Source organism: Ranitomeya imitator, chromosome 1, assembly GCF_032444005.1.
Source record: "Ranitomeya imitator isolate aRanImi1 chromosome 1, aRanImi1.pri, whole genome shotgun sequence".
Lineage (NCBI taxonomy): Eukaryota > Metazoa > Chordata > Amphibia > Anura > Dendrobatidae > Ranitomeya > Ranitomeya imitator.
Window position 1 is genome coordinate 828,468,238 of NC_091282.1, and position 144,179 is coordinate 828,612,416.

General features: G+C 44.4%; 1 protein-coding gene across 1 annotated transcript; it reads right to left on the bottom strand.

Moving 5' to 3' along the window:
* Nucleotides 1–33,046: 33,046 nt before the first annotated feature.
* On the bottom strand, nucleotides 33,047–85,870 carry LOC138649899 (kelch-like ECH-associated protein 1A). Its single transcript, XM_069740598.1, has 7 exons — nucleotides 85,785–85,870; nucleotides 85,217–85,405; nucleotides 49,212–50,034; nucleotides 45,813–46,489; nucleotides 44,820–45,025; nucleotides 43,611–43,787; nucleotides 33,047–38,137 (listed from the first exon to the last, which is right to left on the bottom strand). Exons 3-7 carry the CDS (start codon nucleotides 49,773–49,775, stop codon nucleotides 37,971–37,973), a joined length of 1,791 nt encoding a protein of 596 aa, XP_069596699.1. The 5' UTR covers nucleotides 49,776–50,034; nucleotides 85,217–85,405; nucleotides 85,785–85,870; the 3' UTR covers nucleotides 33,047–37,970.
* Nucleotides 85,871–144,179: the final 58,309 nt, after the last annotated feature.

The following is a 144,179-nucleotide window of genomic DNA, read 5'->3' on the forward strand; positions in this document are numbered from 1 at the left end:
ATCTTCCGGCTCTCGTTTAGTAGTTGTTGGAAACTACACTGCATTAGGCCTACAAATTGGGTATGGGGTGTAGAGAGATGGTGAGTTCCACTCCAAGGTGTTCTCCAGGTTGCCTTTCCTGAGCTTCGATCTTCCGGCTCTTGTTTAGTAGTTCTTGGAAACTACACTGCATTAGGCCTACAAATTGGGTATGGGGTGTAGAGAGATGGTGTGTTCCACTCCAAGGTGTTCTCCAGGTTGCCTTTCCTGAACTTCTATCTTCAGGCTCTCGTTTAGTAGTTGTTGGAAACTACACTGCATTAGGCCTACAAATTGGGTATGGGGTGTAGAGAGATGGTGTGTTCCACTCCAAGGTGTTCTCCAGGTTGCCTTTCCTGAGCTTCGATCTTCCGGCTCTCGTTTAGTAGTTCTTGGAAACTACACTGCATTAGGCCTACAAATTGGGTATGGGGTGTAGAGAGATGGTGTGTTCCACTCCAAGGTGTTCTCCAGGTTGCCTTTCCTGAACTTCTATCTTCAGGCTCTCATTAAATTGTGGTTAAACGGAACAACTGCATTTGGCGTACTAGTTGGTTTGGGGCCTACTATCAGTGTCTGCCACTCCTTGCTGTTCTCCTGGTTTCCTGTCCTGAAATTCCGTTTTCAGGCGCTCGTTAAGTAGTTGTTAATGTTAGACTGCATTTGGCCTACTAGTTGGGTTGGGGGCTACTATCGGTGTCTGCCACTCCTTGCTGTTCTCCTCCACTGAACAAAGCTGTGCCGCCTGTTTACTACGGTTGCCAATTTTGAACTGCATTTCGACTACTTACTGATTTGGGCCTACTCTCTGTGTCAGCCTCTCATTCCAGTTGTCCTCCACTGCAATGCCCCCTGGTTATTCCTGTGTTACCAATTTTGAACTGCATTTAGCCAACTTTATTCTTTGGGCCTATATCTGTGTTTCCTCCTCATCCTGCCCATTGCCCAGCCAGTGATAGATGAGTCTGCTGGTACATTGACCCATAACGCAACATTCCCCGTGCACGCTACACAACAACATTGTGACCCTGCTGAAAGTCAGGTTGCTCTTCCCGCATACCATACCACCTTACACGGGGACAAAGAGGAAGGTGCAGATGAAAGTGCAGGTTCCTTCTACAGGTGGGGGGAGGAATACTAGTTGGCGACGTCACTGGCACAGGGCCTCTCATAGTACGCAAAAGTGTTGCTGCCGGTGGGAGGCGCCCCCGCCGTGCAAACACACCGCTGTACTTTGAGGAGCCCTGTGCCAGTGCCAATGCCAACGAGTGGGCCCCCCCTGCTTGCTCAGGTTCACAGCACTTGCAAAGTTGAAATACTTACCTCTCCCTGCTCCACTGCCGTGACGTGGTCCAGATTTCCTGGGCCCACTAATTACTTGAACCAGCCCTACCCACCACAACTTTAGCCAAATGACCCCCAATTTCAAATGCCTTCCAATTATTATAAGGTAAATTACGCTTGACAAGCTTCATTAAGAAGAATGGATGGTTTTGACATTAAAATGGGCACTCTAGGTGTTTTCCTGGCCCCCACTCACTGCCGACTATGCTGCCCCATTGACTTGCATTGGGTTTCGTGTTTCGGTCGATCCCGACTTTACGTCATAATCGGCCGATTTCACTCGACCCGACTTTTGAGATAGTCGGGTTTCGCGAAACCCGGCTCGACTCAAAAAAGGTCAAGGTCGCTCAACTCTACTGATAGGCAGTTACGTTTCGTGACCAACTTTAATTCCCAAGCTTCCAGAATCCGTTAGGCCTTATTAAAATCTTGGCCCATCCTTAAGGTAGATAAAACCATCTCTAAAATACTACCTGACCGTCCCCTTATTTCTTTCAGACGTGCGAGAAACCTCAAAGACCATGTTACGAGGAGTCACCAGGGGCTGACTGGCAAATTTTAGCCTGGGGGGCAAGTACACAGCAGTGGCCCATGAGTAGCGGCCCATCCTTAAAGGGGTTGTCGGATCTTAAAGGGAACCTGTCACCCCGAAAATCGCGGGTGAGGTAAGCCCACCGGCATCAGGGGCTTATCTACAGCATTCTGTAATGCTGTAGATAAGCCCCCGATGTTACCTGAAAAAGGAGAAAAAGACGTTATATTATACTCACCCAGGGGCGGTCCCGCTGCTGGTCAGGTCGGATGGGCGTCTCCGGTCCGCTGCGGCGCCTCCCATCTTCTTTCCATGACGTCCTCTTCTGATCTTCAGCCACGGCTCCGGCGCAGGCGTACTTTGCTCTGCCCTGTTGAGGGCAGACAAAGTACTGCAGTGCGCAGGCGCCGGGCCTCTGACCTTTCCGGCGCCTGTGCACTGCAGTACTTTGTCTGCCCTCAACAGGGCAGAGCAAAGTACGCCTGCGCCGGAGCCGTGGCTGAAGATCAGAAGAGGACGTCTTGGAAAGAAGATAGGAGGTGCCGCAGCGGACCGGAGACGCCCATCCGACCTGACCAGCAGCGGGACCGCCCCTGGGTGAGTATAATCTAACGTCTTTTTCTCCTTTTTCAGGTAACATCGGGGGCTTATCTACAGCATTATAGAATGCTGTAGATAAGCCCCTGATGCCGGTGGGCTTACCTCACCCGCGAATTTCGGGGTGACAGGTTCCCTTTAAGCTACATGTCTACAGTCACTATGTGTGAATCCTCATATCGTGCGCACTATGCTCTGTGAGGATTCTCCGGTGCCTGCGCCGGGAACAGGTTGTCCTGTGACGGCAAACATGCGAGATATATATATATATATATATATAAAACACACACGCACAGTCCCAATGTATAATTGACACACGCACAGCCCCACTGTATATATAGTGCACACACGCACAATCCCACTGTATAATCACACACACACACACACACGGCTGGACAGGGACAAAAAAGCAGCCCTGCCACAAAAAACCCCACCAGTCCACATACTCAAACACTCCCCACCCCCGAAAAGTGAATTTTGCTATACTTTGTCCTGCCCTTCAACACTCCTCTTAAAGGCGTTATTTGAAGAGCTACATGTGAATGGCGCCGAAGTGCGCATGATCGACCACAGGTCCATTTACATGGTGCTCTTTAGCCACGTAGCATATTGCCCAGCCACGTAGTTTACGTAGTATATTGCCCAGCTACGCACAGAGCCACGTAGTATACAGCACAGAGCCACGTAGTATACAGCACAGAGCCACGTAGTATACAGCACAGAGCCACGTTGTATACAGCACAGAGCCACGTAGTATACTGCCCAGCCACGTAACTGGGCAGTATACTACGTGGCTGGGCAATATACTACGTGACTGGCCAATATACTACGTGGCTCTGTGCTGTATACTACGTGAATGGGCAATATACTACATGGCTGGGCAATATACTACGTGGCTGGGCAGTATGCCCAGTTACGTAGTATACAGCACAATCACGTAGTATATTGACCAGTCACGTAGTATACAGCACAATCACGTAGTATATTGGCCAGTCACGTAGTATGCACCATATCCCTGTTAAAAAAAAAAAGAATTAAAATAAAAAATAGTTACATACTCACCTCCTGGAGCCTCCGGATCGAAGCGTCCGTTCCCCGATGCTTGGCGTGCAGTCCGGTCTGAAGATTGCATTGCGGTCTCGCGAGAACGTACGTCATCATCTCGCGAGACCGCAATGCATGCAGCGGTCACCGGGACGTCGCGCGGAGCGGAAAAGGCCGGTTCCTGATCCGGGGGGGCCACCGGAGGGTGAGTATGTAACTATTTTTTATTTTTTTATTATTTTTAACATTAGATATTTTTACTATTCATGCTGCATAGGCAGCATGAATAGTAAAAATGTGGTCACACAGGGTTAATAGCGGCGGTAACCGAGTGCGTTACACCGCAGTCAATGCTGCCATTAACCCTGTGTGAGCGCTGACCGGAGGGGAGTATGCGGACGCCAAGCACTGACTGCGGGGAGTAAGGAGCGGCCATTTTCTTCCGGACTGTGGCCGTCGCTGATTGGTCGCGGCAGCTATGACAGGCAGCTGGCGAGACCAATCAGCGAATGAATAACCGTGACAGAAAGAAAGAAGGACAGACGGAAGTGACCCTTAGACAATTATATACTGTATATATATATATATAATATATATATATATATATATATATATACATATTTAAGACAGCATTATACTATATTATGATGCATACATCACATAAGAGACACCGCGACTGCTGAATATATATCACATTGAAACTACTGTATATACAATATATAGTTGATACTGCGACTGATGTGTATAGTTGTAGTATCACCTATATATTGTATGTGATACTGTGACTGCTGTACATACATACATTATATAGGTGAAACTGATTATATATATATATATATATATGTTTCACCTATATAATGTATGTACAGCAGTCACATTATCACATACAATATATAGGTGATACTACAACTATACACATCAGTAGCAGTATTGCCTATATATAGACTGCTGTATATACATTATATAGGTGATATTGCGATTATATACAGCAGTAGCAGCCAGTATCACCTATATAATGTATATATAGCAATCTGTATCTTATATATGTGGGCAATACTGCTACTGATGTGTATATACGTTATATAGGTGATACTGCTGTGTATACAGTGGTGTGATATATACACACACCCCACAGTGTCACCTATATAAGGTATATACGCATCAGTAGCAGTGTCACCTATATAACATATAGACTGCTATACGTACATTACATAGGTGGTATAGCGATTATATACAGCAGTATCACCTATATAATGTATATATAGCAGTCTATACACATTATATAGGTGCAACTGCTGTTTATAATCACTATACCACCTATATAATTTACGTATAGCAGTCTATATGTTATATAGGCAATACTGCTACTGATGTATATATGTTATATAGATGATACTGCTGTTGTGTATACATGTACATATATATATACATAAACACACCCCACAGTGTCACCTATATAAGGTATATATATGCATCAGTAGCTGTCACCTATATAAGATATAGATTGCTATACATACATTATATAGGTAGTATAGTGATTATACACAGCAGTATCACCTATATAATGCATATATAGCAGTCTATACACATTATATAGGTGCAACTGCTGTATATACATAAAAAAAATTCATCTTAGGAGTTGGGACGACTAACCCAGGTCCCTGGTGAGGTCGGGAGGATGAAGGGCTGAGGTGGGACGGGTCCTGGCCAGCGTCGACGATGAAGAGAATCCCAGGCAGACAGGCAGTGGTGAGCAGCCAGTTTTCTCTGACGCTGGTGCAGGCCGGCCAGCGTCAGACGCACACACAGTCAGGTGGAGCCTGGAGGCGCCCTATGCGCGCGCGCGGGACATTTCAAATCTTTCGTGGTCTGATCTCCTGGCTGTGTGCCTGCGCTCAGCTGGCACAGGCAGCAGACGAGCGCGCGCAGGACCTAGGAACGCGGCCGTGCTCGTGCACTAGCACGGCCGCCGCGGCGCTTCTCAGCCGCCGGCAATGCGCGCGCGCACACACAGGACCTCCGACCTGCCTTTACAAGATTTAAAGGGCCGGCTGGCGGAAATCGCTGCCGGTCCTCCAGCGGCCCTGTCCAGCTGCTCAGGCACCGGCCCGGGGGGCATATGCATTCCTGCCACCCGGCCCAGTCCGCCCCTGGGAGTCACTATGAGGGGGTACCTAGAGCGACCTTCCTTGATAGTGCTCCTCCTCGTTTCGGCTCTTCTCCTTGCGGCCATTGTGTGGCGTGCTCCAATATGGAGCGGACCAATGTATTCTCTGATTCTAGTGGAGAAAAAACATTCAATATCAGAAGTAGGATTGACTGCACAACACGTTACATCATCTATTACGCCACGTGCCCATGTGGCTTAATATACGTGGGGCTTACATCTCGCCAATTTAAGATTCGCATTCGCGAACACGTAAGTGGTATTGAGGCAGCGGCTATCCATACTTCTGATGTTGCTGAATTGAAAACACTCCCTAGACATTTCAGGGAACATCATGGCTGCAATGGTAGATTGATTAAATTTAGGGGTATTGACAGTCTGGATGTTGGCATTAGAGGCGGCAAGCTTACTAATAGGCTTGCTCGCCTTGAGGCCAAATGGATTTGGACCTTGCGGACAATTCATCCCCTTGGTCTCAACGAAAATTTAAGCTTTGTCCCATTTTTGTGATCGTCAGACTGTTGAGCACTCTCTTTGATAATGGATGTTTGTTCAATTTGTTTTTAATTCTTTTATCTTTCTTTAAGTTTTAGTTGTGATACTTTATTCTATGGCCGTTTTCGGATGATATTTGTTCTTACCTGTGCCGTATATCCTTGAATGTGGCGCTAGAAGAGGATAACAAAGAGAGAAGAAATAGAGAGAAAAAGAAGCAAAAGATGAATAAAGGAAACTGTTACCATACTGCCATCTGGTGGATATTTTCATCTCTTGCGTTGTATATATATATACGATTTATATGGAAATGAAGTCTGCTGCTAGCTATGATTTGAATTCTTGTAGTTTATGGACATTAGTACATTCATTGCCGTTACTGCTTATTTATTTATTTTCTGACATGTGACGATTTTGTAACCATATGTGACGCGATGTTTATATATTAAGCACGATCGGTTTACGTACTGCTAATTAGTCCAAAAGCTGCCTTTTTGTATAGTATGTCTTTATATTTTCCATATGCAGTTAAAATATATATTTCATATATGATTATGTACGCTATAACTACTCTTTCAGATCGGTACGATCTATTTCCCATCTTTGCCCATATCCTCTATGGAGTCCATTCCCCGAGTACGCCATTGCGCATGCACCCGCCTGGTAGATTTTCTAAGGTGAACGGCGCTCCGGTGCTTTGTGTACGCTGGTCTCGTGGGGCCCCACATGTACCAGTGCGCATGGCCTGGATGACGCTGCTTCCCTTCGTTGTGCCGGCGGTTGCTAGGAGATGCGCCTTTACATCCGGGTTACGCCACAGGTTCACTTCTGGTTGTCGGCCTTTTTATACCGCACATTTTTCTCAGCTCTCTATGCGCCCCCTGACGAAGGTGTTCCGAAACGCGCGTTGGGGTGGACACTGAGGCGCTGCGCTTACCTAGGATTGGTCTCTCTTTGGGGTGATGTATCCATGTTTATTATCGCTTTGTATAGCTTCTAATTAGTGTCAACGCTGTGTGTTGTGCTTAATACTGCACTGTCATGTCTAATATATTGCGACTTTTCAGCACTTTAGTCCACTATGACTTAATTCTTGCCCCATATTGACCTTACAACCTTAATTTGTTGCACTAATGTGGTGCATTAATCTGTTACTATGGATTGGTAGGCAGCTGTCTCAGTGTCCCACATGCACTGTTTGTTTTTAAGTACTGTTGGAAGACTCTGTTGTCATCACTGTCCCCTTGCCTTGCACTTTATAATAAAGCAATTTTATTTAAGACATAAAGTTATCTTCCTGGATTTATTTCCTCCCCCCCCCCCTTTTTGCAGTATATGGTTCTGATAACTGTCTTGATCCGTTACTAGGGCAGAATTAGTTCTACTGGGAATATTCTTATTACATATATATATTTTTTGTACTATATTTCTGTTACAATTTTCCCAGATGCAAGGTTGTAGATACTTTCTGTCCTTGGTTACCCCTATTCTTTTTCAAGGTTTCTACAGACTTGTTCACTGTGCAAGTAGCTCATGTGTTTTTTGGTTCCATGGACCGTAAAGAGCCTAGAGGGGCGCGACTAAGCGATCACCTGACTGTTCACTAGAACCTCTGATGGTGAGGTTAGACTTGGCTCTCGATGAACGCCAGGTGTCATTCCAGGACAGATCAACCATCGAGCAGCAGCTGGACCCAGAAGACAGACTGGATGGAGCAGCAGGTAGAGCTTGCACCAGAGTGAGTGCAGCAGTTTGTGTCAGAGTGCAACAGACAGGATTCGAGTCAGAGCGCAGGAGACAGGATCTGCATCAGAGCGCAGCAAATGGGATTTGCACTTAGAGCGCAGCAGGCCGGAATTGCACTAGACTGCAGCAGGCAGGATTTGCATCCGAGTGCAGCAGGCAGGATTTGCATCCGAGTGCAGCAGGCAGGATTTGCATCCGAGAGCAGCAGGCAGGATTTGCATCCGAGTGCAGCAGGCAGGATTTGCATCCGAGAGCAGCAGGCAGGATTTGCATCAGAGTGCAGCAGGCAGGATTTGCATCCGAGAGCAGCAGGCAGGATTTGCATCCGAGAGCAGCAGGCAGGATTTGCATCCGAGAGCAGCAGGCAGGATTTGCATCCGAGAGCAGCAGGCAGGATTTGCATCCGAGAGCAGCAGGCAGGATTTGCATCCGAGTGCAGGAGGCAGGATTTGCATCCGAGTGCATCAGACAGGACTTACATCCGAGTGCAGCAGACAGGATTTGCATCCGAGTGCAGCAGGCAGGATTTCCATCCGAGTGGAGCAGGCAGGATTTGCATCCGAGTGCAGCAGGCAGGATTTGCACTGGTATGTGACCTTGAACAACATAGACAGGAAGATTGCTCAGGTACCTCCCAAGTGGGGAGGAAGCAATATATACACAATGTCACACAGCCATTGGCTAGGGAGGAAATAGCGAGTGCACATGCTGGCCCTTTAAGAGGGTTGGTGTGCCTGCGCACGTGCCCTAAGGACATGGCTAGAGGGCCATCTGGAAGCATGCAGAGCATGGGGAAGGGAAGAACTGTCTGCAGCATGGGTAAGTGAAGTCAGAGATTTGGCGTGGTGCTAACAATATTAAGTTTTAGAGATCTAGCGGAGAAGTAGGATGAAATAGCGGACAGACAATGTGGGATTCAGGTTAGTAGGAAGGTGATATCTGGTCCAGAGAGGTAGATCTATATGTCATCAGCATACAGGTGACACTGAAAGCCATGAGCTGTCCCAGGCCGAAGGTGTAAATGGAGAATAGCAGCGGCACGAGATTGAACTTTGTGGGACTCCGACAGATAGGGGGCGAGGTGAGGAAGTGGGGTGCAAGTGGAAGATGCTTATTGCCCAGTCTGTTAGGCATGACAAGATCATAGATAGGGCCAAGTCTGTGATGCCAAAAGATGAGAGGGTCTGTAGTAAAAGGGAATGGTCCAACATGTAAAAGGAAGAGGACAGGTCCAGGAGGAGGAGAACAGAGTGGTGTTGCTTGGCTTTGTCGGTAAGTAGGCCATTGGTGACTTTAGTTAGGACAGTTTCAGTGGAGTGATGCGGTCCGTAGCCAGATTGTAAGTGGTCAAAGAGCGAGCAGGAAGAGAGGTGGGAGGACAGTTCAAAATGAACGTGTTGTTCCAGTAGTTTTGAGGCTTAGGGGAGAAGTGATATAGGGCGATAGCTAGATACAGAGGATGGGTCAAGAGATGGCTTTTTAAGGATGGGTGTGATTGAGGTATGTTTGCATGAGGGGAAACACCAATTGTTAGTGATAGGTTGAAGAGATGGGTTAGAGTTGGGATGAAGACTGTGGTGAGGTTTGAGATTAAGTGGGATGGGATTTGGTCAAGTGCACAGGTGGTGAGATGTGATCTTCAGAGTAGAATGGAAAGTTGATCTACTATAATGGGGAGAATTTGGTTTTGGAGGAGGGCTGAGTAGTTAGGAGGAGGGACTCTGGGTGTTGTGGGCCAAAGCTTTCTCTGGTGTTATCACCAGAAGAATGAGGCAAACTCTTCAGCTCAGATGATTGGATCTTGAGGAGGTGCAGTGGGATGCAGGAGAGAATTGAAAGTGTTGAATAACTGCTTAGGATTGTGAGACAGCGAGGATATGAGAGATGAGAAGTAGGTTTGTTTTGCTGCAGCGAGTTTGACCTTGAAAGTAGCAAGAGACTTTGAATGCAATGAAGTGCTCATTGGAGTGGGATCTTTTCCTTCTCCGCTCAACAACCCTAGAAGCCCGCCTCAGGTCTTTGGTCAGGCTGGTGTGCCGGGTTATCTGTTGGTTTTGAAAGCTTTGGTATGAGTGAGGGCTTACCGATTCCAGAGCTACAGCTATTGTGGTGTTATATAATGTGGCAGCAGCATCCACATTGTGGAAGGAACTTATGTCTGTAAGGGGGATTCAGAGAGTGAGTGCAGATTTCTGCAAGGGTGTGCAAGTTTGTGGAGTTGGAATTGTGGACAAGGAGAGGAGTGGGAAGAGAATGTAAGTAGGTTGTGGTCAGAAAGAGGGGGCGGCAAGTTAGGTTAGATGGGGAGCAGAGGTGGGTGAAGATGAGGTCCAATGTGTGGCAATCTTTGTAAGTCGCTGCAGAAGACCATTGAGCGAAGCTGAATGGAGGAAGTGAGCGATAGAGGTTTAGTGACAGCTGAGAGGGAAGTGTCAATGGGGATGTTGAAGTCGCCCATGATGATAGTGGGGATGTCAACGAAGAGGAAAGGAAGTTACAAGGTAGTGAAATGGTCGAAGAAAGTGATGGCTGGCCCTGGGGGATGGTAAATGACAGCCAGTTGGAGGTTGGCGGGGTAGTAGATGCACACACAGTGCAGCTCAAAGGAAGGGAGCGTAACGGGGTGGTAGTAAGATTTGGATGAAGGCACAGTTATCTGACAGGAGAAAACTCTTCCACAATGCCTGCTACTAGGACGGGGAGTGTGGGAATGGTGGAATTCACCATACAAAAGTGCAGAAAGAGAGGCTGTGTCAGAGGGGGTGGAAGAAAAGTTTGTTAGTAATAATTACATTATTACTATATAATTATATAATTATAGCAGGATATTATCGTCTCATATAAATGTAGGCTATCAGCCCAAGAGAGGAGTCTCAAATAGGATAGGTCCCAGCAATGAGAAACACCTTATCACGGTTTTCTGGTCCACATGAAATGGCCAATTTATTTGCTAAGTATTCTCAATTTTTCACATTTTCTAGACCAGTAATGCAATTCAAATATCATATATTTCAGGTTTGCATGCTATAGTGTTTCAGAGTGCTACTTTTTTCTTAAATTTGTTTATTAATTTCAGAATAAACCATACAATACACACATTTGCATTCGTTATTATCAGGTACAGCATAAAGTACAGATAATTATATTGCATTATTGAATATGCAGAAAGGTGCATACTTTATTCTTAACGAAAAATATTGTACCTATTATTGAAAAGGTATTGCAAGGACAGCAAACTGTGTATGTCAAATCACTGATATCCTATAAATCACCTATTATATAACATCAACTACAATAACTACTAGTGCGCCGCTTAAAAGAAAACTCTGCATTATTTGTCTTTCATGCGATGCCCCCTAAACCATAAACCCAGCTTCCTCTACTAATATCTAATTAGTATGGATCTATAGAGTATGGTAAGAGGAGTTCCATCTACCCCAGATCTTCTCAAATTTGCCTGGACATCCTCTATTTTGATACAAAGTACGTTCATAAGGGATAACTGAATTCACCAATTCAACCCAAGCTCTAAGAGATGGGCAAGAACCACCCATCCACCATAGCGCCAATACCTTCCGTGCCATAAAGAGTGTCTCTCGTAAAAAAAAATCCCAGTATAGTGGTCCGAGGTCTCTGCATCCCACACCCCGAATAAGCAGGTCAGTGGCTCAAGAAGGACAGGGATTGACAACAGAGATGTTAATAATGTCACCTCTTTCCACTAATGAAGAATAATAGGGCAATTCCATATCATATGGATAAAATCTGCATCTAATGAGTGACATTGCAAACATTCTGGCGAGTGGAGACGACCCGTTTTAAAAAGTCGCGTCGGTGTCAAATAGGATTGATATATTATATACAAATGGGTAATCCTATTGTTGACTGATGGGGAGACCTTAGTTAGAGATTCCAGGATATCTTCCCATTCTTCTCCTAGTACATCAGGAAGAAGTCCCTCCCAATTCCCCTTAATAGATTGTACAGTCATGGACAAAAATTTTGAGAATGAGACCAATATTAATTTTTCCAAAGTCTACTGCTTCATTTTTTCTAATGGCAATTTGCATATACTCCTGAATGTCAGAGTGATCAGCTTAACAGCAATTACTGTACTTGCAAAGTCAATATTTGCCCAGAAAATGAACTTTAACCCCCAAAACACATTTCAACATTATTATTATTATTATTATTATTATTATTTATTGTTATAGCGCCATTTATTCCATGGCGCTTTACATGTGAGGAGGGGTATACATAATAAAAACAAGTACAATAATCTTAATCAATACAAGTCATAACTGGTACAGGAGGAATGAGGACCCTGCCCGCGAAGGCTCACAATCTACAAGGGATGGGTGAGAATACAGTAGGTGAGGGTAGAGCTGGTCATGCAGCGGTTTGGTCGATCGGTGGTTACTGCAGGTTGTAGGCTTGTCTGAAGAGGTGGGTCTTCAGGTTCTTTTTGAAGGTTTCAATTGTTGGCGAGAGTCTGATGTGTTGTGGTAGAGGGTTCCAGAGTAGAGGTGATACGCGAGAGAAATCTTGTATACGATTGTGAGAGGAGGAGATAAGAGGGGAGTAGAGATGGAGATCTTGTGAGGATCGGAGGTTACGGGTAGGTAAGTACCGGGAGACGAGGTCACAGATGTATGGAGGACACAGGTTGTGGATGGCTTTGTACGTCATGGTAAGGGTTTTGTTGTGGAGTCTCTGGGCAATGGGGAGCCAGTGAAGGGATTGACAGAGGGGAGAGGCCGGGGAATAGCGGGGGGATAGGTGGATTAGTCGGGCAGCAGAGTTTAGAATAGATTGGAGGGGTGCGAGAGTGTTAGAGGGGAGACTGCAATATCATTGCAGTCCTGCCTTAAAAGGAGCAGCTAACATCGTTTTAGTGATTGATCCATTAACACAGGTGTGGGTGTTGATGAGGACAGGGCTTGCGATCAATCATTCATGATTAAGTAAGAATGACATCACTGGACACTTTAAAAGGAGGCTGGTGCTTGGTATCATTGTTTCTCTTCAGTTAACCATGGTTATCTCTAAAGAAACACGTGCAGCCATCATTGCACTGCACAAAAATGGCCTAACAGGGAAGAGTATCGCATCTACAAAGATTGCACCTCAGTCAACAATCTATCGCATCATCAAGAACTTCAAGGAGAGAGCTTCCATTGTTGTCAAAAAGGCTCATGGGCGCCCAAGAAAGACCAGCAAGCGCCAGGACCGTATCTTAAAACTGTTTCAGCTGTGGGATCGGACTACCAGCAGTGCCGAGCTTGCTCAGGAATGGCAGCAGGCTGGTGTGAGTGCTTCTGCACGCACTGTGAGGTGGAGACTCTTTGAGCAAGGCCTGGTTTCAAGGAGGGCAGCAAAGAAGCCACTTCTCTCCAGAAAAAAACATCAGGGACCGACTGATATTCTGCAAAAGGTACAGGGAGTGGACTGCTGAGGACTGGGGAGAAGTCATTTTCTCTGATGAATCCCCTTTTCGATTGTTTGGGACATCTGGAAAACAGCTTATTCGGAGAAGAAGAGGTGAGCGATACCACCAGTCTTGTCTTATCAACTGTAAAGCATCCTGAAACCATTCATGTGTGGGGTTGCTTCTCAGCCAAGGGAATCGGCTCACTCACAGTCTTGCCTAAAAACACAGCCATGAATAAAGAATGGTACCAGAATGTCCTCCAAGAGCAACTTCTCCCAACCGTCCAAGAGCAGTTTGGCGCCCAACAATGCCTTTTCCTGCATGATGGAGCACCTTGCCATAAAGCAAAGGTGATAACTAAATGGCTCATGGAACAAAATATAGAGATTTTGGGTCCATGGCCTGGAAACTCTCCAGATCTTAATCCCATTGAGAATTGAGGCCAGCACTATGTGTAGACCATATGTGTTATGTGTTTTTGGACATTGCTTGCAAAGAGGTAGAGTAATAGTGAAATAGGGAAGGAGCTTCAGCTAACTTTTGACACATGTTGCATAAAAGAAGCACACATGAAGTCAAAAATTGTGTAAAATACCTTTGTATGCTTTATCATTAATACTATATTTTGCTGGAAACAAGACTTCCAGTTGAAACTATAAAACATTCCCTTATACTGTTCTTCTTCCGCTACAAATTTAACAGTAGGCACTACGCCAAAGAAGATATTTCCACTGCTCCAGATTTGCCATGCTTTTCAAAACTTCAGGTATTGCCTGATATTACTCATGATGATCGAAAGTCCTGCTGCTCTTCTATGCAAATTTTCACACTAGCAAATGTGTAATCCTATTATTTCCAGTAGTCCTCATACTCACTTGCGCGAGACTCTGATGAGTCTTGCACGGCAACACCCGGCGCTGCTGCCGACAATCAGATCGGCGCGTGCGGCCGCATAGAAATACATGCAGCCGCACGCTCCTCTGTGCCAGGTGCAGTGCCGGGTATTGCCGTGCGAGACTCATCCGAGTCTCGCACAAGTGAGCATGAGCCCGTATGCCAGTTTCCAGGTATAAAATAACTGTAAGAATATGGCATGGGCTTGTTTTTCTAAAAAGTAAGCAGAACCTAGCTGAAGCAGTGGGGCCACATGCAGTCTTGACATATTTAGAAAGTAGAACAAATTATAGTGAAAATTTACACCAAACATAGATTTAATATTCTGACCTTAACACAGCAAGAGATGCACTTAATTTACTTACAGTAAGTCTAACTCTTGATAATTTTGCTGGCATTTTATTAACCCCTTTCTGCCAATGGACGTACTATTCCGTCCATGTGGGGTGGGCCCTACTTCCCAAGGACGGAATAGTACGTCCAGCGCGATCGGCCGCTCACGGGGGAGTGCGGCCGAGTGTCAGCTGCCTATCGCAGCTGACATCCGGCTCTATGTGCCAGGAGCGGTCACAGACCGCCCCTGGCACATTAACCCCCGGCACACCACGATCAAACATGATGTGATCGCGTTGCTGCGAGGGTCTCTTCACCTCCCTCCCTGCTCCAGGCCCGGATCCAAGATGGCCGCGGCATCCGGGTCCTGCAGGGAGGGAGGTGGCTTCACAGAGCCTGCTTAGAGCAGGCACTGTGAAGCCTGCAGTGCTGCAAGTCAGATCGGTGATCTGACAGAGTGCTGTGCAAACTGTCAGATTGCCGATCTGTGATGTCCCCCCCGGGACAAAGTAAAAAAAAAATTAAAAAAATAATTACTAAATAATGAAAAAAAAAAAATTATTATTCCCATAAATTCATTTCTTTACCTAAATAAAAACAAACAAACAATAAATGTACACATATTTAGTATCGCCGCGTCCGTAACGACCCCACCTATAAAACTATATCACTAGTTAACCCCTTCAGTAAAGACCGTAAGAAAAAAAAAAACGAGGCAAAAAACGCTTTGTTATCATACCGCCGAACAAAAAGTGGAATAACACGCGATCAAAAAGACAGATATAAATAACCATGGTACCGCTGAAAGCGTCATCTTGTCCCGCAAAAAACGAGCTGCCATACCGCATCATCAGCAAAAAAATAAAAAAATTATAGTCCTCAGAATAAAGCGATGCAAAAATAATTATTTTTTCTATAAAATAGTTTTTATCGTATAAAAGCGCCAAAACAAAAAAATGATGTAGATGAGGTATCGCTGTAATCGTACTGACCCGAAGAATAAAACTCTTTTATCAATTTTAACAAACGCGGAACGGTATAAACACCTCCCCCAAAAGAAATTCACGAATAGCTGGTTTTTGGTCATTCTGCCTCACAAAAATCGGAATTAAAAGCGATCAAAAAATGTCACATGCCCAAAAATGTTACCAATAAAAACGTCAACTCATCCCGCAAAAAACAAGACCTTACATGACTCTGTGGACCAAAATATGGAAAAATTATAGCTCTCAAAATGTGGTAATCCAAAAAATATTTTTTGCAATAAAAAGCGTCTTTCAGTGTGTGACGGCTGCCAATCATAAAAATGCGCTAAATAACCCACTATAAAAGTAAATCAAACCCCCCTTCATCACCCCCTTAGTTAGGGAAAAAAATTTAAAAAATTTATTTATTTCCATTCTCCCATTAGGGTTAGGGTTAGGGCTTGGGTAAAGGCTACAGTTAGGGTTGGGGCAAAAGTTAGGGTTAGGGTTTGGATTACATTTACAGTTGGGAATAGGGTTGGGATTAGGGTTAGGGGTGTGTCTGGGTTAGAGGTGTGGTTAGGGTTAACGTTGGGATTAGGGTTAGGGGTGTGTTTGGATTAGGCTTTCAGTTATAATTGGCGGGTTTCCACTGTTTAGGCACATCAGGGGCTCTCCAAATGCGACATGGCGTCCGATCGCAATTCCAGCCAATTTTGCGTTGAAAAAGTAAAACAGTGCTCCTTCCTTTCCGAGCTCTCCCGTGTGCCCAAACAGGGGTTTACCCCAACATATCCTGTTACCCTTGGGAAAATACAAAACTGGGGGCTAAAAAATATTTTTTGTGGGAAAAAAATGTTTTTTTTATTATCACGGCTCTGCGTTATAAACTGTAGTGAAACACTTGAAAAGTCAAACGGCGCTCCTTCCCTTCCGAGCTCTCCCATGCGCCCAAACAGTGGTTTACTCCCACATATGGAGTATCAGCGTACTCAGGACAAATTGTACAACAACTTTTGGGGTCCAATTTCTTCTTACCCATGGGAAAATAAAAAATTGGGGGCGAAAAGATAATTTTGGTGAAAAAAAAGATTTTTTATTTTTACGGTTCTGCATTATAAACTTCTGTGAAGCACTTGGTGGGTCAGAGTGCTCACCACACCTCTAGATAAGTTCCTTGGGGGGTCTACTTTCCAAAATGGTGTCACTTGTGGGGGGTTTCAATGTTTAGGCACATCAGTGGCTCTCCAAACACAACATGGCGTCCCATCTCAATTCCAGTCAATTTTGCATTGAAAAGTCAAATGGCGCTCCTTCGCTTCCGAGCTCTGTCATGCGCCCAAACAGTGGTTTACCCCCACATGTGGGGTATCTGCGTACTCAGGACAAATTGTACAACAACGTTTGGGGGTCCATTTTCTCCTGTTTTCCTTGGTAAAATAAAACAAATTGGAGCTGAAGTAAATTTTGTGTGAAAAAAAGTTAAATGTTCATTTTTATTTAAACATTCCAAAAATTCCTGTGAAACACCTGAAGGGTTAATAAACTTATTGAATGTGGTTTTGAGCACCTTGAGGGGTGCAGTTTTTAGAATGGTGTCACACTTGTGTATTTTCTATCATATAGAACCCTCAAAATGACTTCAAATGAGATGTGGTCCCTAAAAAAAATGGTGTTGTAAAAATGAGAAATTGCTGGTCAACTTTTAACCCCTATAACTCCCTAACAAAAAAAAAAATTTGGTTCCAAAATTGTGCTGATATAAAGTAGACATGTGGGAAATGTTACGTATTAAGTATTTTGTGTGACATAATTTCTGTGATTTAATTGCATAAAAATTCAAAGTTGGGAAATTGCGAAATTTTCAAAATTTTTGCCAAATTTCCATTTTTTTCAGAAATAAACGCAGGTAATATCAAAGAAATTTTACCACTATCATGAAGTACAATATGTCTCGAGAAAACAGTGTCAGAATCACCAGGATCTGTTGAAACGTTTCAGAGTTATAACCTCATAAAGGGACAGTGGTCAGAATTGTAAAAATTGGCCCGGTCCATAACATGCAAACCACCCTTGGGGGTAAAGGGGTTAAAATTGTCACAATATCCTGACTTAATAAAATCCACTCAATGAGCAGTGTTATTCACACTTGTATTAATGTTTTTTTATGGAGATTACATGATTGGGTGGTCCTAAACTAACACTGACTTAATCCTAAATGTCTATCTATGTAATGTAATAACCTAATTGTTTTTCTAATATACATGGATTAAAAATTCCCTCTCTATCTGATTTTTCTTTTTGTTGTTTCACCTACTTCAGTTTGATGACATTTTGTTCTAGAATCTCCAGTGCATGATGGTGTACCACATCGAGCTGTCATCAGAAGGCAGAGGCTGCTGTCATCAGAAGGCAGAGACTGCTGTCATCAGAAGGCAGAGGTTGTGGTCACTGCCGCAACCTCTGCCTCCACCCTGAAACAAAGCATCATGAGTGATATCTGTTTCAGGGGCTGGGCTATTCCCTGCTCCAGTGAACATGAGTCGGTTATCAATTCCTACTCATGCTCAGTAGGATCTTGTCACTCCGCAATATTGTTTTTAATGCACAGTGCCAGTGCCCTCCCTCGTTGGCTCTGATGAGAAGTGTCAAGCAGGCAAGAGAGCACACTGTTAGTGTGCATGTAAGGACTCGATGAGAATTAAATGTGGAGACCAGCTCTGCCCCAGAAAGTAATGTTGATTTTGGGAGCTGGTTTCTGTTCTCGTTGCTTTCAGGGTTGTCCCCTTACAGTGCGCGCTGACACTTGCCGACTCGTATTTTAACTTGAATAGTTATTCCTTCGCTCGCTGTGAAACATTCTCTAATAAAGTTGAAAAAGTGAGACAGGGCAGCATCTGTATGGCAAAATAGCTAAGTAGAAGCTATTATTCCACTCTTTTAACACAGAAATATCATTGGGATGACCAGTAGGTGACAGTGTTAATTGTGGTATTACCCCTAGTCACAAATCAAGTTGTTAAGGAATGAGGAGACTACAGGAATCTTTGATGAGCTGCTCCATGTCACTAGTCACCAGTAACGTTATAGGCTTATATATCCATTCTTTGTCATCCGGCTGTCAACATTAACCATATCATCTTACTTCATTGCTTGTTACACCGGTGCTTGAAACACTGCAAATACTGTATAGATGATTGTCATTAATTACCACCAAGTGTAAAAATAATGTATATGTTTGAAGAAATGATTGCATTTGTGAATGATGTTTTTTAATGCCCATTTCTGCATATAGACCCTAAATAACCTCACTTTGTGGTGAGTTGCTGAGTCACTGTGAGTAAGAAGGAGCCTGCACTTCCTTCTAAGCTGTCACGCCAGCAGATTGTAAATGAATGGAAAAAACAACATTATCTTTCTCTTCGGATTAATGCCCTTTGGAACCTTTTCTTTTACACAGAGTAAACGGTTCACAAAAGTTAAACCCAATAACTAAAATATATTTTCAGCTGCATGTAACATAATGGCACAATTTAATGGTTTTACAAACAAATTCTGCCTTTTATTTCAAATGGATTACTCCATTACCAAATACTCTATTGCTCGGTTATATTAAAATATGTAGAAAACAAAATATGCACAGTCTGACTCACGGATCAAAGACTTCTGTCCAAGCAAGTGCCCCATTGTAAGGCCCATGCCCATCTATCTCTATTAAATATGCCATAATTGTAAAGTTCTGCAGAATTTGTTGCCGCTATTTAAATAGTAATATTTATTTTAAATTATTATATAACCCAAAATCTGGACTGTCTTAAGGGTGTGGTCACATGAAAACTATATGCCCCATATTCATATTATATAGTGGGGAGGGTAAGCTTTCTAAGCTGAATACAGCCAACCTGTAGAGTGAGAGCTGCTGAATCGGGATGGCTGGTTACAGCTTTTGTTTAAAAAGGTGCAAGCCCTCCCACGCTTCTTTCCCTTATAGATTATCGGACTCTTCCTTTCCTTTTTTCCCCATTTCCTTTTTTCCCTAAACCGGTGTATGTGTATGTATTGCAGTGGATGTGTTAATATACTCACCTATTGCTGTTTTCTCTGGTATTCTGTGCCTTTTGAGTGACATCTCCAGACTCTCTGGGTCACTCCATGCTATATGTGAGAGCCAGGAGTTTTTTATAATGTAATTTTTTGAGCTTTGTTTAAAACCTCCATAGGCTTAGAGCACAGGGAGCAGTGTGACACAGAGTCTGAAGTGCAGTGACATTACTAAAAGAGGACCAGAATGTCGATGGATACTGGAGAAGGTGGCGGTAGGCGAGTATATTCATTCAATGACACTACAGTGCATACACATGCAATGGGTGAAATAATATTGAACATGTCATCAATTTTCTAAGTAAACATATTTCTACAGTTGCTAATGACAAGATGCCGGTAACAACCCATCCAATGCACACAGGCAAAGAAATCACTCCATATGTGTCCATAAATTGAGTTATGTGTAATAATGGGAAATGACACAGAGACAAAGTATTTAACACATGAAGTAAGAGGTGCATGTGTGGATTGGATGGATGGCATCTGGTGATAATTTCAGATCAATAGCACCTTTAAAAATATATTTATTAAGAAAATTGGTGACATGTTCAATACTTACTTCACACTCTGTATACAGTTGTGCTGAAAAGTTTACATATCCTAGCAGAATTTTTGCTTTCTTGGCCCTTTTTAGAGACTATGAATGATAACACCAAAACTTTTTCTCCACTCATCGTTAGTGGTTGAGTGAGGCCATTTTTTGTCAAACTACTATGTTTATGTTTTCTCTTTTTAAGTCATAATGACAACCCAAACCATCCAAATGACCCTGATCAAAAGTACACATACCCCATTTCTTAATACGGAGTATTGTTCCTCTAACATCAATGACAGCTTGAAGTCTTTTGTTGTAGTTGTGGATGAGGTTCTTTATTTTCTCAGATGGTAAAGCTGCCCACTCTTCTTGGCAAACATCCTCCAGTTCCTGTAAATTCCTGGGCTGCCTAGCATGAACTGCGAACTTGAAATTTCCCCAGAATGGCTCAATGATATTGAGGTCAGGAGACTTAGATGGCCACTCCAGAACATTCTCTTTGTTCTGCTGTAGCCAATGACAGGTTGACTTTGCCTTGTGTTTTAGATCGTTGTCATGTTGGAACTTTCAAGTACGTCCCATGCTCAACTTCTGGGCTGATGAGTACAAATTTGTCTCCTGTATTTGCTGATAATGTACTGCATTCATCTTTCCTTCAGCTTTGACCAAGTTTCCTGTGCCTTTGTAGCTCACACATCCTCAAAACATCAGCGATCCACATCCGTGCTTTACAGAAATGGTGTTCCTTTTATCAAAGGCCTTATTGACCTCTCTCCAAATGTAACATTTATGATTGTGGCCAAAAAGTTCAATTTTGGTCTCATCACTCCAAATTACCTTGCTCCAGAAGTTTTGAGGCTTGTCTTTGTGCTGCTTTGCATATTGTAGGTGAGATACTTTATGGCATTTGCGCAGTAATGGCTTTCTTCTGGTGACTTGACCATGCAGCCCATTTTTCTTCAAGTGCCTCCTTATTGTGCATCTTGAAACAACCACACCGCTAGTTTTCAGAGAATCCTGTATTTCAGCTGATGTTGTTTGCGGGTATTTCTTTGCATCCCGAACAATTTTTCTGGCAGTTGTAGATGAGATTTTGTTGATCTACCTGACCGTGGATTTGTTTTTACAGAGCCCCTGATTTTCCAAGTCTTAATCTCAGTTTGAACGCTGCTGACTGGCATTATCAATTACTTGAATATCTTTTTGTATTCCTTTCCTGTTTTATACAGTTCAACTACCTTTTCCCATAGATCCATTGACAATTCTTTTGCTTTCCCCATGACTCCTCTGCTGAGTAGCAGACAGTGGTAGTTGGCGCAAAGTATTAACTAGTCTAAATGGAGGCCAGGGCCCTTGTATATTTTTACTATCATTTCAACAAATTTGTATTGGCAGTGCAATTGATGGACTTAACTACACAGTGGTGGAGCAGGGAGAGGTAAGTTTTGCAAGTGGTAGATCACTGTTCGAGCTGGGGGGGAACACTCTCTCGTGGGCGGCGGTACTTGCACAGGGCCCCTCATATTACGACGGTGTGTCTGACGTTGGTTGTGCACCACCACCATCAGACACACTTCATTGTACTATGAAGGACCCTGTGCCGTCGCCCAAGAGTGGGCACACCCACCTGTCCAGGCAAACGGCACTCGCATGGGTGCTTGCGCCAAGTGGTGACCACGGCCCTGTGGGGGGAGTCAGCCCATTTAAGGAGGTATAAAAATGGCCTATGGTGGACATTCAGCAGCTGCAAATGGAGGAATTGGAGTAGTCAGTAAGAGGAGGCCGAAAGCAAGACATTTTTCTAGCAAGCTACTTGTCAGCAGGGGAAGGTGGGGCAAAATAATTTGAAATTCATGATTGGTTCATTTTAATGAAGGTTAGAGCATCAACATTTCTGGTAGCCAGATGTGTCCTTTTTTCGGTCAGTATTGAACCAGCAGCACTGAACACTCTTTCTGATAGCACACTAGCAGCTGTCTGCCATCCAACTGCCTGCCCGTGTATGTGTATCCTGTTGTGAATTCCGTTCTTGGGCTCCCTCCTGGAGTCCTTGAGCCGGTTGGCATTCTTAGGGAAGGGGTGATTCTGTCTGCCATCTCCCCTGATTTGCGGCGGGCGCTTCAGGCTGATAAACCTGACCGCTGTCCTGTGGGGAAGTTGCTTGTTCCCGATAGATGGACAAGTAAGGTAATTTCTGAGGTCCATTGTTCTGTGTTGGCCGGTCATCCTGGGATTTTTGGTACCAGAGATTTGGTTGCTAGGTCCTTTTGGTGGCCTTCCTTGTCGCGGGATGTACGTTCTTTTGTGCAGTCCTGTGGGACTTGTGCCCGGGCTAAACCTTGCTGTTCCCGCACTAGTGGGTTGCTTTTGCCTTTGCCCATCCCGGAGAGGCCTTGGACGCATATTTCCATGGATTTTATTTCGGAGCTTCCTGTGTCCCAGAGGATGTCTGTTATCTGGGTGGTTTGTGACCTGTTCTCTAAAATGGTCCATTTGGTACCTTTGCCTAAATTGTCTTCCTCCTCTGATTTGGTTCCATTGTTTTTTCAACATGTGGTTCGTTTGCATGGCATTCCGGAGAATATTGTGTCTGACAGAGGTTCCCAGTTTGTTTCCAGGTTTTGGCGGGCCTTTTGTGCTAGGATGGGTATTGATTTGTCTTTTTCTTCGGCGTTCCATCCTCAGACAAATGGTCAAACTGAGCGAACTAATCAAACCTTGGAGACCTATTTGAGATGCTTTGTGTCTGCTGATCAGGATGATTGGGTGACCTTTTTGCAGTTGGCCGAGTTTGCCCTTAATAATCGGGCCAGTTCAACTACTTTGGTTTCACCTTTCTTTTGTAATTTTGGTTTCCATCCTCGTTTTTCTTCAGGGCAGGTTGAGCCTTCTGATTGTCCTGGTGTAGTTTCTGTGATGGACAGGTTGCAGCAGATTTGGACTCATGTGGTGGACAATTTGACGTTGTCCCAGGAAAAGGCTCAGCGTTTTGCTAACCGCCGTCGGTGTGTTGGTCCTCGGCTTCGTGTGGGGGATTTGGTCTGGTTGTCCTCTCGTCATGTTCCTATGACGGTTTCTTCCCCTAAGTTCAAGCCTCAATTTATTGGTCCTTATAAGATTTCTGAGATTATCAATCCTGTGTCTTTTCGTTTGGCCCTTCCAGCCTCTTTTGCCATCCACAATGTTTTCCATAGATCTTTGTTGCGGAGATATGTGGTGCCCGTTGTTCCATCTGTTGATCCTCCTGCCCCGGTGTTGGTTGAGGGGGAGTTGGAATATGTGGTTGAGAAAATTTTGGATTCTCGTTTTTCGAGGCGGAAGCTTCAGTATCTTGTCAAGTGGAAGGGTTATGGCCAGGAAGATAATTCTTGGGTTGTTGCCTCCGATGTTCATGCCGCCGATTTGGTTCGTGCTTTTCATTTGGCTCGTCCTGATCGGCCTGGGGGCTCTGGTGAGGGTTCGGTGACCCCTCCTCAAGGGGGGGTACTGTTGTGAATTCCGTTCTTGGGCTCCCTCCTGTGGTTTTGAGTGGTATGGCTGCTTCTTGGATTTAGCTTCAGCAGCTGTTTTCACTGATCGTCTTTCTGGCTCGGCTATATTAGTCTGGCCTTTTCCCTCATTCAATGCCAGTTGTCATTGTTCCTGCCTGGAGTCTTTGCTCTTAGGATTTTCCTGACACTCTGACCAATTCAGCAAAAGCTAAGTCCTTGCTTGTTATTTTGCAGTTCTCTTGTTTTTGTCTTGTGGTTCTCCACTTTCTATGTTTTGTTCATTTGTCCAGCTTATCAGTATGGATCTATTCAGCTAGGCTGGAAGCTCTGGGCAGCAGAGTTTGCCCTCCACACCTTTAGTCAGGTGTGGAGATTTTTGCATTTCTCTGCGGTGGACTTTTTCTAGCTTTTATTACTGACGGCACAGCTCTCTGTCCTGTACTTTTTCCTATCTAGCTAGAAGTGGCCTCCTGTGCTAAATCTTGTTTCATACTACGTATGTCATTTCCTTCTCCTCTCACAGTCATTATTTGTGGGGGGCTAATCTATCCTTTGGGAATTTTCTCTGAGGCAAGATAGGTTTCCTGCTTCTATCTTTAGGATTAGTTAGTTCTCCGGCTGTGACGAGATGCATAGGCAGTGTTAGGAGCATTCCACGGCTGCTTCTAGTGTTGTGTTGAGCTTAGGGACTGCGGTCAGTATAGTTGCCACCTGCTCAGAGCTAGACGCTTGTCACTCCTTAATCACCAGACTATAACAGTATCCTCCCACAAATAAATGACAACACGGCTCTGTTCGCACAGCCTCTGAAGCATGTGCAGTGTGGAGTTCCACCTTGCTGCAACATCAATTATTATTCGGTGCTCGGGAAGATTCAGTGATCGCTGATGGTTCAGCATACGGCTGGAGTGTACGGGCGACCGGTGGATGTGCGAGCAAAGTCTTCGCACCTTCAGGAGCAGGGCTGATAACTCTGAATAATTTTTCAGGAAGCACTGCACCACCAGGTTCAAGGTGTGAGCCAGGCAAGGTTTGTGTTTCAGTTCTGAAAGGGCTATGGCAGCCATAAAATTCCTTCCGTTATCACTGACTACCTTGCCTGCCTCAAGATGTACACTGCCATGACTGCGTTTCTTACAAAACCTATGAATTTATACTTCCAAATATATTCAAACTCCCAAAAACATCAATCGATGTATACACATTTTACATATCACCACACAGTCCTAGATTTGCCGCAACATAATAATGTTGCTTAGTGCATCCCGGACTATATAGATTGAAAAAGGAGGCCAAATAATGGTCTATACATATATAACAAAATATAGTAAATTTTATTATATGTATCAAAATAATGCATAAAAATCACATGGACAAGTCAAATACTGTGAGCAAGTACAAAGAGGGCAATCCAAGACAAAACAACAATATCCACCATAGTGAGACTAGCTGGGGGTGCCATTAAGTCAATGATACTAGAGATGGAACATATGAAAAGACCTCAATAAGAGGGAACATAAATATACCTATGGTAAAGTATATAGATTGCTGAGACCGTGGATATCAAATTATATCTACACAAGTGGAGAAACTGTACCAATGTAACATCATTAATATAGCATAAGTCCCTTTCATAATGCACAGATAGTGGAGCTTGTATGAGCCTATACCTATGTACAGTCACCAACTTGTGAGAAAAATCACAACTGGTCATAGCATCAACAAATATTCATGTAGTACCTGTGGCCATAGCTAAAGCTGTTATATCTCCTCTGCTGTCATGCTGGTGAACTCCTCGACGTGCGTTTCACCACTAAGGCTTCATCAGGAGGCGTGGCTAACATGAGGGAAGTGAGTTCCCTATATAGTGCTGTCTATTAGAGTGTATATGGAGCTGGTGTGTAATTAGGGCGTTAGTATGGCTATTGGCTACAGGATCAGCATATTCAAGGAGAGCTTCATATGGTGGAACTAGCGGAGGTGGTGGTAGACATGGCAGATTGAGAGAGGGTTGGTGATGGTATTCTTGATGTTGGCCTACATACAGTGTTTCCTGCCAAGAACCTTGTGATTCCCTGACTGCTTTGGCCTTGCGACGATACCTCCACATTTGCTGCTGGTGGTGTCCTAACCGGTGGGCTTACAGTGAGGGAAGCAATGTAGCGTTGCTGACTACCTTCATTCTGAGCATGTGCACCAACGGTAAGGGACGTTGGTAGTTAGTCCAGGCTTACAAGTGCATGCTGGTTAAATGTCTAAGCATGCACGTTGTATTTAAATTTTGGAGATTCTTCCCTCTGCTAAAGGTCTTTGAGCATTTCTTACAGATAACTTTGCACTGATCATTCGGATCTTGGTTAATAAATTACCACACTGCACTCTTCCTACTATGGAATACCTTTTCAGGCATTGCACGCTGTGCTACTTTCACTGGATGGCCACGCTGTCCTAAAACTGTTTTTGGTTTTGACAAACGTTTCTGGCCAGATACGGGTCTGCCAGATGAAAGCTGTTGCGATGTAGATGGCTGCTGCGGATCATCCTCCTCTGCTTCTGAGCTACTGGCAATGGCACCCTCTTCCCCCAGTGGCTGCCAATCTGCTTCAACAACTGGGTCATCTATCACCTCCTCTTCAATGTCATGTGCACCTTCCTTTGTGTCACCGTGCAAGGTGCTATAGCGTTCGGGACGGGGCACCATAGTCTCATCAGGGTCAGATTCTGGCTCAGTACACTGCGAGGGCAATGTAGTGATCTGAGTCAATGGAACAGCATAACAATCTAGCTGTGGCTGTGCATCTGTGCACTCCATGTCCGATTCATCTTGTAATGGGCTGTTAACAATTTCCCTCTCTAACCCAGGCACGGTATGTGTAAAGAGCTCCATGGAGTAAACTGTAGTGTCACCTGCCGCATCCTTCACTTTTGGTTTGGGTGAAGGACACAAGGAAGTGACTTGTTCCTGACCTGGAGCATCCAATGATGACTCGCTGCTTTTATATTTGGAACTTTCTGAAGAGGAGGCGAAAGAGCTAGAGGCTGAGTCAGCAAGGAAAGCCAAAGCATTTTCCTGCTGCTCCGGCTTTAAAAGCTGTTTTCCTACTCCCAGATAAGGGAGCCTTCGAGGCCTTGTGTAGCCAGATGATGACGCTCGCTCAACACTTCGAGCCTTTGGTGCTATTTTGCTTTTCCAACTACCACCAGATGCTCCACCACCACCATCATTACCAGCAGGCAATGACCGCCCACAGCCTCTTCCACCAGACTTCCTCATTTTTGGAAAAATCTAACCAAAATAACAACCGTTATATGGTACTGTAAAACAAGGTAGAAGGTGTATATAAACTTGTTGAGAATTTAAATCTTCCTTTTTTTGGTAGGAGACTGCACCAAAACTCAGGCCCAGTGTATTACACTACACAATGTAAGTGGCAGAACGTGGCTGGAAGACATACGACAAACTAACAGAACTGACGTAGATCCACTTAGTGCCAATTTAAATCTCCCTTTTTTGGGGGGAGACTGCACCAAAACTCAGGCCCAGTGTATTACACTACACAATGTAAGTGGCAGAATGTGGCTGGAAGATATATATAAAAATACAAGGGCTGTAGTACAATTTCAATCTCCCTACAATGATTTTAGGACAAGTATGGCAGCAATATAAAGGACTGCTGCACACAAAAGTGTGGACAAATAAACAAGATAACTGTGCAGAAAGGAGCAACATGATTTTTGGTTTTAAAAAAGCAGTTGGTTTGCACAGCGGCGTACAAACAGCAATGCAGCTATCAGGGAGCCTTATAAGGCAGCCTAATAAGCTACAGAGCTGATACGCAAAAATATAAACTCCACTGTCCCTGCAAAAAAAGGTGCTGCTGGACAGTGGAAATCGCTACAGCACAAGCAGTTTCGGGGCTTAATCTTCCCTCCCTAACTATATCCCTTCTTCTGATGCAGCTGCAGCAACCTCTCCCTATGCTACGATTGGCAGAAGTAAGATGGCGGTCGGCGTGCACGCCCCTTTATAGCCCCTGTGACGCCACAGAAAGCAAGCCAATCACTGTCATGCCCTTCTCTAAGATGGTGGGGACTGAGACCTATGTCATCATGCTGCCCACACTCTGCGTCCTCCTTCATTGGCTGAAAAATGGCACTGAAAACGTCATACCAAACAAGACTTTGGCGGGCTGATCACCGACCTCATGGCCGATCCCACACTAGGATCGGGTCTGGTTTCACGAAACCCGACTTTGCCGAAAGTCGGCGATTTTTTAATTTGTCCAATCCGTTTCGCTCAACCCTAGTAGTCAGCGATAACAGAAAGAATTTTATGGCTGCCATAACCCTATCAGAACTTAAACACATACCTTGCCTGGCTCACACTTTGAACCTGGTGGTGCTGTGCTTCCAGAAAAATTATCCGGAGTTACCAGCCCTGCTCCTGAAGCTGCAAAGACTTTGCTCACACATCCGCCGGTCGCCCGTACACTCCAGCCGTATGCTGAACCATCAGCGATCGCTGAATCTTCCCCAGCACCGCCAAATAATCAACATTGCAACAAGGTGGAACTCCACACTGCACATGGTTCAGAGGCTGTGTGAACAGAGGCGTGCTGTAATTAATTTGTGGGAGGATACACATACACGGGCAGGCAGTTGGATGGCAGACATGGAGTTGTCTGGTGTGCAGTGGTCGAAGCTCCAAGACCTCTGTCAAGTCCTTCAGTGTTTTGAGGAATGCACACGGCTGGTAAGTGCAGACGACGCCATCATAAGCATGAGCATCCCACTAATGCGTCTGCTGATGCAAAGTTTGATGCACATTAAGGAGCTGGCGTCTGCAGCTGAGGAGGGAAGCCTTGATGACAGTCAGCCATTGTCGGCTCAGGGAACTCTCCTGGATGAGGTGGCTGACGAAGAGGAGGAGGATGATGGGGATGAATATTTATGGGAGGAAGATGCTTCACAGGGGGCAATAGAAACTGGTGGCGTTGCAAGGTCAGGTACAGGGTTTTTGCGGGACACAAGTGATGTTGATTTGCAAGAAAGTGCTCCTCAACCCAGCACAAGCAGTGAATTGACACCTGGAACATTGGCCCACATGGCTGAGTATGCCTTGCGTATCCTAAAAAGGGACCCCCGCATTATCAAAATGATGACCGATGACGATTACTGGTTGGCCTGCCTCCTGGATCCACGATATAAAGGAAAATGACAAAATATCATGCCACTTGAGAACCTTGAGCAAATATTGGCTACCAAACAAGCAACTCTTGTAGACCTTTTGGTTCAGGCATTCCCAGCACACAGCGGCGGTGATGGTTCTCACACGAGCCGTAGGGGGCAACATGGCAGAGGTGTTAGAGGTGCACAAATCCAAAGTGGCGTTGGACAGAGGGGTTTTATGACCAGGTTGTGGAGTGATTTCGCAATGATCGCTGACACGACAGATAGTGCTGCATCGATTCAAAGTGACAGGAGACAGCATTTGTCCAGTATGGTGATGAACTACGTTTCCTCCCTTATCGATGTTCTCCCTCACAGGTCATTCGCCTTTGATTACTGGGCATCTAAAAAAGACACCTGGCCTGAATTGGCAGAATATGCATTACAGGAGCTCGCTTGCCCTGCTTCTAGTGTGCTATCAGAAAGATTCTTCAGTGCTGCTGGTTCAATACGGCTTGAAAAAAGGACACGTCTGGCTACTCAGAATGTTGATGATCTAACCTTCATTAAAATGAACCAATCATGGATTTCCAATTATTTTGCCCCACCTTCTCCTGCTGACACGTATCTTGCCTGAAAAATGTCTTGCTTTTGGCCTCCTCTTACTGACTTCTTCAATTCCGCCATTTGCAGCTGCTGAATGTCCACCATAGGCCATTTTTATACCTCCCGAAATGGGCTGACTTCCCACACAGGGCTGTGGTCACCACCTGGCGCAAGCACCCGTGTGAGTGCCGTTTGCCTGGACAAGTGAATACGCCCACTCTTGGGCGACGGCAGTGGCACAGGGTCCCTCATAGTACAATGAAGTGTCTCTGATGGTGGTGGTGCACAACCAACGTCAGACACACCGTCGTAATATGAGGGGCCCTGTGCCAGTACCGCTGCCCACGAGAGAGTGTTCCCCCCAGCTCGAACAGTGCTCTACCACTTGCAATACTTACCTCTCCCTGCTCCACCACTGTGTTGTCTGTGCTGTTAAATCCTTCAATGGCACTGCCAATACAAATTTGTTGAAATGATAGATGATAGTAAAAATATACAGGGGCCTGGCCTCCATTTAGTCCAGTTAATACTTTCGCCAACTACCACTGTCTGCTACTCAGCAGAGGAGCCCACCCCCGTACTTAGCTATTCCGTCTGTTTAGTCCTGTTACCAATTTTGAACTGCTTTTAGCCTACGTTTGTATTTGGGCCTACTAACCGTGTCTGCGCCACTCATTACAGTTGTCCTCCACTGAACAAAGCAATGCCGCCTGTTTAGTCCTGTTACCAATTTTGAACTGCATTTAGCCTACTTTTTTATTTTGGGCCTACTAACTGTGTCTGCGCCACTCATTACAGTTGTCCTTCACTGAACAAAGCTATGCCACCTGTTTAGTCATGTTACCAATTTTGAACTGCATTTAGCCTACTTTTTTTAGTTGGGCCTACTAACTGTGTCTGCACCACTCATTACAGTTGTCCTCCACTGAACAAAGCTAAGCCGCATGTTTAGTCCTGTTACCAATTTTGAACTGCATTTAGCCTACGTTTGTATTTGGGCCTACTAACTGTGCCTGTGCCACTCATTACAGTTGTCCTCCACTGACCAAAGCTAGGCCGCCTGTTTAGTCCTGTTACCAATTTTGAACTGCAATTAGCCTACTTTTTTATTTTGGGCCTAATAACTGTGTCTGCGCCACTCATTACAGTTGTCCTCCACTGAACAAAGCTAGGCCGCCTGTTTAGTCCTGTTTCCAATTTTGAACTGCATTTAGCCTACTTTATTATTTGGGCCTTTATCTGTGTTTCCTCCTCATCCTGCCCATTGCCCAGGGCCCCTCATAGTACGCAAAAGTGTCTCTGCCAGTGGGAGGCGCCACCCGCCATCAAAGACACCACCGTGCTATGAGGTGCCCTGTGCCAGTGCCAACGAGTGCCCCCCCCTGCTTGCTCAGGATCACAGCACTTGCAAAGTTGAAATACTTACCTCTCCCTGCTCCACCGCCATGACGTATTTCGCGTTTCCTGGGCCCACGAAAATCTTGAGCCATCTCTACCCCCCACAACTTCAGCCAAATGACCCATTTTCAATGCCTAACTATTATTGTAAAGTAAATTAAGATTGACAAGCTTAAGAAATAAGAATTGATGTTTTTGGCATTAAAATGGACACTGTAGGTGTTTTCCTGTCCTCCACTCACTGCTGACTTTGATTCCCCATTGACTTGCATTGAGCTTCGTGTTTCGGTCGGCCCACCGACTTTTCACAATAATCGTCCGATTTCACCCGATCCGACTTTTGACAAAGTCGGGTTTCGCGAAACCGACTCGATCCTAAAAAAGTAAAAGTCGCTCAACTCTACTTCCATGTACTTTTTGATGAATGAAAGTGTATATACAGTATATACAACATTAAATGTATATATAATGATGGAAAGACATGGGACAGAGCTGCTTTAAGCCTTGTAAATGTCAGGCAGGGGTATAACTACTGCAGTCACAGAAGTCGCCACCACGACTAGGCCAATGGCAGCAATTATTTTTTTCTATACATTAAAGAACAGCAAAACGGGTGACTTATACCAAGGTGGGGGATATATATACCAGGATGGGGCCCAGGATAAGGGACATACACCATGATGTGGAATATAAATATATATTAGGATGGGTGCCATGATAGGGATATATACTGTATATCGGGATGAGGCCAAGGATAAAGGGACATATATACCAGGATGAGGGATATATATATATACCAGGCTGGGGCCATGATGAGGGACATATATACCAGGATGGGGCTGACGATAAGGGACATATACCAGGATGGGGGATATATAAATCAGGATGGGGCCCAGGATAAGGGACATATATACCAAGATGGGGGATATATATACACCAGTATGGGGCCCAGGATAAGGGATATAAATAGCAGGATGGGAATATATATTTCAGGATGGAGCCCAGGATAAAAGGACATACTGTATTTACCAGGATGGGATGGGGGTTTATGTATACCAGGATGGGGTCCAGGATAAGGAACATATACACAAGGATGGGGTATATATATATATATATATATATTTGGAATACTGAACAGCCACTACACTTTATACAAACTCTGAATAAATCTGTTGTACAAGCAAATATAAAAAAACTGTATTATATCTGTATGTCAAGTACATGCAACATAGAGTATAAAAACCTATGTATTATTGTACATGTGTATATTATATCAAATAAGTGCAACACAGTATAAAAACTTTGAATTGTATCGAAATATCATATAAAGTATGTGCAACATAGATGTCTGAATGAAGCCTAAAGCCTTGTTCAAATGTCTGTGCATGCTTGTCTTATCCATTTGCTTCATGATACAACACATATCCATTATAATCTATGGTGCTATGCACGTGTCCATTTTTTTGGAAGCACAAATGAAAAGGTCCAATACAAGTATGTGGGTCAGTGAAAAACACACACCTCACACAGAAACACTGTAACCACAGAGATGCTAACATTGCAAAGTATAGGAGAAGATTTGTAATTTCTTTCTTTATCATCTAGAAAAACACTGGTGACACACTGATGGTAAAAACAGACACACAGACGACACTGGTGACACACTGATGGTAAAAACGGACACACAGACCACACTGGTGACACACTGATGGTAAAAACGGACACAGACCACACTGGTGACACACTGATTGCAAAAACGGACACAGACCACAATGGTGACACACTGTTGTCGGATCTTTTTTGTCTTGTGTCCTTCACTGTTAAAAAAAAAAAATTGTCCATATACCGGTAATCTTTTTAAATACTGTGTATATGGTATTTTGTATTAGTAATTAATAAAATATTTGCTATAGTTTATATGGGTGGTTTGTACTCCTTCTGGGTTTTTTTTGTATATAGGTTCATTAATGGAGCCTGAATGTAATAAGCGAATACTAGATGGAATTAGGGTGTTGTCTCAGGTATTTATTCTAATCACCATATTTGAAGTCGAGAACATAGAGTACCGATGTGTCAGCAGACCAGAAAACATATATGTCGGCAATTCAAGGGTATGTGAGCATTTCTGTGTTTTTTTTGGAATGCATAAGCAAGTAGAATAAGATATATAACAAAAGTTTGGATGTAAGACATGTATTAAGAACACAACATTTATTACATATTTATAAATATAACTGGTTGTACATTAATTACATTTTTACAAATATATTTACATTTAGTATTGTTTCTTCTTTTTGGCACAAGAAAAATAACTTTTTTTTTTTCAAAATTGAATTACAGCAGCTTTACAATTTGCTAAATATATGCTACTGACAATGTATTACACAATATTATCTAAGATGGCAATATGAACCTATGCACACAGACACAGGCCATAGCAGAGGTAGGCTGTCCAACAATTTTACATATGCAAAAGTGAACTCTATTTTTGCAGTAACAACTATGCAAATAACATTCTGATCAGGATTAAAGGGGTTATTCGACAGCATAAAATGTTATATGGATGTTGTTCACATGTAAATTAATGAAACTTGCTAATGTACTTTAATTTTGAATACTGCACTCTTGCCCTAAGTTCAAATCCCATATTGTGGTCCTGGAGGCTCCACGTTAACTGAATTTCTGACACATGCAGAGAGCTTCCTCCTCCCTCCCTTTGCTGGCACACAATGAAGGGGGCTGGCTAAGGCTACTTTCACACTAGCGTTTTTTGCAATACGTCGTTTATGGGAAAAAACGCATCCTGCAAAGTTGTTTGCAGGATGCGTTTTTGCCCCATAGATTAACATTAGCGACGCATTGCGATGCATTGACAAACGTCGCAACCGTCGTGCGACGGTTGTGCCGTGTTGTGGAGAACCGCCAGGAGCAAAAAACGTTACATGTAACGTTTTTTGCTGCCGACGGACCGCTTTTTCCGAACGCGCATGCGCGGCCGGAACTCCGCCCCACCTTCCCCGCACCTTACAATGGGGCAGCGGATGCTAAGGGAAAATGCATCCGCTGCCTCTGTTGTGCGGCACATTCACTGCTAGCGTCGGAACCTCGGCCCGATGCACTGCGACGGGCCGAGTCCGACGCTAGTGTGAAAGTAGCCAAAGTTATTTAGATAAACCGGCTCCTTTCTGTGTCTGCATGGGTCAGATAAGCATCATTAGAGGAGTGCAGTGTTTTTAATTAAAGTTAACAACTTTTCTTATCACTAGACAACCACGTGTGATATATGTGAATCATGTGATATCCAAATTGCTTTATGTCAATCTTCTCCACCCTGCTGGTAACAAAGAATACTTATGACTTTAATGCAGTGTGCACAAAGTCAACATTTATGTACTAGACATACAAGCAATATTATTTTTTACTAACGTGTACACATTTTAAATTGGCAAATATTTTGACTAAAGTAAAACAAAAAATCACCATTGCTGGAAAATATCTAGTAAATTGTTGAGGCATGTGTTTATAATTATGAATACAATTCTATCATAATCGAAAATGTTCATTACTTAGAAGAAATACCGTAAGTAACATCTACTTGCCTCAGGCCCATCTCACTGTACACTATTTATGATTATCAAAATGGCATAGACAAGAGAGGCTGTAGGCAAGGGAGTGCACAACTCGGGAAAGGGCCTCCTTCCTTCATTTGAAACTGAGGATTGGCAAGACGTGCTCAAATATCCCTGGATAGCAGACACTCCACTCACAAGCACAGCAAAAATATTGTTTTTGTTTTCATTTCTGTTGCACTAAATATGTGTTCCTAACAAATACTAAAGTGATATGTACCTAAAAAAAAAAACGGACTATGGAAATCTGTTTATAAAGGGAACCTGTCATCAGCTGCTTATACCGCTAATTAATGGCATTTGTGTAAAGATCTTTTAATGCTGATTAAATTCTTACCTTGGTTCTAGCATTTTGTTGGCCATTTTGTCACTTTTCCAGGGATTAAATTATATGATGATGAGCTGCAAGGGCAGAGGTGTGGGACAATGCACTTACAGCTCTCCCGACTCCCTCCCTATTATGGTACCTACCCACCATCTGCCTACAGTCTTTGATTGACAGGTCCCTCTTGTTTCAGTAGCCTGCCTCACCTGCCCAAGGTTTTACACATGCATCTCATTGGCTGGGCCAGTGCACCGGTAATAAGTTCACAATTACATTGCAAGAGCAAGACAATTGATGTGAGCATGCACTTTCCCCTGTGAGAAGATTCCAGGTGCTGATGGGAGTGGCACGAAATCAGGGGCAGGAAGAAGGATCATAAAAACAAGAGTGACCTGTCAAAGACTGGAGTCCAGCTGGGAATAGCTCACTGTGAAATGATAGAGGTGTTACGAGCTCGGATTATGCAAGTGTCTACTGGATTTCAAAGATGTCAACAATGAGGTCACCTGGCTGTAGCAGTCAATTAAAAGGAAAATATGGTTTTTTTTTTCAAATTAATATTTGGTTACTGGCCAGTACACCGTACCACACAGGTGACTCAGGGTAATGGTTTTCCACTCACAGAGTGTTTACTTTACAACTATAACAAGACCACCACACATATTTAAGCTACAAACTTCATGGTAATGATCACATTCATTTCAGCAGGAGCCTGGGATTACCATATTAAGCAATTTTCTGATGTCAGGTTCCCTTTAAACCACACTTCTGAGTACCAATCTAGAACCACCCATGTGTGCTGCGCAACCTTGCTCTCCTGAACTTTTTCCTAGTAGGGCCAATTCACAAATGAAGTTTTTGATCACTTCAAGACATGAATTAAAATAAAAACAGTGTATATTCACCTCCTACAGCTTGTTGCAAGCAGTGACGTGACATTGTTGTGTCAAGTGTTGGGGCAGCCACAGCTCATCAATATTCTGTCAGGGCAGACATTTGCTCTGACTGCAGCCAGGGAGCTGCTCACACTTGTGTCCACCCAGTCTTTCCGAACTAATACTGGAGATGCCAGTGGTGATGAGGTAAGAAAAGGCAGCTCACACTGCTGTCCATTCTGTCTCTCTGATCTAACACTGAAAATAACAGGAGTGTTGGTGTTGAGGTAAAAAGAATCTGCTCACACTGCTGTCCACCATGTCTATCTGATATAGTACTGGAGATACTAGGAGTGCTAGAGTAATAAGAGGCTACTCACACCTCTTTCCACCATGTATTTCTAATCTAATACTGGGGGGACCGGCACTGCTGAGGAAACAAGAGGCACACTGCTGTCCACCGTGTCTTTCTGTCCTAATACTGGGGTACAAGGACTGCTCAGGTAAGAAGAGGCTGCTTCCACCTCTGGCCACCAATTCTATCTGAACTAGTACTGGAGATACAAGGAGTTCTAGAGTAATAAGAGGCTGGTCACACCTCTCTTTCTGATCTAAAACTGTGGATACCAAGAGTGCTGAGGTAATAAGAGGCTGCTCCCACCTCTGTCCACCATGTCTTTCTGATATAATACTGGGGATTCCAGGACTGCTGAGGTAAGAAGAGGCTGCTCCCACCTCAGTCCACCATATCTATCCTTACTAGTACTGGAGATACTCAGACTTCTAGAGTAATAAGACTGGTTACAAAGCTGTCCACCATGTCTTTCTGATCTAATACTGGGATACAAGGACTGCTGAGGTAAGAAGAGGCTGCTGTCCTTATCAGTCTTTCTGAATACTGAGCAGAAGCTTTAGAGTATATGATATATATTATCACCAAGCCACAGCAGCAGAGCTTCTTATTACACTAGGTGACAAGGCACCTGATCTAGTAACACTATTGGACTGTTTTCTGTTAGTATAATAAAGCATTGTCCATTGGTACCTTAGTTATTACATCCCTAGGCTAAACTATGGTATATGTGAGTTGAAATTAGTTGATATTTAGGAATTTATTCAAAATTATTTTCTCTATTGATTTTTTTATATTCTCATATAGAGCCTCTTTAAAGCCTCTTCAAGGACCAATGCAATGTGGGAGTTCAAAGGACAGCTAAACTGTTAAGGGTATGTGCACACGTTGTGGATTTTGCTGCGGATCCGCAGCAGATTGGCCGTTGCGGATTCGCAGCAGTTTTCCATGAGTTTACAGTACAATGTAAACCTATGGAAAACAAAATCCGCAGTGCACATGCTGCGGAAAAAAACGCGCGGAAACATAGCGTTGTTTATTCTGCAACATGTCAATTTTTTGGTTTACAACTGCTCCATAATAGGATTCCGCAGGTGTAAAACCGCAGGTGGAATCTGCACAAAATCTGCAAAAAAATCTCGGGAAATCTGCAGTGTGGTTTACCTGCGGATTTACCAAAATCAGACCTGAAAAATCTGCAGAGTAATCTGCAGCATGTGCACATACCCTAAAAGGTACGTAACATTTTAATGTAGTGCTGGGTGCTAACTAGAGATGGGCGAATTTGTTTGGGTCCCTGCTTACTTGCCAAGCTATAGCATTTACCGAATAATCTGCAGAGGGAACCCCGCTTCCTGGATAGCCTCGGCCGATCAGCTGTTCAGCTCTGCAGCTGCATGTGTCATCATGACTGTGTGACAGTCACAACACATAAAAGGAGAGCCCAACAAACAGGCTGTCCATGCATGTGTTGTAACTGTCACACGGCCACGACACATGCAGCTGCGGAGCCCGACACCTGATTATCGGAACGCACCAGGTATCCAGGTTCCCTCTGCAGCTTATCCGATAAATGCTATAGCTTGGCAAGTAAGCAGGGACCCGAGCAAATTCGCTCAACTCTAGTGCTAACATCTCTGCTGTTTGCTAAAACGAAGAGGCAGAAGCTCTCGGGTAAGAGATGTGTCCTCTGCTTCTCTCTTCTCAGAGAGTGGAGCAAGTGGAACAAGAGCATAGAAAATCTATTAACAGAGATGTCAGAGGTTTTCTAGGTGCATAGCTAAGTCATATGTGACAAAGTAAAACAAAGTATTGGCCTGCTACCAGCAGCAAGCAGTGGCATTATTAAAGCAGCAATGAATCAGAACGGAAAAAGATAATAACTTCAATTAATTACATTCTAAACTTTCAAGATGTTTTTCATGAATTTTCTTCAAGGTCTTTGACAATATTTGGACAGGTTTCCATGGTTACTGCTACACCCATACCGCTGCACCCAACGAGCATTTCGGCCACTTCTGTCCATGTGTTGCTTTTTGGGCAAAAACATTCTACTGAAGAAAGAAAACCGTCTGCATTAAAACCACCTGTAAAAAGAAGCATATACATATATTACAATCTAGCACTTTTAATTAACCCTTCAGGTTACAGCAAGTAGTATAAGTAGAATAAAAATAATATTAAAACTAGATTGTGGCCCGATTCTAACGCATCAGGTATTCTAGAATATGCATGTCCCCGTAGTATATGGACAATGATGATTCCATAATTCACGGCAGACTGTGCCCGTCGCTGATTGGTCGAGGCAACCTTTATGACATCATCGTCGCCATGGCAACCATTATGACATTATCGTCGCTGTGCACGTCGCTGATTGGTCGAGGCCGCCAGGCCTCGACCAATCAGAGGCGCGGGATTTCTACGTCGATGCTGTGCCCGTTGCTGATTGGTCGAGGCCGCCAGGCCTCGACCAATCAGAGACGCGGGATTTCCAGGACAGACAGACAGACAGACGGAAAAACCCTTAGACAATTTTATATATATATATAGATAATAATAGAACAGCAAAGATTATTATAAAAACAGTTGTCTTGTGTTTTTATAGTATAGATTGTGTGACTATTACATTGAGTATAGTATAGCCTGAATGCCTTTCATGAATAATATAATATTACAGGTTACGGGCACTGGATTCTGTGATGGGACGTTGATCCAGGGAACTAGTCTGATTGCCCTATTTGGGGGCAGAAAGAAGTTTTTCTCCAACATGGAGCAATTAATGGCTGTCCCATGAGGTTTTTGCCTTCCTCTGGATCGACATGAAGTTGAATTCAATGGACTTAATTCTACCTTCAACCTATGAAGCTATAAATTGTGCTAATTAATCTAATAATCTTTTGGAATAGCAACTTGCACTCCATAGAAGAGCCATAGATAAGAAGCTTCAAAAGAGGTTTAGGCTATGGTTGCATAATGTTGGCCCTCCCCCGTACATAATAAAGACATTATAGGGGGGGTCTCATGGCCTCACAGGCCCTGAAGGGGCCATTTACATATGTTTTACTGTGTACGGTGTGGTGATTTTGGTGAACAAGTTAGCTGTGGTATTAATGCCATGAGCAGCTGGAACCGGTTTTATCCAGTCCTTTGGCGCCCAAAATAACGGCCGTCCATTGGCTGGTTTTGTTGTTGGCGGGCTTTTATTGGTTATAAAAAGCCTTGTTAGTGCCTAGTTACCTCACTCAACAGTTTTTCTGAAGAAACCAAAGGTCCCGCCATCCCTCCCTTATTTATGTATTCTTCCCTGTCGTGATCATTTGTTTTGTGGGAAAATTGCCCGGGTGGATTGGTTCTATGGTGGCTAAACTGGTGGTTATTTTAGAGTTAATCTAAAGAAGTTGGTGTTTGTTGAAATTCAAGTAACTCAAAAATAAATTCATTCATTCCAAACATTGTCTGAGCTTCTGTTTATTTGTATGAATGGGCCTCGTTAGGCCATGACTTTGGCAAGAGCACACACTGCACAGCCAAAGATCGCACTTTGATGATTCTACATTGCATCATGCGGTAAATAAGTGTGGTCACATAGCGATAAACTACATATACAGTATACCAACAGGACTAGATTTATTCAGATTTGATTTATTGATGTTGGTGCAATTACCATCTGTATAGTAGTCCAATCTTTAGACATCAATACTGAAACAGTACTCCGACAAGACTTAAGACAATACTGCAGATATTTTATCTCAATAAATATAATCTGAAATGTTATTACTTTTGATTGCTGGGTGGGTGAATGTAAAATATGCTGAACAATTCGTGCAACAAGATCAAGTAAGAATTATTAAATACCATCTATACCCAAGCCAGGTGATATCATATTACATAACATAAAAGTATAGGAACGATACCCATGCTTGAGCAATGATCTAAAATATGCAAAGTCTATAGAAGGTCAAACTGTATCTATGGATGGGCATACCAGCATAATGTGATCTTGTTCTTTATCTTGTGAATGGGAATATCTGTGGATCGCCTCTATAGTACACTGTGAGCATAATTATTAGACAAGAGAGTATTTTGATCATATCATCATTTTTATGCAGCATTTTCAACTCCAAGCTGTATAAGCCTGAATGCTTATGGGATGAAGCAGATCAGGTGAAGTGTATTTGAGTAATGAGGGAGGGTGAGGCCTAAGGATACAACCCCTTTTATCAAGGTGTGCAGAACTATAATTCAGCTTATTTTCCTCCGGCAAAGTAGGCCAAAAAGATAGGTTTATGTGACTCTGAAAAGTCAAAAATTATTAAAAGTTTTACAGTAGAAAGCAACACTCTCTACATTGCTAAAACATTGGGAAATGATCACAGAACCATCAAAAGTTTCTTTGCAAATACTCAACAGGATCTCAAAAAAAGTGTTGAGAAAAAAAGACGCATATTAACTGTCAAAGATTTGAGAAGAATCAAACATGAAGTGACCAGGAACCCTTTATCCTCTAGTGCTGTCATATTCCAGAAATGTAACCTACCGGGAGTGCTCAGAATTACAAGGTGTTCAGTGCTCAGAGACATGGCCGAGGTGAGGAAGGCTGAAACATGATTGACTACCACTTAACAGGACACAGAAGGTGAAACGTCAAGACTGGGCCAAGAAGTATCTGAATACAGATTGTTAAAAGGTTTTATGGACTGATAAGAAAAGAGTGACTTTTGACATACCCGTGGATGGATAAGGAACTGGCACAGACCTCCACTTCAACTCAGATGCCAGCAAGGTGGAGATTGGGTACTGCTATGGGCTGGTATTATTATTGCTGATCTAGTTGGACCTTTTGGAGTTGAAAATGGACCCAAAATCAACTTCCAAACCTACTGTCAGTTTTAAAATTTTCATCAGGCAGTGGTACAGGAAAAACTCTGTGTCTTTCAAGAAAACCATAATTTTTATGCAGGACAGAGCTTCATCATATGCATCACAGCAATTCACTGCTTGGCTAGCAAGTAAAGTCCTTAACCCCTTCAAGACCTTGCGGGTTTTTATTTTTTTATTTTTTCCAAGAAAACATTTTTTTGCTTGTGTCGTCGTTTTCTGAGACCCATTTTCATTTGTGGCTCTGTGATGTCTTTTTTCTGCACCCTGAGCAGTTGTTTTTACTGATTTCATTTTGGGGTAGAAAAGATGTTTTGATTGCCACTTATTGTATTTTATTGCAATGTTGCGGTGGCCCAAAAAACATAATTCTGGTGTTTTGATTCTTTTTCTCGCTATGCTGTTTACCGATTATTACCAAAAATTAATTTATTTTATATTATGATAGATCGGACTTTTGGGAATACAGGAAAACCAAATACTGTATGTGTTTTCTATTGTTTTATATTTTAGGGGCCAAAAGGGAAGTGACTTGAACTTTTCTGTTGTTTTTTTTCATATTTATAAAAAAAATGTCTTACTTTTTACAGGATTTGTTAGTTCCCTTAGGGGAATTGCAGCTGCAATCTTCCAAAAGATTGTGCTATACATAGCAGTGCATCAGCAAAATCACGGTCTCCTAAGAACAGCCGCCAAGGACTGGCTTTCATAGAAGGATCGTAATGATAGGCATGGGGGTTATCAACAGACCTCCAGCTGTCATGGCAACCCATCAGTGCCCCGCGATCGAGTCACGGGCGTGCCGATGGGAGCATGGAATGACATGCCCCACCTGACAGCGAGTATCAAATGCCACTGTCAAAGATTGACAGCGGGATTTAACAGGTTACCAGCCATAGACTGAGCTTCACTCCATCCGCAGCTGTTAAAGACACATGATTGTTAATTGAATAATGACATTTGACATATAAGTACGTCAAAAGTCGTGAAAAGGTTAAAAATTAAAGAAAACTGACATGGTTTCTCACTTTACCTAAACTCTATTGCGAACACATGGGCTTTCCTTAAACAAGAGATTTATGGAGAAGAACAGTACACCTCTCTGATCTCTCTCTGAATGTCTTGGAGGCTGTGGTTTCTGCTTCCCAAAAAATGTATCATCATCAGATTAAGAAACTGGCATGGGTAGAAGGCTGATGACGGTTGTTGAAAAGTAGGGAGGCTTAATTAGACACAGATTTTTTATGAAATGTCAGAAATGTATTTGTGTACCTTTAGAGCTGTTTAGTTATCACTTTAACAGGTAAAAATAAACAATTGAGATGGGAATATGTAAGTTTTTCAACTAGTTACATAATTTTGTAGACTGATAGTTGCCCAATAATTCTGCACACAGATATTTTTTTCTAAGGCCGAGGTCACACTACAGTAGAATATGGGCAAGTGCTATGCGAGAAAACATCGCATAGCACTCTGGCCAGTGTTAGTCTATGGGGCAGCTCACATCACCGTAGTTTCTCTCAGGCGTATCTGACGTGCCTGTAATATCGCAGCATGCTGCGATTGTACGCGTATATCGTCCAAGACTCGCCAATGCAAGCCTATACGTGCGAGAAAAACTCTGACTCAACATGGACAGTTCGTCTAGCATGCGACAAATACGCACACATTTCAGCCCATTGAGCCATTAAATTCAATAGTGAAAATCAGTTAGAAATGTAAAGCCATACACATGTCATACGGATGCATAGGTGCGAAAAATTTGCATCATCGCATTACAAACGCTTATAAGTCTATGGGTGCGAGTGGCACAACTCCGAGTGTGGTGTGATTTACGCCAACACCGGCAGTGGAGGAGGTGGAAAAATTAGTTTCTCCACCTCCTCCGCAGCTGTACTCTGATTCTCTCCGAGAGGCTCAGAGCACAGTAGCATGACACCCGACTCCAGCTCGCAGCACAGCAGGAGCCAAGGGTCATTAGCATCTCGCATCGGATGCCATATGCTAGTGTGATTCCGGCCGAAGAAAGACATAATCTCGCTCTCACTTTTCTAAATATTCAGGTTTCAGGTTTGTTAACCTTTTGGATTGACCGACAGCACATGATAACATTAATCAACAAAGATACAAATTACCTAATAATTCTGTCCACAGTGCATATGGACAATAATGTACTGGTAACAATATCAAATATGTCATATTCTTTATCCTCTTTGTAGTAAATGGTAAGATGCTTACTAAGTCATGCCCACTGTACCTTATTTTTAGTCATTTAGTTTACAGTTATGAATTAACGAGCTATGGCTATATACAGTATTTCAGTATTCTTCTGGGTATGGATCGCATTCTGCATTGCATGTGATTTCCTTATATTTTTCATTGTTTATTATGGAATTTTTTAATAACTTGGAAAACAGTTTGAATTTTAAATGAAACAAAATATATAGTTTCTATTCCATTTATTCAAACATTTCTTTTCTTGCAGGAATGCAGAATTCTATTGCATTTAAAGATTAAATTACGGTACATGAGAAGTCACCCCGAGATGCAGCAAAGTATGCAAATATGGAAAAAAATATATAAAATACCGGTAATTGTTAAAGAGCTTTTCTAAAAAGATTACCATTTTCTATGAGATGATTCTAACTGCCAGTGATTTTAGTCATACAATGAAAAACTTACCAAGAGCATAAATTTTTCCTTGGTGTACAGCCAGACCATGTGCACTCCTTTTGTGTTTCATTGGTGCCACAGATTCCCAGTAATCATAGTCTATGTTGTACCGTTCTACAGTGTTTAGCTGAATATTGCCATCATATCCTCCAATAGTATATAAATAATTGTCCAGACACACAACTCCTGTCAGAGGAAATCATTTTAATATTTTAGGTATGGGTCAGCATAAAAATATATATAGCTGCTACAACTCTTAACTAGAGATGAGCGAACCTGAACTTAAAAGTTCAGGGTTAATAACAGACACTTAGTGTTTGGTGCTAAACACTAAAGATGGACTGCTACCGGATGTCTGTTGCAAAGTTCTGGGGGAAGAGAGAGGGATCCATTGCAATGTTCGGAGTTTCGGGGGAAGAGAGAGAGATCTGTTGCAATGTTCGGAGTTCCGGGGGAAGAGAGAGTTTTCCATCTGAAAAGTTCGGTTCCCTATTCTGTTCAATGGGGTTTGGGTTCTGGTTCAAGTTCGGGCAAAGTTCTGGTACCGAACTTTAGAATAAAGCTTCATTTATATATATATATATATATATATATATATATATATATATATATATATATATATATAGCAAATGTGTTGGCCTTATTTATTGGGTAAATATTACAGGGTCATCTCTTGCAGTGCAACCCTTCTTTCAGGCTGTACAGCTCTCCTGTTCATACAATGGCTGTAGATAGAGGAAAATGTGACCGTATTTTGAAGGTCCATCAGCCTCCTCCAACAGAAAGATACCTCTATTTGGCGGCTGATGGACAGGTCTGCTCACATTCTTCCTCATCAACTAATATGTTGAGAAAAGGAGCACTGTGCAGTCTATGAGGAAGGCTGTACTGACAAGTGCCGGAGGAGAACCTGTAATACTTATATACTATTCATTGCAACCTAATGTTGTCGCCCAACACATTTATAGAAAAAAATATAGAAAAAGCGTTCAACTGCTTTCCATTATATCTGATAAAATCACTTGAACAACTTATGTGTATAGTGATTTTAACAATCATTAAATAGTCAATTGTTTATGTGCCCAAGTAAAAAATGAGCACATATGAACACAGATCAAGCCATAAATGCACATCTGAATCCATAGTTCATGTTATTAACACAAATTGTACTGTGCACTAGATTGTGTATTTGACTACAATGCACTGAGATATACTAACCTGCGCCACTTCGAATAGTTTTCATTGGTGTGACAAAATGCCATCTATCATTTTCTGGGTGATAACATTCTACAGTGTTCAGTCGGTTTTCTCCATCAAACCCACCAACTGCATACAAAAGTCCACGACATGAGGTTATTCCAGCTCCAATTCGTGCAACATGCATGGAATTTACAAATGTCCACTGGTTCATTTCCGGATCGTACCTAAAAAATTAAGAAGTGAGGATCACAAATAGGCCGTGGTAAGAATAAAACCATAATCAGTATACATAAACAGTAGTGATGAGTGAATATACTCGTTACTCGAGATTTAACGAGCACGCTTGGGTGACCTCCGAGTAGTTTTTAGTGCTCAGAGATTTCATTTAATTGCCGCAGCTGAATGATTTACATCTGTTAGCCAGCATAAGTACATGTGGGGGTTGCCTGGTTGCTAGGGAATCCCCACATGTAATCAAGCTGGCTAAGAGATAAAATCATTCAGCTGAGGTGAGGAAAACTAAATCTCCAAGCGTGCTCGGGAAATCTCGAGTAACGAGTATATTCGCTCATCACTAATAAACAGGGATATGCGTATAAAATATCTCTGCGTTCGAGTGATTTTAGGCTTTAGGTTTTCCATATACTTTGCTAACAACTTTTAATTTATTCAAAGCTGAAAACATGGGGCAGACCCTGGAATTAAAGGATGATTGTCCCTTAAGGACTTTGGTGAACTCATATGAGTTATATTAGACATACCGGTATATACTGTAATAATTTGGCAGCAAAGTGCAAAATTTCTTCTATAGACAGTTCTCTATTGAACGGTTGCCATAATTCTTTTCTGATACAATACCAAGCATGTTTGAAACCTTTCAGCAATTTTCACAAAATCTATATACTATGATGTGGTACATCTATCTTCTGACATATCCTTTTTAAAGACTTTCACAGTTTTGCAAAGATAAAATACTAGCTTACATGTAGCACAACCTATCAAGCCATTTACCTTTCAACACTTCTGTGATGATCAGATCCAGATGATCCTCCTACCGCATAAATGGCACCATCAATTTCGGCAACTCCAACTCGGTTTCTGGGAACATTCATTGAAGTTTTTAATGTCCATTGATTGTTTAATGGATTGAAGCAAGCTAAAGAATTTGAGTCTGTATTGTCTGTTGAAGAATGATTCCTCCCACCCACAGTATAGAACAAACCACTGACGATACAAGCTCCAAGACCACTCCTTGGTTCTAGCATGTTAGCCAACTTAATCCACTCTCCAGTCTGTGGATTAAAGGCATCCATTGAACTCAGTGAGTTATGAAGGTAGCCACCAGCAACGTAGATTAGTTGGTTGCCACGTACCTTTGCTGGTGGGAGAGGCTTGTGTAAGGACATTTCTTGGAAAATCTTAGATAGATACATCCTGCATGAATTCTCCTTGTTCAGAATTGGACATTGCTTTAGCTGAACAGCCAGGAACTTTGGCGGTAGAGCATAAATATGAACGGCATTTAGCAGGACATTAAAGTACTGGGCTCTGTTGCTCAAATCCCACTGCATCCATCTTACACAGGCATTGTACACTTCTGTCTCACAGAGGACATTCAGACTTTCTTGACTGACCAAGTCCAATAGTTCACAATGAGAAAGATTTAAAAACTCTTCCTCCTTTATAACCTGAAATGAAATATAAAATGTATTGTGATCATACATGCAGTAAGCCAACATATTTTAAAATCGTCTCATCGCGCAATGCTTCCTGGGAAAAGACTGCAGTTTTTTAATAGTACTAGCTGAAGAGCCCGACGTTGCGTGGGCATAGTAACTAACTGTGGTTAGTTCTAACAAATTACAATGATTATATTGCACATAAAAACATTTCACATCATATATTCAATACTACAGATTTGCAACACAAATTAACTAAAAGATTACCTAAATATGGATAGTATTTTATTTTCAAATCATTCAAGAGCCTTTTGATAAACAACATTTTTGGTTTTTCCTTCCGGTGCAAAGATGAACAGGCCCATGAGTTGACCATGAGAAAAGCATGGGGATTGCAAATTGATCCCTACTACTTTCAAGGACTGTGCTCTGGCCTCATCATGATCATTCTGGGCTTAAATGACAGGCCACAGAACCTTCAGTGATGTGCTTCCTACTTTAAATACTGCACCTGTGCACTTAATATTGTGGCCTTCAAAAACAAAAAATATTGCTTCAACAAAATGATGCTGGCCCATGGCAATAGCATCTATCTGCAAGCAATGCTCTCAATCTGCGCAGCCCTCTGTGTTCCGAGGACCAGGGTGGGAACGTGCACAAGAAAAAGAAATTATGATGCCAGAAAGAAGAAAAGCACTACTGTAAGGCAAACACACTACACCAAAATAATAAAATATAATAATTTTATTGACCCACAATTAAAAAAACATAAAACATCTATCTATATTTTTAGAGTACTAGAAGGAGGCCCGATGCTATCGCATCGGGAGATTGGTGATGTCCCGATGGGGGCAGGCGGGGGAGTCCGAGCAGCGAGGGGTCCGGCGATGACCCGCTGGTCGTACTGCGCAAGGGCATGTTACCACCAGCGGGTGCCATTTTGGAATACCCATCACATGGTTTTTCCAATATGGCAGTCGGCGTACTTCCAGTGCGGCGCGGTGGATTGTGGGATTCAAGGACATCCAGACGGAAGTGGATGACAGACAATTTAAGGTAATTATATTATAGAATATATATATATATATATATATATATATATATTGCCTCAGGGTTGTAAGAATGAATTGCACTTATTGTACCTGTTTATTGCAGTGGGTTTGAGTGGTTGTTCTCACATGTACATGTACAAATCCCCTCTATAATTTGTAAAGCGCTGCAGAATATGTTGGCGCTATATAAATAAAATTATTATTATTACATGTTTTTACTTGTGTTGTGTTTTATGTTTTTGTAATTGTGGGTCAATAAAATTATTATATTTTATTATTTTGGTGTAGTGCGCCTGCCTTACAGTAGTGCTTTTCTTCTTTTTGGCATCATTATTTGTTTTTACTACTGGCTTTTGCACCTCCCTTGATCATCTTTGCATAATAGTGCGCCTGGTTCCATTATTATTGCAAGAAAAATAAATTGTTGCTGTTGAACATAGCAACGCTCCTGCACTGGTACACGGAACACAACCGATGCCACTTTGTATGAAGCAAAAGGTTTTTTTTTTTAACATGATATTAACCCCTTAATGACTGCCTATATAACTTATAACGGCAGCAGTTAAGGGGCCTTATTCCTCCTGCACCTCACACTCCTCCTTTATACACAGCATTGTTTTGCAGCACAGCTATTCTCCTTTATAATTGCCTCCTCTGGCAGCACCTCACACTCCTCTTCCATATACAATTGGAAACACTTGATCCTGAGAGAAATTGCAATAAGTGCAATAAAGCGTATCGTATACACAGCCTACTTCTTCTGCAGCGCCACACTTTTCTCCTTTAGACCTCGTTCACACATTATTTGGTCAGTATTCTTACCGCACTATTTGTAAGCTAAAACTTGGAATAAAACAATCAGAGGAAAAGTATATTAGAAACAAGTCACCACTTCTGTATTTTTCTCCCACTCATTGTTTTGGCTTATAAATATTGAGGTAAAATACTGACCAAATGGTGAACGTGTGAATGTGGCCTTATACACAGCCTCCACCTGCAGCGCCTCACTCTTCTCTATACACAGCCTCATACTGCAGGGCTATGTGGAGTGGGCATTGCTTGATACATACATACATACACACATACATAAACTCAGCTTTATACATATATAGAGATTTCATGCAGCTTTTTAAGCGAAAGCCAGAAATGAATTTTAAAGGTAGGGCTTGCATGTTCTGCTGGGCCCACTTTTCTTTTACTCAAAATTCTTCATTTTGAAACCACCATGATATTGTTTTAAATACTGTAATTACCCATTTAACATAACATTGTAATCTGTTTATGTCCACTGGGTTCCACAGCAACAGATGAACTTGAACATCTGAAAGGTTCAATAGAAGTAAAATGTTGAGCAAGCGTTTTAATACTTGGTAAAAGAAGCAGAATTCTTTAAAGAGTTTATCTGTAGACTAAAAGTTTTAAAGAATTTTTAAGAATTGGTTAAATAAAAATCAAATCATCAATACCCAACAAATCTCCACTGCTCCCATTCTGTAGCTGCTCATTTCCGTACCGGTCTTCCTAATATATTACAGAATCATGTAATTATGCATTATACCAATGAATTACTGTGAAACTATAAGGAGAATTGCACATTAATTGTACCCTTGAGTTTAAAGAGATATCTTACTTTCACTTATTTGCCATATCAAATTTTTCTACAGAAACAGTTACCGTACCTCACTAAAGTGATTATTGATATATTCTCTTCCTTTTTTATGCAATTCTGTACATCCTATTTGCTCAGCAAAGTTGGAGATTCCAATGACATTGCAGGGCTCAAGATGTTTCATTAGAAAGTCACTGCAAGCCTTTGCCACATCCTCCATTTGGTATCTCATTGCAGCTAAGAGCACATGTAACACACACTTTTCCCCAACCGTTATCCTTGATGTATAGGCAAATTCTATCAGCCTCTGCATTACTATGGGGCATATGTCCTTGATGGTGACTTCCTTGGCATAGCACTCACGAAAGTTGTTGGTAAACATAGCTCTAAAAAACGAGCTGCAAGATGCTAGGACAATCTTATGCACAGGGAAGTGTTCTTCTTGCCCATTATAAATTACTTTTAAAAGGACATCACACAGTTGATTGTTTTTTCGAAGTTCATCCATTTTTTCAAAAGCTTTAGAAGAATGGTTTTCAATGGTGTAATCAAGGTAGCCATGACCTTTCATAGATGGGACTGCTATTGTTGTAGAGTGCTTAAGACTGGCTTTCTTTTTTCTTGAACATAACATCCTCAGGCTTGAAATTCAGCTTGAAAACATCTAAAATATGACATTATGTTTCATGCTGATTGCTTCACTTAGAAAAATGTAAACCCACATATTAGTCCATTCACTTTCCGTAAAAAAAAAAAAGAGTATATTAAACTTCCTGACACTTTGAATGTGTGTGGCCAGAAACTGCTCTGATCAAATCGTGGCATCTAATAACTGATGTGTCAAGCCACCTTCCATAAGCCGATAAGTCCAAGTACAGGATACATTAAAAGTGCTAAAAAAAAGGAAAAAAAGAAAGAAAATTAATCAATGCTCCAGAAAAGAAAAAACATTTAAAAAAAAATACAAGGTGGTTCTTCAGCAGATATGTAAAGTATCATACATCCAGTACTATATTTTATTTGGTATTAGGCTAAGGCTACATGGCAACTTTAGTGGTGAGAGATAAAATTATAATGTTGTGCTACTACTTTGCAACTTCTTATAGTGAATGTAGTTGCATTGTAACCCATAACTTTTCATGATGACCACCCAACAATTGACAGAAATCCAATACAGCTTATTTTTTGCATGACTGCATTCCCTTTATATTCAATCTCAATGTCCTACAGGAACAAGTCACAATATAGCCCTTGCCTGTTGGAAATATATCCTTTAGTGAATTAGGTCACTTACTGGCAGACACAGACAGAAAAAGGGCCCCTGTGCAAGGACAATATATGCACTGGCGGACGCAGACAGAAAAGTGCTAAAGCATATGGGCCCTTTGCAGCCCAAAATGCAAAATTGCACCAGTCTTGTAAATAGAAATGGGCCCCCCTACTTCTTGGGCCCCTGTGCGACTGCACAGGTTGCACCAATGATATGTCCGCCCCTGAATATATGGGCCCTTTGCATGCCAAAAGCTCCTAAAAATGCAAAATTGCACTTGCTTTTGGAGGCAGAAATGGGTTCCTTTACCTCTTGGGCCCCTGTGTCGCACAGGTTACACCAATGATATGTCAGCACCTGAGGTCACTGTATTAACAACAGGTAATGGCTGGGAAGTGAAAAATTACAAGACAATCTTTGTACAGACACATGTCCCTCTCATTTATAAACACTATGACCCCAGATTCACGCAACATAACTCAATTGTGAAAATACTTACTATTGCAGGATGGTTAATCTCAAAAGTAAAAAAAGAAAATGAAAAATTATATATTTAATATTCACCCAGCTGACATACTCACATTCACAGACTCTCAGACTCACTCCTACCCCTGTCCTCCATATCTTCACTCCACGACACGGACAGCTCCACCGCTTTCTATAACTCCACCCTCACATCAGCCATAGACTCAGTCGCCCCTCTCATGCATGGCACAGTGCGACGAACCAATAGGCAACCTTGGCATAACAATCTCACAAATAAACTTCGACAAGCATCCAGGGTTGCGGAGCGGCGTTGGAAGAAAACACGCCTGCCAGACGACTTCACTGCTTTCAAACAAGCTACATTTGACTTCAAATTAGCCCTCACCTCCGCTAAACAGACCTATTTCACTAACCTTGTATCTTCACTATCCTACAACCCAAAACAACTATTCAGCACTTTTACCTCCCTCCTCCGCCCACCACTGCCACCTCCAATTCCCCTCATCTCCTCCGAGGACTGCCACCTACTTCAAAAACAAGATCGACCAAACAAGGCAAACCTTTACTGTTCCATCACCCCAACCACTCCATATACCAGACCACTGCCCTTCCCTAATAACCTCCCTCTCCAACATCACTGAAGGAGAGCTTACTCGCCTCTTTTCCTAATCGCACCTCACCACCTGTGCACTTGACCCCATCCCCTCCCACCTGCTCCCCAACCTCACTAACATGCTCATTCCAGCCCTAACCCATCTCTTCAACCTATCGCTATCTTCTGGTACCTTCCCTTCGGCCTTCAAACATGCCACCATCACACCCATCCTCAAAAAAATGGTAGTTACACACCGATAACAGTGTTTCTCTGAGCCCATGACGCCACCACGGAAAGAGGGGATCCGCCCACCAAGGACAGGAAACCTACAGATAAAAAGGCGGTACCTCTCTCCCGCATCAGTTGTTTACAGAGCATGAAGGGAATATCAGGTTAATAGTTTCAACATTACTAAGCCTTAATAGAGATACCGCGTGCTTATTGCTAAATATTTAACTACGCATTCATAATAGTGTGCACACCCACATGTGAAGGGAGGGAATGTACGGGTGCCGTCATGGGCTCAGAGAAACACCGTTATCGGTGACTAACTACCATTTTCTGTCCCCCATGACGGCACCACGGAGAGAATTGCAGAGACTGTACATTAGGGAGGCACTACCGCTTCCAGAACCCTTTTACTAAACGTAAGGTCCGAAGAAGAAGTTAAGTCCAACCGATAGTGCTTAAAGAAAGTTGACGGTGAAGACCAACTAGCTGCTCTACATACAGTTAGGTCCATATATATTTGGACAGAGACAACATTTTTCTAATTTTGGTATAGACATTACCACAATTAATTTTAAACAAAACAATTCAGATGCAGCTGAAGTTCAGACTTTCAGCTTTAATTTGAGGGTATCCACATTAAAATTGGATGAAGGGTTTAGGAGTTTCAGCTCCTTATCATGTGCCACCCTGTTTTTAAAGGGACCAAAAGTAATTGGACAGGTTCAATAATTTAAAATAAAATGTTCATTTCTAGTACTTGGTTGAAAACCCTTTGTTGGCAATGACTGCCTGAAGTCTTGAACTCATGGACATCACCAGACGCTGTGTTTCCTCCTTTTAGATGCTCGGCCAGGCCTTCACTGCGGTGGTTTTCAGTTGCTGTTTGTTTCTGGGCCTTTCTGTCTGAAGTTTAGTCTTTAACAAGTGAAATGCTGCTCAGTTGGGTTGAGATCAGGTGACTGACTTGGCCATTCCAGAATATTCCACTTCTTTGCTTTAATAAACTCCTGGGTTGCTTTGGCTTTATGTTTTGGGTCATTGTCCATCTGTAGTATGAAATGACGACCAATCAGTTTGGCTGCATGTGGCTGGATCTGAGCACACAGTATGGCGGCTCTGAAGACCTCAGAATTCATTCTTCTGTCCTGTGTCACATCATCAATAAACACTAGTGACCCAGTGCCACTGGCAGCCATGCATGCCCGCGCCATCACACTGCCTCTGCCGTGTTTTACAGATGATGTGATATGCTTTGTATCATGAACTGTACCACGCCGTCGCCATACTTTTCTCTTTCCATCATTCCGGTAGAGGTTGATCTTGGTTTCATCTGTCCAAACAATGTTCTTCCAGAACTGTGCTGGCTTTTTTAGATGTTTTTTAGCCTTTTTCTTCTTGATGCTTATGAGTGGCTTGCACCGTGCAGTGAACCCTCTGTAGTTATTTTCATGGAGTCTTCTCTTTATGGTAGATTTGGATATTGATACGCCGACCTCCTGGAGAGTGTTGGTCACTTGTTTGGCTGTTGTGAAGGGGTTTCTCTTCACCGTGGAGATTATTCTGCGATCATCCACCACTGTTGTCTTCCGTGGGCGCCCAGGTCATTTTGCATTGATGAGTTCACCAGTGCTTTCTTTCTCAGGATGGACCAAACTGTAGATTTTGCCACTCCTAATATTGTAGTAATTTCTCGGATGGGTTTTTTCTGTTTTCGCAGCTTAAGGATGGCTTGTTTCACCTGCATGGAGAGCTCCTTTGACCGCATGTTTATTTCACAGCAAAACCTTACAAATGCAAGCACCACACCTCAAATCAACTCCAGGCCTTTTATCTGATTAATTGAGAATGACATAACGAAGGGATTGCCCACACCTATCCAAGAAATAACCTTGGAGTCAATTGTCCAATTACTTTTGGTCTCTTTAAAAACAAGGTGGCACATGTTAAGGAGCTGAAACTCCTAAACCCTTCATCCAATTTTAATGTGGACATCCTCAAATGAAAGCTGAAAGTCTGAACTTCAACTGCATCTGAATTGTTTTGTTTAAAATTAATTGTGGTAATGTCTATAACCAAAATTAGAAAAATGTTGTCTCTGTCCAAATATATATGGACCTAACTATCTGGTCAATTGAACCACCGACTCTTTCTGCCCAGGAAGCCGCCATTGCTCTAGTTGAATGAGCTTTAACCTCCCCTGGAACTGGCATCCCGCTTGAGGTATACGAGAGGTTGATGGCATCTCTGATCCATCTTGCCAGTGTACCCTTGGAGGCATTTTTGCATTTTCGAGGGCCCTGAAAACACACAAAAAGAGATCTATCCTCCCTACACTCCCTAGTGGCTTCCAGGTAATGGATAAGACACCTTCTAACATCCAATGTGTGTAATGTTTTTTCTCCTTCGTTCTTGGGGTTTGGACAGGAGGGAAGGGAGATCTCTTGGGATCTAAGGAACCGGGAAGCCACTTTTGGTAAATATGCCGGATCTGTTTTTAACACCACCCTGTCATCTAGGATTTGTGTGAAGGGTGGGCCGGCTGACAGGGCTTGTATGTCACTAACCCTATGGGCTGAAGTAAGGGCTACCAAAAGTGAGGTTTTAAAGGATAGGATCTTTAAGGGAAGTTCCTCTATGGGCTCAAAGGGGGGTTTAGTTAGGGCTGTGAGGACTAAGTTCAGGTCCCACTGAGGGGCCCTTCGTATGGGTAAAGGTCTAGATCTTTCTGCCACCTTAACAAATCTGGAAACCCAATGATTCCTTGCTAGGTTGTAGTTAAACAGTGCCCCCAGTGCTGCCATGTGAACCTTAAGTGTGCTCGTGGCTAGCCCTTTCTCTAGCCCATTTTGTAAGAACTCTAATACAGCTTTAAGCGGGATTCCTTCAGACATTTTAGAGCCTGAGGAAGAGAGGAATTTCTTCCAGATTTTACCGTATTGCTTGGTGGTTGTTAGTTTCCTACTTTTCAGGAGGGTTGACACTAAACCTTGAGAAAAGCCTTTCTCTATCAATAACCCCATTTCAAATTCCAAGCTGTCATATGTAGACTTGCTACCTGTGGATGTGTTACTGGTCCCTGGAATAGGAGATTGGTCAGATCTGGGAGTACCCAAGAATCTGTTACTGACATTCTCCTGACCCAAGAAAACCAAGTCCTTTTCGGCCAGAAGGGGGCTATTAATATTACTCGGGCTCTGTCCTCCCTTATCTTCCTCAGAACTGCTGGTATTAATGCGATTGGGGGTAAACCATAAGCCAGTTTGTGATTCCAAGGAATTAGGAAGGCGTCTAACACCACCAGGTTCCCTACTGGGTTTATGGAACAAAAGGTGGTCACCTTTCGATTCAGATTGTTCGCAAAGAGATCTATAACAGGAGTTCCCCATTTCTCTGTGATCTGATTTGAATATAGTTTGATTCAGCTCCCATTCCCCTTGTCTTAGGCGGAACCGACTTAGGTAATCTGCCTTGAGATTGTCCACCCCTTTTATGTGAAGTGCCGACAAAGATGCTAAATTGTTCTCGGCCATCTGTAAGATTGAGTGTGTCACTTCCATCAGTGGTTGAGAGTGGGTACCCCCCTGATGGTTCAGGTAGGCCACTACCACCCTGTTGTCTGAAAATATTCTTACATGATGTGAGCGAAGGGGATCAGGAATTCTATAAGTGCGAATTTTACTGCCAGTAATTCCTTCATATTGGAGGATACTGCTTTTAAAGGGACTCTGTCACCTGAATTTGGCGGGACTGGTTTTGGGTCATATGGGCGGAGTTTTCGGGTGTTTGATTCACCCTTTCCTTACCTGCTGGCTGCATGCTGGCTGCAATATTGGATTGAAGTTCATTCTCTGTCCTCCATAGTACACGCCTGCGCAAAGCAATCTTGCCTTGCGCAGGCGTGTACTATGGAGGACAGAGAATGAACTTCAATCCAATATTGCAGCCAGCATGCAGCCAGCAGGTAAGGAAAGGGTGAATCAAACACCCGAAAACTCCGCCCATATGACCCAAAACCAGTCCCGCCAAATTCAGGTGACAGGTTCCCTTTAAGTCGTCTGACCATGTCCCCTGAGCCAGTAGATCATCTAGGTGAGCCCCCCCAACCTATGGGACTTGCGTCTGTGGTTACCACTTTAGATATTGGGACTATACATGGAAGGCCGCGGCTCAGATAGCTCTCCTTTGTCCACCAATCTAGTGAGAGGGTTGTGTTTGACAAGAAGGTGAACTGACTCTCTAAATTTCCTCTCAGAGAAATTTCCTCTACCAATATCTGGCACTGAAGTTCCCTAGTATGTGCCTGGGCCCATTGGACCACGGAAATGCAGGCTGTCATAGACCCCAGAAGGGACATTGCTTCTCAGAGCGATATAGCGGGGAGTTTTTTTGCCCGGGACACTAGCTCCACCATTTTTTGGATTTTCCCTTGGGGTAGGCAACATTCTTGGGAGATGGAATCTAGCGTAATGCCCAGATACTCCTGAATCTGACTCGGTGTTAACCTGGACTTTTCTAGATTTAGGAGCCAACCTAAGTTTTTTAAAGAGTCCATGACTATTTCCAGCTGATTTTTGCAATGCTGGGGAGAGTTGCCGATCACCATGAAATCGTCTAAGTATGGGACGAATAGGGTGTTTTGTTTTCTCAGATCTGCCATGACCTCCGCTATCAGTTTGGCGAATACCCTTGGGGCTATCGTGAGACCGAAAGGGAGAGCTGCAAACTGAAAATGCCTTACGACCCCCTCGATCTCGATCGCCACTCTGAGAAATTTTTGTAAGTCTCTGTGAATGGGGATGTGGTAGTATGCGTCCTTTAGGTCTAATACTACCATGAAACAACGCGGAAACAACATTTTGTCTGCTGTTTTTATTGTTTCCATTTTGAATGGTTCCACTATCAGATGTTTGTTTAACTTTTTTAAATTGATAATTGTCCTGAAGGACCCGTCTGGTTTTTTCCTGAGAAAAACCGGGGAATACAACCCTTTCCCTCTTTCTCTGGGAGGAACCCCTTTGCTTAGCAATGTTGCAACTTCCTGTTTCAGAGCTATTCGCTCCTGCGGAGAAGCTCTCTGAGATGTTACCAGAAAAGACGGTTGAGGAAAAGTGAGGAATCTGAACTTCTGTCCCGATCTTATCAGTTCTAGAATCCAGGTACTGCTGGTTATCTTCTCCCAGGCTGAGAAAAAGAGGGACAATCTTCCTCCCACCTGGGGCGAAAGTTCATTGTGAGGGTTTTTTTGGTATCGGTGCGGCTTTTGTTGAATATAAACCCCTTATTTTTGTTCTTTTTGTCTTCCCACCTATCCTGTGTTCTAGGGGGTTTTCTACGATTGAATCTCTTACTCCGAAAGGGACGTTTATAAGATGGATATGTAGAGAATCTGGAAAGCTAGCACTCAATCAATATAGTTCACGGTGCCAGTGAACGGGACACTAAATCCCACAAGTCATAAAGTCAAAGTAATCACTGCACTCGTATAGTTTCAAGTTGCATATATCAAAAGTTTATTTGGCTTGGGTCAGTAGATAAATGCTTGGCGAATTTAACGTTTCGGCCAGCCCGTGGCCTTGCTCACAAAATCGCCTAATGGAAATCTGTTGTTTAAAGTAAGGATACCGTATGGCTGATGAGTCAGATAGGAGGACCCAAATGTGTAACCAAACTGATGTGGTATAAACGCTTGCCCGTGCACTACAGCTGTAATTCCAGCCGGAGGGTAAACAATTGCTGTCGTATATATACACTCAGGAGTACAGATCAGGCTGTGTAGATCATGTGCCTTCTGGACTATCCCAGGAAAAGCCGGGGAAGATAGTGCTGTCTCACATATGGAATCAGGGGCACAGATCAGGTGGTATAATCCCTGTATGGTTTGGTATGTCCCAGATGAAGTCAATGGTAATATCAATCTGTTCTCCTCGTTCCTGTGTGCAGAGCAAGCGTTGGTGGCCAGGTGGAGGGTGCCTACCCACTGCCTTGACACAGGTCTGTGTCGGCACCCTCCACCTGGCCACCAACGCTTGCTCTCAGCGAGGTTTAGGTGGCCCCCGCAACCGGGACTCACTGCTTTTTAAGGCGTGCGTTCTCGCGCCGTGTTTCCACCCCTTGAGGGACCCCTCACGGTGGTTGCCAGCTCCCTGGTGCCCCTTCCAGGGAGCAGCAACGCTGCTGCTGCTGCTCCCCACACGCCCTAGAGACCAGCTGATCCCAGCGATGGCGCAGGGAACCCCCACTGCCTGAACCGGTCTGACTGGCCCTGGAATCCAACGATGATCTAAGGTAAGATCTGCTGCAGGTTCCCCATCAAGGACAGGAAACCAAACTGATGTGGGAGAGGTATCGCCTTTTTATCTGTAGGTTTCCTGTCCTTGGTGGGCGGATCCCCTCTCTCCGTGCTGCCGTCATGGGGGACAGAGAAAACTAATCTTGACCCAACTGCTATGCCCAGCTACCGCCCCATATCACTGCTCCTGTTTGCTTCAAAACTCCTTGAGCAGCATGTCCATGCTCAAATTTCCTCCCACCACTCATCTAACTTTCTCCTTGACAATCTCCGCCCCCACCACTCCGAAACTGCCCTGACAAAAATTACTAATGACTTAATCACAGCCAAAGCTAACAGACAGTTCTCCATCCTCCTCCTTCTTGACCTGTCCTCTGCTTTCGACACAGTCAATCACTGCCTACTGCTACAGATTCTTTCTTCCCTTTGCATCAAAGACCTTGTCCTGTCCTGGATTGCCTCATACCTTTCCGACTGCACATTTAGCGTTTCCCACTCCCACACCACCTCCTCATCCCGCCCTCTCTCTGTTGGAGTCCCTCAAGGCTCTGTCCTAGGGCCCCTACTTTTTTTCATCTATACTCTTGGCCTAGGACAACTCATAAAGTCCCACGGCTTCCAATACCACCTGTATGCGGACGACACTCAGATCTACCTCTCTAGCCCAGATGTCACCTCTCTGCTGTCCAGAATCCCAAAGTGTCTGTCAGCCATAACCACCTTCTTCACCTCTCGCTTCCTAAAACTCCATGTAGACAAAACCGTTAAAAACTCATCATCTTTCCCCCATCTCACGCATCCCCCTACCTGACCTATCTATTATGGCAAACGGCATCATGCTCTCTCCCGCACCTGAAATCCGCTGCCTCGGGGGGAACTCTCGATTCTGCCCTGTCCTTCAAACCGCACGTCCAAACTCTTGCCACCTCGAGTCCTGTTGCCTCTAACTCAAAAATATTGCCAGAATCCGTCCCTTCCTCAGCCCACAATCTACCAAAACTCTTGTGCATGCTCTCATCATCTCCCGCCTCGACTACTGTAACACCCTCCTCTGTGGCCTCCCCGCTAACTCTCTTGCACCACTCCAGTCTGTCCTCAACTCTGCTGCCCGGCTAATCCACCTCACTTCTCGCTACTCCCCTGCTTCTTCCCTCTGCATATCCCTCCACTGGCTCCCAATTCCCCAACAAATCCAGTTCAAACTACTAACACTGATCTTCAAAGCCATCCACAACCTGACCCCTCCCTATATCTCTGAACTAATCTCCCAATATCTTCCATCACATAATCTCCGTTCCTCCCAAGACCTCCTACTCTCCTCCACACTTAGTCGTTCCTCACACAACCGCCTCCAAGATTTCTCCCGAATATCCCCCATCCTCTGGAATTCCATGCCTCAACACGCCAACTATCGACCACCCTCGGCTCCTTCAGATGGAACCTGAAAACCCATCTCTTCAAGAAAACCTACAGCCTGCAATAACCATTCTGCCGCCTTGCCATTGCCGGAGCCGCCGCCTTGCCATCGCCAAAGACGCTGCCTCGCCCCTACCTTCTGCCTCTCCCCCACTATCCCATAGAATGTAAGTCCGCAAGGGTCCTCCTCCCCTCTGTACCAGTCTGTCACTGTAAATTTGTTTACTGTAAATGATATCTATAACTCTGTATGTAACCCCTTTCTCATGGAATTAATGGTGCTATATAAATAAATAATAATAATAATAAATAATAATAATTTTCTCTGTGTGACGGAGTTTAAATAATCAACACTTTCCTTTCCCCTTTGGCTCAGATGGGTCTCCGTAAATTTTCGCCATGAATAGGATTATTTCAGCATATGTGGCAGTTCATTCAATAAAGCAATTCATTTAGAGAAAATGTGTGACGGTACGCCAATGCACAGTGTTTTACACCACTTTTATGATTGCTGGAGTTTCCTATACTCACATAACTAATGTGATGATTTTTAGTAGAGGCATACTGTATATACTTTTTGCTGACATAAAATGTCAACGTGACTTAGTGATTCTTGTCAGTTTACATTACGTTTTGTTATAATGGCTATATATGTATCAATTCAGGGTATGCAAATATTATAAGCTGTTTTTTACAGCACAGACATAAATTTAGAGAGAATTCCTGGTGCAGGCAAGTCAACGAATAGCTCTTTTCACTATTGTTATCGCTGTCGAGGTTTGCTACACTCATATAGCTAATGTGATGACTTTGGTTTTATATTGAACCTAAAGTGATGTGAATATATTTTTTTGTGGATACAAACTAATTTTTGTAATTATGTCACATTTATTCCTTGTATTGTTAGTTGTTGCAACAGCTATCTATGTACTAAAGTAGAGTATGTGATTGACGTTGGCTTATTAAAACATACACAGAAACAGTTTTTATATTAACCCTCTTTTTAATCGGAGAGAGTATTAGAAAGCTGCATGTTTCATTCCTCTACAGCAGAGGTCCCCAACCTTTAGCATGGTGCCACATGTGAGTCGTGGTCCCATGAACTGTGGCTCATGGTTGTCTACCAGCTTGATGCACTAGGTCAAGGTCTAGCAAACAGGTATGAAGAGAACATCTCAAAATGGTGAATTTTGTGTGTAGCCCCACACAAAAGACCTGGTCTGAATGCACATATTCTGGTCTTAGGGGTTTGAAGATAATTTAAGTATGGTATGCTGGAAACAGGATGATATTACCTGTCAGATGAGGTGCGTGAAGCTGCATGCGACAGTGTGCTGGGAGTGTTTAATGGGAGAATACCAAATGGGGTATTGTGGGAACCCCTGGATCTTGGTGTACTGCTTCGGGGAGATTTCTGTGGAAAAGCTTTGGTTATCTTTATACATGTTAATGGGGGCTTTGGTTGCCACTACTGTGAGGGGGGCAGGAGCTGGATGTGGCTTGTGACCTTCTCTCAGAGCTGAATGTGGTCAGAAAGGTTTGGAACCACTGCTCTACCTTAGCTGATGAAGGCTGTTATAGCCAAAAAGTGTTGTGATTTAATGTTACAATTTTTTCATAAATTCTTTTATTTTTGGAGCACACAGCTTCAGCACTTTTTTTTTAAATATTTTTTTTTGTGGAACTGCCAGTTTCCTGGATTATCTCTATGGTTCAGCACACTGTTGGAACTATATTGGGAGAAATTCCATGCTCTACCAGGTTGGCTGTAATCTGCGTTCAAGATCACATATTGGGTCTTATTCTACAGTTGTGCCTTGGTTAGCACAACTGTATCAGGTGAGCACATAAATATCATCTCCCTCCAGTCTCATTGAGCACCCTAATACTACGCTTAGCTAGCGCTCCTGTTTATTCCCCTTTTTCTAGTGAAATACTTCTTTTTGTCAACAATATCCTAAATGGATTAAAGGAATATTTCCATTTCACATATTTAAAGCATATCCTTAGGTTATGCTTTAAATGTCTAAAATGTAAGGTCCTGAATATTTTGACATATTTGTCCAAGATGCCTGTCCCACGTTTTTGAAACCGGAACGTGTTCTAGAGATGGCAAATGCATCTATCTGATGTAGGCATTGTGGATAAAAAAAATATTATAGTATAGTATAGAGGACTTTCTTGATATTTTCCACCATGTGCATCTGTATCGGTTCCAGCCCCTACTCAACCCCAATTTTGCGCCCCTTATAACCTCCTGATCCCCAAGTCTATAAATTCAGGGGATGGAGCATGGAAGCACTTTCCTTTTTAATGGTATCCTCCAACCCCTAAAGTTTACTGTTTACAGTGTTAATTTTTTTCATGAACACAAAACTGAGAGTCACAAAAAAGGGTTATATAACTACTATTTTTTCCCAATTGCCCAAAAGGCAGTACAGGGCTCACAAGTATTTTCTCTTTCACTACTCATTATGCTCCACTGAATATTGTCACTCGCCCAATACACCCGCTGCGGTCAATAACCATAGCTCAGGAGTGCCTCCAACCCTGACTATGTCACATGCAGAAGGGGAAGCAGGAATATGGCCACCTGCACAATTTAGACAGTCCTGTATATCCAAAAGGAAAAGCATGACTTCTGTCTCTCCCTTATATGGTCTTGCAACTTCCAAGCCACAGGTCACTTATTTGTAATGTAAGAAAAATCTTGTTTAGGGTTTTTTCTCGACAGGCACTAATAGTTTTTGTGATCTGTCACTATATTTACAGATACTTGCCAATTTTAAAAATAGTGCAGATATAAAAGAATAATTGCATTCATCGAAACAATAAGTGCTACTTTTATGATTGATCGTGGAATACAATGAGAAAAAATATGCAGTGGCTTTCATTCCATAGATCATTACACTGAAGGGAGCTAAACTAGTATTTCCACTTGTGGCATTTCTGATAATTTTGCAGTATTTTTCAGAGAGTTATTTAAAGAAGCAGTCCCATCAAAGTTTTTATCCTCTTAATATATTGCAATCACCATATTATATAGCTCTGTGTATTACGATTTCTCATCTTGCCTTTCAACCCAGCTAACTTTTCACTTTTCTCTGCTCTATGCAGAAACACGAAGTCTCTTGCCCCTGCATATCATTTCCCCCCTACAACTCCTGACCAGCTAGCAGCACTCCCCCTGTTAGCGAAATTGCAGTGATGACTCACACAAGGAAAATTGCATTTGTCAGGTCATTGTCATGCTAGAAGACCCAGCCACGACCCATCTTCAGTGCTCTTACAGAGGACAGTGTTGTGAATTCTGTTGTCAAGCTCCCTCCTGTGGTCATGAATAGTACTTCGGCTGGTTCTGTCCATGGGCTTCCTCTGGTGGTGGTGAGTGGGGCTGCGGCTTCTGAGGTTCCTTCCACAGGTGACGAGGTTAATTCGTTAGCTGGCTGCTCTATTTAACTCCACCTAGATCATTGCTCCATGCCACCTGTCAATGTTCCAGTATTGGTCTAGTTCACTCCTGGATCGTTCTTGTGACCTGTCTTCCCAGCAGAAGCTAAGTTCCTGCTTGTTTTTCTCTGGTTTGCTATTTTTCTGTCCAGCTTGCTATTTACTGTTATGACCTGGTGGTCAGGACAATAATGGACCTGGTGGTTAAGAGCACACGGAATGACATGATAGTTACTGATAATATAGGACGAGCTCTGAGACGTGGGAACTCTGCTGACCGCAATCCCTAATCCTATCACACACACTAGAAATAGCCGTGGATTGCTCCTAACGCTCCCTATGCAACTCGACACAGCCTAAAGAACTAGCTAGCCCTAAAGATAGAAATATAAAGCCTACCTTGCCTCAGAGAAATTCCCCAAAGGAAAAGGCAGCCCCCCACATATAATGACTGTGAGTAAAGATGAAAATTACAAACACTTACTGAACAGACAGAGGATAGGAAAGGTAGCTTTGCGGTCAGCACAAAAAACTACAAAAAGACCACGCAGAGGGCGCAAAAAGACCCTCCGCACCGACTCACGGTGCGGAGGCGCTCCCTCTGCGTCCCAGAGCTTCCAGCAAGCAAGACAACAATCAAAATAGCAAGCTGGACAAAAAAATAGCAAACCAGAGAAAAACAAGCAGGAATTTAGCTTCTGCTGGGAAGACAGGTCACAAGAACGATCGAGGAGTGAACTAGACCAATACTGGAACATTGACAGGTGGCATGGAGCAATGATCTAGGTGGAGTTAAATAGAGCAGCCAGCTAACGAATTAACCTCGTCACCTGTGGAAGGAACCTCAGAAGCCGCAGCCCCACTCACCACCACCAGAGGAAGCCTGTTGTGAATTCTGTTGTCGGGCTCCCTCCTGTGGTCATGAATGGTACTTCGGCTGGTTCTGTCCATGGACTTCCTCTGGTGGGTGTTTCTGAGTTTCACAGGTGACGAGGTTAATTCGTTAGCTGCTGCTCTATTTAACTCCACTTAGATCTTTGCTCCATGCCACCTGTCTATGTTCCAGTATTGGTCTGTTCACTCCTGGATCGTTCTTGTGACCTGTCTTCCCATCAGAAGCTAAGTTCCAGCTTGTATTTCTTTGGTTTGCTATTTTTCTGTCCAGCTTGCTATTTAATTTGTTGTCTTGCTTGCTGGAAGCTCTGGGACGCAGAGGGAGCGCCTCCGCACCGTGAGTCGGTGCGGAGGGTCTTTTTGCGCCCTCTGCGTGGTCTTTTTGTAGGTTTTTGTGCTGACCGCAAAGTAACCTTTCCTATCCTCGGTCTGTTCAGTAAGTCGGGCCTCACTTTGCTAAATCTATTTCATCTCTGTGTTTATATTTTCATCTTTACTCACAGTCATTATATGTGGGGGGCTGCCTTTTCCTTTGGGGAATTTCTCTGAGGCAAGGTAGGCTTTATTTTTCTATCTTCAGGGCTAGCTAGTTTCTTAGGCTTTGCCGAGTTGCATAGGGAGCGTTAGGCGCAATCCACGGCTATTTCTAGTGTGTTTGATAGGTTTAGGGATTGCGGTCAGCAGAGTTCCCACGTCCCAGAGCTCGTCCTTATTATCAGTAACTATCAGGTCATTCCGTGTGCTCTTAACCACCAGGTCCATTATTGTCCTGACCACCAGATCATAACAGAAGCCCATGGACAGAACCAGCCGAAGTACCATTCATGACCACAGGAGGGAGCTTGACAACAGAATTCACAACAGTACCCCCCCTTGAGGAGGGGTCACCGAACCCTCACCAGAGCCCCCAGGCCGACCAGGACGAGCCAAATGAAAGGCACGAACCAGATCGGCAGCATGAACATCGGAGGCAAAGACCCAGGAATTATCTTCCTGACCATAACCCTTCCATTTGACCAGGTACTGGAGTTTCCGTCTTGAAATACGAGAATCCAAAATCTTCTCCACCACATACTCCAACTCCCCCTCAACCAACACCGGAGCAGGAGGATCAACGGAAGGAACCTCAGAAGCCGCAGCCCCACTCACCACCACCAGAGGAAGCCCATGGACAGAACCAGCCGAAGTACCATTCATGACCACAGGAGGGAGCTTGACAACAGAATTCACAACAGGACAGGAGATTGTTGGCCAAAATCTTGTGATACATGACCGCATCCATCCTCGCAACAATACATTGCTGCCATCCTGTCCCTTTGTAAAAAAGCACCCCCAAAGTATGATGTTTCCTCCACCATGCTTCACGGATGTTGCAGTCATCCTTCTTCCTCCAAACACGGCAAGTGGGGTTGCTGCCATAAATTGCCATTTTGGTCTCATCTGACCACATGAACTAACAACATGCCTCCTCTGGATTATCCAGATGGTAATTAGTGAACCTAAAGTGATCCTAGACTTATGCAGGTGGGGGCCTTGTGTATGCTGCAGGATTTTAATCCATGACTGTCCCAGCTCTCTGTAGATCATTGACCAGGTCCACCCATGTAGATCTAAGCTGATTCCTGACCTATCTCAGAATCATCCTTACCCCACAAGGCGAGATCTTGCATGGAGCCACTGACTGAAGAGGAGTGACAAGTAGTGTTGAGCGATACCTTCCGATATCGGGAAATATCGGATCGGATTTGATCGGACCGATACCCCAAAAATATCGGGTATCGCCGATTTCGATAGCGGAAACCAATGCAAGTCAATGGGACACAAAAATCGGAATGAAAATAAACCCTTTCTTTCCCTGCACATCCAGTTCGGGAGGGGGGAAACGTGTGGGCGGAGACTGTGCGTGTCTGTGTGTGCAGGCAGGGTCTACACGGGCCTCTCGGGGGTCTCTGCGGGCCTGCCGGGGCCTGTACGGTCCTTTTGGGTGTCTGTGCGGGCCTGCCGGGGCCTGTACGAGCCTCTTGGGGGTCTCTGCGGGCCTGCTGTGGTCTGTACGGGCCTCTCGGGGGTCTGTTCGGGCCTCTCGGGGGTCTTTGTGTCTGTGTGAAGGCATCGTCCGATAGGACTACAAGTCCCATCGGGCTATGCCTGCTACAATGACAGTGATTGACACATTAACCAATGATGGGACAGTAGTAGTCCCATCATTGGTCATCAGCCGGATGACCCATGATGGGTCATCCGGCTAATGTGTTGAATGTAAAAAAAAAAAACACAAACATACATACTACATACAACATACTACATACATACAACATACATACTACATACATACTACATACATACATACTACATACATACATACTACATAGATACATACAACATACTATGTACTACATATATAATAATAATAATAATAATAATCTTTATTTTTATATAGCGCTAACATATTCCGCAGCGCCTTACAGTTTGCACACATTATCATCACTGTCCCCGTTGGGGCTCACAATCTAGAATCCCTATCAGTATGTCTACTACATACATGCATACAACATCCATACAACATACTGCATACATACTACATACATACAACATGCATACAACATACCACATGCATACAACATACATACAACATACATAGTACATACATACATAGTACATACATACAACATACTATATGCTACATACATACAACATACTACATACATACAACATACATACATACAACAAACCACATGCATACAACATACATACAACATACGACATGCATACAACATACTGTGCATACTACATACATACAACATACTACATGCATACTACATACATACATACTACATACATATTACATACATACTACATACATACTACATACATGCTACATAAATACATTCATACATTACATAAAATACATACATATAGACATACAGTACATATAACATGAGTACATACTCATCATCACTTGTCACTTTGTTCCCCGAAGCCAGTGTCATTTGTAAAAAATATTAATATTAATATACTCCCTGATCCGCAGAAATCCACGAGTGTCCCACAACGATCTCCCGTGGAGAACAGCAGCATCAGCTGATGCGACCGCTCTCTAGGGGCCCCAGGAATACAATGACGGGAGGAAGGTATCCTCCTGCACTGTATTCCTCCGCCACTGTAAAAAAATAGTCCCTAGTCTCACTTTTGGCGTTGCTGTGTGAGAAAGTTCCCACGCAGCTTTTGCCATAAAGTGAGACCAGTGAACTATAGTAACCTCTCAGTGATACACAGCAGGAGCCATTATCTCCTGTCAGTGTGTCACTGAAGGTCCTATAGAGCAGTGACATCACCCGATGTCACTGTTCTATAGGGGAGATCGTCGTGGGGCACTCGTTATTAAGGGAGGACAGGTAGTATACGGTTTATTATTTTACGTTTTTTTGAAGGCGCTGAAGTATGGTAAGTATGGTTAAATTAAGGATATTAAAATACTTTTTTTGGCTGTGCCTTTATTTTTTTTTTAACTGTTTCACTACTGTAGGATTAATAATGGATAGGCGTCTTATTGATGCCTCTCCATTATTAACCCGGCTTAATGTCACCTTACAATAGCAAGGTGACATTAACCCCTTATTACCTCATATCCCACCGCTACACGGGAGTGGGAAGAGAGGGGCTAGTGCTTACAGAAGCGCTGTTTTTGGAGTGGCTGGGGACTGGTATTTGTAGGGGGGGCAATATCCATGGCCCCTCTCTAGGGGCAATATCCATGGCCCCTTTCTGGCTATAAAATAGGGGGACCCCACATCATTTTTTTAAGGTCCCCCTATTTTAATAGCCAGTAAAGGCTACGCAGATAGCTGCCATTGGTATTACCCCCTTCCCAGGCTAAAAATATTGGCCCCCGGCCTTCTGCTTTCCCCCTCTGGCGCAGAAAATTGTGCGGGAGACCACGTCTTATTTTTCCCCACTTTTTCTTTATGTTCATTTATCAACATTGGCCTATCTATGGATATATCTATCTATAGATATATCTATAGATACATAGATGTTTCTCTCCATATATCTATCTGGCTAATTTCACACATCAGGTTTTTGCCATCAGGCACAATCCGGTGAGTTTTGAAAAAAAACTATCCTTTTTTTTCTGCTGGATCCGGTTTTTCTCATAGAGTTGTATTAGGGCCAGATTGCGCCTGATGGCCACACGTTTCATCCGGTTTTTGCAGGGTCCGTCAAAAAAGCTGTTTCCACCGGACGGAAAACACATACAGAGGAACGGTTTTTCTGTCCAGCGAAAAAACGCACAGCGACGGATCCGGCGAAAAACGTATGAAACTGATATGTGAAATTATGAATCCGGCCTCCGAATCCATTTTATCATGCTTGTTTCCATTCAAATCATGCACATTTTCCATTTATTTATTTATTTCCAAAAACTGCATAAGAACCACACCAAAAACTGCATCAAAACTAAAAAAAATAAACAGCCAGAAAAAAGTATTTTAATATTCTTAATTTAACCATACTTACCATACTTCAGCGCCTGCAAAAAACGTAAAATAATAAACCGTATACTACTTGTCCGCCATACTCCATTTAATAACGAGTGCCCCACGATTATCTCCCCTATAGAACAGTGACATCGGGTGATGTCACTGCTCTATAGGACCCTCAGTGACACACTGACAGGAGACAATGGCTCCTGCAGTGCATCACTAGGAGGTTACTGTAGTTCACTGGTCTCACTTTATGGCAAAAGCTGCGTGGGAACTTTCTCACACATCAATGCCAAAAGTGAGACTGGGGACTATTTTTTTTACAGTGGCGGAGGAATACAATGCGGAAGGATACCTTCCTCCCATCATTGTATTCCTGGAGACCCTGGAGAGCGGTCGCATCAGCTAATGCTGCTGTTCTCCATGGGAGATCATCGTGGGACACTCGTGGATTTCTGTGGATCAGGGAGTATATTGGTTGTTAGTTATTTTAATATTTTTTACAGATGACACTGGCTTCGGGTAACAAAGTGACAAGTGATGGTGAGTATGTACTCTATGTTATATGTACTGTATGTCTATATGTATGTATTGTACGTAGTATGTGTTAGGAGTCGAGTTCCCACTGCTGCACAAGGGGAATCTTGAGCCATGTCTGCTGCGGTCTCCCATTCTGCATCGGCCGCAGTGGAGCCTGCTCAGCGGAGACGTCGGTCCCAGCGTCTCATTGGATCTGATACTGTGCAAAGGGTTACTGCTGCCTCTCCAGTCTCTGCTATTGTACCCTGCACTGGTCTGCCATGAGCAGGCTTTTCTGGGACTAAGTCCTGCTTTGCACACCCTGAGCATGCCCAGGGTAAGATCTCTCAGTGGAGGTCTAGGGTCACATACTCAGGTACTGCAGAGACTTCCATTGGTTCTCCAGGAAGGCCCTGTACCTGATCAAGTTTTGTGGCAGCCTTCCATTGGTCCTTCTTGGAAGGTCCTGTACATGCTGAAGCTATAAAAGTTTCGCATGACCACACAGCCATGCGCTAGTGTCAATTTATGTATGAGCTCAGCGCCAGTGTGGTCGTGTTTGTATGCAGTCAGGGACCCAGCTGAAATAAGCCCCTAGAATGCTGGCACCTCCGGCGAGGAGTTTCGTGTGTGTGTATTCAGGGACCCAGCTGAAATAATCCACTAGAATGCTGGCACCTCCGGCGAGGAGTTTCATGTGAGTGGATTCAGGGCTGGCGTATAGCCATTAGATTTCTGGCTCCACCGGAGAGGAGCTGCGTGTTTGCATTTGACTGCATGACCACTAACTGCTCTACTAAGTAGCTGTGTTCTTCTGTGAGCTAAACAGGGCACAGCGTTCTCTTTGCTAACAGACTCTGTGAAGTAACAGAGTTTGTTTATAGTACTATATTGTACCGCCATACTTAGCAGCAGGTTCTTTCCTGCACGGTGGATCCCGGGTTGCGAACGTACCTACTACTACTAATAAAAAATATATATATTTGGTGCGTTCCGTCAACCCTAACAGTATGTATGTGGTATGTATGTAGTATGCATATAGTTTGTTGTATGTATGTATGTATTGTAAGATTGCTCTCACTAAGTGTCTTGGGGGACACCCGCTTGGCACGGGATTAACGTAGTCAGGCACGATTTTTGAACACAAAACAGTCCATACGGTTTATTAAAGGGTCATAAACCGGGTTATGCACAGTCCATATTATACATTCCATAGAACACAATAGGCACCAACTGGTGATATTAACTTGCAGCTTTATCTTGTACACTTCATATACGGCTTTGACTCACGGACACTAAACATGCTGGACCTCTCACTTCGTCCAGTTACCATGGGTGTCCGTACGCCGTGCACTTCACCAATGTCCCAAGTCACATACAGCGCATATAACACTGGGTCGCGGTCTCTAAACACGCTGAACCTCACTCTGTTCAGTCATCGTGGGAGACCACACAGTTCATGGAATGTCACAAGCACCAACAGTCAATGGTACCTTATGGGAGCTCCTGCTCCACCTGCCACTCCTTGTCAGTCCACTCCTCCGGGAAAGCTGCCTCACAGGGATCACCAACTTGCCTGGGCGGCATATCTTAGTCAGTCCAGACCCACCAAAGGACGGTAGCTTCCCCCAACCTAGACCATCCAGAACCACAGTCACTGTGTGCTATTCAGGGATCCAATCCTACTCCCAGAACCTCCCAACACTCCAGCATGTGCTCTTCAGGAAGCCTCCTCCTCACATGAACTGCACATGTGACCTGTCCAGGTGCTATTCAGGACCTCGTCCAACACCCCAGGCCACTAGCAAGTCCAAAGTCCCACCATGTGCTATTCAGAACTCCTACTCCCAGGAAATTCAACACAGGTTGTTCAGTGTGCTATTCAGGACTCCTACTCCCAGGAAATCCAACACACCCAGGCCACCAGGTCCAAAGCCCCACCATGTGCTATTCAGGACTCCTACTCCCAGGAAATCCAACACAGGTGGTTCAGTGTGCTATTCAGGGATCCGGTCCTACTCCCAGGACCTCCCAACACACAGGCTCTCCAGGACCTTCCACGGGAACACACAGGAACCATGTGACCCACACCCTGGTCACATTATATACCCTTAACCACTCCCCTGGATGGGAGTGTGGATGTGTGGCTAGTTTTTCCCACCCATCTGACACAACTAACCTAGTAAGTCTCCCTTACAGCTACACCACACATATACACACTTGAGGGACTACAGGTCCTAGAACAACAACATTGCATCAGACTTACTACGCAGACTCCCTCTGCGACACATATCGGCCATTCACAACACAGCCAGTCACTGTTTCACCACAATTATCACAATAGATATGCCTCCATGCACATCCCAAAGAGCACTCACAGCGCCCCCTAGCTTTCACAGGGGTCACTGCATCACAGTATGTATGTAGTATGTATTTGTGTAGTATGTTGTATGTATGTAGTATGTTGTATGTATGTAGTATAGCATAAATAGGAAGAAAAATGTGGCACTCACCCAGTTGTTTCAGCTGAATTCATGTCCTTTATTTGGCACTTAGCCAGATGAATTAGATGAAAATTGCCATATCTAACTTATCATTTAAGCCCATCAGGCCTTGGGCATTGGTTCTTATGATCCATTTAGCTTCACATTGTAAGAGTAGCTTATTATGATTACCGCCTTGCGGTGGGTAATTAACTATTTCTAAAATGGCAAATCGTAACAGGTTGGGATCGCTGCAGTGTTTCTTCTGCATATGTTTTACAAAACGTACGCGCCCTTTACCTGATGACAATGAATTATAGTGTTCACGGAATCTGACCATCAAGGCTCTTATTGATTTCCCAATATAAAACGATTGCACGGGCAAAATATTACATAAACTAAGAACTTACTCTTACAAGTGATGAAATCTTTGACATAATGCTCCATGGTGCCGATCTTTAGGGAATTGTCTATTTTGTGCAGATGACAGAAGCTACAATTGCCGCTTTTATAATTGCCTTGTGGAGTAGTTTTTTTTAATCCAATTATTATTTGTCGGCAGTAGGCGATTTCTGACCAACAGATCGCCTATATTTTTTGATCTTTTATAGGCAAACTGCGGTGCCGAAATGGTTAGATTGCATATGTCAGCTGTTATGATCTGGTAATTCAGTACCACAATGGACATAGAAGTCAGAGCACATACAGTGACCTGACAATAACCCAAAAACATAGAACGAGCTCTGAGACGTGGGAACTCTGCTGACCGCAATCCCTAATCCTCTCCAACCACACTAGAGGCAGCCGTGGATTGCGCCTAACGCTCCCTATTCAACTCGGCACAGCCTGAGAAACTAGCTAGCCTGAAGATAGAAAATAAGCCTACCTTGCCTCAGAGAAATACCCCAAAGGAAAAGGCAGCCCCCACATATAATGACTGTGAGTTAAGATGAAAAGACAAACGTAGAGATGAAATAGATTTAGCAAAGTGAGGCCCGACTTTCTGAACAGAGCGAGGATAGGAAAGGTAACTTTGCGGTCAACACAAAACCCTACAAACAACCATGCAAAGGGGGCAAAAAGACCCTCCGTACCGAACTAACGGCACGGAGGTACACCCTCTGCGTCCCAGAGCTTCCAGCAAGCAAGAAAAAACAAATAAGCAAGCTGGACAGATAAAAAACAGCAAATAGCAAAAGCGGAACTTAGCTATGCAGAGCAGCAGGCCACAGGAACGATCCAGGAGGAAACAGGTCAAATACTAGAACATTGACTGGAGGCCAGGATCAAAGCACTAGGTGGAGTTAAATAGAGCAGCACCTAACGACATCACCACATCACCTGAGGAAGGAAACTCAGAAGCCGCAGTACCACTCTCCTCCACCAACGGAAGCTCACAGAGAGAATCAGCCGAAGTACCACTTGTGACCACAGGAGGGAGCTCTGCCACAGAATTCACAACAGTCAGCATCCATTTGTATCACATGCCAATCTTTTCGTATAGCAGCATAGATTTATCGATCCATCGTGCTATGTTTAAATGCAAAGGTGAATCTTTGGTTAATCTTTGAACTATTATCCCCAATATTTGACGTTTTCTTTTTACCTTTTTTAAGGAGATTGATTTGGGTAAGTTTATCCGCCCGTGATTCTGCCTGTTGCAATAAATATTGAGGGTATCCCTGATTTGTAAACTGTGTTTTTAATTCGATAATTTGTTCTTTATAACTATCCTCATTATTATTAATTTTTCTTAGTCTTACCATCTGACTATACGGAATACTTAGTTTGGTATGTGTGGGATTTGCACTTTGAAAATGCAAGACACTATTAGTGGCTGTAGATTTTCTGTGAACGCTCGTATTTATTTTCTCCTCTTTAATTTCTATTTTTACTTCTAAAAATTCTAGTTGATCTTTGCCAAAGACTGCTGTAAATCTCATATTTTCATCATTATTCTCATTAAGAAACATGACAAAATCATTTAAATCCTGTTCTAAGCCATCCCAGACTATAAAGATGTCATCAGCGAAGCGTAAATATAGACATATTTGCTTGAGGTAAGGATTAAGGGGCCCGGTGACATACTTCTCCTCAAACGCTGCTAAAAACAGGTTTGCAAAAACGCATGCCACCGGAGTACCCATTGTGGTACCGGTCTTTTGAAGGTACCACCTATCCATAAACTTAAAAGCATTATGGGATAGTACAAAGTCTAAACTGTCCAGTACAAATGAAATAAACTTCGGGTCCTTATCAGTGTAGGATAAAATTCGATGTATTGCCTCCAAACCTTTATGCTGTGGAATTCCCGTATATAGGTTCACTATGTCAAATGAGGCCAATGAGAAGGTGGGTTGCCACTGAAAGTTTTTTAAGGCAAGGAGAAAATCTCCTGAATCCTTAATAAAGGACGGAATTTTTGATAACAACGGTTTCAGCAGCCAATCTAAAAACTGGGACAGGGGTTCTGTTAAAGAATCTTTTCCTGATATGATAGGACAACTGGGCGGTTTCTCTGCATTCTTGTGGATTTTCGGTATGCTATACCAATGCGGAAAATTTGGATATTCCGGTAGTAATTTCTCCGCTTTGCTCTTAGAGTGCCTTTTTCTTAGTAAGCTTCTCAATTTTTCTTTGAATTTAATCGTCGGGTTCTTATTCAGCATTAAGTAAGAATTTGGATCATTTAATTGCGAGAGGGCTTCATTAATATAGTATGTTTTATCTAGAATAACTATATTGCCGCCTTTGTCTGCTTTCCTGATGATGACGTCGTCCCATTTTTGTAGTTCCTATAGGGCTTTTTCTTCATGCCTCGGAAGATTTTTGATTGGTTGTTTATAAAGAATAGCCTCTATATCATTTATAATTAAATCATGGAATAAATCCACAACATTACCCGGTGATGTCGTGGGAAAAAAACTCGATTTAAACTGTATTTGAAGGAGTATGAGTGGTTGCGGTTTCATCACTGCTCTCATTTAAGTTCGCCAGTAAAATCGCATCTTCTATGTCTTTTATATCCGTTTTTGGATAAGCCATAAAGCCTAGGCTCCCGATAGTTGATGGGATCTCCGTAGTGGCAGTGGATATATTTCCCTCTTTATTTTTAATAAAATGTTTATGAAGATGCAATTTTCTAATGCTTTTAAATAAATCTATCTATCTTGAATTCACATAAATCGAAGGATTCCGGCAAACAAAAATGTAAACCCCTTGATAGAACCTGAATATGATCCGCCGTCAATGTCTTTTTAGATAAGTTGATAATTTGCAGGTAATTTTCGTTGGAATTTTCCTTCTCCTTTATTTTCTGCAAGCAATAATCGCGCTTTTTTCGGCCCCTTCGTCTGGTCTTTTTCCTGAAGGGATGGGTGTTCCCATGGAGGCGGAGGTTGACGCGGTTTCCTCTGTATACTCTTCTGTTGCGCTGGAATCAGAATCCGTTATCCATCCATCTCTGGAAGATTTTTGTTTTTTCGCAAATTTATTGGAGCGATTTCTAGAGAAAGTCTTTTTATTATTTGTATTCTTATTCCAGGAGAAAATTTGTCCCATTTCAAAGTCTCGTTTGTCTCTGAGAAACTTTTCTTTTTTCTTTTCCTTGGTCTCCATTTGTACAATTATCAACGGATTCTGATTCCAGCACAACAGAAGAGTATACAGAGGAAACCGCGTCAACCTCCGCCTCCATGGGAACGCCCATCCCTTTAGGAAAAAGACCAGACGAAGGGAGCGAAAAAAGCGCGATGAAAAAGCGCAAGCAAGTTTCTTGGAGAAAATAAAGGAAAAAGAAAATTCCAACGAAAATTCCCTGCAAATTATCAACTTATCTAAAAAGACATTGAGGGCGGATCATATTCAGGTTCTATCACTGGGTTTAAATTTTTGTTTGCCGGAATCCTTCGATTTACTGTATGTGAATTCAAGATAGATTTATTTAAGAGCATTAGAAAATTGCATGTTGATAAACATTTTATTAAAAATAAAAGGGGAAATATATCCACTGCTACTACGGAGATCCCAACAACTATCGGGAGCCTAGGCTTTATGGCTTATCCAACAACGGATATAAAAGACATAGAAGATGCGATTTTACTGGCAAACTTAAATGAGAGCAGTGATGAAACAGCAACCACTCATACTCCTTCAAATACATCTCAAACCATAGAGCCATTTAAAGGGGGAGTTAAATCAAGTTTCTTTCCCCTAACATCACTGGGTAATGTTGAGGATTTATTCCATGATTTAATTATAAAAGACATAGAGGGTATTTTTTATAAACAACCGATCAAAAATCTTCCGAGGCATGAAGAAAAAGCCCTATGGGAACTACAAAAATGGGACGACGTGATCATCAGGAAAGCAGACAAAGGCGGCAATCTAGTTATTCTAGATAAAACATACTATATTATGAAGCCCTCTCAATTAAATGATCCAAATACTTAATGTTGGATAAGAACCCGACGATTAAATTCAAAGAAAAATTGAGATGCTTACTAAGAAAACATGTGGAAAAAGGCACGCTAACTAAGAGCAAAGTGGAGAATGAGAACAATGATGAAAATTTGAGATTTACAGCAGTCTTTGCAAAGATCAACTAGAATTTTTAGACGTAAAAATAGAAATTAAAGAGGAGAAAATAAATACGAGCGTTCACAGAAAATCTACAGCCACTAATAGTGTCTTGCATTTTCAAAGTGCAAATCCCACACATACCAAACTAAGTATTCCGTTTAGTCAGATGGTAAGACTAAGAAAAATTAATAATAATGAGGATAGTTATAAAAAACAAATTATCGAATTAAAAACATGGTTTACAAATCGGGGATACCCTCAATATTTATTGCAACAGGCAGAATCACGGGCGGATAAACTTACCCAAATCAATCTCCTTAAAAAAAGGCAAAAAAGGTAAAAAGAAAACGTCAAATATTGGGGATAATAGTTCAAAGATTAACCAAAGATTCACCTTTGAATTTAAACATAGCACGATGGATCGAGAAATCCATGCTGCTATATGAAAAAATTGGCATTTGTTACAAAGGGATGATGACTTATGCAATCTAACCACTTCGGCTCCGCAGTTTGCCTATAAATGATCAAAAAATATAGGTGATCTGTTGGTCATAAATCACCTACTGCCGACAAATAATAATTGGATTAAAAAAACTACTCCACAAGGCAATTATAAATGCGGCAATTGTAGCTTCTGTCATCTGCACAAAATAGACAATCCCCTAAAGATCGGCACCATGGAGCATTATGTCAAAGATTTCCTCACATGTAAGAGTAAGTTATTAGTTTATGTAATGTTTTGTCCGTGCAATCGTTTTTATATTGGGAAAACAATAAGACCCTTGATGGTCAGATTCCGTGAACACTATAATTCAGTGTCATCAGGTAAAAGGCGCGTACGTTTTGTAAAACATATGCAGGAGAAACACTGCAGTGATCCCAACCTGTTACGATTTGCCGGTTTAGAAATAGTTAATTACCCACCGCAAGGCGGTAATCATAATAAGCTACTCTTACAATATGAAGCTAAATGGATCATAAGAACCAATGCCCAAGGCCCGATGGGCTTAAATGATAAGTTAGATATGGCAAACTTCCTCTAATTCATCTGTGATATGTAGTCAGTTTTTATTTGATTGTTTTTAAATGTATTTCACATTAAATTGATTTGTGTCTATAGCGGTCATATCCTTTCAAAAGAAAGTGACATCACTATAGCAGTCAACCTGGACCCGTGGAAGCGCTAGTGCGCGAAACGGCCATCGTCCTGTCCTTCACTCCCCGCTCCCTCATTCACTCTTGCCGATGCCAAAAAATGTCTGTAACCAGCTAAGTGCCAAATAAAGGACATGAATTCAGCTGAAACAACTGTGTGAGTGCCACATTTCTCTTCCTTTTTATGCTATATGGTTTGTGGACTTTTTATGTAGAGCACCACCCATTTCAGCAGCGAGCCCACGATTGTCCTATCCACAAAGGATCACAGTTTTTTATATATACGTGAATTACACAGCTTTCAGTGTCAGTTGTACCCGCTTTTTTTTTGGAGAATTTTGTATGTATGTAGTATGTATGTATGTTGTATGTATGTAGTATGCTGTATGTATGTATGTATGTATGTACTATGTATGTCGTATTTTACTATAGAAAGGGCTATATGTGATTATAGTATGTTCTGAGTATTAGGCCGGCGTCACACTTGCGAGTTTTACGGACGTAAGAGCGCAGAAACTACGTCCATAAAACTCGCAAAACATACGGCACAATTATTCTCTATGCCCCTGCTCCTATCTGCCGTATTAAACTGATCAGTATTATACGGCTTTCTACGGCCGTAGAAAATCGCAGCATGCTGCGTTTGTCACCGTATTGCGCAAATAAAACGTCAATGAAAGTCTATGGAATCCCCAAAAATACGGATTACACACGGACCAGCAGTGTGACTTGCGAGGAATACGCAGCGCTGTTAAGAGAGAAAAGCCGGCAATTCAGTGCGGTGTACAGTAAAATCACACTGACAGCTTACAATAGAATAGGTAGAATAAATGTGTACACATAGAATAGGTATATATATATATAATGTCAGTAGACACATATATGTATATATATTATTATTTCATCCAGCGCGATATAGCAGAAAGCCGGTAATTCAATTACCGGCTTTTGCTATCTCCTTCCTAAACCCGACATATGAGACCTGGTTTACATACAGTAAACCATCTCATATCACCATTTTTTTGCATATTCCACACTACTAATGTTAGTAGTGTGTATATGCAAAATTTGGCCGTTCTAGCTAGTAAATTAAGGGGTTAAATGGTGTGGGCTCCCGCACAATTTTCTCCACCAGAGTAGTAAAGCCAGTGACTGAGGGCAGATATTAATAGCATGCAGAGGGTCCACGGTTATTGGCCTCCCCGGCTAAAAACATCTGCCCCCAGCCACCCCAGAAAAGGCACATCTGGAAGATGCGCCTATTCTGGCACTTGGCCACTCTCTTCCCATTCCCGTGTAGCGGTGGGATATGGGGTAATGAAGGGTTAATGCCACCTTGCTATTGTAAGGTGACATTAAGCCAAATTAATAATGGAGAGGCGTCAATTATGACACCTATCCATTATTAATCCAATACTAGTAAAGGGTAAAAAAACACACACACACACACACACACATTATTAAAAATTAATTTAATGAAAAAATCACAAAGGTTGTTGTATTAATTTATTCTACTCTCAATCCACTCACTGAAGACCATCGATATGTAAATAAAAAAAAAATAAAAAACCAACAATATACATACCTTCCGAGGATCTGTCACGTCCAACGATGTAAATCCATCTGAAGGGGTTAAAATATTTTGCAGCCACGAGCTCCGCTAATGCAGCTGCTCATGTCTGCAAAACCCCAGAGAATGTAGGTAAAGTAGGTCATTGACCTATATTTACCTGCATTTGCGGTGAGGCGCCCTCTGCTGGCTGTTCCTAGATCGTGGGAACTTTCCTAGAAAGCTCCCAGGCTCGAGATCATAAGAGGGCGCCCTCTGCTGGTTGTCCTCATATGAATTCGAGCCAGGGAGCTTTCTACGCAACGGGCACAGCGACGATGATGTCATAAAGGACGTAGACATCTCACGTTTCTGATTCAGCGACAGGCACAGTATCAACGTAGATGTCATAATGGTTGCCATGGCGACGATGATGTCATAAAGGTTGCCTCGACCAATCAGCGACGGGCACAGTCTGCCGCGAATTCTGGAATCATCATTGTCCATATACTACGGGGACATGCATATTCTAGAATACCTGATGCGGCTAGGCCTTGACCAATCAGTGACGGGCACAGCGACAATGATGTCATAAAGGACGTAGACATCCTGGTGGCCTGGCGGCCTTGACCAATCAGCGACGGGCACAGTATCGACGTAGATGTCATAATGGTTGCCATGGCGACGATGTTATAAAGGTTGCCTCGACCAATCAGCGACGGGCACATATACTACGGGGACATGCATATTCTTGAATACCCGATGCGTTAGAATCGGGCCACAATCTAGTACTGTATAACGGCCACACATGATGCTCCATACTGTATAATGGTCACACATGATGCTCCATACTGTATAATGGCCATACATGATGCTCCATACTGTATAATGGCCATACATGATGCTCCATCTATATATATAATTGTCTAAGGGTTTTTCCGTCTGTCTGTCTGTCTGTCTGTCCTGGAAATCCCGCCACCACCAGGCCTCGACCAATCAGAGACCAGCACAGCATCGATGTAGAAATCCCGCGTCTGTGATTGGTCGAGGCCGCCAGGTCTCGACCAATCAGCAACGGGCACAGCGACGATGATGTCATAAAGGACGTAGACATCTCACGTTTCTGATTCAGAAACGGGCACAGTATCGACGTAGATGTCATAATGGTTGCCATGGCGACGATGTCATAAAGGTTGCCTCGACCAATCAGCGACGGGCACAGTCTGCCGCGAATTCTGGAATCATCATTGTCCATATACTACGGGGACATGCATATTCTAGAATACCCGATGCATTAGAATCGGGCCACAATCTAGTATACATATATGTGTCTACTGACATTATATATAATGTACATTATAGTACAATATAATATTTAGTACAATATAATATATAATATATATAGTACATATGTTTTTTTTTTTGTTTTTTTTTTACACATGGATCCCTTGTATAGCCGTATGTCGGTTTTGCAAGCCTGCGATAAAAACATGCAGTACGGATGACATACGGAGGCTGTCATGCGCAAAAAACGCTGAAACACCCTGCCTACGGAGGAGCTACGGACCACTATTTTCGGGACTTTTCAGCATATTACGGCCGTAATATACGGACCGTATTTTCATACGCTGTGTGTGACGCCGGCCTTAGTTGTTACTAGTTACTGAGTCTGCTTTTAGGGATTATTTGATTCAATATGTATGTCGTATGTTGTATGTATGTTGTTTGTATGTTGTATGTATGTATGTTGTATGTAAGTATGTAAGTATGTATGTATGTATGTATGTATGTAATATGTATGTTGTATGTATATAGTATGTATGTATGTTGTATGTATGTAGTATGTATATTGTATGTATGTAGTATGTATGTATGTATGTATGTATGTATGTAGTATGTATGTATGTAGTGTGTATGTATGTAGTATGTATGTATGTAGTATGTATGTATGTATGTAGTATGTTGTATGTAGTATGTATGTTTGTGGTTTCTTTTTTTACATTCTACACATTAGCCAGATGATGGGACTACTACTGTCCCATCATTGGCTAATGTGTCAATCACTGTCATTGTAGCAGGCATAGCCCGATGGGACTTGTAGTCCCATCGGATGATGCCTGCACACAAACACAACCCCCGAGAGGCCCGCACAGACCCCCGGCAAGCCCGCGCAGACCCCCGGCAGCCCGCACAGACCCCTGGCAGGCCGGTACAGACCCCTGGCAGGACCGCACAGACCCCTCAGTCACGCACTGACACCGCCCGCACACGCAGACACACATTCTCTGCCCACGCACCGCCCATACTCCATTATACCGCATCATGACATCATTTCAGCAGCCAGTCACAGCCATGCCATTAGTTAACATGCTTAACAGGATGTGTCCACACTTAGGATCCTCAACTGGCTCATTGCAATATGTGAACTTCCGATTCCGGTATTCGATATTGTAAAAGTATCGGAACTCAGTATCGGAACTACGATACAGCGAATATCGTCCGATACCCGATATTTGCAGTATCGGAATGCTCAACACTATTGACAAGTCATCTTGGGTTTCTTCCATCTATATAGTCAACAAATACAATATTACACAAGGCTATTTCTTAAATCATAAATCATATAATGCCCCGTAAAAACCTTTTTTATTAGAAAAATATATAAAATATCACCAATCTTTGGTACTCCCCAAAAAAAAGGACACAAAAACAAAAACACACCGTGAACAAACTGGTAAGAGGACCTAGTAATCCTACACTGATACCTAAGCTGGTACCTGCCTACCTGCGAGGTTTGGCACCCTAGGGGAAACGTTGTGGCGCCCCCACTCCATGGCGGCTCTCCCTGCGGTCCCTATTGAACCCTAATGTCCGCCCAGGGTCCCACTGCCCGATAGCACCACTAAAGGAACCCCTCACTGCTAGACATAGATAAAACCTGCACCTAAGGATTACTGAACCCCACACCGTGCCATAAAAACAATAAGGAACATGTGGGAGAAATATACAGTGACGGTTGGATATAAGCAGCCTTGGAGCCCCAAGCTGTACTCCAATAAACAATCAATGTTATTATCAATCTGCTGCAACCATGCTGTCAAAAATAAATATGAAGTATGCTGGTGAGTATGCCGCGGGAGTGGGGAGAGGAGGACGGCATGCTGGGGCTGGATGAGTATTAACCATTTGATATCTGGAGGCGGACATTAGGGTTCAAAAGGGACCGCAGGGCCAGCCGCCGTGGAGTGGGGGCACCACAACGTTTCCCCTAGGGCGCCAACCCACGCAGGTAGGCAGGTACCAGCTTAGGTATCAGTATAGGATTACTAGGTCCTCTTACCAGTTTGTTCACGGTGTGTTTTTGTTTTTGTGTCCTTTTTTTTGGGAGTACCACAGATTGGTGGTATTTTATATATTTTTCTAATAAAAAAGGTTTTTACGGGGCATTATATGATTTATGTTTCTTCCATCTATATACATAATTGTCTAAGGGGTACTTCCGTCTGTCTGTCCTTCTGTCACGGTTATTCGTTCGCTGATTGGTCTCGCCAGCTGCCTGTCATGGCTGCCGTGACCAATCAGCGATGGGCACAGTCTGATTAGTCCCTCCCCTACTCCCCTGCAGGGTTAATGGCAGCGGTAACGGCCCGTGGTGTAACGCACTCTGTTACCGCTGCTATTAACCCTGTGTGTCCCCAACTATTTACTATTGATGCTGCCTATGCGGCATCAATAGTAAAAATATGTCATGTTAAAAATAATTTAAAAAAAACAAACCTGCTATACTTACCTTCCACCGCCTTTCTCGCTCCTCGCCACGCTCCCCGGACCGCTCCATTGCAAGCGCCAGCTTCCGCTCCCGTCCCAGCGCTGGTGTGCGACAAGGACCTGCCGTGACATCATGGTCATGTGACCGCGACAACATCATAGGTCCTGCTCACACCAGCCCTGGGACGGGACCGCAAGCTGCCGCTTGCAATGGAGCGGTCCCGGGAGCGTGGAGAGGAGCGAGAAAGGCGGCGGATGGTAAGTATAGCATGACTTCAATGGGCTATAGGTGAGTATATGTTTTTTTTTTTTTTTAAGTCTCTATACTACATGGCTCTGTGCTGGCCAATATACTACGTGACTGGGCAATATACTACGTGGCTGGGCAATATACTACGTGGCTGGGCAATATACTACGTGGCTGGGCAATATACTACGTGGCTGGGCAATATACTACGTGGCTGGGCAATATACTACGTGGCTGGGCAATATACTACGTGGCTGGGCAATATAGTACGTGGCTGGGCAATATACTACACTAGATTGTGGCCCAATTCTAACGCATCAGGTATTCTAGAATATGCATGTCCCCGTAGTATATGGACAATGATGATTCCAGAATTCGCGGCAGACTGTGCCCGTCGCTGATTGGTCGAGGCAAACTTTATGACATCATCGTCGCCATGGCAACCATTATGACATCTACGGCGATACTGTGCCCGTCGCTGATTGGTCGAGGCCGCCAGGATGTCTACGTCCTTTATGACATCATCGTCGCTGTGCCCGTTGCTGATTGTTCGAGGCCTGGCGGCCTCGACCAATCAGAGACGCGGGATTTCCAGGACAGACAGACAGACAGACAGACAGACGGAAAAACCCTTAGACAATTATATATATAGATGGCTGGGTAATATACTATGTGGCTGGGCAATATACTTCGTGGCTGGGCAATATACTACGTGGCTGGGCAATATACTATGTGGACATGCATATTCTAGAATACCCGATGCGTTAGAATCGGGCTATCTAGTTTTCTAATAATTGTGATAACAGTTGTTGCCTTCTCACTAAGCTGCTTGCCTATTGTGCTGTAGCCCATCTCGGCCATGTGCAAGTCTGCAATTTCATCCTAGGTGACCTTAGACAGCTTTTTGGTCTTGGCCATGGTGGAGTGTGATTAACTGAGTGTGTGGACTGGTGTCTTTTATACAGGTAACGAGTTCAAGCAGGTGCAATTAATTCAGCTAATGAGATCAAATTTTAAGAAAAACTAACATGTCTATGAGAGGCAGAACATTTGATGGTTGGTAGGTGATCAAATACTTATTTCATGCAATAAAATGCAATTTAAATATTTAAAAAAATCATACAATGTGATGTTCTGTTTTTATTTTAAGATTCTGTCTCTCACCGGTGAAGTGTACCTACAATGCAAAATTACACACCTCTCCATTTGTTGTAGGTGGGAAAACTTGCAAAATCCCCACTGTATACTGACTTCACATGAATGTAATATTTGTCTATTAGAGCATATAGAACTGTTTGATTGAACATGATGCACAAACCTGTTAACCAATATACATGTACAGCCAGGCATACCCACTACTTCCATCTTCTGTGGTTTCTCACTTTTTTATTTGTGTCCATTTCTGGTTTTATATGTATTTATCGTGGCCTGTGTTTAAGGCCGGGGACACACACAACGTATAAAAAAATGGTCCTTTTTTGACGGACGAGAATCGCACAAATGTGACCAAAACAGTGATCCGTGTGCAGTGCGAGGATGCGATTTTCTCGCATCAAATGATCCGTTTGACATCCGTGTGACATCCGTATGGCATCCGTATGGCGAGATTTTCTCACACACTTGCAAAATGAGCAAATAATGGCTGAGCCTTTCCTGTCACCTGCCCAATGCCTGAGAATTTCTCGCAGGTCACACTGATGGTCCGTGTGCTGTGCTATTTTTTTCTCGCCCCCATAGACTTTCATTGGCGATTCTCGGCCGAGATGCGCTGACAATCGCAGCATGCTGCGATTTCACTCGGATCCTGAATACGGCCGAGAAAATATCGGATGATAGGAGCTGCCCCATAGATTAACATTGGGACGAGTGCTATGCGATTTTCTATCGCATTGCACTCGTCCGTATTACGGTCTAGTGTGACCCCGGCCTTAGGCTCCTTCTGTACTTTGTGTTTATATTAGCATTAATAGCATCAAGCAGCAATAGGTGCCGATAGGTTCTGATATTTTCAGGGTGACATGAGCTTAGGGAAATTTTGAAAGATAATAAAGACAGAGGCATTTAAAATTCTGCAAAAAAAGATTGTGCATGTACAAGTGCTTATTGCCTCTCCTTCATTGCAAAGCATACGTGAACAATGGTCTGTATTTTTTTCAGTGTGCTTGGACCTATTTTTGGACCATATGTCAGTTTTTACAATCCTTGTTGCATTTGTGTGCTATCCATTTTTTTTTCCACAGGACCATTGACTTGCCTTATCTCAAAGTAGTATATGTCTCCTTTTTGTGCAGATGAAAAAAATGAAAAAACACATTGATCGTAGAGCGTCCATGATCTATCCTTAAAAATAACTGATAGCACACGTACTAGAAAATCTGATATGTGAAAGAGCCTTGACAGCACTACTAAAACCACAGACCCAGAGGGAAGAAATGCCGACAAAAAAAAAGAGAAATACAGCAACTGTGTGGTTAGCAAATTTCCATGGAGTGCTAGTGTTATGGGAGCAAATCTGACCAGAATCAACATCCGCATATTGTTTCTATTTCCTTCCCACACTTTAAAGACATGTATGAGCGTGAATGTCAAATATCGAAATCAGATTGTGAGTGGGAGCAGGAAAGGAAGGATATACGGTAATCATAGGAAATAATATACCTTGTATTGTGGGTCCACACTTCAGAGTCATTCATTTTTCCTTTGCAGTTGACCTCCACATTCTCCATTGTCCCCAGAAAGTTGAAGTTTTGTCACTGTTGAAACTCATTCAAGGAATCAAAGATCTTCACATATCAATATCCAGTTAATCTCTGTAGTAATGAAAGCCGAACAGGAGGGCTCCCACAACTAGAACAACAAAGAGACAATGTGCCTGATGTTTTGTGCCAACCATTAAAAGGTTAAACACGTCTAGGTCACAGGCCTGGCTCTTTGTGTAACCCTGCCATACCAATACTAATGCATCTTGTGACTATGGGGTGAGTTCAGAGTTCTGGATCTTGTTCTCTTCTGATAGCTCTGCTGCTTAGGAAGTGTACACAGTGCCTGAATTACTGCACTGTCATCCATACCAGGCACCTAGCAGTGAATCATTGCAATGCAGGAGAGGAGTTCCTCATTAACCCCTTTATACCTGCAAAGATTTTCAGATCACATGTCATACTGTATGGAACATAGAACTTATGTCTGAAATAAAAACAATATCATTTACCTACAAGCTACTCACCCGTCAGTCATAGACAAGAGTAGTTTGTACATGAAGTCTTGTGAGGCTTTAGTATCTATCCACCCACCAAGTCATTCTGGAACCTAAAAAAAAAGTGTTAAAAGAATAAAAGCAATCAAATGGTGAAAACAAAAGCTAAGTGACTCAGCCTCTGAGAGGTGGGACTGGCCATACCCTCTCTGTCCTCTCCTGATTAGGAGGTGACCTGGGTTCAAAGCTCTCTGCTGAGGGGAATTACAGCAGTGACTTGACACTTTTCAGGAGTGCAAATATGTCTCTAACTAGTGAATCTCCAGGCAACTGCCCATAGTTAGAGAGGACAGAGCTAAGAACCACCTTAAACCACAAAAGAAAGTGACAAGGACAATGAAAACTATATAGAAGTGAAATAATTAAATATAGAATTATTATATATATCAAATTTCATCTGTCTTTTTTTTATTAATCTTTTAGAGCTTGGACAATCGTTTCACAGGACTCTGATCCATCAGCTACGTCAGAAATCTGTGACCGCTCAATGGGATGCTGTCACGATTCACACCGTCACCCCTACGTCACGGATCGGGGTGACTTTAGGTCAACAGACGGCTATCACATGTGCAAGGGGGCTTATCTCTGTTATCCCTCCACTGCTACAATGTGATGAAAAAAACACACACAAGTCTATTGACCTTTTAGTTTACACCAGGGGCTTATTTTAGGTATCCAACTGCTCTTCAATATACCATGAACTGCAGGGATTTATGTATATCCCGCTTTACAGTTCCGCTTGAACTTGCAGCTCTCTGGTGCCCCCTAACCCTCAGGTCAGATTAGGTACTGCACCTAGGGTAATTAGTCGCCAGAAAGGCTGCCTGCTATGTACTGGCTATTGGGCACGCTGCAGCGAGGCGATATAACTACTCCCAATCAGGCAGGAACAATAATTATTAATGCCACAGTCGCTACAACGACTCCCAAAGGCACAGCACATGGTATGCTGCCACCAGCTCCATTTAAACGGGTCCGAAGCTAACCCAAAACAGTAGCGTAATTCCCTTCACAAGACTTAGGGTACGTTTTAGAACAGGAGAACGAAACTATTAATTTATATATTTTACTCCGAAAGATTAGGCAGTGTGTTAGGAGTCGAGTTTCCTCTGCTGCACAGGGGGAATCTCGATCCGTGTTTGCTGCGGTCTCCCATTCTGCATCGGCCGCAGTGGAGCCTGCTCAGTGGAGACGTTGCTCCCAGCGTCTCGCTGAGACTGGTACTGTGCAAAGGGTTACTACTGCCTCTCCAGGCTCTGCTATTGTACCCTGCACTGATCTGCAGCGAGCAGGCTTTTCTGGGACTAAGTCCTGCTTTGCACACACTGAGCATGCCCAGGGCGAGATCTCTCAGTGGAGATCTAGGGTCACATGCTCAGGTACTGCAGCAACTTCCATTGGTCCTTCTTGGAAGGTCCTGTAGGTGCTAGGACTAAGTCCTGCTTTGCACACACTGAGCATGCCCAGGGCGAGATCTCTCAGTGGAGATCTAGGGTCACATGCTCAGGTACTGCAGCAACTTCCATTGGTCCTTCTTGGAAGGTCCTGTAGGTGCTAGGACTAAGTCCTGCTTTGCACACACTGAGCATGCCCAGGGCAAGATCTCTCAATGAAGATCTAGGGTCATATGCTCAGATACTGCTGCAACTCCATTGGTCCTTCTTTGAAAGGTCCTGAACGTGCTGCAGCTATATAAGCTTCGCATGACCGCACGGCCATGCGCTAGTATACATTTGTAAACGTGTGTGTGGTGAGTGAAAGTCGTTCATTAAAATCCCCTCCCTATTGGATGACTGTTCACGGAAGGTGGATGATTGCTATCTAGCGCCCGACTTAGCCACCAGCACGTTACACACCATATAGCATCTATTGCTGTGACCGCCAGTGCGGCGCCGTGCGCTTTCACAGCGCTTTCCTGACCCAAGCCTGGGTGGTTAGTGGCGTCCACCAGTGCGGCACCGCATGCACTCTCGTGCATCTTTAATTATTATTTTGGTTACGCTGACACCCCATTAGCGGTGTCGAGCGCAAGTAGTCTAGACGGACTCGGATCCCAAGTCTTGGGACTGAGCTCGGTGACTCCTTGCTTGCGCTCTTGTGTGCGGTACCGCGGCCCTGTGACTTAACAGGGTTCGCTTCCTTCACACAGGGTGAAGTTAACCCGTGTGTATTCACATTGTACCGCCATATAGTGCCACCATTTACTTAGCAGCAGGTTGTTTCCTGCACGGTGGATCCCAGGTGGCGAACGCACCAATCTTACTTAATAAATATATTCGGTGCGTTCCGCCAACCCTAACATTATACTAGCGCCAGAATCTGGCTAAGTAATGGCGGATGAACAGCGATTGCAGGGGCACATCCAGCTGCTGGAGGGCCGGTTGGCGTCTCTTGAGCGTGGAACCTCGGCTGTGGATGTTACTGCAATTGCTGTTCAGGCTGCTAGCGTGGCTGCAGCAGCTTTACCCACTGCCACCCCTGTTCCTACTCTATCTCACCTCCCTTTGCCTGAGAAATACTCTGGGGACAGTAAGTCCTGTAGGGGTTTCGTGAGCCAGTGTTGTATACACCTCGAGCTCCTGGCTGCACGTTTTCCCACAGAGCGGGCAAAGGTGGGATTCATAATATCTCTCTTGTCGGACAGGGCGTTGGAGTGGGCTACGCCGCTGTGGGAGCGCAATGATCATGTGGTGCGGAGTGTTCCTCGGTTTCTGGACACTCTGAAACAGGTCTTTGCAGGACCTCAAGTCACCTATGATACAGCGCTCCAACTGCTGGCTTTGACTCAGGGTTCAACCATGGTCAACCATTTTGCTTGTTCACTTCCGGACATTAGCGTCTGAGTTGGAATGGCCAGACAAAACCCTCAATCCCGTATTTTGGCGGGGGCTGGCTGACCATGTGAAAGATGCTTTGGCCACTAGGGAGATTCCCGCCACACTGGAGGAGCTCATAGCTGTATCAACTCGCATAGACCTTCATTTTCACGAGCGAAGGTTGGAGCGAGCCCAGTGTAGGCAGAGATTTCGGCTGGCTCCAACCTTCGCCAAACCTTTGGAATCTCCAGTCCAGGCGTCCGAGTCACATAAGGTTTGTCATGCTTGCCGGCAGTCAGGACATCTTGCCTCCAAGTGTCCTCAGCGGTCAGGGAAACATCAGCGTCTAGTGGCAGTAGGAGGAGGTACACTAGACATGGCGACGTTTGCCTCAAAGTTGTCCTTCAAGGGGACAATTACCATCGGCCCATCCACTCTTATGGTAGAGCTATGCGTGGATTCAGGGGAGGAGGGTAATTTTATGTCATCCGCTTTCGCCCAGCGTCATGCAATACCCTTGGTGATGCTCACCAAGCCAGTAACCATTCGAGTGGTAAATGGGTCGACACTACCCTCACAGATTACCCACCAAACCATTCCTATCACGCTTTCTGTGTCTCCATCACATCAGTAGATTGTCTCCCTATTAGTCATTCCTGAGGGAATTGATGAGGTCCTGTTGAGGATACCATGGCTACGCTATCATTCTCCTCATATAGAGTGGTCCTCAGGGAGAATTTTGGGATGGAGTAAATCCTGCGAGGGTAGATGTCAGAGGGAGTGCGTTCAGGTTGCTACTACACAGGTACCCGCAGGTCTTTCCTCTCTCCCCAAGCACTATTGGCCCTATGTAGATGTGTTCTCCAAAAGGGCTGCGGAGACTCTTCCGCCTCACCGCCCCTATGACTGTCCTATTGACCTCTTGCCTGGTGCTGAGCCTCCCCGGGTTCGAGTCTATCCGTTATCTCTCCTGGAGATGGAGGCAATGTCTCAGTACATTCAAGAGAATCTGGCTAGAGGATTCATTAGGAAGTCTGTGTCACCTGCAGGGGCTGGGTTCTTCTTCGTACAGAAGAAGACTGGAGACTTACGTCCATGCATAGACTACAGGGGTCTTAACGCCATCACCGTTAAGAACAAGTACCCATTACCCCTGATATCTGAGCTTTTTGATAGACTATGGGGAGCAAGGGTATTTACAAAATTAGATCTGCGGGGTGCCTACTGTTGTGAGTTCGGTTTTTGGGCTCCCTCTGGTGGTTACTGATGGTACTGGGTGACTTGTGTTCTCTGCGGTCTCTGGTCTCCACCTGTTCCATCAGGTTATGGGAGTTTCCTATTTAACCTGGCTTTTTTGTCATTTCCTCGCCGGCTATCAATGTAATCAGCGTGTCTTTTTACCTCTGCTCCCTGCGTCTGTTATCTTCAGGACAAGCTAAGTTTTGATTTTCCTGTTCCACGTTTTGCTTAATTTTTGTCTTAGTCCAGCTTGCAGATATGTGATTCCTTGCTGCTGGTTGCTCTAGTGGGCTGAAATTACTCCTCATGTTCCATGAGTTGGCACATGAGTTCAAGTAATTTCACGATGGTTTTTTGAAGGGTTTTTCGCTGACCGCGCAGTTCACTTTTGTATCCTCTGCTATCTAGCTTTAGCGGGCCTCATTTTTGCTGATTCTATTTTCATAACTACGTATGTGCTTTCCTCTCATTTCACCGTTATTACATGTGGGGGGCTGCTATTTCTGTGGGGTGTTTCTCTGGAGGCAAGTGAGGTCTGTGTTTCTTCTGATAGGGGAAGTTAATCCTTCGGCTGGCGCGAGACGTCTAGGAATCATCGTAGGCACGTTCCCCGGCTACTGCTAGTTGTGTGTTTAGGTTCAGGATCGCGGTCAGCTCAGGTTCCATCTCCCTAGAGCTTGTTTTGTTTTTGTGCTTGTCCTTTTGTGATCCCCTGCCATTGGGATCATGACAGTATAGCCGGCCAAAAGAAAAAAATTGGTCATCGTTTTGGCTGAAGTAGGAGGAAAAGTAGTCTGAGGAAGTTTTTTTTTTTTTTTTTTCCTCCTCAGTGTTTGCTGACTAGCCTTAATTGCAGCTTGGCTGCTTCTTTCCTCCTCTTAATCCTTGAATGGCTCTGACCTCAGCTGTTTATCATGGACGTCCAGAGTTTGGCTTCCAGCCTGAATAATCTTGCTGCTAAGGTTCAAAATATACAAGATTTTGTTGTACATACGCCTATGTCTGAACCTAGAATTCCTATCCCAGAGTTTTTTTCTGGAGATAGATCTAGTTTTCTGAATTTTAGGAACAATTGCAAGTTGTTTCTTTCCTTGAAATCTCGCTCCTCTGGAGACCCTGCTCAGCAGGTCAAGATTGTTATATCTTTCCTGCGGGGTGACCCTCAGAATTGGGCATTTGCATTGGCACCAGGGGATCCTGCGTTGCTCAATGTGGATGCGTTTTTTCTGGCATTGGGTTTGCTCTATGAGGAACCTAACCTAGAGATTCAGGCTGAAAAAGCTTTATTGGCTCTCTCTCAGGGGCAAGATGAAGCAGAAATATATTGTCAGAAATTTCGGAAATGGTCGGTGCTTACTCAGTGGAATGAGTGCGCTCTGGCTGCAAAATTCAGAGATGGCCTTTCTGAGGCCATTAAAGATGTTATGGTGGGGTTCCCGGCGCCTACAGGTCTGAATGAGTCCATGACTATGGCTATTCAGATTGATCGGCGTTTACGGGAGCGCAAACCTGTGCACCATTTGGCGGTGTCTTCTGAACAGGCACCTGAGATAATGCAATGTGATAGAATTCAGTCCAGAAGTGAACGGCAAAATTCTAGGCGGAAAAATGGATTGTGTTTTTATTGTGGTGATTCAGCTCATGTTATATCAGCATGCTCTAAACGCACAAAAAAGGTTGATAAGTCTGTTGCCATTGGTACTTTACAGTCTAAGTTCATTCTGTCTGTGACGCTGATTTGTTCATTATCATCCATTTCCGTCGATGCCTATGTGGATTCAGGCGCTGCCCTGAGTCTTATGGATTGGTCATTTGCCAATCGCTGTGGGTTTAGTCTGGAACCTCTGGAAGTTCCTATTCCTTTGAAAGGAATTGACTCTACACCTTTGGCTATGAATAAACCTCAGTACTGGACACAAGTGACCATGCGTATGACTCCCGTTCATCAGGAGGTGATTCGCTTCCTGGTACTGTATAATTTACATGATGTCTTAGTGCTTGGTCTGCCATGGTTACAAACTCATAACCCAGTTCTGGACTGGAAAACAATGTCTGTGTTAAGCTGGGGATGTCAGGGGGTTCATGATGATGCATCTCCGATTTCTATCGCTTCATCTACTCCTTCTGAGGTTCCGGTATTTCTGTCTGATTATCGGGAGGTTTTTGAGGAGCCTAAGCTCAGTTCGCTTCCTCCTCACAGGGATTGCGATTGTGCTATAGATTTGATTCCTGGCAGTAAATTCCCTAAAGGTCGTTTGTTCAATCTGTCAGTGCCAGAGCATACTGCTATGCGGAATTATGTTAAGGAGTCCTTGGAAAAGGGACATATCCGTCCATCTTCGTCCCCTTTGGGAGCAGGTTTTTTTTTTGTGGCCAAAAAAGATGGTTCCTTGAGGCCTTGCATAGATTATCGTCTTTTGAATAAGATTACAGTCAAATATCAGTATCCTTTGCCATTGTTGACTGATTTGTTCGCTCGCATTAAGGGGGCTAAATGGTTCACTAAGATTGATCTTCGGGGTGCGTATAATCTTGTGCGGATAAAGCAGGGTGATGAGTGGAAAACCACATTTAATACGCCTGAGGGCCATTTCGAGTATTTGGTGATGCCTTTTGGACTTTCTAATGCTCCTTCTGTCTTCCAGTCTTTTATGCACGATATTTTCCGTGAATATCTGGATAAATTTATTATCGTGTATTTGGATGATGTTTTGTTTTTTTCTGATGACTGGGAGTCTCATGTTCAGCAAGTCAGGAAGGTGTTTCAGGTTCTGCGGGCCAATTCTTTGTTTGTAAAAGGTTCTAAATGTCTCTTTGGAGTCCAGAAGATTTCTTTTTTGGGGTATATTTTTTCCCCTTCTACTATTGAGATGGATCCCGTCAAGGTTCAGGCTATTTGTGACTGGACGCAGCCTACATCTCTTAAGAGTCTACAGAAGTTCTTAGGCTTTGCTAATTTTTATCGTCGCTTCATAACTAATTTTTCTAGTGTTGTTAAGCCTTTGACGGATTTGACTAAAAAGGGTGCTGATGTTACTGATTGGTCTCCTGCGGCTGTGGAGGCCTTTCAGGAACTTAAGCGCCGGTTTTCTTCGGCTCCTGTGTTGCGTCAGCCAGATACGTCGCTTCCTTTTCAGGTTGAGGTTGATGCTTCCGAGATCGGAGCGGGGGCGGTTTTGTCACAGAGAAGCTCCGATGGCTCAGTGATGAAGCCATGTGCGTTCTTTTCTAGAAAATTTTCGCCCGCTGAACGGAATTATGATGTTGGTAATCGGGAGCTTTTGGCCATGAAGTGGGCATTTGAGGAGTGGCGTCATTGGCTTGAGGGTGCTAGACATCGTGTGGTGGTCTTGACTGATCACAAAAATCTGATGTACCTTGAGTCTGCCAAGCGTCTGAATCCTAGACAGGCTCGTTGGTCGCTGTTTTTCTCCCGTTTCAATTTTGTGGTTTTGTACCTGCCAGGTTCAAAGAATGTGAAGGCGGATGCTCTTTCTAGGAGTTTTGTGCCTGACTCCCCTGGAAATTCGGAGCCCACTGGTATCCTTAGGGATGGGGTGATTTTGTCGGCTGTCTCCCCAGACTTGCGACGTGCTTTGCAGGAGTTTCAGGCGGATAAACCTGATCATTGTTCGCCGGAAAGACTGTTTGTTCCGGATAATTGGACCAGTAGAGTCATCTCTGAGGTCCATTCTTCTGTGTTGGCAGGTCATCCTGGAATATTTGGTACTAGAGACTTGGTGGCCAGGTCTTTTTGGTGGCCTTCCTTGTCGAGGGATGTGCGTTCTTTCGTGCAGTCTTGTGGAGTTTGCGCTCGGGCTAAGCCTTGCTGTTCTCGGGCCAGTGGATTGTTGTCACCTTTGCCTATCCCGAAGAGACCTTGGACGCACATTTCCATAGACTTTATTTCGGATCTCCCTGTCTCTCAAAAAATGTCCGTCATCTGGGTTGTGTGTGACCGCTTTTCTAAGATGGTTCATCTGGTACCCTTGCCTAAGTTACCTTCCTCCTCTGAGTTGGTCCCTTTGTTTTTTCAAAACGTGGTCCGTTTGCATGGCATTCCGGAGAACATCGTTTCTGACAGGGATCCCAGTTTGTGTCTAGATTTTGGCGGACGTTCTGTGCTAAGATGGGCATTGATTTGTCCTTTTCGTCTGCATTCCATCCCCAGACGAATGGCCAGACGGAACGAACTAATCAGACTTTGGAAACTTATTTAAGGTGTTTTGTTTCTGCTGATCAGGATGACTGGGTTTCCTTTTTGCCGCTTGCCGAGTTTGCCCTTAATAATCGGGCTAGTTCTGCTACTTTGGTTTCTTCTTTCTTTTGTAATTCTGAGTTTCATCCTCGTTTTTCTTCTGGTCAGGTGGAGCCTTCTGATTGTCCTGGAGTGGACATGGTGGTGGATAGGTTGCATCGGATTTGGAGTCATGTGGTGGACAATTTGAAGTTGTCCCAGGAGAGGGCTCAGCAGTTTGCTAATCGCCATCGCCGCGTGGGTCCTCGACGTCTTGTTGGGGACTTGGTGTGGTTGTCTTCTCGTTTTTGTTCCTATGAAGGTTTCTTCTCCTAAGTTAAAGCCTCGGTTCATCGGTCCCTATAGGATCTTGGAAATTCTTAACCCTGTGTCGTTTCGTTTGGATCTCCCGGCATTGTTTGCTATTCATAATGTGTTCCATCGGTCGTTGTTGCGGAAGTATGAGGTACCTGTTGTTCCTTCGCTTGAGCCTCCTGCTCCGGTGCTGGTGGAGGGTGAATTGGAGTATGTTGTGGAGAAGATCTTGGATTCTCGTGTTTCCAGACGGAAACTCCAGTATTTGGTCAAGTGGAAGGGTTATGGTCAGGAGGATAATTCTTGGGTGATTGCCTCTGATGTTCATGCTGCCGATTTGGTCCGTGCTTTTCATAGGGCTCATCCTGGTCGCCCTGATGGTTCTCGTGAGGGTTCGGTGACCCCTCCTCAAGGGGGGGTACTGTTGTGAGTTCGGTTTTTGGGCTCCCTCTGGTGGTTACTGATGGTACTGGGTGACTTGTGTTCTCTGCGGTCTCTGGTCTCCACCTGTTCCATCAGGTTATGGGAGTTTCCTATTTAACCTGGCTTTTTTGTCATTTCCTCGCCGGCTATCAATGTAATCAGCGTGTCTTTTTACCTCTGCTCCCTGCGTCTGTTATCTTCAGGACAAGCTAAGTTTTGATTTTCCTGTTCCACGTTTTGCTTAATTTTTGTCTTAGTCCAGCTTGCAGATATGTGATTCCTTGCTGCTGGTTGCTCTAGTGGGCTGAAATTACTCCTCATGTTCCATGAGTTGGCACATGAGTTCAAGTAATTTCACGATGGTTTTTTGAAGGGTTTTTCGCTGACCGCGCAGTTCACTTTTGTATCCTCTGCTATCTAGCCTCATTTTTGCTGATTCTATTTTCATAACTACGTATGTGCTTTCCTCTCATTTCACCGTTATTACATGTGGGGGGCTGCTATTTCTGTGGGGTGTTTCTCTGGAGGCAAGTGAGGTCTGTGTTTCTTCTGATAGGGGAAGTTAATCCTTCGGCTGGCGCGAGACGTCTAGGAATCATCGTAGGCACGTTCCCCGGCTACTGCTAGTTGTGTGTTTAGGTTCAGGATCGCGGTCAGCTCAGGTTCCATCTCCCTAGAGCTTGTTTTGTTTTTGTGCTTGTCCTTTTGTGATACCCTGCCATTGGGATCATGACAGCCTACAACCTGATTCGCATCCATGTGGGGGATGAATAGAAGATGACTTTTAACACCAGGGATGGGCACTATGAATATCTGGTGATGCCCTTCAGGCTCTGTAATGCCCCAGCCGTTTTCCAAGACTTTGTGAACGACATCTTCCGGGATATGCTCACCACCTCGGTCGTAGTCTATCTGGATGATATTCTCATCTACTCCCCAGATATTGACTCCCATCGGAGAGATGTTCGCAAAGTCTTCGACCTCTTACGGGAAAACTCCCTCTACGCCAAGTTGGAGAAGTGTTTGTTTGAGCAGGAGTCCTTGCCTTTCCTTGGTTATATCATCTCTGCCCAGGGTTTGGCTATGGATCCTGCCAAGCTACAGGCTGTGATGGACTGACAGGAACCCCATTCTCTTAAAGCGGTGCAGCGCTTTATGGGGTTGGTTAATTACTATCGCCAGTTCATTCCACACTTCTCAACTTTGGTGGCTCCTTTGGTTGCCCTCACCAAGAAGGGAGCAAATCTCAAGTTGTAGTCAGAGGAGGTCTCCAAAGCCTTTCTCTCGATTAAGTTACACTTCGCTAGCGCTCCCATCCTACATTGCCCCGATGTAGATAAACCATTTATCATAGAGGTGGATGCCTCATCCGTTGGTGCTGGAGCAGTCCTTTTCCAAAAGGATGCTCAAGGTCGGAAGCATCCTTGCTTCTTCTTCTCCAAGACCTTCACACCAGCGGAGAGGAATTGTTCCATTGGGGACAGGGAGTTGCTAGCCATGAAGTTGGCTTCTTCTGAGTGGAGACATCTCTTGGAGGGAGCTCGCTTTCCCTTCCAAGTGTTCACTGACCACAAGAACTTGGTATATATACAGATGGCCCAGCGGCTGAATTCTCGCCAGGCTAGATGGTCCCTGTTCTTCTACCGGTTCCATTTTACTCTCCATTTTCTCTCCGGGGAGAAGAACATTCGTGCCGACACTCTCTCCCGCTCCGTAGTGTCATCTGAGGAGGAGGAGGAGGAGCCTCGGCTTATTGTCCCTTCAGAGAGCCTGAGAACTGTGGCTCCGGTTTCGCTAGAGTCCATGCCCCCGGGCAAGACTTTCGTACCAGCGAATTTGCGACCAGAGGTTCTCTCTTGGGCTCACTCGTCCAGAGTGGGTGGACATTTTGGGACCAAGAGGACATCTGAGCTTTTGGCGAGGACTAGGGTTGAGCGAAACGGATCGTTCATTTTCAAAAGTCGCTGACTTTTGGCACAGTCGGGTTTCATGAAACCCGACCCGATCCCTGTGTGGGGTCGGCCATGCGGTACGCGACTTTCACACCAAAGTCACGTTTCAATGACGCGAAAAGTGCCATTTCTCAGCCAATGAAGGTGGACGCAGAGTGTGGGCAGCGTGATGACATAGGTCCTGGTCCCCACCATCTTACAGAAGGGCATTGCAGTGATTGGCTTGCTGTCTGAGGCGTCACAGGGGCTATAAAGGGGCGTTCCCGCCGACCGCCATGTTACTGCTGCTGATCTGAGCATAGGGAGAGGTTGCTGCCGCTTCATCAGAAGCAGGGATAACGTTAGGCAGGGTCCATTAACCCCCAAACCGCTTGTGCTGTAGCGATTTCCACTGTCCAACACCACCTTTTGTTTGCAGGGACAGTGGAAGCTACATTTTTTTTCCTCAGCGCTGTAGCTCATTGGGCTGCCCTAGAAGGCTCCCTGATAGCTGCATTGCTGTGTGTACGCCGCTGTGCAAACCAACTGCTTTTTTCAAAGCACAAATCCTGTTGTTCCTTCCTTTCTGCACAGCTATCTTGTTTGTTTGTCCACACTTTTGATTTACCGTATATACTCGAGTATAAGCCGACCCAAGTATAAGCCGACCCCCCTAATTTTGCCACAAAAAACTGGGAAAACTTATTGACTCGAGTATAAGCCTAGGGTGGAAATGCAGCATTTACCTGTGAATTTCAAAAATAAAAATAGATCATTATTTCCCCATAGCTGTGCCATATAGTGTTCTGCACCGTTCATTATTTCCCCATAGCTGTGCCATATAGTGCTCTGCACCGTTCATTATTTCCCCATAGCTGTGCCATATAGTGCTCTGCACCGTTCATTATTTCCCCATAGCTGTGCCATATAGTGCTCTGCACCGTTCATTATTTCCCCATATCTGTGCCATATAGTGCTCTGCACCGTTCATACTGCCCCATAGCTGTACCATATAGTGCCCTGCACCGTTCATACTGCCCCATAGCTGTGCCATATAGTGCTCTGCACCGTTCATACTGCCCCATAGCTGTGCCTTATAGTGCTCTGCACCGTTCATACTGCCCCGTAGCTGTGCCATATAGTGCTCTGCACCGTTCATATTGCCCCATATCTGTGCCCCATATATGCTCTGCACCGTTCATATTGCCCCATATCTGTGCCATATAGTGCTCTGCACCGTTCATATTTCCCCATAGCTGTGCCCCATATAGTGCTCTGCACCGTTCATATTGCCCCATATCTGTGCCATATAGTGCTCTGCACCGTTCATATTGCCCCATAGCTGCCATATAGTGCTCTGCACCGTTCATATTGCCCCATAGCTGCCATATAGTGCTCTGCACCATTCATATTGCCCATATCTGTGCCATATAGTGCTCTGCATCGTTCATATTTCCCCATAGCTGTGCCCCATATAGTGCTTTGCACCGTTCATATTGCCCCATATCTGTGACCCATATATGCTCTGCACCGTTCATTTTTGTCCCATAGCTGTGCTCCATACAGTGCTCTGCACCATTCATATTTCCCCATAGATGCTCCACATAAATCTGTGCCGCTGCTGCTGCTGCAATAAAAAAAAAAGCCATACTCACCTCTCTTGATTGCAGCTCCCGGTGTCCGGTCCCGGCGTCTCTGCACTGACTGATCAGGCAGAGGGCGCCGCGCACACTATACGCGTCATCGCGCTCTCTGACCTGAACAGTCAGAGCGGAGCGACGCTGGGAAGATGGAACGGCGCCCGGCGGCTGGAACGTGGACAGGTGAATATGACATACTTACCTAGTCCCAGCGATCTTGGCGCTCCCCGTCTGTCCCACGGTCTTCTGTGCCGCAGCCTCTTCCTCTATCAGCGGTCACCGGCACCGCTGATTAGAGAAATGAATAGGCGGCTCCACCCCTATGGGAGGTGGAGCCGCCTATTCATTTCTCTAATGAGCGGTCCCACGTGACCGCTGAAGAGGGGAAGAAGCTGCAGCACAGAAGACTGTGGGACGGCAGGGGGAGCGCCAGGAACGCTGGGACTAGGTAAGTATGCCTCAGCGCCCTCTCCCCCTCACCCGCCGACCCCACCGCTCCCGTGACTCGAGTATAAGCCGAGAGGGGCACTTTCAGCCCAAAAATTTGGGCTGAAAATCTCGGCTTATACTCGAGTATATATGGTAATTTGTGCAGCAGTCCACTCCTTGTTATTGCTGCCTGCCATACATTGCTGAGATTGCTGCAGGGAGATAGTAATTGTAGGACAGTCCCTGTTGTTTTTTTTTTTTTTTTAATTCTCCCTGAAAAAAAATAAATAGTGGGAGATTAATCTTGGCATTTGTGCTTGAGTGCCAGTCTTGTGTGCCATCTCTCTCCAATTGTGGGGCACAGAAAGCCTAGTGTCTATAATCCTTTTTTTTTTTTTTTTTTTTTTTTTAATTCTCCCTAAAAAAAAAAGTAGTGGGAGATTAAGATTGGCATTTCTGCTAGAGTGCCAGTCCTGTGTGTGCCATCTCTCTCCAATTTTGGGGCACAGAAAGCCTAGTGTGTAATACTGGCCCTGATTTCTTGGCAATTCTCCCTAACAAAAAAAAGTAGTGGGAGATTAAGATTGGCATTTCTGCTAGAGTGCCAGTCCTGTGTGTGCCATCTCTCTCCAATTTTGGGGCACAGAAAGCCTAGTGTGTAATACTGGCCCTGATTTCTTGGCAATTCTCCCTAACAAAAAAAGTAGTGGGAGATTAAGATTGGCATTTCTGCTAGAGTGCCAGTCCTGTGTGTGCCATCTCTCTCCAATTTTGGGGCACAGAAAGCCTAGTGTGTAATACTGGCCCTGATTTCTTGGCAATTCTCCCTAACAAAAAAAAGTAGTGGGAGATTAAGATTGGCATTTCTGCTAGAGTGCCAGTCCTGTGTGTGCCATCTCTCTCCAATTTTGGGGCACAGAAAGCCTAGTGTGTAATACTGGCCCTGATTTCTTGGCAATTCTCCCTAACAAAAAAAGTAGTGGGAGATTAAGATTGGCATTTCTGCTAGAGTGCCAGTCCTGTGTGTGCCATCTCTCTCCAATTTTGGGGCACAGAAAGCCTAGTGTGTAATACTGGCCCTGATTTCTTGACAATTCTCCCAGAAACAAAAAAAAGTGAGAGATTAAGATTGGCATTTGTGTTTGAGTGACAGTCCTGCGTGTGTGGCATCTCTCTCAAATTGTGGGCCACAGAAAGCCTAGTGTCTGCAATACTGTTTTTTTTTTTTGGGGGGGGTTTAATTCTCCCTTAAAAAAAAAATATGGGAGATTAATATTGGCATTTTTGCTCGAGTGACAGTCCTGCGTGTGTGGCATCTCTCTCAAATTGTGGGCCACAGAAAGCCTAGTGTCTGGTTTTTTTGGGGGGTTTTTAAATTCTCCCTGAAAAAAAATAAATAGTGGGAGATTAATATTGGCATTTGTGCTTCTGTGCCAGTCGTGTGTGCCATCTCTCTCAAATTGTGGGCCACAGAAAGCCTAGTGTCTGTTTTTTTTTTTTTGGGGGGGGGGGGGGGGGGGGTTAAATTCTCCCTGAAAAAAAATAAATAGTGGGAGATTAATATTGGCATTTGTGCTTCTGTGCCAGTCGTGTGTTCCATCTCTCTCAACTTGTGGGCCACAGAAAGCCTAGTGTCTGTTTTTTTTTTTGGTTTTTAAATTCTCCCTGAAAAAAAATAAATAGTGTGAGATTAATATTGGCATTTGTGCTTCTGTGCCAGTCGTGTGTGCCATCTCTCTCAAATTGTGGGCCACAGAAAGCCTAGTGTCTGTTTTTTTTATTTTGGTTTTTAAATTCTCCCTGAAAAAAAATAAATAGTGGGAGATTAATATTGGCATTTGTGCTTCTGTGCCAGTCGTGTGTGCCATCTCTCTCAAATTGTGGGCCACAGAATGCCTAGTTTTTTTATTTATTTTGGTTTTTAAATTCTCTCTGAAAAAAAATAGTGGGAGAATAATATTGGCATTTTTGCTTGAGTGCCAGTCGTGTGTGCCATCTCTCTCAAATTGTGGGCCACAGAAAGCCTAGTGTCTTTTTTTTTTTTTGGTTTTTAAATTCTCCCTGAAAACAAAAAAATAGTGGGAGATTAATATTGGCATTTGTGCTTCTGTGCCAGTCGTGTGTGCCATCTCCCTCAAATAGTGGGCCACAGAAAGCCTAGTGTCTGTTTTTTTGGGGGGGTTTTAAATTCTCCCTGAAAAAAAAACAATAGTGGGAGACTAATATTGGCATTTGTGCTTCTGTGCCAGTCGTGTGTGCCATCTCTCTCAAATTGTGGGCCACATAAAGCCTAGTGTCTGTTTTTTTTTTTTTTTTTTTGGGGGGGGGTTAAATTCTCCCTGAAAAAAAATAAATAGTGGGAGATTAATATTGGCATTTGTGCTTCTGTGCCAGTCCTGCATGTGTGGCATCTGTCTCATTTTGTGCCACAGAAAACCGAGTGTGTAACATTGTGCCTGATTTTCCTTGCAGTCTCACTCACCTATAAAGGGATATCTTAGAAGTTTGAGTTCACCTTGTAAGTTGTTTTACAGTAACAAATACCGTTACTTTGGTTACGTTTTTAAAACAATGAAGAAGTCTGGTGGAAGAGGTCGTGGCCGTGGGCGTTCAATGCCAGCTGGTAATGATGGTAGTGGTGGTGGAGCATCAGGTGGTCGTGGGAAAAACTATATAGCACCTAAGTCTCGAGCTGTGGAGCCAGGTGCCAGGTTCGGCTACACTCCCTTTTCTGGGAGTAGGAAAACCGCTTTTAAAGCCGGAGCAGCAAGAGCAAGTTTTGGCTTTCCTTGCTGACTCAGCCTCAAGCTCTTTTGCCTCCTCTTCTGAAACTGGTAAATGTAAAAGCAGCGCGTCGTTAGTGGATGTTCACGCTCAGGGACAAGTCGCTCCATTGTCATGTTCAGCAAAAACAACAACAGAGAAGGATGCGTCAGGCGACACAACGAGTTACTCCATGCAGCTCTTTACACATACCGTTCCTGGGTTAGAAAGTGAAACAGTTAACAGCCCATGCCCATTACAAGTTGAATCGGACATGGAGTGCACAGATGCACAGCCACAGCCAGATTACTATGCTGTTCCTTTGACTCAGACCACCACATTGCCCTCGCAGTGTACTGATCCTGAATCAGACCCTGATGAGACTATGGTGCCCCGTCACAAACTCTATACCACTGGCTTACACGGTAACACAGACGAAGTTGCACATGAGATAGAAGAGGAGGTCATAGATGACCCAGTTGTTGACCCCGATTGGCAGCCATTGGGGGAACAGGGTGCAGGCGGCAGTAGTTCTGAAGCGGAGGAGGAGGGGCCGCAGCAGGCATCAACATCGCAACAGGTTCCATCTGCTGGGCCCGTATCTGGCCCAAAATGCGTGGCAAAGCCAAAACCAGTTGGAGGACAGCATGGCCATCTGGTTAAAGAAGCTCAGTCTGCAATGCCTGAAAAGGTATCCGATGCTAGAAAGAGTGCAGTCTGGCATTTTTTTAAACAACATCCAATTGATCAGCGCAAAGTCATCTGTCAAAAATGTTCAACTACCTTAAGCAGAGGTCAGAATCTGAAAAGTCTAAATACAAGTTGCATGCATAGACATCTAACCACCATGCATTTGCAAGCCTGGACTAACTACCAAACGTCCCTTAAGGTTGTAGCACCCTCGGCCAATTAAGCTAGTCAGCAACGCTACATCCCTTCCATCACTGTAAGGCCACCATTTTCCGCACCACCTGCAGTATCTGTGCAGGTTTCGTTGCCAGGCCAAAGCAGTCAGGGTCAGGGAATCACCAGTTTCGTAGTAGGAAACACTGCATCTAGGGCACCGGCAAGAATACCGTCTCCAACCATCTCTCAGTCTGCCATGTCCACCGGCACCCCTGCTAGTTCCACGATCTCCAGCTCTCCAGTCCAGCTCACCCTACATGAGACTCTCGTTAGAAAAAGGAAGTACTCATCCTCGCATCCGCGTACACAGGGTTTTAATGCCCACATAGCTAGACTAATCTCGTTAGAGATGATGCCCTACCGGTTAGTTGAAAGCGAAGCTTTCAAAGCCCTGATGCACTACGCTGAACCACGCTACGAGCTACCCAGTCGACACTTCTTTTCAAGAAAAACCATCCCAGCCCTCCGCCAGCATGTTAAAGAGCGCATCGTCCATGCACTCAGGTAATCTGTGAGTACAAAGGTGCACCTGACAACAGATGCATGGACCAGTAGGCATGGCCAGGGACGTTACGTGTCCATCACGGCACACTGGGTGAATGTGGTGGATGCAGGGTCCACGGGGGACAGCAATATTGGGACAGTTCTGCCTAGCCCATGGTCTAGGAAACAGTTGGCTGTAGCCATTCGCCCCCCCCTCCTCCTCCTCGTCCTCCTGCAGAAGCGAGAGCTCGTCCACAGACCGCAGTGGCACAACCACTCCATCCGCAGCTGCCACTGTTGCACACCAGGTGTCCCATTATGGGGCAGCTACTGGCAAGCATCAGCAGGCTGTATTGGCTATGAAGTGTTTGGGCGACAACAGACACACCGCGGAAGTTCTGTCCGAGTTCTTGCAGAAAGAAACGCAGTCATGGCTGGGCACTGTAGATCTTGAGGCAGGCAAGGTAGTGAGTGATAACGGAAGGAATTTCATGGCTGCCATCGCCCTTTCCCAACTGAAACACATTCCTTGCCTGGCTCACACCTTAAACCTGGTGGTGCAGTGCTTCCTGAAAAGTTATCCGGGGTTATCCGACCTGCTCCTCAAAGTGCGCGGACTTTGCTCGCATATCCGCCGTTCCCCCGTACACTCCAGCCGTATGCAGACCTATCAGCGGTCTTTGAACCTTCCCCAGCATCGCCTAATCATTGACGTTGCAACAAGGTGGAACTCAACACTGCACATGCTTCAGAGACTGTGCGAACAGAGGCGGACTGTTATGTATTTGTGGGAGGATACACATACACAGGCAGGCAGTAGGATGGCAGACATGGAGTTGTCAGGTGTGCAGTGGTCGAAGGTACAAGACATGTGTCAAGTCCTTCAGTGTTTTGAGGAATGCACACGGCTAGTAAGTGCAGACAACGCCATAATAAGCATGAGCATTCCCCTAATGCGTCTGCTGATGCAAAGTTTGACGCACATAAAGGAGCAGGCGTCTGCAGCAGAGGAAGAGGAAAGCCTTGATGACAGTCAGCCATTGTCTGGTCAGGGCAGTGTACAGGACGAGGTAGCGAGCGAACAGGAGGAGGATGACAGGGATGAGTATTTTTTTAATGAGGAAGCTTCTCCGGGGCCACTGGAAATTGGTGGCGTGGCAAGGCCGTGTTCTGGTTTTTTGAGGGACACAAGTGACGTAGATTTGCCTGAAACTGCCCCTCAACCCAGCACAACCGCAGATTCGACAACTGGAACTTTGGCCCACATGGCGGATTATGCCTTACGTATCCTCAAAAGGGACACACGCATTACTAAAATGATGAACGATGACGATTACTGGTTGGCCTGCCTCCTTGATCCTCGCTATAAAGGCAAATTGCAAAATATTATGCCACATGAGAACTTGGAACAAATATTAGCAACCAATCAACTGTTGTTGACCGTTTGATTCAGGCATTCCCAGCACACAGCGCCGGTGATCGTTCCCACACGAGCTGCAGGGGGCAGCAGACCAGAGGTGTTAGAGGTGCACAAATCAGAAGTGGCGTTGGACAGAGGGGTTTTCTGACCAGGTTGTGGAGTGATTTTGCTATGACCGCAGACAGGACAGGTACTGCAGCATCAATTCAAAGTGACAGGAGACAACATTTGTCCATTATGGTTACTAACTATTTTTCATCCCTTATCGATGTTCTCCCTCAACCGTCATTCCCATTTGATTACTGGGCATCCAAATTAGACACCTGGCCAGAATTGGCAGAATATGCATTGCAGGAGCTTGCTTGCCCAGCAGCTAGTGTGCTATCAGAAAGAGTATTCAGTGCTGCTGGTTCAATATTAACCGAAAAAAGGACTCGTCTGGCTACCCAAAATGTTGATGATCTAACCTTCATTAAAATGAACCACTACTGGATTTCAAATTATTTTGCCCCACCTTTCCCGGCTGACACCTAGCTTTCCAATGAAAAGGTCTTGCTTCTGGACTGCTCTGACTGAGTTTTCAAATCTCGTAATTTGCAGCAGCTGTTTGTCCAGCATACGACATGTTTACACCTCCCTAAATGGCCAAACTCCCCCCACGGGGCCGTGGTCTTGCCACTTGTTGCAAGCACCCGTGAGAGTGCCGTTTGTCTGAAGAGGTGGGTGTGCACGCTTTTGGTTGACGGCAGTGCCACTGGGTCCCTCATAGTACAATAAAGTGTCTCTGGCGGTGGTGGCGCGCAACCAACGTCAGACACACCGTTGTAGCATGAGGGGCCCTGGCCCTGTACCGCCGGCCACAAGACAGTTTCCCCCCAGCTCAAACAGTGCTCTACGATTTGCAAAATTATCTCTCACAGCTCCACCAATGTTTAGTCTATGCGATGACATCCTTCAATGCCTGGCACTGACAATGCCAATGTGTTGACATGTATGATGCTACTTAAAATAGTCTGGGGCAGTGTCCTATATTTACACCAGTAAATACTTTGCGCCAAATTACTAGGTCAGAAACACAGCAGAGGAGCCCACCCCTGTACCTAAGTATGCCACCCTTTTGTTTTTTTGTTTTGTTGTATTGCGAGACATTAACATCTGTTTATTTTTTGGGAGTACTAACTGTCAGACACTTATTACAATCGACCTCCGCTGACAACACCAATGCTGCCTGTGTACCCCTGCAAGATAATTCCAAGTGCATAGAGCCTACTTTTGTTATGTTAGGCCTACTAAGCCTGTCTGCGGTCCCTCCTTCCAATAGTCCTCCACTGACCACACCACTGCTGCCCGTGTACCCCTGGAAGCTATTTTAAAGTGCCTACAGCCTACTTTTGTTATGTTAGGCCTACTAAGCCTGTCTGCGGTCTCTCCTTCCAATACTCCTCCACTGACCACACCACTGCTGCCCGTGTACCCCTGGAAGCTATTTTAAAGTGCCTACAGCCAACTTTTGTTATGTTAGGCCTACTAAGCCTGTCTGCGGTCCCTCCTTCAAATAGTCCTCCACTGACCACACCACTGCTGCCTGTGTACCCCTGGAACCTATTTTAAAGTGTCTACAGCCAACTTTTGTTATGTTAGGCCTACTAAGCCTGTCTGCGGTCCCTCCTTCCAATAGTCCTTCACTGACCACACCACTGCTGCCCGTGTACCCCTGGAACCTATTTTAAAGTGCCTACAGCCAACTTTTGTTATGTTAGGCCTACTAAGCCTGTCTGCGGTCCCTCCTTCTAATAGTCCTCCACTGACCACACCACTGCTGCCCGTGTACCCCTGGAAGCTATTTTAAAGTGCCTACAGCCTACTTTTGTTATGTTAGGCCTACTAAGCCTGTCTGCGGTCCCTCCTTCCAATACTCCTCCACTGACCACACCACTGCTGCCCGTGTACCCTTGGAAGCTATTTTAAAGTGCCTACAGCCTACGTTTGGTATGTTAAGCCTACTAAGCCTGTCTGCGGTCCCTCCTTCCAATACTCCTCCACTGACCACACCACTGCTGCCCGTGTACCCCTGGAAGCTATTTTAAAGTGCCTACAGCCAACTTTTGTTATGTTAGGCCTACTAAGCCTGTCTGCGGTCCCTCCTTCCAATAGTCCTCCACTGACCACACCACTGCTGCCCGTGTACCCCTGGAAGCTATTTTAAAGTGCCTACAGCCTACTTTTGTTATGTTAGGCCTACTAAGCCTGTCTGCGGTCCCTCCTTCCAATACTCCTCCACTGACCACACCACTGCTGCCCGTGTACCCCTGGAACCTATTTTAAAGTGCCTACAGCCAACTTTTGTTATGTTAGGCCTACTAAGCCTGTCTGCGGTCCCTCCTTCCAATAGTCCTCCACTGACCACACCACTGCTGCCCGTGTACCCCTGGAAGCTGTTTTAAAGTGCCTACAGCCTACTTTTGTTATGTTAGGCCTACTAAGCCTGTCTGCGGTCCCTCCTTCCAATAGTCCTTCACTGACCAGACAACTGCTGCCCGTGTACCCCTGGAACCTATTTTTAAGGGCCTACAGCCTACTTTTGTTATGTTAGGCCTACTAAGCCTGCCTGCGGTCCCTCCTTCCAATAGTCCTCCACTGACCAGACCAATGCTGCCCGTGTACCCCTGGAACCAATTTAAAAGTGCCTACAGCCTACTTTTGTTATGTTAGGCTTACTAAGCCTGTCTGCGGTCCCTCCTTCCAATAGTCCTCCACTGACCAAACCAATGCTGGCCGTGTACCCCTGGAATCTATTTTAAAGTGCCTACTGCCTACTTTTGTTATGTTGGGCCTACAAAGCCTGTCTGCGGTCCCTCCTTCCAATAGTTCTCCACTGACCAGACCAATGCTGTCCGTGTACCCCTGGAACCTATTTTAAATTGCATAGAACATCCTTTTTTTAACTGTAGGTGTACTAAGTCTGTCTGCGGTTCATAATTGAAATTGTCCTCCACTGACCAGAGCAATGCTGCCTGTGTACCCCTGTAACCTTTTTTAAACTGCATTGAGCCAAAGTTTTTGTTGAAGGCCTACTACCTGTGTATGTCTGCGCCACTCAATACAGCTGTCCTCCTCTGAAAAAAGCTGAGCGTCAATAGTCAATAGAAAAATATTTCAGCCTATAGGGATTTGAAAACTGCATTGGGGCTACTACTTCAGTAGGGCCTACTAACGGTGTCTGCCGCTCCAAGGTGTTCTCCAGGTTGCCTCTCCATAGCTTCGATCTTCTAGCTCTCGTTCAGTAGTTGTTGAAACAACACTGCATTAGGCCTAGAAGTTGGGTCTGGGTTGTAGAGATGGTGTCTTCCGCTCCAAGGTGTTCTCCAGGTTGCCTCTCCATAGCTTCGATCTTCTAGCTCTCGTTCAGTAGTTGTTGAAACAACACTGCATTAGGCCTACAAGTTGGGTGTGGGTTGCAGAGACGGTGTCTTCCGCTCCAAGGTGTTCTCCAGGTTGCCTCTCCATAGCTTCGATCTTCTAGCTCTCGTTAAGTAGTTGTTAAAACAACACTGCATTAGGCCTACAAATTGGGTCTGGGTTGTAGAGACGGTATCTTCCGCTCCAAGGTGTTCTCCAGGTTGCCTTTCCTGAGCTTCTATCTTCAGGCTCTTGTTAAATAGTTGTTAAATGGAACAACTGCATTTGGCCTAGTAGTTGGGTTGGGGCCTACTAACAGTGTCTGCCGCTCCTTGGTGTTCTCCTGGTTTCCTGTCCTGAAATTCCATTTTCAGGCTCTCGTTATGTAGTTGTTAATGTTAGACTGCATTTGGCCTACTAGTTGGGTTGGGGCCTAATATCGGTGTCTGCCGCTCCTTGCTGTTCTCCTCCACTGAACAAAGCTGTGCCGCCTGTTTACTACTGTTGCCAATTTTGAACTGCATTTAGACTACTTACTGATTTGGGCCTACTCTCTGTGTCAGCCTCTCATTACAGTTGTCCTCCACTGCAATGCCCCCTGGTTAGTCCTGTTACCAATTTTGAACTGCATTTAGCCCACTTTATTCTTTGGGCCTATATCTGTGTTTCCTCCTCATCCTGCCCATTGCCCAGCCAGTGATAGATGAGTCTGCTGGTACATTGACCCATAACGCAACATTCCCCGTGCACGCTACACAGCAAGATTGTGACCCTGCTGAAAGTCAGGTTCCTCTTCCCGCATACCATACCACCTTACACGGGGACAAAGAGGAAGGTGCAGATGAAAGTGCAGGTTCCTTCATCAGGTGGGGGGAGGAATACTCGTTGGCGACGTCACTGGCACAGGGCCCCTCATAGTACGCAAAAGTGTCGCTGTCGGTAGGAGGCGCCCCCGCCGTGCAAACACACCGCCGTACTTTGAGGGGCCCTGTGCCAGTGCCAATGCCAATGAGTGGGCCCCCCCTGCTTGCTCAGGATCACAGCACTTGCAAAGTTACCTCTCCCTGCTCCACTGCCGTGACGTGGTCCAGATTTCCTGGGCCCACTAAATACTTGAACCAGCCCTACCCCCCACAACTTTAGCCAAATGACCCCCAATTTCCAATGACTTACTATTATTATAAGGTAAATTAAGATTGACAAGCTTCAGTAACAAGAATGGATGTTTTTGCCATTAAAATGGGCACTGTACATGTTTTCCTGGCCTCCACTCACTGCCGACTATGCTCCCCCATTGACTTGCATTGGGTTTTGTGTTTCGGTCGATCCCCGACTTTTTGCAATAATCGGCCGATTCCACTCGACTCGACTGTTGAGATAGTCTAAAAGTCGCTCAACTCTACTCCTGAATATTACAATTACAAAACATTCATAGTTTGTTTCGCTACTTTTTGCAGATAATAAATCTTAATTTCTTTATAATTTGACTTTTAGCTATAGTTTGCTTCAGCTCTTTGCTGTTCTATGTATACCGTAAATTTTGCTTCCTTTCAGTGAATAATATAAGACAAATTATTTTTATTCAAAGACATCTAACTTATGTATACTTTTAAAGCTTTGTTACACTTCTACCCAGTCTACACCATGCTGTGTAACATAAATACATGAGATCTTGTAGTGATTTAATATAGTGCACCAAACATGATATGGTTTTTGGTTTCTCTGAACTGTCACAAACAAAACATATAAGGTAGTACGGCACAAGATGTGAGCGTACCCGCAGCTCACTGAGCATTACCACTGTACTCACTTCTCTTTGCTGCTTCTGAATGTACACTATTCTCAACCACGGACAGTTTTCCTTTAAAAATATGAATATTATTGAATATAATATTTTACTTATGTTACAGTATTTTATTTTCCTGGTGTTACTTTTGTTCATGTATTACTGGCTTCTTCTTCAGTTGTGATTCTTACCTTTTCTATATAAATATGGGTAAATGAATTCTCCATTATAGAACCATTTTGAATCCATGTTTTGTTGACATTCATCTTACACCGGGAGTCCTGCGTGGGATGATGACCATGTCAAAATGTTTACTGCCATGTCTGCGCAGTACGCTCAAATCAAACTCGCACAGATCAAACTAAAATATTTCTGTGATACATATGAAAGACTGATAAATGACTGTCCAACACCTGACATTATCGCTGAGTTGTATGCTTTTAAACTAAATCATACATGTGTACATACACACCACCTGTGAATTTAAATAAATCTAAATCCCCCCCAGAATAAAGTCTTTTAAAACACATACAATGACTGTCATTTTTCATAATATGTGTTTGTTGTGTGTGTGTATGTGTTCTTTACAGAACCATAAACTTATAATGGCAAAATGTTGATGCCTCCATCTGCACAAAGATGGATTTTTGCATTATTTCACAGTGAATGATGAGTTCATGAGGCAAAAGGTGGATGAGGAGTGGCCGTGAGTGCAGAAGTATTATTTCTATAAAGATATATTGCAAGGTTTCTTATGTATGACCAGTTATTTATTCAAAGTTTATTAAAACATCAGTGATCCCTTAACCACGAAAAAATCAGGAGAAACACATCTGTAATACAAAATGTTTAAGGTCAACAAAACATGGATTCAAAAGGGTTCAATAATGGAGAATTCATTTACCCATATTTATATAGAAAAGGTAAGAATCACAACTGAAGAAGCCAGTAATACATGAACAAAAGTAACACCAGGAAAATAAAATACTGTAACATAGGTAAAACATTATATTCAATAATATTCATATTTATAAAGGAAAACTGTTCGTGGGTGAGAATGGTGTACATTCAGAAGCAGCAAAGAGAAATGAGTACAGTGGTAACGCTCAGCGAGCTGCGGGAGAAAAATCAGGAGAAACACATCTGTTATACAAAATGTTTAAGGTCAACAAAACATGGATTCAAAATGGTTCTATAATGGAGAATTCATTTACCCATATTTATATAGAAAAGGTAAGAATCACAACTGAAGAAGAAGCCAGTAATACATGAACAAAAGTAACACCAGGAAAATAAAATACTGAAACATAAGTAAAACATTATATTCAATAATATTCATATTTTTAAAGGAAAACTGTCCGTGGGTGAGAATAGTGTACATTCAGAAGCAGCAAAGAGAAATGAGTACAGTGGTAACGCTCAGCAAGCTGCGGGAGAAAAAATCAAAAGAAACACATCTGTTATACAAAATGTTTAAGGTCAACAAAACATGGATTCAAAATGGTTCTATAATGGAGAATTCATTTACCCATATTTATATAGAAAAGGTAATAATCACAACTGAAGAAGAAGCCAGTAATACATGAAGAAAAGTAACACCAGGAAAATAAAATACTGTAACATAGGTAAAACATTATATTCAATAATATTCATATTTTTAAAGGAAACCTGTCCGTGGGTGAGAATAGTGTACATTCAGAAGCAGCAAAGAGAAGTGAGTACAGTAGTAACGCTCAGTGAGCTGCGGGTACGCTCACATCTTGTGCCGTACTACCTTATATGTTTTGTTTGCGACAGTTCAGAGAAACCAAAAACCATATCATGTTTGGTGCACTATATTAAATCACTACAGGATCACATGTATTTATGTTACACAGCATGATGTAGACTGGGTAGAAGTGTAACAAAGCTTTAAAAGTATACATAAGTTAGATGTCTTTGAATAAAAATAATTTGTCTTATATTATTTACTGAAAGGAAGCAAAATTTACGGTATACATAGAACGGCAAAGAGCTGAAGCAAACTATAACTAAAAGTCAAATTATAAAGAAATTAAGATTTATTATCTGCAAAAAGTGGCAAAACAAACTATGAATGTTTTGTAATTGTAATATTCAGGAGACTGCACATTTACTCTAAAACCCTATCTTGGGAGTTAATATGTGATAAAATAATGTAGAATTAAAGAAAGATGGAATAATATATGTGGTTGTGGCAGAGCTAAAAGTTATACATTTGTTTCTTACGTGTCTTGGGATAACCAAGAAGGTTTTTTATGCAAAATTTCATAGTAAACTATGCCTAAAGAAAAACATTAGTAATTCAATATAAAATGGCTATTTTCAGAATTTGGCATTGTCATTCCATAGAGTCCAAAACAATATTATTGTGTGTGATTTAAATAAATAGTGCAAGTCATATATCTAATGAGAAAATTATTATTTAAATGATTATAACTTTAAAATGCCAGCCTGACATTTTGTAAATCAAGCAGTATGTTAAAAGTTGACATCTATTGCCGTTCTTGGGGATGCATACAGTTACATGGTGCTAACTGTGATGATGAAGCTCAACTCTTCAGAAAATGCAGAACCATGACACCTTGTTAGAGGGTATTAGTAACATTAACCAGTTACATACAAGTTAAAAGCAAGAATCATTAGCTGTATGCTATAAAATATGACAAACGTTATTATATTCACTAATCCCACAAGTTCTATAACCAAATTTCTACACATGGTGTTTATTGTAGAGATCCATAAACACATTGCATAAGCCTTTTTTTTTCACATTATCATCAAGGATAATTTTCATCATTTTTGTTTTATAACTGGAACGGCCAATTCTGTAGCATTATTCTTTCCATAACTATTATGTGGGAAACCTTGACAGAACCCCCTTAGACCCCGTTAAAATCAATGGTGTATGTCCGGATTTGAAAGTAGCTATTTGGCTCTATTTTAATCCTCAGATATTACAATAGTCTGAACAGTGCCTGAGATGTAACTTCATGTGAAACTGCTGTGATACATTATAAATTACAAAATAGTTTTGAAGCTTTGTGTAGAAATATATCAGCCAAAGAATATAAAACTACTAGACACTCTATTTTACAGTGCTTCACTTCTGACTTGCAGAATAATGATAGAATCGTATCAGGTTTTGTGTCATCAAAATTGTCAAGTTTAATCCGTTATTCTGACCTGGGCTATCAAACCCAACAAAATGTACTTGTCTGGCAGCTCACATCGATAGCTAACATATGCTAGCAATTAGTTAAGGCTGTCTTATAATGTGGGTTTTCCTGTAGTTGTGTTATGTGACAGTAAATATTTTAAACCTCTGTGTGCTTCCACATCTGTTTTTTGCTTCTTCGGTCACGCTTGTGTATTGCCCCTTTGTTTGTGTGGAACTGTTTGCGTCTCTTTTGGTGGATTGATTGCCTAGCCATTTGGTGTGTTCATGCAAAACTACATCTGGTTGTAGTTATGTAAGGAGTAGCCGGATACTCTGCGTAAATGAGATGACCATCATTTAGTTAATGGTTAGTAGAGACACATTTTAGCAGATGCTCGCAGTTATAGTATCAGGCACAGCTGCTAGCAATTATAGTATCAGACTCATTCATACTCATAGCAGCTACAGCAACTTACATATAATATGAAAATCTAATATCGTGTCTTTGCATTTTTATAAACGTTTTAATATTGAGAATTATACTATCACACACTATTAAGCATTGCATATAAAGTAGGTGTGATGTTGAAAATGAGAAACTGTGTTATAAAACACATAAAATGAGAATAGCAGTATCAAATAATGGTGCAGATTGCACTATATGTGTACACTGTGAATCAAATACATTGCCCTGATTACAGAATGCAATATGCAATCTCACAACAATGACATATGAAAATCTAATATAAAAAGAAATACTGGGATAATAATCACAGGATCAAATTAACAATATCAAACTATATCAAAAGGGAAAATCAGCCAGACACACAGGGACAGCTGGCTGACAGGGGCTGGGAGGGGTTACACACTTTGATACACTTTGATAGGGGCGGGCCCACCTGTCAAATTGAGTTTAATGAAAGGACCCGATTATACACTACTGTCCTCCGCTGACCACACCAATGCTGCCTGTGTACCCCTGGAACCTATCTAAAAGTGCAGAGAGCCTACTTTTTTTATTTTAGGCCTAGTAAGTCTGTCTGCGATCCCTCCTTCCAATAGTCCTCCGCTGACCACACAAATGCTGCCTGTGTACCCCTGGAACCTATTTAAAAGTGCATAGAGCCACCTTTTTTTATTTTAGGCCTACTAAGTCTGTCTGCGGTCCCTCCTTCCAATAGTCCTCCACTGACCACACCAATGCTGCCTGTGTACCCCTGGAACCTATTTAAAGGTGCATAGAGCCAACTTTTTTATGTTAGGCCTACTAAGTCTGTCTGCGGTCCCTCCTTCCGATATTCCTCCACTGACCACACCAATGCTGCCTGTGTACCACTGGAACCTATTTAAAAGTGCATAGAGCCACCTTTTTTTTATTTTAGACCTACTAAGTCTGTCTGCAGTCCCTCCTTCCAATAGTCCTCTGCTGACCACACAAATGCTGCCTGTGTACCCCTGGAACCTATTTAAAAGTGCATAGAGCCAACTTTTTTATGTTAGGCCTACTAAGTCTGTCTGCAGTCCCTCCTTCCAATAGTCCTCCACTGACCACACCAATGCTGCCTGTGTACCCCTGGAACCTATTTAAAAGTGCATAGAGCCACCTTTTTTATATTTTAAGCCTACTAAGTCTGTCTGCGGTCCCTCCTTCCAATAGTCCTCCACTGATCACACCAATGCTGCCTGTGTACCCCTGGAACCTATTTAAAAGTGCATAGAGCCACCTTTTTTATTTTAGGCCTACTAAGTCTGTCTGCGGTCCCTCCTTCCAATAGTCCTCCACTGACCACACCAATGCTGCCTGTGTACCCATGTAACCTTTTTTAAACCTGCATCGAGCCAACTTTGTGGTGTAAGGCCTACTAGCAGTGTCTGTCTGTGCCACTCAATACAGCTGTCCTCTTAAAAAAAATGTCCTGCAATTGTCAGGTTTTCAGCCTATCGGAATTTTAAAACTGCAGTGGGGCTACTAGTTTGGTTGGAGCCTACTAACAGTGTCTGCCGCTCCAAGGTGTTCTCCAGGTTGCCTTTCCTGACCTTCTATCTTCAGGTCCTTGTTAACCCCTTCCCGACCCATGACGCCACGTAGGCGTCATGAAAGTCGGTGCCAATCCGACCCATGACGCCTATGTGGCGTCATGGAAAGATCGCGTCCCTGCAGATCGGGTGAAAGGGTTAACTCCCATTTCACCCGATCTGCAGGGACAAGGGGAGTGGTAGTTTAGCCCAGGGGGGGTGGCTTCACCCCCTCGTGGCTACGATCGCTCTGATTGGCTGTTGAAAGTGAAACTGCCAATCAGAGCGATTTGTAATATTTCACCTATTATAACTGGTGAAATATTACAATCCAGCCATGGCCGATGCTGCAATATCATCGGCCATGGCTGGAAATACTAATGTAACCCCACCCCACCCCACCGATCACCCCCCCAGCCCCCCGATCTGTCCGGTACACTGCTCCGGCTCCCCTCTGTCCTGTGCTCCGCTCCCCCCGAGCTCATGTCCGCTCACCCCCGTGCTTCAATCACCCCCCCGTGCTCCAATCACCCCCCTGCACTCCGATCCACCCCCCTCCGTGCTCTGTTCCACCCCCCGTGCTCCGTTCCACCCCCCCGTGCTCCGTTCTACCCCCCCGTGCTCCGTTCCACCCCTCCCGCGCTCCGATTCACCCCCCCATGCTCCGATCCCCCCCCCCGTGCTCCCCCACCCACCCCATCATACTTACCGATCCTGCCGGGGTCCGTCCGTCTTCTCCCCGGGCGCCGCCATCTTCCAAATTGGCGGGCGCATGCGCAGTGCGCCCTCCGAATCTGCCGGCCGGCAGATTCGTTCCAAAGTGCATTTTGATCACTGAGATATAATCTATCTCAGTGATCAAAATAAAAAAAATAATAAATGACCCCCCTCCTTTGTCACCCCCATAGGTAGGGACAATAAAAAGAATAAAGAATTTTTTTTTTCCACTAATGTTAGAATAGGGTTAGGGTTAGGGGTAGGGTTAGGGTTAGGGTTGGGGGTAGGGGTAGGGTTAGGGGTAGGGTTAGGGGTAGGGTTAGGGTTAGGGGTAGGGTTAGGGTTAGTGCTAGGGTTAGGGGTAGGGTTAGGGCTAGGGTTAGGGCTAGGGGTAGGGTTAGGGGTAGGGTTAGGGGTAGGGGTAGGGTTAGGGGTAGGGTTAGGGGTAGGGCTAGGGTTAGGGGTAGGGTTAGGGGTAGGGCTAGGGTTAGGGGTAGGGTTAGGGGTAGGGTTTCGGTATGTGCACACGTATTCTGGTCCTCTGCGGATTTTTCTGCTGCGGATTTGATAAATCCGCAGTGCTAAACCGCTGCGGATTTATGGCGGATTTACCGCGTTTTTTCTGCGCATTTCACTGCGGTTTTACAACTGCGATTTTCTATTTGAGCAGTTGTAAAACCGCTGCGGAATCCGCACAAAGAAGTGACATGCTGCGGAATGTAAACCGCTGCGTTTCCGTGCAGTTTTTCCGCAGCATGTGTACAGCGATTTTTGTTTCCCATATGTTTACATTGAACTGTAAACTCATGGGAAACTGCTGCGGATCCGCAGCGTTTTCCGCAGCGTGTGCACATACCTTTAGAATTAGGCTATGTGCACACGGTGCGGATTTGGCTGCGGATCCGCAGCAGTGTTCCATCAGGTTTACAGTACCATGTAAACATATGGAAAACCAAATCCGCTGTGCCCATGGTGCGGAAAATACCGCGCGGAAACGCTGCGTTGTATTTTCCGCAGCATGTCAATTCTTTGTGCGGATTCCGCAGCTTTTTACACCTGTTCCTCAATAGGAATCCGCAGGTGAAATCCGCACAAAAAACACTGGAATCTGCGGAAAATCCGCAGGTAAAACGCAGTGCCTTTTACCCGCGGATTTTTCAAAAATGATGCTGAAAAATCTCACACGAATCCGCAACGTGGGCACATAGCCTTAGAGTTAGAGTTGGAATTAGGGTTGTGGTTAGGGTTGTGATTAGGGTTAGGGCTACAGTTGAGATTAGGGTTAGGGGTGTGTTGGGGTTAGTGTTGGAGGTAGAATTGAGGGGTTACCACTGTTTAGGCACATCAGGGGTCTCCAAACGCAACATGGCGCCACCATTGATTCCAGCCAATCTCGTATTCAAAAAGTCAAATGGTGCTCCCTCAATTCCGAGCCCCGACGTGTGCCCAAACAGTGGTTTACCCCCACATATGGGGTACCAGCATACTCAGGATAAACTGCACAACAATTACTGGGGTCCAATTTCTCCTGTTACCCTTGTGAAAATAAAAAAATGCTTGCTAAAACATAATTTTTGAGGAAAGAAAAATGATTTATTATTTTCACGGCTCTACGATGTAAACGTCTGTGAAGCACTTGGGGGTTCAAAGTGCTCACCACATATCTAGATAAGTTCCTTGGGGGGTCTAGTTTCTAAAATGGGGTCACTTGTGGGGGGTTTCTACTGTTTAGGCACACCAGGGGCTCTGCAAACGCAACGTGACGCCCGCAGACCATTCCATCAAAGTCTGCATTTCAAAAGTCACTACTTCCCTTCTGAGCCCCGACGTGTGCCCAAACAGTGGTTTACCTCCACACATGGGGTATCAGCGTACTCAGGAGAAACTGGACAACAAATTTTGGGGTCCAGTTTCTCCTGTAACCCTTGGGAAAATAAAAAATTCTGGGCTAAATAATTATTTTTGAGGAAAGAAAACGTATTTATTATTTTCACGGCTCTGCATTCTATGAAGCAATTGGGGGTTCAAAGTGCTCACCACACATCTAGATAAGTTCCTTTCGGGGTCTAGTTTCCAAAATGGGGTCACTTGTGGGGGGTTTCTACTGTTTAGCCACATCAGGGGCTCTGCAAACGCAACGTGACGCCCGCAGAGCATTCCATCAAAGTCTGCATTTCAAAACGTCACTACTTCAATTCCGAGCCCCAGCATGTGCCCAAACAGTAGTTTACCCCCACATATGGGGTATCACCGTACTCAGGAGAAACTGGACAACAAATATTGGGGTAAAATTTCTCCTGTTACCCTTGGGAAAATAAAAAATTCTGGGCTAAATAATTATTTTTGAGGAAAGAAAACGTATTTATTATTTTCACGGCTCTGCATTATATACTTCTATGAAGCATTTGGGGGTTCAAAGTGCTCACCACACATCTAGATAAGTTCCTTTCAGGGTCTAGTTTCCAAAATGGGGTCACTTGTGGGGGGTTTCTACTGTTTAGCCACATCAGGGGCTCTGCAAACGCAACGTGACGCCCGCAGAGCATTCCATCAAAGTTTGCATTTCAAAACGTCACTACTTCAATTCCGAGCCCCGGCATGTGCCCAAACAGTAGTTTACCCCCACATATGGGGTATCACCGTACTCAGGAGAAACTGGACAACAAATATTGGGGTCAAATTTCTCCTGTTACCCTTGAGAAAATTAAAAAATTCTGGGCTAAATAATTATTTTTGAGGAAAGAAAATGTATTTATTATTTTCACGGCTCTGCATTATAAACTTCTGTGAAGCACTTGGGGGTTCAAAGTGCTCACCACACATCTAGATAAGTTCCTTTCGGGGTCTAGTTTCCAAAATGGGGTCACTTGTGGGGGGTTTCTACTGTTAAGCCACATCAGGGGCTCTGCAAACGCAACGTGACGCCCACAGAGCATTCCATCAAAGTCTACATTTCAAAACGTCACTACTTCACTTCCGAGCCCCGGAATGTGCCCAAACAGTGGTTTACCCCCACATATGGGGTATCAGCGTACTCAGGAGAAACTGGACAACAACTTTTGGGGTCAAATTTCTCCTGATACCCTTGGGAAAATAAAAAATTGCAGGCTAAAAGATCACTTTTGAGAAAATAATTTTTTTTTTTTATTTTCATGGCTCTGCGTTATAAACTTCTGTGAAGCACTTGGGGGTTCAAAGTCCTCACCACACATCTAGATTAGTTCCTTTGGTGGACTAGTTTCCAAAATGGGGTCATTTCTGGGGGATCTCCAATGTTTAGGCACACAGGGGCTCTCCAAACGTGAAATGGTGTCCGCTAATGATTGGAGCTAATTTTCCATTTAAAAAGCCAAATGGCGTGCCTTCCCTTCCGAGCCCTGCCGTGCGCCCAAACAGTGGTTTACCCCCACATATGAGGTATCGGCGTACTCGGGAGAAATTGCCCAACAAATTTTATGATCCATTTTATCCCATTGCCCATGTGATAATGAAAAAATTGAGGCGAAAATATTTTTTTTGTGAAAAAAAAGTACTTTTTCATTTTTACAGATCAATTTGTGAAGCACCTGAGGGTTTAAAGTGCTCACTAGGCATCTAAATAAGTTCCTTGGGGGGGTCTAGTTTCCAAAATGGGGTCACTTGTGGGGGAGCGCCAATGTTTAGGCACACAGAAGCTTTCCAAACGCGACATGGTGTCCGCTAACGATGGAGATAATTTTTCATTCAAAAAGTCAAATGGCGCTCCTTCCCTTCCGAGCCTTACCATGTGCCGAAACAGTGGTTTACCCCCACATATGAGGTATTGGTGTACTCAGGAGAAATTGCCCAACAAATTTTAGGATCCATTTTATCCTGTTGCCCTTGTGAAAGTGAAAAAATTGAGGCTAAAAGAATATTTTTGTGAAAAAAAAGTACTTTTTCATTTTTACGGATCAATTTGTGAAGCACCTGGGGGTTCAAAGTGCTCACTATGCATCTAGGTAAGTTCCCTGGGGCGTCTAGTTTCCAAAATGGGGTCACTTGTGGGGGAGCTCCAATTTTTAGGCACACAGGGGCTCTCCAAACGTGACATGGTGTCCGCTAAAGAGTGGAGCCAATTTTTGATTCAAAAAGTCAAATGGCGCTCCTTCCATTCCAAGCCCTGCCGTGCGCCAAAACAGTGGTTTACCCCCACATATGAGGTATCAGCGTACTCAGGACAAATTGGACAACAACGTACATGGTTCAATTTCTCCTTTTACCATTGGGAAAATAAAAAAATTGTTGCTAAAAGATAATTTTTGTGACTAAAAAGTTAAATGTTCATTTTTTCCTTCCATGTTGCTTCTGCTGCTGTGAAGCACCTGAAGGGTTAATAAACTTCTGGAATGTGGTTTTGAGTACCTTGAGGGGTGCAGTTTTCAGAATGGTGTCACTTTTGGGTATTTTCAGCCATATAGACCCCTCAAACTGACTTCAAATGTGAGGTGGTCCCTAAAAAAATGGTTTTGTAAATTTCGTTGTAAAAATGAGAAATCGCTGGTCAAATTTTAACCCTTATAACTTCCTAGCAAAAAAAAATTTTGTTTCCAAAATTGTGCTGATGTAAAGTAGACATGTGGGAAATGTTATTTATTAACTATTTTGTGTCACATAACTCTCTGGTTTAACAGAATAAAAATTCAAAATGTGAAAATTGCGAAATTTTCAAAATTTTCGCCAAATTTCCGTTTTTATCACAAATAAACGCATAATTTATTGACCTAAATTTACCACTAACATGAAGCCCAATATGTCACGAAAAAACAATCTCAGAATCGCTAGGATCCGTTGAAGCGTTCCTGAGTTATTACCTCATAAAGGGACACTGGTCAGAATTGCAAAAAACGGCAAGGTCTTTAAGGTCAAAATAGGCTGGGTCATGAAGGGGTTAAATAGTTGTTAAATGGAACAAATGCAGTGGGGCTCCAAGTTTGGTTGGGGCCTACTAACAGTGTCTGCCGCTCCAAGGTGTTCTCCTGGTTGCCTTTCCTGAGCTTCTATCTTCATGCTCTTGTTAAATAGTTGATAAATGGAAAAAATGCAGTGGGGCTACTAGTTTGGTTGGGGCCTACTAACTGTGTCAGCCGCTCCTTACTGTTCTCCTGGTTTCCTGTCCTGAACTTCCATTTTCAGGCTCTCGTTAAGTAGTTGTTAATATTACACTGCATTTGGCCTACTAGTTGGGTTGGGGCCTACTAACGGTGTCTGCCGCTCCTTGCTGTTCTCCTGGTTTCCTGTCCTGAACTTCGATCTTCAGGCTCTCGTTAAGTACTTGTTAATATTACACTGCATTTGGCCTACTAGTTGGGTTGGGGCCTACTACCGGTGTCTGCCGCTCCTTGCTGTTCTCCTCCACTAAACAAAGCAGTGCCGCCCGTATACTACTGTTACCAATTTTGAACTTCATTTAGAATACTTACTGATTTGGGCCTACTCACTGTGTCAGCTGTTATGAACAGGTAATTCAGAACCACAATGGACATTGAAGTTCAGAGCACGCAAAGTGACCTGACATTTACCAAAAACATAAGACGAGCTCTGAGACGTGGAAACACTACTGACCGCAATCCCTAATCCTATCACACCACACTAGAGGTAGCCGTGGATTGCGCCTAACGCTCCCTATGCAACTCGGCACAGCCTGAGAAACTAACTAGCCCTGAAGATAGAAAAATAAGCCTACCTTACCTCAGAGAAATTCCCCAAAGGAAAAGGCAGCCCCCCACACATTGTTAGGGTTGGCGGAACGCACCAAATATCTAATTTATTAAATGGAATTGGTGCGTTCGCAACCCGGGATCCACCGTGCAGGAAAGCACCTGCTGCTAAATAATGGCGGCTCTATATGGCGGTATATACCAACTCTGTTAGCTTCACAGAGTAACCGCGAGAGGAAAGCTCTGTGCCCTGTTAGACTTTCACAGAGGCACAGGCCAACTACCCAGATGTGAGCAGTGAGTGGTCAAGCATGCATACAAAACTCCTCGCCGGAGATGCCAGCATTCTAGGGGCTTATTTCAGCCGGGTCCCTGAACACACTTAAACACAATCTCCTCGCCGGAGGTGCCAGCATTCTAGGGGCTTATTTCAGCCGGGTCCCTGAACACATTCAAACACATGACCACAATGGCGCAAAGCATATAGCATAAGACGATACTAACGCATGGCCGTGCGGTCATGCGCAGTTTATATAGTTGCAGCACAGGAAGCTGCTACTGAAGTTTTTGCCCTTTCAGGACCTTCCAGAAGGACCAATGGAAAGTGCTGCAGTACCTGAGCATGTTTTGCTCTTTCAGGACCTTCCAGAAGGACCAATGGAATGTACTGCAGCACCTGAGCATGTGACCGAACATGTGGCCCTCGACCTCCAATGGGAGACCCTGCCCTGGGCATGCTCAGTGTGAGTAAACAAGGACTTAGTCCCAGAGAGGCTCGCTCGCCGCAGATCAGTGCAGGGTACCATAGGAAAGCCAGAAAAGGCAGTAGTGACCCTATGCACCGAATCAGCCCCAGCGAGATGCTGGGAGCGACGTCTCCGCTGAGCAGAGCCCACTGCGACCGATACCGAATGGGAGACCGCAGCAGACACGGATCGAGATTCCCCCTGTGCAGCAGAGGAAACTCGACTCCTAACATTACCCCCCTCCTAGGGCCCCCCCCTCCTTGAGCCTCACTACGCTCAAAAGCTGCGATAAGCAGTGGAGCCCGAATGTGCTCCACAGGCTCCCAGGTTCTATCCTCTGGGCCGTGACCCTTCCAGTCCACCAGATAAAATTTCTTGCCACGTACCACCTTGCACCCCACAATAGCATTCACCTCAAACTCATCCGTGGATGAACCCGATGTCCCAGCAGATGACTCGGAAAACCGGGACAAATGAACGGGCTTTAAGAGGGAAACGTGGAAAGTATCAGTGATACCAAGGCATGGAGGAATAGCCAAACGGTAGACCACAGGGTTGACCTGTTCCAGAACCTTAAACAGGCCAATGTAGCGAGGAGCAAGCTTAGTGGACTCAACTCGCAGCCTGATGTTACGGGTGGAGAGCCACACTAAGTCGCCAGGAGCAAAGACCGGAGCGGGGCGCCGGTGTGTATCAGCCGAAACCCTCATTCTCTCCTTGGAGGCCCGGATGGCATCCTGTGTGCGGTCCCAGATGTCACGTGCCTCCACCGCCCAGTCTGCCACCCTAGAATCGGTGGATGACACGGGCATGGGCACAGGGACACGCGGATGCTGGCCGTAATTAAGGAGAAAAGGAGTTTGACCAGTGGAATCGGCTACGGCGTTGTTCAGGGCAAATTCCGCCCAAGGTAGCAAAGATGCCCAGTCATCCTGCCTAGCAGAGACGAAATGTCGCAAATATGTCACCAGAGTCTGGTTGGTTCTCTCCACCAACCCATTCGTCTCGGGATGGTATGCAGAGGAGAGGTTTAACTCTATGCTGAGTAAACGGCAGAGCTCTCTCCAAAACCGAGATGCAAACTGGGGACCCCGATCGCTGACAATCTTATCAGGCATACCATGCAAATGGAAAACGTGTTTAATGAACAACACCGCCAAGGCCCGTGCTGAGGGTAACCGAGGAAGCGGCACCAAATGCACCACCTTGGAGAAATGGTCGGTGACAACCCAAATAATGGAGCAGCCACGCGACTTGGGTAGACCCACCACAAAGTCCATCCCGACCATCTCCCAGGGCCTGTCTGCCACCGGTAGAGGGTAAAGCAACCCAGCAGGCCGTTGCCGAGGAGACCGATTCTGGGCGCAAGAAACGCACGCCTGAATATAGTCCTTGACATCTCAGGCCATATGCGGCCACCAGTATGTTCTCGCCAGAAGCTCAGATGTCCTCTTGGTCCCAAAATGCCCACCCACTCTGGAGGAGTGAGCCCAAGAGAAAACCTCCGGTCGCAAGTTAGCTGGTACGAAAGTCTTGCCCGGGGGCACAGACTCTAGCGAAACCGGAGCTACAGTTCTCAGGCTCTCAGAAGGGACAATAAGCCGAGGCTCCTCCTCCTCCTCTTCCTCCTCCGATGACACCACGGAGCGGGAGAGAGCGTCAGCACGAACGTTCTTCTCCCCGGAGAGGAAATGGAGAGTAAAATGGAACCGGGAGAAGAACAGGGACCATCTAACCTGGCGAGAATTCAGCCGCTGGGCCGTTTGCAGATACACCAAGTTCTTGTGGTCAGTGAAGACTTGGAAGGGAAAGCGAGCTCCCTCCAAGAGATGTCTCCACTCCGAAAAAGCCAACTTCATGGCCAGCAACTCCCTGTCCCCGATGGAATAATTCCTCTCCGCTGGTGTGAAGGTCTTGGAGAAGAAGAAGAAGCAAGGATGCTTCCGACCTTGAGCATCCCTTTGGAAAAGGACTGCTCCAGCACCAACGGATGAGGCATCCACCTCCAAGATAAATGGCTTATCAACATCGGGGCGATGTAGGATGGGAGCGCTAGCGAAGTGTGACTTGATCGAGAGAAAGGCTTTGGAGACCTCCTCTGACCACAACTTGGGATTTGCTCCCTTTTTGGTGAGGGCAACCAAGGGAGCTACCAAAGTTGAGAAGTGTGGAATGAACTGGCGATAGTAATTAATGAACCCCATAAAGCGCTGCACCGCTTTAAGAGAATGGGGTTCCTGCCAGTCCATTACAGCCTGTAGCTTGGCAGGATCCATAGCCAAACCCTGGGCAGAGATGATATAACCAAGGAAAGGCAAGGACTCCTGCTCAAACACACACTTCTCCAACTTGGCGTAGAGGGAGTTTGCCCGTAAGAGGTCGAAGACTTTGCGAACATCTCTCCGATGGGAGTCAATATCTGGAGAGAAGATGAGAATATCATCCAGATAGACTACGACCGAGGTGGTGAGCATATCCCGGAAGATGTCGTTCACAAAGTCTTGGAAAACGGCTGGGGCATTACAGAGCCCGAAGGGCATCACCAGATATTCATAGTGCCCATCCCTGGTGTTAAAAGCCGTCTTCCATTCATCCCCCTCACGGATGCGAATCAGGTTGTAAGCACCCCGCAGATCTAACTTTGTAAATACCCTCGCTCCCCGTAGCCTATCATACAGCTCAGATATCAGGGGTTGTGGGTACTTGTCTTAACGGTGATGTCGTCAAGACCCCTGTAGTCTATGCATGGACGTAAGTCTCCAGTCTTCTTCTGTACGAAGAAGAACCCTGCCCCTGCCGGTGACACTGACTTCCTAATGAATCCTCTTGCCAGATTCTCCTGGATGTACAGGGATATTGCCTCCGTCTCCGGGAGAGATAACGGATAGACTCGACCCCGGGGAGGCTCAGCACCAGGCAAGAGGTCAATAGGACAGTCATAGGGGCGGTGAGGCGGAAGAGTCTCCGCAGCTCTTTTGGAGAACACGTCTGCATAGGGCCAATAGTGCTTGGGGAGAGAGGAAAGATCTGCGGGTACCTGTGTAGTAGCAACCTGAACGCACTCCCTCAGACATCTACCCTCGCAAGATTTACTCCAACCCAAAATTCTCCCAGAGGACCACTCAATATGAGGAGAATGGTAGCGAAGCCATGGTATCCCCAACAGGACCTCATCAATTCCCTCAGGAATGACTAATAGGGAGATTATCTCCTGATGTGATGGAGACACAGATAGCGTGAAAGGAATGGTTTGGTGGGTAATCTGTGAAGGTAGTGTTGACCCATTTACCACTCGAACGGTTACCGGCTTGGCGAGCATCACCAAGGGTATTGCGTGACGCTGGGCAAAAGCGGAAGACATAAAGTTACCCTCTGCCCCAGAATCCACGCATAGCTCGACCATAAGAGTGGATGGGCCTATGGTAATTGTCCCCTTGAAGGACAACTTTGAGGCAAACGTCGCCGTGTCTAGTGTACCTCCTCCAACTGCCACTAGACGCTGACGTTTCCCCGACCGCTGAGGACCCTTGGAGGCAAGGTGTCCTGACTGCTGGCAAACATGACGGACCTTATGTGCACGGGCAGACTGAGACTTGTCACCTCTAAGGCCTCATGTGACTCGGATGCCTGGACTGGAGATTCCAAAGGTTTGGCGAAGGTGGGAGCCAGCCGAAACCTCTGCCTACACTGGGCTCGCTCCAACCTCCGCTCGTTAAAACGGAGGTCAATACGAGTAGATACGGCTATGAGCTCCTCCAGTGTGGCGGGAATCTCCCTAGTGGCCAAAGCATCCTTCACATGGTCAGCCAGCCCCCTCCAAAATACGGGAATGAGGGTTTTATCTGGCCATTCCAACTCAGACTCTAATGTCCGGAAGTGAACAGCAAAATGGCTGACCATGGTTGAACCCTGAGTCAAAGCCAGCAGTTGGAGCGCTGTATCATGGGTGACTTGAGGTCCTAAAAAGACCTGTTTCAGAGTGTCCAGAAACCTAGGAACACTCCGCACCACATGATCGTTGCGCTCCCACAGCGGTGTAGCCCACTCCAACGCTCTGTCCGACAGGAGAGAGATTATGAATCCCAGCTTTGCCCGCTCAGTAGGGAAACGTGCAGCCAGAAGCTCGAGGTGTCTACCACATTGGCTCACGAAACCCCTACAGGACTTACTGTCCCCAGAGTATCTCTCAGGCAAAGGAAGGTGAGATAGGGTCGGAACAGAGGTGGCAGTGGGTAAAGCTGCTGCAGCCACGCTAGCAGCCTGAACAGCTATTGTGGTAACATCCACCGCCAAGGTTGCACGCTCAAGAGACGCCAACTGGCCCTCCAGCAGCTGGATGTACCCCTGCAATTAGGGTTGAGCAACCTTTACTTTTATAGGATCGGGTCAGGTTTCACGAAACCCGACTTTTGAAAAAGTCGGGTTGAGTGAAATCGGCCGATCCTATAAAAAAGTTGGGGTCGGGGTCGGCCGAAACCTGAAACCCAATGCAGTGCATTGGGTTTCCATGGTTCCCAGGGTCTGAAGGAGCGGAAACTCTCCTTCAGGCCCTGCGATCCATATTTTAGTGTAAAATAAAGAATTAAAATAAAAAATATCGCAATACTTACCCTCTGACGCGCCCTGGTACTAACCGGGAACCTTCCTTCCTTAGAATCAGCCTTCCAGGACCTTGCGGTGACGTCGCGGTGACATCGCGGCTTGTGATTGGCCGCGCGGCCGCCCATGTGACCGCTCGCGCGACCAATCACAAGCCGCGACGTCACCGAAGGTCCTGGAAGGGCTGATTCTTAGGAAGGAAGGCTGTCGGAAAGAAGCAGGGCGCGTCCGAGGGTGAGTATATACCTAATAGGAATATACTCACCCTCGGACGCGCCCTGCTTCTTTCCGGCAGCCTTCCTTCCTAAGAATCAGCCCTTCCAGGACCTTCGGTGACGTCGCGGTGACGTCGCGGCTTGTGATTGGTCGCGCGAGCGGTCACATGGGCGGCCGCGCGGCCAATCACAAGCCGCGACGTCACCGCAAGGTCCTGGAAGGCTGATTCTAAGGAAGGAAGGTTCCCGGTTAGTACCAGGGCGCGTCAGAGGGTAAGTATTGCAATATTTTTTATTTTAATTCTTTATTTTACACTTTAATCTGAATTCCGATACCAATTCCCGATATCTTAAACATATCGGGAATCGGTATCGGAATTCCGATTCTAGATTCAAAAGATCGCTGACTTCATGGCCGACCCCACACTGGGGTCGGGTCGGGTTTCATGAAACCCGACCTTGCCAAAAGTCGGCGACTTTTGAAAAATTTCGACCCGTTTCGCTCAACCCTACCTGCAATCGCTGTTCATCCGCCATTACTTAGCCAGATCCTGGCGCTAGTTTACTGTTAGGGTTGGCGGAACGCACCAAATATATAATTTATTAAATGGAATTGGTGCGTTCGCAACCCGGGATCGACCGTGCAGGAAAGCACCTGCTGTTAAATAATGGCGGCTCTATATGGCGGTATATACCAACTCTGTTAGCTTCACAGAGTAACCGTGAGAGGAAAGCTCTGTGCCCTGTTAGACTTTCACAGAGGCACAGGCCAACTACCCAGATGTGAGCAGTGAGTGGTCAAGCATGCATACAAAACTCCTCGCCGGAGATGCCAGCATTCTAGGGGCTTATTTCAGCCGGGTCCCTGAACACACTTAAACACAATCTCCTCGCCGGAGGTGCCAGCATTCTAGGGGCTTATTTCAGCCGGGTCCCTGAACACATTCAAACACATGACCACAATGGCATAAAGCATATAGCATAAGACGATACTAACGCATGGCCGTGCGGTCATGCGCAGTTTATATAGTTGCAGCACAGGAAGCTGCTACTGAAGTTTTTGCCCTTTCAGGACCTTCCAGAAGGACCAATGGAAAGTGCTGCAGTACCTGAGCATGTTTTGCCCTTTCAGGACCTTCCAGAAGGACCAATGGAATGTACTGCAGCACCTGAGCATGTGACCGAACATGTGGCCCTCGACCTCCAATGGGAGACCCTGCCCTGGGCATGCTCAGTGTGAGTAAACAAGGACTTAGTCCCAGAGAGGCTCGCTCGCCGCAGATCAGTGCAGGGTACCATAGGAAAGCCAGAAAAGGCAGTAGTGACCCTATGCACCGAATCAGCCCCAGCGAGATGCTGGGAGCGACGTCTCCGCTGAGCAGAGCCCACTGCGGCCGATACCGAATGGGAGACCGCAGCAGACACGGATCGAGATTCCCCCTGTGCAGCAGAGGAAACTCGACTCCTAACACATATAATGACTGTGAGTAAAGATGAAATACAAACACAGAGATGAAATAGATTTAGCAAAGTGAGGCCCGACTTACTGAATAGACCGAGGATAGGAAAGATTTCTGAGGTTCTTAATCCTGTGTCTTTTCGTTTGACTCTTCCAGCTTCTTTTTCCATCCAAACTGGGAACCTCTGTCAGAAACGATGTTCTCTGGAATGCCATGTAAATGAACCACATGCTGGAAAAACAACGGCACCAAATCAGAGGAGGAAGGCAATTTAGACAAGGGCACCAGATGGACCATCTTAGAGAAGCGATCACAAACCACCCAAATGACCGACATTCTTTGAGAGACGGGGAGATCCGAAATAAAATCCATAGAGACATGTGTCCAAGGCCTCTTCGGGACCGGCAAGGGCAAAAGCAACCCACTGGCACGAGAACAGCAGGGCTTAGCCCGAGCACAAATCCCACAGGACTGCACAAAAGAACGCACATCCCGCGACAGAGATGGCCACCAAAAGGATCTAGCCACCAAGTCTCTGGTACCTAAGATTCCAGGATGACCAGCCAACACCGAACAATGAACCTCAGAGATAACTTCATTTGTCCACCTATCAGGGACAAACAGTTTCTCCGCTGGGCAACGGTCACGTCTATTACCCTGAAATTTTTGCAGCACCCGCCGCAAATCAGGGGAGATGGCAGACAAAATTACCCCCTCTTTGAGAATACCCGCCGGCTCAGGGAAACCCGGAGAATCGGGCACAAAACTCCTAGACTGGGCATCCGCCTTTACATTTTTATAGCCCGGAAGGTACGAAACCACAAAGTCAAAACGGGAGAAAAACAGCGACCAACGAGCCTGTCTAGGATTCAACCGTTTGGCAGACTAAGTCAAGTTTTTGTGATCAGTCAAGACCACCACGCGATGCTTAGCTCCTTCAAGCCAATGACGCCACTCCTCGAATGCCCTCTTCATGGCTAGCAACTCTCGATTGCCAACATCATAATTTCGCTCAGCAGGTGAAAATTTCCTGGAAAAGAAGGCGCATGGTTTCATCACCGAGCAATCAGAACTTCTCTGCGACAAAACAGCCCCTGCTCCAATTTCGGAAGCATCAACCTCGACCTGGAACGGAAGCGAAACATCTGGTTGGCACAACACAGGGGCAGAAGAAAAACGACGCTTCAACTCCTGAAAAGCTTCCACAGCAGCAGAAGACCAATTGACCACATCAGCACCCTTCTTTGTTAAATCAGTCAACGGTTTAGCAATGCTAGAAAAATTAGCGATGAAGTGACGATAAAAATTAGCAAAGCCCAGGAACTTCTGCAGACTCTTCAGAGATGTTGGCTGAGTCCAATCATAAATAGCCTGAACTTTAACAGGGTCCATCTCGATAGTAGAAGGAGAAAAAATGAACCCCAAAAATGAAATCTTCTGAACACCAAAGAGACACTTTGATCCCTTCACAAACAAAGAATTAGCACGCAGGTCCTGGAACACCATTCTGACCTGCTTCACATGAGACTCCCAATCATCCAAGAAGACCAAAATATCATCCAAGTATACAATCAGGAATTTATCCAGGTACTCTCGGAAGATGTCATGCATAAAGGACTGAAACACTGATGGAGCATTAGAAAGTCCGAATGGCATAACCAGGTACTCAAAATGGCCTTCGGGCGTAATAAATGCTGTTTTCCATTCATCGCCCCGTTTAATACGCACAAGATTATACGCACCACGAAGATCTATCTTGGTAAACCAACTAGCCCCCTTAATCCGAGCAAACAAATCAGACAGCAGCGGCAAGGGGTACTGAAATTTGACCGTAATTTTATTTAGATGGCGGTAATCAATACAAGGTCTCAGTGAACCATCCTTCTTGGCCACAAAAAAGAACCCCGCTCCCAATGGCGACGATGACGGGCGAATATGACCCTTCTCCAAAGACTCCTTCACGTAACTCCGCATAGCGGCGTGCTCAGGTACAGATAAATTAAACAGTCGACCCTTAGGAAACTTACTACCAGGAATCAAATCGATAGCACAATCACAATCCCTATGCGGAGGTAGGGCATTGGACTTGGGCTCATCGAATACATCCCGGTAATCAGACAAGAACTCTGGGACCTCAGAAGGGGTGGATGATGAGATAGACAGAAATGGAACATCATCATGTACCCCCTGACAACCCCAGCTGGACACAGACATTGATTTCCAATCTAATACTGGGTTATGGACTTGTAGCCATGGCAACCCCAACACGACAACATCATGCAAATTATGCAACACCAGAAAGCGAATATCCTCCTGGTGCGCAGGAGCCATGCACATGGTCAGCTGGGTCCAATACTGAGGCTTATTCTTGGCCAAAGGCGTAGCATCAATTCCTCTCAATGGAATAGGACACTGCAAGGGCTCCAAGACAAACCCACAGTGCCTAGCAAACTCCAAGTCCATCAAATTCAGGGCAGCGCCTGAATCCACAAATGCCATGACAGAATAGGAAGACAAAGAACAGATCAAAGTAACGGACAAAAGAAATTTCGACTGTACCGTACCAATGGTGGCAGACCTAGCGAACCGCTTAGTGCGCTTAGGACAATCGGAGATAGCATGAGTGGAATCACCACAGTAGAAACACAGCCCATTCTGACGTCTGTGTTCTTGCCTTTCAGCTCTGGTGAAAGTCCTATCGCACTGCATAGGCTCAGGTTCATGCTCAGATAATACCGCCAAATGGTGCACAGATTTACGCTCGCGCAAGCGTCGACCGATCTGAATGGCCAAAGACACAGACTCATTCAGACCAGCAGGCATAGGAAATCCCACCATGACATCCTTAACCCCTTAGTGACGGAGCCAAATTTTTGAAATCTGACCAGTGTCACTTTATGTGGTAATAACTCTGCAACGCTTCAACAAATCCCAGTGATTTTGAGATTGTTTTTTCGTGACACATTATACTTTATGATAATGGTAAGTTTAGGTCAATATATTTTGTGTTTATTTTTAAAAAATATCAAAAATTTGAGAAAAATGTAAAAAAATTAGCAATTTTCAAACTTTGAATGATTATCCCTTTAATCCAGATAGTCATACCACAGCAAACCATTAATAAATAACATTTCCCACATGTCTGCTTTACATCAGCACCATTTGTAAAATGTTATTTTATTTTGTTGCATTTTAGGAGGATTAAAAATGTAGCAGCAATTTTTCATTTTTTTCAAGGAAATTTACAAAATTTATTTTTTTAGGGACTTATCCATGTTTGAAGTGACTTTAGAGGTCTCATATATTGGGAAACCCTCAAACATGATAAAATTTTAAAAACAGCACCCCCTGACATATTGAAAACTGCAGTCATGTAGTTTATTAACTCTTTAAGTGCTTTACAGGAATTAATGCAAAGTGGCATGATAGGAATGAAAATGTGCATTTCTACCACCTAAATGTCTCTAACTTCTGAACAGATTACTACAGCCGTCAGACTCTAAGGCCGCTATTTGGTCGTGAATTGCCATGGCAAACATCAGGACCACAAAATCAAGATCTGAGGGCACCAATTTGGTTAAATAGGAAGCCCCCACACTCTGTTAACCATTTATAATGATGTAGTCACTATTGGCAGCAGCATCTAAGGGGTTAAACAGAGTTGGATGGTGCAAACACTGATCATGGCTGATGCAGCAAGTTGTCAGCTATAGTGGACACCCGACAGCTTCTGGATTGTTACCTGTATGGGGAGGCTATTCTCTTATATCTCAGGTCAGTTAAAAGGCGTATTGGCGGTCATTAAGGGGTTAAGGGCTTCAGAGAGACCCTTTCTGAAAATAGCTGCCAGCGCACATTCATTCCATTGAGTGAGCACGGACCACTTTCTAAACTTCTGACAATAAATCTCTATCTCATCCTGACCCTGACACAGAGCCAGCAAATTTTTCTCTGCCTGATCCACTGAATTTGGTTCGTCGTACAGCAATCCGAGTGCCAGAAAAAACGCATCAATTTTACATAATGCAGGATCTCCTGGCGCAAGGGAAAATGCCCAGCCTTGAGGGTCGCCACGTAATAAAGAAATAATTATCTTAACTTGTTGAACTGGGTCACCAGAGGAGCGGGGTTTCAAAGCCAGAAATAGTTTACAATTATTTTTAAAATTCAAAAACTTAGCTCTATCTCCAGAAAATAACTCAGGAATAGGAATTTTAGGTTCTAACATAGGATTCTGAACCACTAAATCTTGAATATTCTGTACATTTATAGCGAGATTATCCATCAAAGAGAACAGACCTTGAATGTCCATGTCCACACCTGTGTTCTGAACCACCCTGATGTAAAGGGGAAAAGAAAGACAGAACACAGTGCAAAGAAAAAAAAATGGTCTCAGAACTTCTCTTTTCCCTCTATTGAGAAGCATTAGTACTTTGGGCCTCCAGTACTGTTATGAACAGGTAATTCAGAACCACAATGGACATTGAAGTTCAGAGCACGCAAAGTGACCTGACATTTACCAAAAACATAAGACGAGCTCTGAGACGTGGAAACTCTGCTGACCGCAATCCCTAATCCTATCACACCACACTAGAGGTAGCCGTGGATTGCGCCTAACGCTCCCTATGCAACTCGGCACAGCCTGAGAAACTAACTAGCCCTGAAGATAGAAAAATAAGCCTACCTTGCCTCAGAGAAATTCCCCAAAGGAAAAGGCAGCCCCCCACATATAATGACTGTGAGTCAAGATGAAATACAAACACAGAGATGAAATAGATTTAGCAAAGTGAGGCCCGACTTACTGAATAGACCGAGGATAGGAAAGATAGCTTTGCGGTCAACACAAAAACCTACAAACAACCACGCAGAGGGGCAAAAAGACCCTCCGCACCGACTAACGGTACGGAGGTGCTCCCTCTGCGTCTCAGAGCTTCCAGCAAGCAAGAAAAACCAATATAGCAAGCTGGACAGAAAAAATAGCAAACAAAAAACAACACAAGCAAAACTTAGCTTATGCAGGATAGACAGGCCACAGGAACGATCCAGGAGGAAGCAAGACCAATACTAGAACATTGACTGGAGGCCAGGATCAAAGCACCAGGTGGAGTTAAATAGAGCAGCACCTAACGACTTAACCTCATCACCTGAAGAAGGAAACTCAGAAGCCGCAGTACCACTCTCATCCACAGGAGGGAGCTTGGCCACAGAATTCACAACAGTCAGCCTCTCATTAAAGTTGTCCTCCACTGAACAAAGCAATGCCACCTGTTTAGTCCTGTTACCATATTTGAACTGCTTTTAGGCTACTTTTGTATTTGGGACTATATCTGTGTTTCCTCCTCATCCTGCCCATTGCCCAGCCAGTGCTAGATAACTCTGCTGGTACATTGACCCAGACCACTACATTCCCCTTGCACGCTACACAGCCAGATTCTGACCCTGCTGAAAGTGAGGTTCCCCTTCCCGCATACTATACCACCTTACACGGGGACAAAGAGGAAGGTGCAGATGAAAGTGCAGGTTCCTTCTTCAGGTGGGGGGGAATACTTTTTGGTGACGTCACTGGCACAGGGCCCCTCATAGTACGCAAAAGTGTCGCTGCCGGTGGGAGGTGCCCCCGCCGTGCAAACACACCGCCGTACATTGAGGGGCCCTGTGCCAGTGCCAATGCGAACGAGTGGCCCCCCTGCTTGCTCAGGATCACAGCACTTGCAAAGTTGAAATACTTACCTCTCCCTGCTCCACTGCCGTGCCGTGGTCCACATTTCCTGGGCCCATTAAATACTTGACCCAGCCATACCCCCCACAACTTTAGCCAAATGACCCCCAATGTCCAATGCCTAACTATTATTATAAGGTAAATTAAGATTGACAAGCTTCAGTACCAAGAATGGATGTTTTTGCCATTAAAATGGGCACTGTAGGTGTTTTCCTGGCCTCCACTCACTGCCGACTATGCTTCCCCATTGACTTGCATTGGGTTTCTTGTTTCGGTCGACCCCCGACTTTTCGCGATAATCGGCCGATTTCACTCGACTAGTCTTTTGAGATAGTCGGATTTCGCGAAACCCAACTCGACCCTACAAAACCAAAAGTCGCTCAACCCTAGAAGCGACTTGTTCCTGACCTGGAGCATCCACTGACAACTCGCTGCTTTTAGATTTTGAACCTTCTGAAGAGGAGGCAAAAGAGCTAAAGGCTGAGTCAGCAAGAAAAGCCAAAACTTTTCCTGCTGCTTCGGCTTTAAAAGCTGTTTTCCTACTCCCTGATAAGGGAGCCTTCGAGGCCTTGTGTAGCCAGACGATGACACTGGCTCAACACCTCGAGCCTTTGGTGCTATTTTGCTTTTCCCACTACCACCAGATGCTCCACCACCACCACCATCAGTACCAGCTGGTAACGGCCGCCCACGGCCTCTTCCACCAGACTTCCTCATTTTTGGAAAAATTTAACCAAAATAACAACTGTTAAATGATACTGTAAAACAAGGTAGAAGGTGTATATAAACTTATTAAGAATTTAAATCTCCCTTTTTTTGGGGGGGTGGGGGGGACTGCAGCAAAACTCAGGCCCAGTGTATTACACTACACAATGTAAGTGGCAGAACGTGGCTGGCTGATATACGACAAACTAACAGAACAGACATAGATCCAATTTGTGCCAATTTAAGTCTCCCTTTTTTTGGGGGGGAGACTGCACCAAAACTCAGGCCCAGTGTATTACACTACACAATGTATGTGGCAGAACGTGGCTGGAAGATATACGACAAACAGAACTGACGTAGATCCACTTAGGGCCAATTTTATTCTCCCTTTTTTGGGGGGAGACTGTTGTGAATTCTGCTCTTGGGCTCCCTCCGGTGGTTATGAGTGGTAGTGCTGCTGTCTTGGGATCGCAGCATTTATCAGGTGTATCTACTTTTTGCAATTTGGGCTGGGCTATTTAGTCCTGCTTTATCCTTTAGTCAGTGCCAGTTGTCCATTGTTTTTGGAGGATTCACATCCATACCTGGTCTCTCTCCTGTTTTGCTGTTCATTTCATAAGTTAAGATAAGTTCTGGCTTTGTTTTTGCGGTCCACCTGCTGTGGACCTTATAGTTCTGTGCATTTTCATGTTTTGTCTTGTCCAGCTTTGTCTGTGAAGGATTTTTTGCAGCCATGCTGTGTCTCTGGAGATGCAGATATACCCTCCATGTCATTAGTCAGATGTGGAGATTTGTATTTTCTAAGGTGGATATTTTCTAGTGTTTTATTACTGACCGCATAGTACTCTGTCCTTTTCTTTCTTTTTAGCTAGTTTGGCCTCCTATGCTAAATCCTGATTTCATGTCTGCGTATGTTATTTTCTTCTCCTCTCACAGTCAATATTTGTGGGGGGCTGTCTATACTTTGGGGATTTTCTCTGAGGCAAGATAGTTTTCCCTTTTCTATCTCTAGGGTTATTTAGTCCTCCGGCTGTGTCGAGATGTCTAGGAAGTGTTAGGTACATTCCACGGCTACTTCTAGTTGCGGTGTTAAGTTCAGGGTTTGCGGTCAGTACAGGTACCACCTTCTCCAGAGTACGTCTCATGCTGCTCCTAGGCCACCAGATCATAACAGGAGACTGCACCAAAACTTAGGCCCAGTGTATTACACTACACAATGTAAGTGGCACATCGTGGCTGGAAGATATACGAGAAACTAATAGAACTGATGTAGATCCAATTAGTGCCAATTTAAATCTCCCTTTTTTTAGTGGGGAGACTGCACCAAAACTCAGGCCCAGTGTATTACACTACACAATGTAAGTGGCAGAACATGGCTGGAAGATATACGACAAACAGAACTGACGTAAATCCACTTAGTGCCAATTTAAATCTCCCTTTTTTGGGGGGAGACTGCAACAAAACTCAGGCCCATTGTATTACACTATACAATGTAAGTGGCAGAAAGTGGCTGGAAGATATATGACAAACTAACAGAACAGACGTAGATCCACTTAGAGCCAATTTAAATCTCCCTTTTTTGAGGGGAAGACTGCAACAAAACTCAGGCCCAGTATATTACACTAGACAATGTAAGTGGCAGAACGTGGCTGGCTGACACACAACAAACTAACAGAACTGTGACGTACATCCACTTAGTGCCAATTTAAATCTCCCTTTTTGGGGGGGGAGACTGCCACAAAACTCAGGCCCAGTGTATTACACTACACATTGTAAGTGGCAGAACGTGGCTGGAAAATATAAGACAACCTAACAGAACTGTGACGTAGATCCACTTAGTGCCAATTTAAATCTCCCTTTTTTGGGGGGGAGACTGCAACAAAACTCAGGCCCAGTGTATTACACTACACCATGTAAGTGGCAGAAGGTGGCTGGAAGATATACAACAAATAAACAGAACTGACGTAGATCCACTTAGTGCCAATTTAAATTTCCCTTTTTTGGGGGGGATACTGCAACAAAACTCAGGCCCAGTGTATTACACTACACAATGTAAGTGGCAGACCGTGGCAGGAAGATGTACGACAAATTAACAGAACTGTGACATGGATCTACTTAGTGCCAATTTAAATCTCCCTTTATTGGGGAGAAGACTGCAACAAAACTCAGGCCCAATGTATTACACTACACAATGTAAGTGGCACAACGTGGCTGGAAGATATACAACAAACTAACAGAACTGACGTAGATCCACTTAGTGCCAATTTAAATCTCCCTTTTTTGGGGGGGAGACTGCAACAAAACTCAGGCCCAGTGCATTACTCTACACAATGTAAGTGGCAGAACGTGGCTGGCTGATATACGACAAACTTACAGAACTGTGACGTAGATCCACTTAGTGCCAATTTAAATCTCCCTTTTTTTGGGGGGAGACTGCCACAAAACTCAGGCCCAGTGTATTACACTACCCAATGTAAGTGGCAGAATGTGGCTGGAAGATATACAACAAAGTAAAAGAACTGACGTAGATCCACTTAGTGCCAATTTAAATCTCCCTTTTTTGGGGGGAGACTGCAACAAAACTCAGGCCCAGTGTATTACACTACACAATGTAGGTGGCAGAACGTGGCTGGAAGATATACAACAAACTAACAGAACTGACGTAGATCCACTTAGTGCCAATTCAAATTTCCCTTTTTTGGGGAGGAGACTGCAACAAAACTCAGGCCCAGTGTATTACACTACACAATGTAAGTGGCAGTACGTGGCTGGAAGATGTACGACAAACTAACAGAACTGTGATGTGGATCCACTTAGTGCCAATTTAAATCTCCCTTTTTTGGGGGGAAGACTGCAACAAAACTCAGGCCAAGTGTACTACACTACACAATGTAAGTGGCAGAACGTGGCTGGAAGATATACACAAGGCCTGACATAAATCAGAACTGACATAAATCCACTTAGTGCAAATTTAAATCTCCCTATTTTGGGGGGAGACTGCAACAAAACTCAGGCCCAGTGTATTACATTACACAATGTAAGTGGCAGAATGTGGCTGGAAGAAATACGATAAAGTAACAGAACTGACGTAGATCCACTTAGTGCCAATTGAAATCTCCCTTTTTTTGGGGGGGAGACTGCAACAAAACTCAGGCCCAGTGTATTACACTACCCAATGTAAGTGGCAGAACGTGGCTGGCTGATATACGACAAACTAACAGAAATGTGATGTAGATCCACTTAGTGCCAATTTAAATCTCCCTTTTTTTGGGGGGAGACTGCAACAAAACTGAGGCCCAGTGTATTACACTACACAATGTAAGTGGCAGAACGTGGCTGGAAGATATACGACAAAGTAAAAGAACTGACGTAGATCCACTTAGTGCCAATTTAAATCTCCCTTTTTTGGGGGGGAGACTGCAACAAAACTCAGGCCCAGTGTATTACACTACACAATGTAAGTGGCAGAACGTGGCTGGAAGATATACAACAAACTAACAGAACTGACGTAGATCCACTTAGTGCCAATTCAAATTTCCCTTTTTTGGGGGGGAGACTGCAACAAATCTCAGGCCCAGTGTATTACACTACACAATGTAAGTGACAGTACGTGGCTGGAAGATGTACGACAAACTAACAGAACTGTGATGTGGATCCACTTAGTGCCAATTTAAATCTCCCTTTTTTGGGGGGAAGACTGCAAAAAAACTCAGGCCAAGTGTACTGCACTACACAATGTAAGTGGCAGAACGTGGCTGGAAGATATACACAAGGCCTGACATAAATCAGAACTGACATAAATTCACTTAGTGCCAATTTAAATCTCCCTTTTTTGGGGGGAGACTGCAACAAAACTCAGGCCCAGTGTATTACTTTACACAATGTAAGTGGCAGAATGTGGCTGGAAGAAATACGATAAAGTAACAGAACTGACGTAGATCCACTTAGTGCCAATTGAAATCTCCCGTTTTTTTGGGGGGGAGACTGCCACAAAACTCAGGCCCAGTGTATTACACTACCCAATGTAAGTGGCAGAACGTGGCTGGCTGATATACGACAAACTAACAGAAATGTGATGTAGATCCACTTAGTGCCAATTTAAATCTCCCTTTTTTTCGGGGGAGACTGCAACAAAACTGAGGCCCAGTGTATTACACTACACAATGTAAGTGGCAGAACGTGGCTGGAAGATATACGACAAAGTAAAAGAACTGACGTAGATCCACTTAGTGCCAATTTAAATCTCCCTTTTTTGGGGGGGAGACTGCAACAAAACTCAGGCCCAGTGTATTACACTACACAATGTAAGTGGCAGAACGTGGCTGGAAGATATACAACAAACTAACAGAACTGACGTAGATCCACTTAGTGCCAATTCAAATTTCCCTTTTTTGGGGGGGAGACTGCAACAAATCTCAGGCCCAGTGTATTACACTACACAATGTAAGTGACAGTACGTGGCTGGAAGATGTACGACAAACTAACAGAACTGTGATGTGGATCCACTTAGTGCCAATTTAAATCTCCCTTTTTTGGGGGGAAGACTGCAAAAAAACTCAGGCCAAGTGTACTGCACTACACAATGCAAGTGGCAGAACGTGGCTGGAAGATATACACAAGGCCTGACATAAATCAGAACTGACATAAATTCACTTAGTGCCAATTTAAATCTCCCTTTTTTGGGGGGAGACTGCAACAAAACTCAGGCCCAGTGTATTACTTTACACAATGTAAGTGGCAGAATGTGGCTGGAAGAAATACGATAAAGTAACAGAACTGACGTAGATCCACTTAGTGCCAATTGAAATCTCCCGTTTTTTGGGGGGGGAGACTGCAACAAAACTCAGGCCCAGTGTATTACACTACCCAATGTAAGTGGCAGAACGTGGCTGGCTGATATACGACAAACTAACAGAAATGTGATGTAGATCCACTTAGTGCCAATTTAAATCTCCCTTTTTTTGGGGGGAGACTGCAACAAAACTGAGGCCCAGTGTATTACATTACACAATATAAGTGGCAGAACGTGGCTGGCTGATATACGACAAACTAACAGAACTGTGACATAGAGCCACTTAGTGCCAATTTAAATCTCCGTTTTTTGGGGAAGACTGCAACAAAACTCTGGCGTAGTGTATTACACTACACCATGTAAGTGGCAGAACGTGGCTGGAAGATATACGACAAACTAACAGAACTGTGACGTAGATCCACTTAGTGCCAATTTAAATCTCCCTTTTTTTGGGGGGGAGACTGCTACAAAACTCAGGCCCAGTATATTACACTACACAATGTAAGTGGCAGAACGTGGCTGGAAGATATATAACAAACTAATAGAACTGACGTAGATCCACTTAGTGCCAATGGAAATCTCCCTTTTTTGGGGGGGGGAGACTGCAACAAAACTCAGGCCCAGTGTATTACACTACGCAATGTAAGTGGCAGAACGTGGCTGGCTGATATACGACAAACTAACAGAACTGTGACATAGATCCACTTAGTGTAAATTTAAATCTCCGTTTTTTGGGGAAGACTGCAACAAAACTCTGGCCCAGTGTATAACACTACACAATGTAAGTGGCAGAACATGGCTGGAAGATATATAAATAAATACAAGGGCTGTAGTACAATTTCAATCTCCCTACAATGATCTCAGGACAAGTATGGCAGCAATAAAAAGGACTGCTGCACACAAGTGTGGACAAATAAACAAGAGAACTGCCGAAAGGAGCAACAGGATTTTTGCTTTTAAAAAAGCAGTTGGTTTGCACAGCGGCGTACAAACAGCAATGCAGCTATCAGGGAGCCTTATAGGGCAGCCTAATAAGCTACAGCGCTGATGCACAAAAATATAAACTCCACTGTCCCTGCAAAGAAAAGGTGGTGTTGGACAGTGGAAATCGCTACAGCACAAGCAGTTTCGGGGATTAATCTTATCTCCCTAACTATATCCCTTCTTCTGATGCAGCTGCAGCAACATCTCCCTATCCTAAGATCAGCAGAATTAAGATGGCGGTCGGCGTGCACGCCCCTTTATAGCCCCTGTGATGCCACAGAAAGCAAGCCAATCACTGTCATGCCCTTCTCTAAGATGGTGCGGACCGAGACCTGTGTCATCACGCTGCCCACACTCTGCGTCCTCCTTCATTGGCTGAAAAATAGCGCTGAAAACGCCATATGAATCGCGATTTTGATGCGCTGATCGCCGACCTCATGGCCGATCCCACACTAAGATCGGGTCGGGTTTCACGAAACCCGACTTTGCTGAAAGTCGGCAATTTTTCAATTTGTCCGATCTGTTTCGCTCAACCCTAATCAGAACCTCTGAATGACATGGTCCATTTTAAATACTGAGAATGAGGAACGTGATGAAGTTACAATGTGAGCATATATGAGAGATGATTTGCAGCATTCCCCCGCAGGCACAGGCAGCCCCCCATACCGAGTCAGTGTCTTTGTAGCTCCCTCTGTCCCTGTAACAGGGGGAGGATGAGATCAGCCCCCTTCCAGCAGCAGCCCAGTAGAGTGAGACTGCATGTGAAAAGGAAGGTTGATTCCAGCGTCAGTCGCAATGCAAATGCAGCCAGGCTTCCCAGCATACATTTCCTCTCCTACGCATTCAACTACAATTCAATACCCTGGACTGCCAAAAGGATCTCTGGATAGTTTTTCCACTCGAATAAACAGTCCCCGACAGCAGAAGGAAGCCCTTACCTAAGGAAGTGAGGACAGGTTTCACTTACAGACTACCCCTACACCTCCTCCGGGTGACAATAAAGCAGAGTAGACAGTGAATGGAGGTGTATAGGAGATTACCAGTCCAGTGAAGAGTTGGTGGGGGCTACAGAAAGTAGTCCCATGCACCCACAACCCCCAGAGCACGCAGGCAATCAACAGGATAGGCAGAGGGATAAAAGAGCCATAAGATCCACTACCTGGATCTGTAATAAATGTAACAAGCCACAAGATAAAGGAAAAACCCAATGTGACTACTGTGCTATGACTTATAGGGGTGATACTGCAACAGCCGTCCCTGTAATAACACAGACCACAAGCAAACCACAGGAGATTGGAGAGGAAAACGCAAAGATAGATACCACTGATTAGCATAAACCATGGCGCAGATCTGAGCAACTTGCCATGGCGAATATTTTCCCAGACCTGTATAAAAATCCCCTTGGGTTTTATAAAGCCATGAAGGGTACAGCTGATAGCTATGATGCTGCGTGGAATGATTTGGAACCATTATGCCACATCTCTGATGGGGTGCCGCTAGCTGAGAAAATAAAAGCAGTTCAGGTGAATGCCATAAATGCCATAATACAGGAGATACCAGTAGATAAGAAAACTAGGGAGTCGGGACAGCAATTTCTAGCCAGGTTACTTGCGGTTGCCAAAAAGCAGACAAAGGACTTAGCTTCAGGATTACCAGAAGTATTTTAGGGCTCAGAAGAGCCTATTGACAGATTTTATGGTAGATGTACAGCAGTTTTCACAGATCATGATTATGACCTGAAGAATTTAGGGAAGCTAGGTTTCTTAAAAATATGTTCCTGACAGGATTAAGAGAAGAGTGAGGCCAGAATGTATCTATGCTACACTCGATCAGTCCCTTCCCATGTTTAGGAGGATAGAGGACCAGATTAACAGTAGGAAAGCAAAAGAAGCAGAAAAAGCCAAATCCTGTTATGGTGAATATACCTCTGGATGTATTTAATAATCCTGTGAGAACTGCGGTGCAGGGGACAGGTATATATCACAGGGAATGGGATTGTTCACCAGAGAAGAGTAAACAAAAATAGCGGTGTCCCCCCCAGGATGGCTATCACTTTCACACAATTAAAATGCCTGATTGATACGAGGGTGAGTCGCACTAATATAAGAAAAAGGATATGCCACAACGATTCATGACAGGAAAAACAGTCCAGGGTGTAGGGACAGATGGAGCAGTCTATCCCTTGCATGAAACAGAACCCAAGAATGTGTGAATAGCACGGACCACAGACTGTGTGCCCAATTGCTAGTTTGACGCCCGAGAGACCGGGGTACCCAGCACCGGACCAATGGGGTCTGTCTCTTGAGGGGGATGTCACGGGTGGCTTGACCCGGTGCTGTGGCCTCAGGCAATGCACAGTGTAAAGGGTATCGTGAGGGAACAGGCACTTACTTGATCAGCAGCAGGTTCTCCCAGCGGTGATGATCCCAATCCTGGATAGATGGCTATTGTCCAAATGAAAGACTGAGGCACTGAAACGTTTAACCAGTTTACTTTAACAAAAAAGGATTTACAACCAGTCCTGTCACCGGAGTCTGTATGGGAACTCTGAGTTACTTTGACCCTGCCGGGGTCTTCGCCTCTTATTGTACGCAATATCTGTGTGGCCCTGCTGCTGTATGTGAACTGGCTGCCGGCCCAATCTGTCCCCTCCGGGTCCTGGTTCGACGGGCAACCCGAGTCCTTTTATCGGCTTACCCCCTCCGGGAGTACCGCTGAACTCTGTGTCTGTTGCTGCGTCCGACCCTAGTGAAGCTGATATCACCTCACGTTTTTCCGGTTGCTGTATTATATATAATGAATACAGCCACGGATCCGGTATCCGTCTTTGCGCCTGTTCTGGGTAGTGATTAATGCTACCCGGTTCTCACAATGTCCTTTTTCTCTATCCCTCTTCTCCTCAGGCCGGTGATTTGGGCCTGGAAACCGTCATAGGGCTATTAGAAATTCAGCTGTATGACCTCTCACTTTCAGCTCCTTAGCCCAACTGCCCAACTGTCAGTTCTTCTCTCAGACCAGAATGGATCAAGGGGAGTCTCTGGAGCTCCCCCTTCTGGCCGGAGGAGGTAGTGCAGTCTTGCTATTTTAGTATTTGTATTCAGTGTCAGTAACTATATTTGTGGCAAATACCTCTAGGGGTGCCACATTCCCCCTTAGTTAAGAACAGTACTCCGGGACTGTGGGACGATAACATTTTGAAATAACAATTAATATGTACAGAGTCTTAAAAATGAAAAGTTACAAAAACCACTCAAGGAAACAAAAATAGAGTTCTGTAAAAAGTCACTTCAAATAGCGTCCATTAATACAGTTCTATCCTTGAAGGTACTAGGAAAGGCACTGCACTTTGTGTCCAAGAATTTAGTTCCATTTTTCCAACGGAGTTATCAATATAACGTCTAAAGAAAGTTCAAAAAGAGCAAAAAGCAAAGTTCAAAAAGCAGTCTTTCCGGAGTTTTGATTTAGTGCCTCCGGGCTGATAAAAAGTTCAAGAATATGCAAGAAGTTCATACAGACAAGTCTCTGTAGGTACTGAGCTTAAACGTTGCAGAATGATAACAATGACTATAGTTTTATAGTTGGTAATCTGCATACCTGGCCGGTAATTGACCCTGGGTACTACGCTGTGATCTACGTAACAGCGGTATCTCTCCATGTGGTGTACTACTGTCTACTGCGGATGTAGTATCTGCCCGCTCTGCTAAAGATAATTCCACGACTATGGAGTTGGCAAGTCCACCGTGAATGGGATCACTCTGATCAGGAATCT

Coding starts and splice junctions, on each gene's coding strand:
- LOC138649899 (XM_069740598.1), bottom strand. CDS start 49,775: ATGTTATGTTCAAGAAAAAAGAAAGCCAGTCTTAAGCACTCTACAACA. Junction 46,490..49,211: donor TCAATAATCACTTTAGTGAG/GTACGGTAACTG, acceptor ATTTCATTTCAG/GTTATAAAGGAGGAAGAGTT. Junction 38,138..43,610: donor AGGAAAAATTTATGCTCTTG/GTAAGTTTTTCA, acceptor TTCTTTTTACAG/GTGGTTTTAATGCAGACGGT.